Source organism: Schistocerca gregaria, chromosome 9, assembly GCF_023897955.1.
Source record: "Schistocerca gregaria isolate iqSchGreg1 chromosome 9, iqSchGreg1.2, whole genome shotgun sequence".
NCBI classification, from domain to species: domain Eukaryota; kingdom Metazoa; phylum Arthropoda; class Insecta; order Orthoptera; family Acrididae; genus Schistocerca; species Schistocerca gregaria.
Genome location: NC_064928.1, coordinates 50,053,801 through 50,191,530, shown reverse-complemented (window position 1 = coordinate 50,191,530; position 137,730 = coordinate 50,053,801). Strand labels below are relative to the sequence as shown.

The window sequence follows — 137,730 nt, the reverse complement described above, 5'->3', positions numbered from 1 at the left end:
CACAGACCGATATGATGTATACTGACGTAAGGAGAGCAAGATGTAAGTGTGGGGACCGGCTGTTATCGAGGTGTCATCGAGTGCAGATCTGTCTTAGGTATCGCGGCTTAACCTCATTGAAGTCTAGAGGGTGGACAACACGTTGGTCTTACTCAGAGCGGTGTCCGAATTCTATTTTCACGTTATACGTGCCACTTTCATTTTGGCAACTACGATTCGATACAGAATGCACGAAACCTGAAAGACACCCTAACGGATACATAGAGAGTAGTGTTTGTCTGCTGAATAATGGGAGTGCAAGGGTCTGTGTCGTCTATATGGCTGTATGTAGCACCATTAGTCTTCGGGGGGGGGGGGGGGGGGGGCGGGGCGTGGCGTGGCGGGCTCAGATGGTAGAGCGCTCGCTTAGTATGCGAGAGGTACTGGGATCAATACCCAGTGCCTGCAGGATTTTTAACACACCTACATGCGCACCTTGATATGCAAGTGGAATACTTCACAGCCAGCAGATGTGTCTAGGAAGATACAAGCTTGCGCCGAGTTCACGTAAATCCCACTGCACATTCCTATTCTTTGCGTGCAGTCAGCTGCTACTGGTGTTGTTAGTTGTGACTGCTGATAACAGATGCCGTAGCAATCAATTCATGGAGTGAGTTGTATGTTTTGCGATAGTCTGTCTCTGACAAGCAAGCACAGGTGACATAGGTGCGAACACAGGAAGCTTGCAGACCCTCGCTGCCTGCAGACACCGAGCAGCCACACTAGGAGGGCGGCCTAAGCCGTAGGCGAATTGTGCTCATTCGCTTTGGCGCGACGTCGAACTATAAATAATGCTGTCACTAGCGTGAGCTTTGCGTGAGCGTCGTGGAAAGTCGGAAAAGTCGGCTGCGAGGGTGAGTGCCTAGTTTGGGGAGCGTTTCGTAGTATGCGCAGTGCAATGGAGACGCGGAAACTTGTTCTGGCCCAGTGTTTTGCAGTTGGACGACAAGATTGGTACACAGTAGTAAAGAGCGAGGCACTGAGTTGGCATAAATAATGTAGTGCACAATGTGGCTCGAGATGTGTTTGTTACCTCAGGTGCTGTATAATTGTCTACAATGAGTGAAAACGGAGCAATTTGTGACGGCTCTTTCAATTTAAGACGTTAAAAACAGACAGAATTTGCATTTGTAATACCAGAGCATCGAAACTACTTGGAACTTTTGTGTATATGAACGGGTCCGCGCCTTTGTACTCTGCTCCCTTCACCGCTACAAACCAACCAACCAACGTGTCCGTGCGCATCTGAGTCGCAAAGAATGGGGAATAGCGCAGTTTGCTCGTGCATGGGGCGTAGCTAAGTTGGTAGAGCGTTCGCTTGGCATGTGAAAGGTCCAGTGTTCAAGCTGCGGCGCCTCCATTTTTTGTGGTCAGTGCATGGTAAGTGTTGGTCGCGGCGAACCTAAAGGCACGCAAGATGTTGCAAAGCCAGCGTCACAGACTGATATGATGTATACTGACGTAAGGAGAGCAAGATGTAAGTGTGGGGACCGGCTGTTATCGAGGTGTCATAGAGTGCAGATCTGTCTTAGGTATCGCGGCTTAACCTCATTGAAGTCTAGAGGGTGGACAACACGTTGGTCTTACTCAGAGCGGTGTCCGAATTCTATTTTCGACGTTATACGTGCCACTTTCATTTTGGCCAACTACGATTCGATACAGAATGCACGAAACCTGAAAGACACCCTAACGGATACATAGAGAGTAGTGTTTGTCTGCTGAATAATGGGAGTGCAAGGGTCTGTGTCGTCTATATGGCTGTATGTAGCACCATTAGTCTTCGGGGCGGCGGGCGTAGCTCAGATGGTAGAGCGCTCGCTTAGTATGCGAGAGGTGCTGGGATCAATACCCAGTGCCTCCAGAATTTTTAACACACCTACATGCGCACCTAGATATGCAAGTGGAATACTTCACAGCCAGCAGATGTGTCTAGGAAGATACAAGCTTGCGCCGAGTTCACGTAAATCCCACTGCACATTCCTATTCTTTGCGTGCAGTCAGCTGCTACTGGTGTTGTTAGTTGTGACTGCTGATAACAGATGCCGTAGTAATCAATTCATGGAGTGAGTTGTATGTTTTGCGATAGTCTGTCTCTGACAAGCAAGCACAGGTGACATAGGTGCGAACACAGGAAGCTTGCAGACCCTCGCTGCCTGCAGACACCGAGCAGCCACACTAGGAGGGCGGCCTAAGCCGTAGGCGAATTGTGCTCATTCGCTTTGGCGCGACGTCGAACTATAAATAATGCTGTCACTAGCGTGAGCGTCGTGGAAAGTCGGAAAAGTCGGCTGCGAGGGTGAGTGCCAAGTTTGGGGAGCGTTTCGTAGTATGCGCAGTGCAATGGAGACGCGGAAACTTGTTGTGGCCCAGTGTTTTGCAGTTGGACGACAAGATTGGTACACAGTAGTAAAGAGCGAGGCACTGAGTTGGCATAAATAATGTAGTGCACAATGTGGCTCGAGATGTGTTTGTTACCTCAGGTGCTGTATAATTGTCGACAAGGAGTGAAAACGGAGCAATTTGTGACGGCTCTTTCAATTTAAGACGTTAAAAACAGACGGAATTTGCATTTGTAATACCAGAGCATCGAAACTACTTGGAACTTTTGTGTATATGAACGGGTCCGCGCCTTTGTACTCTGCTCCCTTCACCGCTACAAACCAACCAACCAACGTGTCCGTGCGCATCTGAGTCGCAAAGAATGGGGAATAGCGCAGTTTGCTCGTGCATGGGGCGTAGCTAAGTTGGTAGAGCGTTCGCTTGGCATGTGAAAGGTCCAGGGTTCAAGCTGCGGCGCCTCCATTTTTTGTGGTCAGTGCATGGTAAGTGTTGGTCGCGGCGAACCTAAAGGCACGCAAGATGTTGCAAAGCCAGCGTCACAGACTGATATGATGTATACTGACGTAAGGAGAGCAAGATGTAAGTGTGGGGACCGGCTGTTATCGAGGTGTCATCGAGTGCAGATCTGTCTTAGGTATCGCGGCTTAACCTCATTGAAGTCTAGAGGGTGGACAACACGTTGGTCTTACTCAGAGCGGTGTCCGAATTCTATTTTCACGTTATACGTGCCACTTTCATTTTGGCAACTACGATTCGATACAGAATGCACGAAACCTGAAAGACACCCTAACAGATACATAGAGAGTAGTGTTTGTCTGCTCAATAATGGGAGTGCAAGGGTCTGTGTCGTCTATATGGCTGTATGTAGCACCATTAGTCTTCGGGAGGGCGGGCGTAGCTCAGATGGTAGAGCGCTCGCTTAGTATGCGAGAGGTACTGGGATCAATACTCAGTGCCTGCAGGATTTTTAACACACCTACATGCGCACCTTGATATGCAAGTGGAATACTTCACAGCCAGCAGATGTGTCTAGGAAGATACAAGCTTGCGCCGAGTTCACGTAAATCCCACTGCACATTCCTATTCTTTGCGTGCAGTCAGCTGCTACTGGTGTTGTTAGTTGTGACTGCTGATAACAGATGCCGTAGCAATCAATTCATGGAGTGAGTTGTATGTTTTGCGATAGTCTGTCTCTGACAAGCAAGCACAGGTGACATAGGTGCGAACACAGGAAGCTTGCAGACCCTCGCTGCCTGCAGACACCGAGCAGCCACACTAGGAGGGCGGCCTAAGCCGTAGGCGAATTGTGCTCATTCGCTTTGGCGCGACGTCGAACTATAAATAATGCTGTCACTAGCGTGAGCGTTGCGTGAGCGTCGTGGAAAGTCGGAAAAGTCGGCTGCGAGGGTGAGTGCCAAGTTTGGGGAGCGTTTCGTAGTATGCGCAGTGCAATGGAGACGCGGAAACTTGTTGTGGCCCAGTGTTTTGCAGTTGGACGACAAGATTGGTACACAGTAGTAAAGAGCGAGGCACTGAGTTGGCATAAATAATGTAGTGCACAATGTGGCTCGAGATGTGTTTGTTACCTCAGGTGCTGTATAATTGTCGACAAGGAGTGAAAACGGAGCAATTTGTGACGGCTCTTTCAATTTAAGACGTTAAAAACAGACGGAATTTGCATTTGTAATACCAGAGCATTGAAACTACTTGGAACTTTTGTGTATATGAACGGGTCCGCACCTTTGTACTCTGCTCCCTTCACCGCTACAAACCAACCAACCAACGTGTCCGTGCGCATCTGAGTCGCAAACAATGGGGAATAGCGCAGTTTGCTCGTGCATGGGGCGTAGCTAAGTTGGTAGAGCGTTCGCTTGGCATGTGAAAGGTTCTGGGTTCAAGCTGCGGCGCCTCCATTTTTTGTGGTCAGTGCATGGTAAGTGTTGGTCGCGGCGAACCTAAAGGCACGCAAGATGTTGCAAAGCCAGCGTCACAGACTGATATGATGTATACTGACGTAAGGAGAGCAAGATGTAAGTGTGGGGACCGGCTGTTATGGAGGTGTCATCGAGTGCAGATCTGTCTTAGGTATCGCGGCTTAACCTCATTGAAGTCTAGAGGGTGGACAACACGTTGGTCTTACTCAGAGCGGTGTCCGAATTCTATTTTCGACGTTATACGTGCCACTTTCATTTTGGCCAACTACGATTCGATACAGAATGCACGAAACCTGAAAGACACCCTAACGGATACATAGAGAGTAGTGTTTGTCTGCTGAATAATGGGAGTGCAAGGGTCTGTGTCGTCTATATGGCTGTATGTAGCACCATTAGTCTTCGGGGGGGCGGGCGTAGCTCAGATGGTAGAGCGCTCGCTTAGTATGCGAGTGGTGCTGGGATCAATACCCAGTGCCTCCAGAATTTTTAACACACCTACATGCGCACCTTGATATGCAAGTGGAATACTTCACAGCCAGCAGATGTGTCTAGGAAGATACAAGCTTGCGCCGAGTTCACGTAAATGCCACTGCACATTCCTATTCTTTGCGTGCTGTCAGCTGCTACTGGTGTTGTTAGTTGTGACTGCTGATAACAGATGCCGTAGCAATCAATTCATGGAGTGAGTTGTATGTTTTGCGATAGTCTGTCTCTGACAAGCAAGCACAGGTGACATAGGTGCGAACACAGGAAGCTTGCAGACCCTCGCTGCCTGCAGACACCGAGCCCACACTAGGAGGGCGGCCTAAGCCGTAGGCGAATTGTGCTCATTCGCTTTTGCGCGACGTCGAACTATAAATAATGCTGTCACTAGCGTGAGCGTTGCGTGAGCGTCGTGGAAAGTCGGAAAAGTCGGCTGCGAGGGTGAGTGCCAAGTTTGGGGAGCGTTTCGTAGTATGCGCAGTGCAATGGAGACGCGGAAACTTGTTGTGGCCCAGTGTTTTGCAGTTGGACGACAAGATTGGTACACAGTAGTAAAGAGCGAGGCACTGAGTTGGCATAAATAATGTAGTGCACAATGGTTCTCGAGATGTGTTTGTTACCTCAGGTGCTGTATAATTGTCTACAATGAGTGAAAACGGAGCAATTTGTGACGGCTCTTTCAATTTAAGACGTTAAAAACAGACGGAATTTGCATTTGTAATACCAGAGCATCGAAACTACTTGGAACTTTTGTGTATATGAACGGGTCCGCGCCTTTGTACTCTGCTCCCTTCACCGCTACAAACCAACCAACCATCGTGTCCGTGCGCATCTGAGTCGCAAACAATGGGGAATAGCGCAGTTTGCTCGTGCATGGGGCGTAGCTCAGTTGGTAGAGCGTTCGCTTGGCATGTGAAAGGTCCAGGGTTCAAGCCGCGGCGCCTCCATTTTTTGTGGTCAGTGCATGGTAAGTGTTGGTCGCGGCGAACCTAAAGGCACGCAAGATGTTGCAAAGCCAGCGTCACAGACTGATATGATGTATACTGACGTAAGGAGAGCAAGATGTAAGTGTGGGGACCGGCTGTTATCGAGGTGTCATAGAGTGCAGATCTGTCTTAGGTATCGCGGCTTAACCTCATTGAAGTCTAGAGGGTGGACAACACGTTGGTCTTACTCAGAGCGGTGTCCGAATTCTATTTTCGACGTTATACGTGCCACTTTCATTTTGGCCAACTACGATTCGATACAGAATGCACGAAACCTGAAAGACACCCTAACGGATACATAGAGAGTAGTGTTTGTCTGCTGAATAATGGGAGTGCAAGGGTCTGTGTCGTCTATATGGCTGTATGTAGCACCATTAGTCTTCGGGGCGGCGGGCGTAGCTCAGATGGTAGAGCGCTCGCTTAGTATGCGAGAGGTGCTGGGATCAATACCCAGTGCCTCCAGAATTTTTAACACACCTACATGCGCACCTAGATATGCAAGTGGAATACTTCACAGCCAGCAGATGTGTCTAGGAAGATACAAGCTTGCGCCGAGTTCACGTAAATCCCACTGCACATTCCTATTCTTTGCGTGCAGTCAGCTGCTACTGGTGTTGTTAGTTGTGACTGCTGATAACAGATGCCGTAGTAATCAATTCATGGAGTGAGTTGTATGTTTTGCGATAGTCTGTCTCTGACAAGCAAGCACAGGTGACATAGGTGCGAACACAGGAAGCTTGCAGACCCTCGCTGCCTGCAGACACCGAGCAGCCACACTAGGAGGGCGGCCTAAGCCGTAGGCGAATTGTGCTCATTCGCTTTGGCGCGACGTCGAACTATAAATAATGCTGTCACTAGCGTGAGCGTCGTGGAAAGTCGGAAAAGTCGGCTGCGAGGGTGAGTGCCAAGTTTGGGGAGCGTTTCGTAGTATGCGCAGTGCAATGGAGACGCGGAAACTTGTTGTGGCCCAGTGTTTTGCAGTTGGACGACAAGATTGGTACACAGTAGTAAAGAGCGAGGCACTGAGTTGGCATAAATAATGTAGTGCACAATGTGGCTCGAGATGTGTTTGTTACCTCAGGTGCTGTATAATTGTCGACAAGGAGTGAAAACGGAGCAATTTGTGACGGCTCTTTCAATTTAAGACGTTAAAAACAGACGGAATTTGCATTTGTAATACCAGAGCATCGAAACTACTTGGAACTTTTGTGTATATGAACGGGTCCGCGCCTTTGTACTCTGCTCCCTTCACCGCTACAAACCAACCAACCAACGTGTCCGTGCGCATCTGAGTCGCAAAGAATGGGGAATAGCGCAGTTTGCTCGTGCATGGGGCGTAGCTAAGTTGGTAGAGCGTTCGCTTGGCATGTGAAAGGTCCAGGGTTCAAGCTGCGGCGCCTCCATTTTTTGTGGTCAGTGCATGGTAAGTGTTGGTCGCGGCGAACCTAAAGGCACGCAAGATGTTGCAAAGCCAGCGTCACAGACTGATATGATGTATACTGACGTAAGGAGAGCAAGATGTAAGTGTGGGGACCGGCTGTTATCGAGGTGTCATCGAGTGCAGATCTGTCTTAGGTATCGCGGCTTAACCTCATTGAAGTCTAGAGGGTGGACAACACGTTGGTCTTACTCAGAGCGGTGTCCGAATTCTATTTTCACGTTATACGTGCCACTTTCATTTTGGCAACTACGATTCGATACAGAATGCACGAAACCTGAAAGACACCCTAACAGATACATAGAGAGTAGTGTTTGTCTGCTCAATAATGGGAGTGCAAGGGTCTGTGTCGTCTATATGGCTGTATGTAGCACCATTAGTCTTCGGGAGGGCGGGCGTAGCTCAGATGGTAGAGCGCTCGCTTAGTATGCGAGAGGTACTGGGATCAATACTCAGTGCCTGCAGGATTTTTAACACACCTACATGCGCACCTTGATATGCAAGTGGAATACTTCACAGCCAGCAGATGTGTCTAGGAAGATACAAGCTTGCGCCGAGTTCACGTAAATCCCACTGCACATTCCTATTCTTTGCGTGCAGTCAGCTGCTACTGGTGTTGTTAGTTGTGACTGCTGATAACAGATGCCGTAGCAATCAATTCATGGAGTGAGTTGTATGTTTTGCGATAGTCTGTCTCTGACAAGCAAGCACAGGTGACATAGGTGCGAACACAGGAAGCTTGCAGACCCTCGCTGCCTGCAGACACCGAGCAGCCACACTAGGAGGGCGGCCTAAGCCGTAGGCGAATTGTGCTCATTCGCTTTGGCGCGACGTCGAACTATAAATAATGCTGTCACTAGCGTGAGCGTTGCGTGAGCGTCGTGGAAAGTCGGAAAAGTCGGCTGCGAGGGTGAGTGCCAAGTTTGGGGAGCGTTTCGTAGTATGCGCAGTGCAATGGAGACGCGGAAACTTGTTGTGGCCCAGTGTTTTGCAGTTGGACGACAAGATTGGTACACAGTAGTAAAGAGCGAGGCACTGAGTTGGCATAAATAATGTAGTGCACAATGTGGCTCGAGATGTGTTTGTTACCTCAGGTGCTGTATAATTGTCGACAAGGAGTGAAAACGGAGCAATTTGTGACGGCTCTTTCAATTTAAGACGTTAAAAACAGACGGAATTTGCATTTGTAATACCAGAGCATTGAAACTACTTGGAACTTTTGTGTATATGAACGGGTCCGCACCTTTGTACTCTGCTCCCTTCACCGCTACAAACCAACCAACCAACGTGTCCGTGCGCATCTGAGTCGCAAACAATGGGGAATAGCGCAGTTTGCTCGTGCATGGGGCGTAGCTAAGTTGGTAGAGCGTTCGCTTGGCATGTGAAAGGTTCTGGGTTCAAGCTGCGGCGCCTCCATTTTTTGTGGTCAGTGCATGGTAAGTGTTGGTCGCGGCGAACCTAAAGGCACGCAAGATGTTGCAAAGCCAGCGTCACAGACTGATATGATGTATACTGACGTAAGGAGAGCAAGATGTAAGTGTGGGGACCGGCTGTTATGGAGGTGTCATCGAGTGCAGATCTGTCTTAGGTATCGCGGCTTAACCTCATTGAAGTCTAGAGGGTGGACAACACGTTGGTCTTACTCAGAGCGGTGTCCGAATTCTATTTTCGACGTTATACGTGCCACTTTCATTTTGGCCAACTACGATTCGATACAGAATGCACGAAACCTGAAAGACACCCTAACGGATACATAGAGAGTAGTGTTTGTCTGCTGAATAATGGGAGTGCAAGGGTCTGTGTCGTCTATATGGCTGTATGTAGCACCATTAGTCTTCGGGGGGGCGGGCGTAGCTCAGATGGTAGAGCGCTCGCTTAGTATGCGAGTGGTGCTGGGATCAATACCCAGTGCCTCCAGAATTTTTAACACACCTACATGCGCACCTTGATATGCAAGTGGAATACTTCACAGCCAGCAGATGTGTCTAGGAAGATACAAGCTTGCGCCGAGTTCACGTAAATGCCACTGCACATTCCTATTCTTTGCGTGCTGTCAGCTGCTACTGGTGTTGTTAGTTGTGACTGCTGATAACAGATGCCGTAGCAATCAATTCATGGAGTGAGTTGTATGTTTTGCGATAGTCTGTCTCTGACAAGCAAGCACAGGTGACATAGGTGCGAACACAGGAAGCTTGCAGACCCTCGCTGCCTGCAGACACCGAGCCCACACTAGGAGGGCGGCCTAAGCCGTAGGCGAATTGTGCTCATTCGCTTTTGCGCGACGTCGAACTATAAATAATGCTGTCACTAGCGTGAGCGTTGCGTGAGCGTCGTGGAAAGTCGGAAAAGTCGGCTGCGAGGGTGAGTGCCAAGTTTGGGGAGCGTTTCGTAGTATGCGCAGTGCAATGGAGACGCGGAAACTTGTTGTGGCCCAGTGTTTTGCAGTTGGACGACAAGATTGGTACACAGTAGTAAAGAGCGAGGCACTGAGTTGGCATAAATAATGTAGTGCCCAATGTGGCTCGAGATGTGTTTGTTACCTCAGGTGCTGTATAATTGTCTACAATGAGTGAAAACGGAGCAATTTGTGACGGCTCTTTCAATTTAAGACGTTAAAAACAGACGGAATTTGCATTTGTAATACCAGAGCATCGAAACTACTTGGAACTTTTGTGTATATGAACGGGTCCGCGCCTATGTACTCTGCTCCCTTCACCGCTACAAACCAACCAACCAACGTGTCCGTGCGCATCTGAGTCGCAAAGAATGGGGAATAGCGCAGTTTGCTCGTGCATGGGGCGTAGCTAAGTTGGTAGAGCGTTCGCTTGGCATGTGAAAGGTCCAGGATTCAAGCTGCGGCGCCTCCATTTTTTGTGGTCAGTGCATGGTAAGTGTTGGTCGCGGCGAACCTAAAGGCACGCAAGATGTTGCAAAGCCAGCGTCACAGACTGATATGATGTATACTGACGTAAGGAGAGCAAGATGTAAGTGTGGGGACCGGCTGTTATGGAGGTGTCATCGAGTGCAGATCTGTCTTAGGTATCGCGGCTTAACCTCATTGAAGTCTAGAGGGTGGACAACACGTTGGTCTTACTCAGAGCGGTGTCCGAATTCTATTTTCGACGTTATACGTGCCACTTTCATTTTGGCCAACTACGATTCGATACAGAATGCACGAAACCTGAAAGACACCCTAACGGATACATAGAGAGTAGTGTTTGTCTGCTGAATAATGGGAGTGCAAGGGTCTGTGTCGTCTATATGGCTGTATGTAGCACCATTAGTCTTCGGGGGGGCGGGCGTAGCTCAGATGGTAGAGCGCTCGCTTAGTATGCGAGAGGTGCTGGGATCAATACCCAGTGCCTCCAGAATTTTTAACACACCTACATGCGCACCTTGATATGCAAGTGGAATACTTCACAGCCAGCAGATGTGTCTAGGAAGATACAAGCTTGCGCCGAGTACACGTAAATCCCACTGCACATTCCTATTCTTTGCGTGCAGTCAGCTGCTACTGGTGTTGTTAGTTGTGACTGCTGTTAACAGATGCCGTAGCAATCAATTCATGGAGTGAGTTGTATGTTTTGCGATAGTCTGTCTCTGACAAGCAAGCACAGGTGACATAGGTGCGAACACAGGAAGCTTGCAGACCCTCGCTGCCTGCAGACACCGAGCCCACACTAGGAGGGCGGCCTAAGCCGTAGGCGAATTGTGCTCATTCGCTTTTGCGCGACGTCGACTATAGATAAAGCTGTCACTAGCGTGAGCGTTGCGTGAGCGTCGTGGAAAGTCGGAAAAGTCGGCTGCTAGGGTGAGTGCCAAGTTTGGGGAGCGTTTCGTAGTATGCGCAGTGCAATGGAGACGCGGAAACTTGTTGTGGCCCAGTGTTTTGCAGTTGGACGACAACATTGGTACACAGTAGTAAAGAGCGAGGCACTGAGTTGGCATAAATAATGTAGTGCACAATGTGGCTCGAGATGTGTTTGTTACCTCAGGTGCTGTATAATTGTCGACAAGGAGTGAAAACGGAGCAATTTGTGACGGCTCTTTCAATTTAAGACGTTAAAAACAGACGGAATTTGCATTTGTAATACCAGAGCATCGAAACTACTTGGAACTTTTGTGTATATGAACGGGTCCGCGCCTTTGTACTCTGCTCCCTTCACCGCTACAAACCAACCAACCAACGTGTCCGTGCGCATCTGAGTCGCAAAGAATGGGGAATAGCGCAGTTTGCTCGTGCATGGGGCGTAGCTAAGTTGGTAGAGCGTTCGCTTGGCATGTGAAAGGTCCAGGGTTCAAGCTGCGGCGCCTCCATTTTTTGTGGTCAGTGCATGGTAAGTGTTGGTCGCGGCGAACCTAAAGGCACGCAAGATGTTGCAAAGCCAGCGTCACAGACTGATATGATGTATACTGACGTAAGGAGAGCAAGATGTAAGTGTGAGGACCGGCTGTTATGGAGGTGTCATCGAGTGCAGATCTGTCTTACGTATCGCGGCTTAACCTCATTGAAGTCTAGAGGGTGGACAACACGTTGGTCTTACTCAGAGCGGTGTCCGAATTCTATTTTCACGTTATACGTGCCACTTTCATTTTGGCAACTACGATTCGATACAGAATGCACGAAACCTGAAAGACACCCTAACAGATACATAGAGAGTAGTGTTTGTCTGCTGAATAATGGGAGTGCAAGGGTCTGTGTCGTCTATATGGCTGTATGTAGCACCATTAGTCTTCGGGGGGGTGGGCGTAGCTCAGATGGTAGAGCGCTCGCTTAGTATGCGAGAGGTACTGGGATCAATACTCAGTGCCTGCATGGTTTTTTAACACACCTACATGCGCACCTTGATATGCAAGTGGAATACTTCACAGCCAGCAGATGTGTCTAGGAAGATACAAGCTTGCGCCGAGTTCACGTAAATCCCACTGCACATTCCTATTCTTTGCGTGCAGTCAGCTGCTACTGATGTTGTTAGTTGTGACTGCTGATAACAGATGCCGTAGCAATCAATTCATGGAGTGAGTTGTATGTTTTGCGATAGTCTGTCTCTGACAAACAAGCACAGGTGACATAGGTGCGAACACAGGAAGCTTGCAGACCCTCGCTGCCTGCAGACACCGAGCAGCCACACTAGGAGGGCGGCCTAAGCCGTAGGCGAATTGTGCTCATTCGCTTTGGCGCGACGTCGAACTATAAATAATGCTGTCACTAGCGTGAGCGTTGCGTGAGCGTCGTGGAAAGTCGGAAAAGTCGGCTGCGAGGGTGAGTGCCAAGTTTGGGAAGCGTTTCGTAGTATGCGCAGTGCAATGGAGACGCAGAAACTTATTGTGGCCCAGTGTTTTGCAGTTGGACGACAAGATTGGTACACAGTAGTAAAGAGCGAGGCACTGAGTTGGCATAAATAATGTAGTGCACAATGTGGCTCGAAATGTGTTTGTTACCTCAGGTGCTGTATAATTGTCTACAATGAGTGAAAACGGAGCAATTTGTGACGGCTCTTTCAATTTAAGACGTTAAAAACAGACGGAATTTGCATTTGTAATACCAGAGCATCGAAACTACTTGGAACTTTTGTGTATATGAACGGGTCCGCGTCTTTGTACTCTGCTCCCTTCACCGCTACAAACCAACCAACCAACGTGTCCGTGCGCATCTGAGTCGCAAAGAATGGGGAATAGCGCAGTTCGCTCGTGCATGGGGCGTAGCTAAGTTGGTAGAGCGTTCGCTTGGCATGTGAAAGGTCCAGGGTTCAAGCTGCGGCGCCTCCATTTTTTGTGGTCAGTGCATGGTAAGTGTTGGTCGCGGCGAACCTAAAGGCACGCAAGATGTTGCAAAGCCAGCGTCACAGACTGATATGATGTATACTGACGTAAGGAGAGCAAGATGTAAGTGTGGGGACCGGCTGTTATCGAGGTGTCATCGAGTGCAGATCTGTCTTAGGTATCGCGGCTTAACCTCATTGAAGTCTAGAGGGTGGACAACACGTTGGTCTTACTCAGAGCGGTGTCCGAATTCTATTTTCACGTTATACGTGCCACTTTCATTTTGGCAACTACGATTCGATACAGAATGCACGAAACCTGAAAGACACCCTAACAGATACATAGAGAGTAGTGTTTGTCTGCTGAATAATGGGAGTGCAAAGGTCTGTGTCGTCTATATGGCTGTATGTAGCACCATTAGTCTTCGGGGGGGCGGGCGTAGCTCAGATGGTAGAGCGCTCGCTTAGTATGCGAGAGGTGCTGGGATCAATACCCAGTGCCTCCAGAATTTTTAACACACCTACATGCGCACCTTGATATGCAAGTGGAATAATTCACAACCAGCAGATGTGTCTAGGAAGATAGAAGCGAATGATTAGCATCCACAATTGACAAGCGTGCTGTTATTAGTGCGCAGGAAGCACCCTCCTCCCACGCCTACACTTAATTTAGAAACAGTACAAGTGTTCCCGTAAGATTCTCAAGCCTATGTCGGAAAGATCTCAGCTCAGATGGTAGAGCGCTCGCTTAGTATGCGAGAGGTGCTGGGATCAATACCCAGTGCCTCCAGAATTTTTAACACACCTACATGCGCACCTTGATATGCAAGTGGAATAATTCACAACCAGCAGATGTGTCTAGGAAGATAGAAGCGAATGATTAGCATCCACAATTGACAAGCGTGCTGTTATTAGTGCGCAGGAAGCACCCTCCTCCCACGCCTACACTTAATTTAGAAACAGTACAAGTGTTCCCGTAAGATTCTCAAGCCTATGTCGGAAAGATCTGCCTTGCGCCGAGTTCACGTAAATCCCACTGCACATTCCTATTCTTTGCGTGCAGTCAGCTGCTACTGGTGTTGCTAGTTGTGACTGCTGATAACAGATGCCGTAGCAATCAATTCATGGAGTGAGTTGTATGTTTTGCGATAGTCTGTCTCTGACAAGCAAGCACAGGTGACATAGGTGCGAACACACAAAGCTTGCAGACCCTCGCTGCCTGCAGACACCGAGCAGCCACACTAGGAGTGCGGCCTAAGCCGTAGGCGAAATGTACTCATTCGCTTTGGCGCGACGTCGAACTATAAATAATGCTGTCACTAGCGTGAGCGTCGTGGAAAGTCGGAAAAGTCGGCTGCGAGGGTGAGTGCCAAGTTTGGGGAGCGTTTCGTAGTATGCGCAGTGCAATGGAGACGCGGAAACTTGTTGTGGCCCAGTGTTTTGCAGTTGGACGACAAGATTGGTACACAGTAGTAAAGAGCGAGGCACTGAGTTGGCATAAATAATGTAGTGCACAATGGTTCTCGAGATGTGTTTGTTACCTCAGGTGCTGTATAATTGTCTACAATGAGTGAAAACGGAGCAATTTGTGACGGCTCTTTCAATTTAAGACGTTAAAAACAGACGGAATTTGCATTTGTAATACCAGAGCATCGAAACTACTTGGAACTTTTGTGTATATGAACGGGTCCGCGCCTTTGTACTCTGCTCCCTTCACCGCTACAAACCAACCAACCATCGTGTCCGTGCGCATCTGAGTCGCAAACAATGGGGAATAGCGCAGTTTGCTCGTGCATGGGGCGTAGCTCAGTTGGTAGAGCGTTCGCTTGGCATGTGAAAGGTCCAGGGTTCAAGCCGCGGCGCCTCCATTTTTTGTGGTCAGTGCATGGTAAGTGTTGGTCGCGGCGAACCTAAAGGCACGCAAGATGTTGCAAAGCCAGCGTCACAGACTGATATGATGTATACTGACGTAAGGAGAGCAAGATGTAAGTGTGGGGACCGGCTGTTATGGAGGTGTCATCGAGTGCAGATCTGTCTTAGGTATCGCGGCTTAACCTCATTGAAGTCTAGAGGGTGGACAACACGTTGGTCTTACTCAGAGCGGTGTCCGAATTCTATTTTCGACGTTATACGTGCCACTTTCATTTTGGCCAACTACGATTCGATACAGAATGCACGAAACCTGAAAGACACCCTAACGGATACATAGAGAGTAGTGTTTGTCTGCTGAATAATGGGAGTGCAAGGGTCTGTGTCGTCTATATGGCTGTATGTAGCACCATTAGTCTTCGGGGGGGCGGGCGTAGCTCAGATGGTAGAGCGCTCGCTTAGTATGCGAGAGGTGCTGGGATCAATACCCAGTGCCTCCAGAATTTTTAACACACCTACATGCGCACCTTGATATGCAAGTGGAATAATTCACAACCAGCAGATGTGTCTAGGAAGATAGAAGCGAATGATTAGCATCCACAATTGACAAGCGTGCTGTTATTAGTGCGCAGGAAGCACCCTCCTCCCACGCCTACACTTAATTTAGAAACAGTACAAGTGTTCCCGTAAGATTCTCAAGCCTATGTCGGAAAGATCTCAGCTCAGATGGTAGAGCGCTCGCTTAGTATGCGAGAGGTGCTGGGATCAATACCCAGTGCCTCCAGAATTTTTAACACACCTACATGCGCACCTTGATATGCAAGTGGAATAATTCACAACCAGCAGATGTGTCTAGGAAGATAGAAGCGAATGATTAGCATCCACAATTGACAAGCGTGCTGTTATTAGTGCGCAGGAAGCACCCTCCTCCCACGCCTACACTTAATTTAGAAACAGTACAAGTGTTCCCGTAAGATTCTCAAGCCTATGTCGGAAAGATCTGCCTTGCGCCGAGTTCACGTAAATCCCACTGCACATTCCTATTGTTTGCGTGCAGTCAGCTGCTACTGGTGTTGCTAGTTGTGACTGCTGATAACAGATGCCGTAGCAATCAATTCATGGAGTGAGTTGTATGTTTTGCGATAGTCTGTCTCTGACAAGCAAGCACAGGTGACATAGGTGCGAACACACAAAGCTTGCAGACCCTCGCTGCCTGCAGACACCGAGCAGCCACACTAGGAGTGCGGCCTAAGCCGTAGGCGAAATGTACTCATTCGCTTTGGCGCTACGTCGAACTATAAATAATGCTGTCACTAGCGTGAGCGTCGTGGAAAGTCGGAAAAGTCGGCTGCGAGGGTGAGTGCCAAGTTTGGGGAGCGTTTCGTAGTATGCGCAGTGCAATGGAGACGCGGAAACTTGTTGTGGCCCAGTGTTTTGCAGTTGGACGACAAGATTGGTACACAGTAGTAAAGAGCGAGGCACTGAGTTGGCATAAATAATGTAGTGCACAATGGTTCTCGAGATGTGTTTGTTACCTCAGGTGCTGTATAATTGTCTACAATGAGTGAAAACGGAGCAATTTGTGACGGCTCTTTCAATTTAAGACGTTAAAAACAGACGGAATTTGCATTTGTAATACCAGAGCATCGAAACTACTTGGAACTTTTGTGTATATGAACGGGTCCGCGCCTTTGTACTCTGCTCCCTTCACCGCTACAAACCAACCAACCATCGTGTCCGTGCGCATCTGAGTCGCAAACAATGGGGAATAGCGCAGTTTGCTCGTGCATGGGGCGTAGCTCAGTTGGTAGAGCGTTCGCTTGGCATGTGAAAGGTCCAGGGTTCAAGCCGCGGCGCCTCCATTTTTTGTGGTCAGTGCATGGTAAGTGTTGGTCGCGGCGAACCTAAAGGCACGCAAGATGTTGCAAAGCCAGCGTCACAGACTGATATGATGTATACTGACGTAAGGAGAGCAAGATGTAAGTGTGGGGACCGGCTGTTATGGAGGTGTCATCGAGTGCAGATCTGTCTTACGTATCGCGGCTTAACCTCATTGAAGTCTAGAGGGTGGACAACACGTTGGTCTTACTCAGAGCGGTGTCCGAATTCTATTTTCACGTTATACGTGCCACTTTCATTTTGGCAACTACGATTCGATACAGAATGCACGAAACCTGAAAGACACCCTAACAGATACATAGAGAGTAGTGTTTGTCTGCTGAATAATGGGAGTGCAAGGGTCTGTGTCGTCTATATGGCTGTATGTAGCACCATTAGTCTTCGGGGGGGCGGGCGTAGCTCAGATGGTAGAGCGCTCGCTTAGTATGCGAGAGGTACTGGGATCAATACTCAGTGCCTGCATGGTTTTTTAACACACCTACATGCGCACCTTGATATGCAAGTGGAATACTTCACAGCCAGCAGATGTGTCTAGGAAGATACAAGCTTGCGCCGAGTTCACGTAAATCCCACTGCACATTCCTATTCTTTGCGTGCAGTCAGCTGCTACTGATGTTGTTAGTTGTGACTGCTGATAACAGATGCCGTAGCAATCAATTCATGGAGTGAGTTGTATGTTTTGCGATAGTCTGTCTCTGACAAGCAAGCACAGGTGACATAGGTGCGAACACAGGAAGCTTGCAGACCCTCGCTGCCTGCAGACACCGAGCAGCCACACTAGGAGGGCGGCCTAAGCCGTAGGCGAATTGTGCTCATTCGCTTTGGCGCGACGTCGAACTATAAATAATGCTGTCACTAGCGTGAGCGTTGCGTGAGCGTCGTGGAAAGTCGGAAAAGTCGGCTGCGAGGGTGAGTGCCAAGTTTGGGAAGCGTTTCGTAGTATGCGCAGTGCAATGGAGACGCGGAAACTTATTGTGGCCCAGTGTTTTGCAGTTGGACGACAAGATTGGTACACAGTAGTAAAGAGCGAGGCACTGAGTTGGCATAAATAATGTAGTGCACAATGTGGCTCGAAATGTGTTTGTTACCTCAGGTGCTGTATAATTGTCTACAATGAGTGAAAACGGAGCAATTTGTGACGGCTCTTTCAATTTAAGACGTTAAAAACAGACGGAATTTGCATTTGTAATACCAGAGCATCGAAACTACTTGGAACTTTTGTGTATATGAACGGGTCCGCGTCTTTGTACTCTGCTCCCTTCACCGCTACAAACCAACCAACCAACGTGTCCGTGCGCATCTGAGTCGCAAAGAATGGGGAATAGCGCAGTTCGCTCGTGCATGGGGCGTAGCTAAGTTGGTAGAGCGTTCGCTTGGCATGTGAAAGGTCCAGGGTTCAAGCTGCGGCGCCTCCATTTTTTGTGGTCAGTGCATGGTAAGTGTTGGTCGCGGCGAACCTAAAGGCACGCAAGATGTTGCAAAGCCAGCGTCACAGACTGATATGATGTATACTGACGTAAGGAGAGCAAGATGTAAGTGTGGGGACCGGCTGTTATCGAGGTGTCATCGAGTGCAGATCTGTCTTAGGTATCGCGGCTTAACCTCATTGAAGTCTAGAGGGTGGACAACACGTTGGTCTTACTCAGAGCGGTGTCCGAATTCTATTTTCACGTTATACGTGCCACTTTCATTTTGGCAACTACGATTCGATACAGAATGCACGAAACCTGAAAGACACCCTAACAGATACATAGAGAGTAGTGTTTGTCTGCTGAATAATGGGAGTGCAAAGGTCTGTGTCGTCTATATGGCTGTATGTAGCACCATTAGTCTTCGGGGGGGCGGGCGTAGCTCAGATGGTAGAGCGCTCGCTTAGTATGCGAGAGGTGCTGGGATCAATACCCAGTGCCTCCAGAATTTTTAACACACCTACATGCGCACCTTGATATGCAAGTGGAATAATTCACAACCAGCAGATGTGTCTAGGAAGATAGAAGCGAATGATTAGCATCCACAATTGACAAGCGTGCTGTTATTAGTGCGCAGGAAGCACCCTCCTCCCACGCCTAAACTTAATTTAGAAACAGTACAAGTGTTCCCGTAAGATTCTCAAGCCTATGTCGGAAAGATCTCAGCTCAGATGGTAGAGCGCTCGCTTAGTATGCGAGAGGTGCTGGGATCAATACCCAGTGCCTCCAGAATTTTTAACACACCTACATGCGCACCTTGATATGCAAGTGGAATAATTCACAACCAGCAGATGTGTCTAGGAAGATAGAAGCGAATGATTAGCATCCACAATTGACAAGCGTGCTGTTATTAGTGCGCAGGAAGCACCCTCCTCCCACGCCTACACTTAATTTAGAAACAGTACAAGTGTTCCCGTAAGATTCTCAAGCCTATGTCGGAAAGATCTGCCTTGCGCCGAGTTCACGTAAATCCCACTGCACATTCCTATTCTTTGCGTGCAGTCAGCTGCTACTGGTGTTGCTAGTTGTGACTGCTGATAACAGATGCCGTAGCAATCAATTCATGGAGTGAGTTGTATGTTTTGCGATAGTCTGTCTCTGACAAGCAAGCACAGGTGACATAGGTGCGAACACACAAAGCTTGCAGACCCTCGCTGCCTGCAGACACCGAGCAGCCACACTAGGAGTGCGGCCTAAGCCGTAGGCGAAATGTACTCATTCGCTTTGGCGCTACGTCGAACTATAAATAATGCTGTCACTAGCGTGAGCGTCGTGGAAAGTCGGAAAAGTCGGCTGCGAGGGTGAGTGCCAAGTTTGGGGAGCGTTTCGTAGTATGCGCAGTGCAATGGAGACGCGGAAACTTGTTGTGGCCCAGTGTTTTGCAGTTGGACGACAAGATTGGTACACAGTAGTAAAGAGCGAGGCACTGAGTTGGCATAAATAATGTAGTGCACAATGGTTCTCGAGATGTGTTTGTTACCTCAGGTGCTGTATAATTGTCTACAATGAGTGAAAACGGAGCAATTTGTGACGGCTCTTTCAATTTAAGACGTTAAAAACAGACGGAATTTGCATTTGTAATACCAGAGCATCGAAACTACTTGGAACTTTTGTGTATATGAACGGGTCCGCGCCTTTGTACTCTGCTCCCTTCACCGCTACAAACCAACCAACCATCGTGTCCGTGCGCATCTGAGTCGCAAACAATGGGGAATAGCGCAGTTTGCTCGTGCATGGGGCGTAGCTCAGTTGGTAGAGCGTTCGCTTGGCATGTGAAAGGTCCAGGGTTCAAGCCGCGGCGCCTCCATTTTTTGTGGTCAGTGCATGGTAAGTGTTGGTCGCGGCGAACCTAAAGGCACGCAAGATGTTGCAAAGCCAGCGTCACAGACTGATATGATGTATACTGACGTAAGGAGAGCAAGATGTAAGTGTGGGGACCGGCTGTTATGGAGGTGTCATCGAGTGCAGATCTGTCTTACGTATCGCGGCTTAACCTCATTGAAGTCTAGAGGGTGGACAACACGTTGGTCTTACTCAGAGCGGTGTCCGAATTCTATTTTCACGTTATACGTGCCACTTTCATTTTGGCAACTACGATTCGATACAGAATGCACGAAACCTGAAAGACACCCTAACAGATACATAGAGAGTAGTGTTTGTCTGCTGAATAATGGGAGTGCAAGGGTCTGTGTCGTCTATATGGCTGTATGTAGCACCATTAGTCTTCGGGGGGGCGGGCGTAGCTCAGATGGTAGAGCGCTCGCTTAGTATGCGAGAGGTACTGGGATCAATACTCAGTGCCTGCATGGTTTTTTAACACACCTACATGCGCACCTTGATATGCAAGTGGAATACTTCACAGCCAGCAGATGTGTCTAGGAAGATACAAGCTTGCGCCGAGTTCACGTAAATCCCACTGCACATTCCTATTCTTTGCGTGCAGTCAGCTGCTACTGATGTTGTTAGTTGTGACTGCTGATAACAGATGCCGTAGCAATCAATTCATGGAGTGAGTTGTATGTTTTGCGATAGTCTGTCTCTGACAAGCAAGCACAGGTGACATAGGTGCGAACACAGGAAGCTTGCAGACCCTCGCTGCCTGCAGACACCGAGCAGCCACACTAGGAGGGCGGCCTAAGCCGTAGGCGAATTGTGCTCATTCGCTTTGGCGCGACGTCGAACTATAAATAATGCTGTCACTAGCGTGAGCGTTGCGTGAGCGTCGTGGAAAGTCGGAAAAGTCGGCTGCGAGGGTGAGTGCCAAGTTTGGGAAGCGTTTCGTAGTATGCGCAGTGCAATGGAGACGCGGAAACTTATTGTGGCCCAGTGTTTTGCAGTTGGACGACAAGATTGGTACACAGTAGTAAAGAGCGAGGCACTGAGTTGGCATAAATAATGTAGTGCACAATGGTTCTCGAGATGTGTTTGTTACCTCAGGTGCTGTATAATTGTCTACAATGAGTGAAAACGGAGCAATTTGTGACGGCTCTTTCAATTTAAGACGTTAAAAACAGACGGAATTTGCATTTGTAATACCAGAGCATCGAAACTACTTGGAACTTTTGTGTATATGAACGGGTCCGCGTCTTTGTACTCTGCTCCCTTCACCGCTACAAACCAACCAACCAACGTGTCCGTGCGCATCTGAGTCGCAAAGAATGGGGAATAGCGCAGTTCGCTCGTGCATGGGGCGTAGCTAAGTTGGTAGAGCGTTCGCTTGGCATGTGAAAGGTCCAGGTTTCAAGCTGCGGCGCCTCCATTTTTTGTGGTCAGTGCATGGTAAGTGTTGGTCGCGGCGAACCTAAAGGCACGCAAGATGTTGCAAAGCCAGCGTCACAGACTGATATGATGTATACTGACGTAAGGAGAGCAAGATGTAAGTGTGGGGACCGGCTGTTATCGAGGTGTCATCGAGTGCAGATCTGTCTTAGGTATCGCGGCTTAACCTCATTGAAGTCTAGAGGGTGGACAACACGTTGGTCTTACTCAGAGCGGTGTCCGAATTCTATTTTCACGTTATACGTGCCACTTTCATTTTGGCAACTACGATTCGATACAGAATGCACGAAACCTGAAAGACACCCTAACAGATACATAGAGAGTAGTGTTTGTCTGCTGAATAATGGGAGTGCAAAGGTCTGTGTCGTCTATATGGCTGTATGTAGCACCATTAGTCTTCGGGGGGGCGGGCGTAGCTCAGATGGTAGAGCGCTCGTTTAGTATGCGAGAGGTGCTGGGATCAATACCCAGTGCCTCCAGAATTTTTAACACACCTACATGCGCACCTTGATATGCAAGTGGAATAATTCACAACCAGCAGATGTGTCTAGGAAGATAGAAGCGAATGATTAGCATCCACAATTGACAAGCGTGCTGTTATTAGTGCGCAGGAAGCACCCTCCTCCCACGCCTAAACTTAATTTAGAAACAGTACAAGTGTTCCCGTAAGATTCTCAAGCCTATGTCGGAAAGATCTCAGCTCAGATGGTAGAGCGCTCGCTTAGTATGCGAGAGGTGCTGGGATCAATACCCAGTGCCTCCAGAATTTTTAACACACCTACATGCGCACCTTGATATGCAAGTGGAATAATTCACAACCAGCAGATGTGTCTAGGAAGATAGAAGCGAATGATTAGCATCCACAATTGACAAGCGTGCTGTTATTAGTGCGCAGGAAGCACCCTCCTCCCACGCCTACACTTAATTTAGAAACAGTACAAGTGTTCCCGTAAGATTCTCAAGCCTATGTCGGAAAGATCTGCCTTGCGCCGAGTTCACGTAAATCCCACTGCACATTCCTATTCTCTGCGTGCAGTCAGCTGCTACTGGTGTTGCTAGTTGTGACTGCTGATAACAGATGCCGTAGCAATCAATTCATGGAGTGAGTTGTATGTTTTGCGATAGTCTGTCTCTGACAAGCAAGCACAGGTGACATAGGTGCGAACACACAAAGCTTGCAGACCCTCGCTGCCTGCAGACACCGAGCAGCCACACTAGGAGTGCGGCCTAAGCCGTAGGCGAAATGTACTCATTCGCTTTGGCGCGACGTCGAACTATAAATAATGCTGTCACTAGCGTGAGCGTCGTGGAAAGTCGGAAAAGTCGGCTGCGAGGGTGAGTGCCAAGTTTGGGGAGCGTTTCGTAGTATGCGCAGTGCAATGGAGACGCGGAAACTTGTTGTGGCCCAGTGTTTTGCAGTTGGACGACAAGATTGGTACACAGTAGTAAAGAGCGAGGCACTGAGTTGGCATAAATAATGTAGTGCACAATGGTTCTCGAGATGTGTTTGTTACCTCAGGTGCTGTATAATTGTCTACAATGAGTGAAAACGGAGCAATTTGTGACGGCTCTTTCAATTTAAGACGTTAAAAACAGACGGAATTTGCATTTGTAATACCAGAGCATCGAAACTACTTGGAACTTTTGTGTATATGAACGGGTCCGCGCCTTTGTACTCTGCTCCCTTCACCGCTACAAACCAACCAACCATCGTGTCCGTGCGCATCTGAGTCGCAAACAATGGGGAATAGCGCAGTTTGCTCGTGCATGGGGCGTAGCTCAGTTGGTAGAGCGTTCGCTTGGCATGTGAAAGGTCCAGGGTTCAAGCCGCGGCGCCTCCATTTTTTGTGGTCAGTGCATGGTAAGTGTTGGTCGCGGCGAACCTAAAGGCACGCAAGATGTTGCAAAGCCAGCGTCACAGACTGATATGATGTATACTGACGTAAGGAGAGCAAGATGTAAGTGTGGGGACCGGCTGTTATGGAGGTGTCATCGAGTGCAGATCTGTCTTAGGTATCGCGGCTTAACCTCATTGAAGTCCAGAGGGTGGACAACACGTTGGTCTTACTCAGAGCGGTGTCCGAATTCTATTTTCGACGTTATACGTGCCACTTTCATTTTGGCCAACTACGATTCGATACAGAATGCACGAAACCTGAAAGACACCCTAACGGATACATAGAGAGTAGTGTTTGTCTGCTGAATAATGGGAGTGCAAGGGTCTGTGTCGTCTATATGGCTGTATGTAGCACCATTAGTCTTCGGGGGGGCGGGCGTAGCTCAGATGGTAGAGCGCTCGCTTAGTATGCGAGAGGTGCTGGGATCAATACCCAGTGCCTCCAGAATTTTTAACACACCTACATGCGCACCTTGATATGCAAGTGGAATACTTCACAGCCAGCAGATGTGTCTAGGAAGATACAAGCTTGCGCCGAGTTCACGTAAATCCCACTGCACATTCCTATTCTTTGCGTGCAGTCAGCTGCTACTGGTGTTGTTAGTTGTGACTGCTGATAACAGATGCCGTAGCAATCAATTCATGGAGTGAGTTGTATGTTTTGCGATAGTCTGTCTCTGACAAGCAAGCACAGGTGACATAGGTGCGAACACAGGAAGCTTGCAGACCCTCGCTGCCTGCAGACACCGAGAAGCCACACTAGGAGGGCGGCCTAAGCCGTAGGCGAATTGTGCTCATTCGCTTTGGCGCGACGTCGAACTATAAATAATGCTGTCACTAGCGTGAGCGTTGCGTGAGCGTCGTGGAAAGTCGGAAAAGTCGGCTGCGAGGGTGAGTGCCAAGTTTGGGGAGCGTTTCGTAGTATGCGCAGTGCAATGGAGACGCGGAAACTTGTTGTGGCCCAGTGTTTTGCAGTTGGACGACAAGATTGGTACACAGTAGTAAAGAGCGAGGCACTGAGTTGGCATAAATAATGTAGTGCACAATGGTTCTCGAGATGTGTTTGTTACCTCAGGTGCTGTATAATTGTCTACAATGAGTGAAAACGGAGCAATTTGTGACGGCTCTTTCAATTTAAGACGTTAAAAACAGACGGAATTTGCATTTGTAATACCAGAGCATCGAAACTACTTGGAACTTTTGTGTATATGAACGGGTCCGCGCCTTTGTACTCTGCTCCCTTCACCGCTACAAACCAACCAACCAACGTGTCCGTGCGCATCTGAGTCGCAAAGAATGGGGAATAGCGCAGTTTGCTCGTGCATGGGGCGTAGCTAAGTTGGTAGAGCGTTCGCTTGGCATGTAAAAGGTTCTGGGTTCAAGCTGCGGCGCCTCCATTTTTTGTGGTCAGTGCATGGTAAGTGTTGGTCGCGGCGAACCTAAAGGCACGCAAGATGTTGCAAAGCCAGCGTCACAGACTGATATGATGTATACTGACGTAAGGAGAGCAAGATGTAAGTGTGGGGACCGGCTGTTATGGAGGTGTCATCGAGTGCAGATCTGTCTTAGGTATCGCGGCTTAACCTCATTGAAGTCTAGAGGGTGGACAACACGTTGGTCTTACTCAGAGCGGTGTCCGAATTCTATTTTCGACGTTATACGTGCCACTTTCATTTTGGCCAACTACGATTCGATACAGAATGCACGAAACCTGAAAGACACCCTAACGGATACATAGAGAGTAGTGTTTGTCTGCTGAATAATGGGAGTGCAAGGGTCTGTGTCGTCTATATGGCTGTATGTAGCACCATTAGTCTTCGGGGGGGCGGGTGTAGCTCAGATGGTAGAGCGCTCGCTTAGTATGCGAGGTGCTGGGATCAATACCCACTGCCTCCAGAATTTTTAACACACCTACATGCGCACCTTGATATGCAAGTGGAATACTTCACAGCCAGCAGATGTGTCTAGGAAGATACAAGCTTGCGCCGAGTTCACGTAAATGCCACTGCACATTCCTATTCTTTGCGTGCAGTCAGCTGCTACTGGTGTTGTTAGTTGTGACTGCTGTTAACAGATGCCGTAGCAATCAATTCATGGAGTGAGTTGTATGTTTTGCGATAGTCTGTCTCTGACAAGCAAGCACAGGTGACATAGGTGCGAACACAGGAAGCTTGCAGACCCTCGCTGCCTGCAGACACCGAGCAACCACACTAGGAGGGCGGCCTAAGCCGTAGGCGAATTGTGCTCATTCGCTTTGGCGCGACGTCGAACTATAAATAATGCTGTCACTAGCGTGAGCGTCGTGGAAAGTCGGAAAAGTCGGCTGCGAGGGTGAGTGCCAAGTTTGGGGAGCGTTTCGTAGTATGCGCAGTGCAATGGAGACGCGGAAACTTGTTGTGGCCCAGTGTTTTGCAGTTGGACGACAAGATTGGTACACAGTAGTAAAGAGCGAGGCACTGAGTTGGCATAAATAATGTAGTGCACAATGTGGCTCGAAATGTGTTTGTTACCTCAGGTGCTGTATAATTGTCTACAATGAGTGAAAACGGAGCAATTTGTGACGGCTCTTTCAATTTAAGACGTTAAAAACAGACGGAATTTGCATTTGTAATACCAGAGCATCGAAACTACTTGGAACTTTTGTGTATATGAACGGGTCCGCGCCTTTGTACTCTTCTCCCTTCACCGCTACAAACCAACCAACCAACGTGTCCGTGCGCATCTGAGTCGCAAAGAATGGGGAATAGCGCAGTTTGCTCGTGCATGGGGCGTAGCTAAGTTGGTAGAGCGTTCGCTTTGCACGTGAAAGGTCCAGGGTTCAAGCTGCGGCGCCTCCATTTTTTGTGGTCAGTGCATGGTAAGTGTTGGTCGCGGCGAACCTAAAGGCACGCAAGATGTTGCAAAGCCAGCGTCACAGACTGATATGATGTATACTGACGTAAGGAGAGCAAGATGTAAGTGTGGGGACCGGCTGTTATCGAGGTGTCATCGAGTGCAGATCTGTCTTAGGTATCGCGGCTTAACCTCATTGAAGTCTAGAGGGTGGACAACACGTTGGTCTTACTCAGAGCGGTGTCCGAATTCTATTTTCACGTTATACGTGCCACTTTCATTTTGGCAACTACGATTCGATACAGAATGCACGAAACCTGAAAGACACCCTAACAGATACATAGAGAGTAGTGTTTGTCTGCTGAATAATGGGAGTGCAAAGGTCTGTGTCGTCAATATGGCTGTATGTAGCACCATTAGTCTTCGGGGGGGCGGGCGTAGCTCAGATGGTAGAGCGCTCGCTTAGTATGCGAGAGGTGCTGGGATCAATACCCAGTGCCTGCATGATTTTTAACACACCTACATGCGCACCTTGATATGCAAGTGGAATAATTCACAACCAGCAGATGTGTCTAGGAAGATAGAAGCGAATGATTAGCATCCACAATTGACAAGCGTGCTGTTATTAGTGCGCAGGAAGCACCCTCCTCCCACGCCTACACTTAATTTAGAAACAGTACAAGTGTTCCCGTAAGATTCTCAAGCCTATGTCGGAAAGATCTGCCTTGCGCCGAGTTCACGTAAATCCCACTGCACATTCCTATTCTTTGCGTGCAGTCAGCTGCTACTGGTGTTGCTAGTTGTGACTGCTGATAACAGATGCCGTAGCAATCAATTCATGGAGTGAGTTGTATGTTTTGCGATAGTCTGTCTCTGACAAGCAAGCACAGGTGACATAGGTGCGAACACAGGAAGCTTGCAGACCCTCGCTGCCTGCAGACACCGAGCAGCCACACTAGGAGTGCGGCCTAAGCCGTAGGCGAAATGTACTCATTCGCTTTGGCGCGACGTCGAACTATAAATAATGCTGTCACTAGCGTGAGCGTCGTGGAAAGTCGGAAAAGTCGGCTGCGAGGGTGAGTGCCAAGTTTGGGGAGCGTTTCGTAGTATGCGCAGTGCAATGGAGACGCGGAAACTTGTTGTGGCCCAGTGTTTTGCAGTTGGACGACAAGATTGGTACACAGTAGTAAAGAGCGAGGCACTGAGTTGGCATAAATAATGTAGTGCACAATGGTTCTCGAGATGTGTTTGTTACCTCAGGTGCTGTATAATTGTCTACAATGAGTGAAAACGGAGCAATTTGTGACGGCTCTTTCAATTTAAGACGTTAAAAACAGACGGAATTTGCATTTGTAATACCAGAGCATCGAAACTACTTGGAACTTTTGTGTATATGAACGGGTCCGCGCCTTTGTACTCTGCTCCCTTCACCGCTACAAACCAACCAACCATCGTGTCCGTGCGCATCTGAGTCGCAAACAATGGGGAATAGCGCAGTTTGCTCGTGCATGGGGCGTAGCTCAGTTGGTAGAGCGTTCGCTTGGCATGTGAAAGGTCCAGGGTTCGAGCCGCGGCGCCTCCATTTTTTGTGGTCAGTGCATGGTAAGTGTTGGTCGCGGCGAACCTAAAGGCACGCAAGATGTTGCAAAGCCAGCGTCACAGACTGATATGATGTATACTGACGTAAGGAGAGCAAGATGTAAGTGTGGGGACCGGCTGTTATGGAGGTGTCATCGAGTGCAGATCTGTCTTAGGTATCGCGGCTTAACCTCATTGAAGTCTAGAGGGTGGACAACACGTTGGTCTTACTCAGAGCGGTGTCCGAATTCTATTTTCGACGTTATACGTGCCACTTTCATTTTGGCAACTACGATTCGATACAGAATGCACGAAACCTGAAAGACACCCTAACGGATACATAGAGAGTAGTGTTTGTCTGCTGAATAATGGGAGTGCAAGGGTCTGTGTCGTCTATATGGCTGTATGTAGCACCATTAGTCTTCGGGGGGGCGGGCGTAGCTCAGATGGTAGAGCGCTCGCTTAGTATGCGAGAGGTACTGGGATCAATTCCCAGTGCCTGCAGGATTTTTAACACACCTACATGCGCACCTTGATATGCAAGTGGAATACTTCACAGCCAGCAGATGTGTCTAGGAAGATACAAGCTTGCGCCGAGTTCACGTAAATCCCACTGCACATTCCTATTCTTTGCGTGCAGTCAGCTGCTCCTGGTGTTGTTAGTTGTGACTGCTGTTAACAGATGCCGTAGCAATCAATTCATGGAGTGAGTTGTATGTTTTGCGATAGTCTGTCTCTGACAAGCAAGCACAGGTGACATAGGTGCGAACACAGGAAGCTTGCAGACCCTCGCTGCCTGCAGACACCGAGCAGCCACACTAGGAGGGCGGCCTAAGCCGTAGGCGAATTGTGCTCATTCGCTTTGGCGCGACGTCGAACTATAAATAATGCTGTCACTAGCGTGAGCGTTGCGTGAGCGTCGTGGAAAGTCGGAAAAGTCGGCTGCGAGGGTGAGTGCCAAGTTTGGGGAGCGTTTCGTAGTATGCGCAGTGCAATGGAGACGCGGAAACTTGTTGTGGCCCAGTGTTTTGCAGTTGGACGACAAGATTGGTACACAGTAGTAAAGAGCGAGGCACTGAGTTGGCATAAATAATGTAGTGCACAATGGTTCTCGAGATGTGTTTGTCACCTCAGGTGCTGTATAATTGTCTACAATGAGTGAAAACGGAGCAATTTGTGACGGCTCTTTCAATTTAAGACGTTAAAAACAGACGGAATTTGCATTTGTAATACCAGAGCATCGAAACTACTTGGTACTTTTGTGTATATGAACGGGTCCGCGCCTTTGTACTCTGCTCCCTTCACCGCTACAAACCAACCAACCATCGTGTCCGTGCGCATCTGAGCCGCAAACAATGGGGAATAGCGCAGTTTGCTCGTGCATGGGGCGTAGCTCAGTTGGTAAGGCGTTCGCTTGGCATGTGAAAGGTCCAGGGTTCAAGCCGCGGCGCCTCCATTTTTTGTGGTCAGTGCATGGTAAGTGTTGGTCGCGGCGAACCTAAAGGCACGCAAGATGTTGCAAAGCCAGCGTCACAGACTGATATGATGTATACTGACGTAAGGAGAGCAAGATGTAAGTGTGGGGACCAGCTGTTATCGAGGTGTCATCGAGTGCAGATCTGTCTTAGGTATCGCGGCTTAACCTCATTGAAGTCTAGAGGGTGGACAACACGTTGGTCTTACTCAGAGCGGTGTCCGAATTCTATTTTCGACGTTATACGTGCCACTTTCATTTTGGCAACTACGATTCGATACAGAATGCACGAAACCTGAAAGACACCCTAACGGATACATAGAGAGTAGTGTTTGTCTGCTGAATAATGGGAGTGCAAGGGTCTGTGTCGTCTATATGGCTGTATGTAGCACCATTAGTCTTCGGGGGGGCGGGCGTAGCTCAGATGGTAGAGCGCTCGCTTAGTATGCGAGAAGTACTGGGATCAATACCCAGTGCCTGCATGATTTTTAACACACCTACATGCGCACCTTGATATGCAAGTGGAATACTTCACAGCCAGCAGATGTGTCTAGGAAGATACAAGCTTGCGCCGAGTTCACGTAAATCCCACTGCACATTCCTATTCTTTGCGTGCAGTCAGCTGCTCCTGGTGTTGTTAGTTGTGACTGCTGATAACAGATGCCGTAGCAATCAATTCATGGAGTGAGTTGTATGCTTTGCGATAGTCTGTCTCTGACAAGCAAGCACAGGTGACATAGGTGCGAACACAGGAAGCTTGCAGACCCTCGCTGCCTGCAGACACCGAGCAGCCACACTAGGAGGGCGGCCTAAGCCGTAGGCGAATTGTGCTCATTCGCTTTGGCGCGACGTCGAACTATAAATAATGCTGTCACTAGCGTGAGCGTCGTGGAAAGTCGGAAAAGTCGGCTGCGAGGGTGAGTGCCAAGTTTGGGGAGCGTTTCGTAGTATGCGCAGTGCAATGGAGACGCGGAAACTTGTTGTGGCCCAGTGTTTTGCAGTTGGACGACAAGATTGGTACACAGTAGTAAAGAGCGAGGCACTGAGTTGGCATAAATAATGTAGTGCACAATGGTTCTCGAGATGTGTTTGTTACCTCAGGTGCTGTATAATTTTCTCCAATGAGTGAAAACGGAGCAATTTGTGACGGCTCTTTCAATTTAAGACGTTAAAAACAGACGGAATTTGCATTTGTAATACCAGAGCATCGAAACTACTTGGAACTTTTGTGTATATGAACGGGTCCGCGCCTTTGTACTCTGCTCCCTTCACCGCTACAAACAAACCAACCATCGTGTCCGTGCGCATCTGAGTCGCAAACAATGGGGACTAGCGCAGTTTGCTCGTGCATGGGGCGTAGCTCAGTTGGTAGAGCGTTCGCTTGGCATGTGAAAGGTCCAGGGTTCAAGCCGCGGCGCCTCCACTTTTTGTGATCAGTGCATGGTAAGTGTTGGTCGCGGCGAACCTAAAGGCACGCAAGATGTTGCAAAGCCAGCGTCACAGACTGATATGATGTATACTGACGTAAGGAGAGCAAGATGTAAGTGTGGGGACCGGCTGTTATCGAGGTGTCATCGAGTGCAGATCTGTCTTAGGTATCGCGGCTTAACCTCATTGAAGTCTAGAGGGTGGACAACACGTTGGTCTTACTCAGAGCGGTGTCCGAATTCTATTTTCGACGTTATACGTGCCACTTTCATTTTGGCAACTACGATTCGATACAGAATGCACGAAACCTGAAAGACACCCTAACGGATACATAGAGAGTAGTGTTTGTCTGCTGAATAATGGGAGTGCAAGGGTCTGTGTCGTCTATATGGCTGTATGTAGCACCATTAGTCTACGGGGGGGCGGGCGTAGCTCAGATGGTAGAGCGCTCGCTTAGTATGCGAGAGGTACTGGGATCAATACCCAGTGCCTGCAGGATTTTTAACACACCTACATGCGCACCTTGATATGCAAGTGGAATACTTCACAGCCAGCAGATGTGTCTAGGAAGATACAAGCTTGCGCCGAGTTCACGTAAATCCCACTGCACATTCCTATTCTTTGCGTGCAGTCAGCTGCTACTGCTGTTGTTAGTTGTGACTGCTGATAACAGATGCCGTAGCAATCAATTCATGGAGTGAGTTGTATGTTTTGCGATAGTCTGTCTCTGACAAGCAAGCACAGGTGACATAGGTGCGAACACAGGAAGCTTGAAGACCCTCGCTGCCTGCAGACACCGAGCAGCCACACTAGGAGGGCGGCCTAAGCCGTAGGCGAATTGTGCTCATTCGCTTTGGCGCGACGTCGAACTATAAATAATGCTGTCACTAGCGTGAGCGTTGCGTGAGCGTCGTGGAAAGTCGGAAAAGTCGGCTGCGAGGGTGAGTGCCAAGTTTGGGGAGCGTTTCGTAGTATGCGCAGTGCAATGGAGACGCGGAAACTTGTTGTGGCCCAGTGTTTTGCAGTTGGACGACAAGATTGGTACACAGTAGTAAAGAGCGAGGCACTGAGTTGGCATAAATAATGTAGTGCACAATGGTTCTCGAGATGTGTTTGTTACCTCAGGTGCTGTATAATTGTCTACAATGAGTGAAAACGGAGCAATTTGTGACGGCTCTTTCAATTTAAGACGTTAAAAACAGACGGAATTTGCATTTGTAATACCAGAGCATCGAAACTACTTGGAACTTTTGTGTATATGAACGGGTCCGCGCCTTTGTACTCTGCTCCCTCCACCGCTACAAACAAACCAACCATCGTGTCCGTGCGCATCTGAGTCGCAAACAATGGGGACTAGCGCAGTTTGCTCGTGCATGGGGCGTAGCTCAGTTGGTAGAGCGTTCGCTTGGCATGTGAAAGGTCCAGGGTTCAAGCCGCGGCGCCTCCATTTTTTGTGGTCAGTGCATGGTAAGTGTTGGTCGCGGCGAACCTAAAGGCACGCAAGATGTTGCAAAGCCAGCGTCACAGACTGATATGATGTATACTGACGTAAGGAGAGCAAGATGTAAGTGTGGGGACCGGCTGTTATGGAGGTGTCATCGAGTGCAGATCTGTCTTAGGTATCGCGGCTTAACCTCATTGAAGTCTAGAGGGTGGACAACACGTTGGTCTTACTCAGAGCGGTGTCCGAATTCTATTTTCGACGTTATACGTGCCACTTTCATTTTGGCAACTACGATTCGATACAGAATGCACGAAACCTGAAAGACACCCTAACGGATACATAGAGAGTAGTGTTTGTCTGCTGAATAATGGGAGTGCAAGGGTCTGTGTCGTCTATATGGCTGTATGTAGCACCATTAGTCTACGGGGGGGCGGGCGTAGCTCAGATGGTAGAGCGCTCGCTTAGTATGCGAGAGGTACTGGGATCAATACCCAGTGCCTGCATGATTTTTAACACACCTACATGCGCACCTTGATATGCAAGTGGAATACTTCACAGCCAGCAGATGTGTCTAGGAAGATACAAGCTTGCGCAGAGTTCACGTAAATCCCACTGCACATTCCTATTCTTTGCATGCAGTCAGCTGCTCCTGGTGTTGTTAGTTGTGACTGCTGATAACAGATGCCGTAGCAATCAATTCATGGAGTGAGTTGTATGCTTTGCGATAGTCTGTCTCTGACAAGCAAGCACAGGTGACATAGGTGCGAACACAGGAAGCTTGCAGACCCTCGCTGCCTGCAGACACCGAGCAGCCACACTAGGAGGGCGGCCTAAGCCGTAGGCGAATTGTGCTCATTCGCTTTGGCGCGACGTCGAACTATAAATAATGCTGTCACTAGCGTGAGCGTCGTGGAAAGTCGGAAAAGTCGGCTGCGAGGGTGAGTGCCAAGTTTGGGGAGCGTTTCGTAGTATGCGCAGTGCAATGGAGACGCGGAAACTTGTTGTGGCCCAGTGTTTTGCAGTTGGACGACAAGATTGGTACACAGTAGTAAAGAGCGAGGCACTGAGTTGGCATAAATAATGTAGTGCACAATGGTTCTCGAGATGTGTTTGTTACCTCAGGTGCTGTATAATTTTCTCCAATGAGTGAAAACGGAGCAATTTGTGACGGCTCTTTCAATTTAAGACGTTAAAAACAGACGGAATTTGCATTTGTAATACCAGAGCATCGAAACTACTTGGAACTTTTGTGTATATGAACGGGTCCGCGCCTTTGTACTCTGCTCCCTTCACCGCTACAAACAAACCAACCATCGTGTCCGTGCGCATCTGAGTCGCAAACAATGGGGACTAGCGCAGTTTGCTCGTGCATGGGGCGTAGCTCAGTTGGTAGAGCGTTCGCTTGGCATGTGAAAGGTCCAGGGTTCAAGCCGCGGCGCCTCCACTTTTTGTGATCAGTGCATGGTAAGTGTTGGTCGCGGCGAACCTAAAGGCACGCAAGATGTTGCAAAGCCAGCGTCACAGACTGATATGATGTATACTGACGTAAGGAGAGCAAGATGTAAGTGTGGGGACCGGCTGTTATCGAGGTGTCATCGAGTGCAGATCTGTCTTAGGTATCGCGGCTTAACCTCATTGAAGTCTAGAGGGTGGACAACACGTTGGTCTTACTCAGAGCGGTGTCCGAATTCTATTTTCGACGTTATACGTGCCACTTTCATTTTGGCAACTACGATTCGATACAGAATGCACGAAACCTGAAAGACACCCTAACGGATACATAGAGAGTAGTGTTTGTCTGCTGAATAATGGGAGTGCAAGGGTCTGTGTCGTCTATATGGCTGTATGTAGCACCATTAGTCTACGGGGGGGCGGGCGTAGCTCAGATGGTAGAGCGCTCGCTTAGTATGCGAGAGGTACTGGGATCAATACCCAGTGCCTGCAGGATTTTTAACACACCTACATGCGCACCTTGATATGCAAGTGGAATACTTCACAGCCAGCAGATGTGTCTAGGAAGATACAAGCTTGCGCCGAGTTCACGTAAATCCCACTGCACATTCCTATTCTTTGCGTGCAGTCAGCTGCTCCTGGTGTTGTTAGTTGTGACTGCTGATAACAGATGCCGTAGCAATCAATTCATGGAGTGAGTTGTATGTTTTGCGATAGTCTGTCTCTGACAAGCAAGCACAGGTGACATAGGTGCGAACACAGGAAGCTTGCAGACCCTCGCTGCCTGCAGACACCGAGCAGCCACACTAGGAGGGCGGCCTAAGCCGTAGGCGAATTGTGCTCATTCGCTTTGGCGCGACGTCGAACTATAAATAATGCTGTCACTAGCGTGAGCGTCGTGGAAAGTCGGAAAAGTCGGCTGCGAGGGTGAGTGCCAAGTTTGGGGAGCGTTTCGTAGTATGCGCAGTGCAATGGAGACGCGGAAACTTGTTGTGGCCCAGTGTTTTGCAGTTGGACGACAAGATTGGTACACAGTAGTAAAGAGCGAGGCACTGAGTTGGCATAAATAATGTAGTGCACAATGGTTCTCGAGATGTGTTTGTTACCTCAGGTGCTGTATAATTGTCTACAATGAGTGAAAACGGAGCAATTTGTGACGGCTCTTTCAATTTAAGACGTTAAAAACAGACGGAATTTGCATTTGTAATACCAGAGCATCGAAACTACTTGGAACTTTTGTGTATATGAACGGGTCCGCGCCTTTGTACTCTGCTCCCTCCACCGCTACAAACAAACCAACCATCGTGTCCGTGCGCATCTGAGTCGCAAACAATGGGGAATAGCGCAGTTTGCTCGTGCATGGGGCGTAGCTCAGTTGGTAGAGCGTTCGCTTGGCATGTGAAAGGTCCAGGGTTCAAGCCGCGGCGCCTCCATTTTTTGTGGTCAGTGCATGGTAAGTGTTGGTCGCGGCGAACCTAAAGGCACGCAAGATGTTGCAAAGCCAGCGTCACAGACTGATATGATGTATACTGACGTAAGGAGAGCAAGATGTAAGTGTGGGGACCGGCTGTTATGGAGGTGTCATCGAGTGCAGATCTGTCTTAGGTATCGCGGCTTAACCTCATTGAAGTCTAGAGGGTGGACAACACGTTGGTCTTACTCAGAGCGGTGTCCGAATTCTATTTTCGACGTTATACGTGCCACTTTCATTTTGGCAACTACGATTCGATACAGAATGCACGAAACCTGAAAGACACCCTAACGGATACATAGAGAGTAGTGTTTGTCTGCTGAATAATGGGAGTGCAAGGGTCTGTGTCGTCTATATGGCTGTATGTAGCACCATTAGTCTACGGGGGGGCGGGCGTAGCTCAGATGGTAGAGCGCTCGCTTAGTATGCGAGAGGTACTGGGATCAATACCCAGTGCCTGCAGGATTTTTAACACACCTACATGCGCACCTTGATATGCAAGTGGAATACTTCACAGCCAGCAGATGTGTCTAGGAAGATACAAGCTTGCGCCGAGTTCACGTAAATCCCACTGCACATTCCTATTCTTTGCGTGCAGTCAGCTGCTACTGGTGTTGTTAGTTGTGACTGCTGATAACAGATGCCGTAGCAATCAATTCATGGAGTGAGTTGTATGTTTTGCGATAGTCTGTCTCTGACAAGCAAGCACAGGTGACATAGGTGCGAACACAGGAAGCTTGCAGACCCTCGCTGCCTGCAGACACCGAGCAGCCACACTAGGAGGGCGGCCTAAGCCGTAGGCGAATTGTGCTCATTCGCTTTGGCGCGACGTCGAACTATAAATAATGCTGTCACTAGCGTGAGCGTCGTGGAAAGTCGGAAAAGTCGGCTGCGAGGGTGAGTGCCAAGTTTGGGGAGCGTTTCGTAGTATGTGCAGTGCAATGGAGACGCGGAAACTTGTTGTGGGCCAGTGTTTTGCAGTTGGACGACAAGATTGGTACACAGTAGTAAAGAGCGAGGCACTGAGTTGGCATAAATAATGTAGTGCACAATGGTTCTCGAGATGTGTTTGTTACCTCAGGTGCTGTATAATTGTCTACAATGAGTGAAAACGGAGCAATTTGTGACGGCTCTTTCAATTTAAGACGTTAAAAACAGACGGAATTTGCATTTGTAATACCAGAGCATCGAAACTACTTAAAACTTTTGTGTATATGAACGGGTCCGCGCCTTTGTACTCTGCTCCCTTCACCGCTACAAACAAACCAACCATCGTGTCCGTGCGCATCTGAGTCGCAAACAATGGGGAATAGCGCAGTTTGCTCGTGCATGGGGCGTAGCACAGTTGGTAGAGCGTTCGCTTGGCATGTGAAAGGTCCAGGGTTCAAGCCGCGGCGCCTCCATTTTTTGTGGTCAGTGCATGGTAAGTGTTGGTCGCGGCGAACCTAAAGGCACGCAAGATGTTGCAAAGCCAGCGTCACAGACTGATATGATGTATACTGACGTAAGGAGAGCAAGATGTAAGTGTGGGGACCGGCTGTTATCGAGGTGTCATCGAGTGCAGATCTGTCTTAGGTATCGCGGCTTAACCTCATTGAAGTCTAGAGGGTGGACAACACGTTGGTCTTACTCAGAGCGGTGTCCGAATTCTATTTTCGACGTTATACGTGCCACTTTCATTTTGGCAACTACGATTCGATACAGAATGCACGAAACCTGAAAGACACCCTAACGGATACATAGAGAGTAGTGTTTGTCTGCTGAATAATGGGAGTGCAAGGGTCTGTGTCGTCTATATGGCTGTATGTAGCACCATTAGTCTACGGGGGGGCGGGCGTAGCTCAGATGGTAGAGCGCTCGCTTAGTATGCGAGAGGTACTGGGATCAATACCCAGTGCCTGCAGGATTTTTAACACACCTACATGCGCACCTTGATATGCAAGTGGAATACTTCACAGCCAGCAGATGTGTCTAGGAAGATACAAGCTTGCGCCGAGTTCACGTAAATCCCACTGCACATTCCTATTCTTTGCGTGCAGTCAGCTGCTCCTGGTGTTGTTAGTTGTGACTGCTGATAACAGATGCCGTAGCAATCAATTCTTGGAGTGAGTTGTATGTTTTGCGATAGTCTGTCTCTGACAAGCAAGCACAGGTGACATAGGTGCGAACACAGGAAGCTTGCAGACCATCGCTGCCTGCAGACACCGAGCAGCCACACTAGGAGGGCGGCCTAAGCCGTAGGCGAATTGTGCTCATTCGCTTTGGCGCGACGTCGAACTATAAATAATGCTGTCACTAGCGTGAGCGTCGTGGAAAGTCGGAAAAGTCGGCTGTGAGGGTGAGTGCCAAGTTTGGGGAGCGTTTCGTAGTATGCGCAGTGCAATGGAGACGCGGAAACTTGTTGTGGCCCAGTGTTTTGCAGTTGGACGACAAGATTGGTACACAGTAGTAAAGAGCGAGGCACTGAGTTGGCATAAATAATGTAGTGCACAATGGTTCTCGAGATGTGTTTGTTACCTCAGGTGCTGTATAATTGTCTACAATGAGTGAAAACGTAGCAATTTGTGACGGCTCTTTCAATTTAAGACGTTAAAAACAGACGGAATTTGCATTTGTAATACCAGAGCATCGAAACTACTTGGAACTTTTGTGTATATGAACGGGTCCGCGCCTTTGTACTCTGCTCCCTCCACCGCTACAAACAAACCAACCATCGTGTCCGTGCGCATCAGAGTCGCAAACAATGGGGAATAGCGCAGTTTGCTCGTGCATGGGGCGTAGCTCAGTTGGTAGAGCGTTCGCTTGGCATGTGAAAGGTCCAGGGTTCAAGCCGCGGCGCCTCCATTTTTTGTGGTCAGTGCATGGTAAGTGTTGGTCGCGGCGAACCTAAAGGCACGCAAGATGTTGCAAAGCCAGCGTCACAGACTGATATGATGTATACTGACGTAAGGAGAGCAAGATGTGAGTGTGGGGACCGGCTGTTATCGAGGTGTCATCGAGTGCAGATCTGTCTTAGGTATCGCGGCTTAACCTCATTGAAGTCTAGAGGGTGGACAACACGTTGGTCTTACTCAGAGCGGTGTCCGAATTCTATTTTCGACGTTGTACGTGCCACTTTCATTTTGGCAACTACGATTCGATACAGAATGCACGAAACCTGAAAGACACCCTAACGGATACATAGAGAGTAGTGTTTGTCTGCTGAATAATGGGAGTGCAAGGGTCTGTGTCCTCTATATGGCTGTATGTAGCACCATTAGTCTTCGGGGGGGCGGGCGTAGCTCAGATGGTAGAGCGCTCGCTTAGTATGCGAGAGGTACTGGGATCAATACCCAGTGCCTGCATGATTTTTAACACACCTACATGCGCACCTTGATATGCAAGTGGAATACTTCACAGCCAGCAGATGTGTCTAGGAAGATACAAGCTTGCGCAGAGTTCACGTAAATCCCACTGCACATTCCTATTCTTTGCATGCAGTCAGCTGCTCCTGGTGTTGTTAGTTGTGACTGCTGATAACAGATGCCGTAGCAATCAATTCATGGAGTGAGTTGTATGTTTTGCGATAGTCTGTCTCTGACAAGCAAGCACAGGTGACATAGGTGCGAACACAGGAAGCTTGCAGACCCTCGCTGCCTGCAGACACCGAGCAGCCACACTAGGAGGGCGGCCTAAGCCGTAGGCGAATTGTGCTCATTCGCTTTGGCGCGACGTCGAACTATAAATAATGCTGTCACTAGCGTGAGCGTCGTGGAAAGTCGGAAAAGTCGGCTGCGAGGGTGAGTGCCAAGTTTGGGGAGCGTTTCGTAGTATGTGCAGTGCAATGGAGACGCGGAAACTTGTTGTGGCCCAGTGTTTTGCAGTTGGACGACAAGATTGGTACACAGTAGTAAAGAGCGAGGCACTGAGTTGGCATAAATAATGTAGTGCACAATGGTTCTCGAGATGTGTTTGTTACCTCAGGTGCTGTATAATTGTCTACAATGAGTGAAAACGGAGCAATTTGTGACGGCTCTTTCAATTTAAGACGTTAAAAACAGACGGAATTTGCATTTGTAATACCAGAGCATCGAAACTACTTAAAACTTTTGTGTATATGAACGGGTCCGCGCCTTTGTACTCTGCTCCCTTCACCGCTACAAACAAACCAACCATCGTGTCCGTGCGCATCTGAGTCGCAAACAATGGGGAATAGCGCAGTTTGCTCGTGCATGGGGCGTAGCTCAGTTGGTAGAGCGTTCGCTTGGCATGTGAAAGGTCCAGGGTTCAAGCCGCGGCGCCTCCATTTTTTGTGGTCAGTGCATGGTAAGTGTTGGTCGCGGCGAACCTAAAGGCACGCAAGATGTTGCAAAGCCAGCGTCACAGACTGATATGATGTATACTGACGTAAGGAGAGCAAGATGTAAGTGTGGGGACCGGCTGTTATCGAGGTGTCATCGAGTGCAGATCTGTCTTAGGTATCGCGGCTTAACCTCATTGAAGTCTAGAGGGTGGACAACACGTTGGTCTTACTCAGAGCGGTGTCCGAATTCTATTTTCGACGTTATACGTGCCACTTTCATTTTGGCAACTACGATTCGATACAGAATGCACGAAACCTGAAAGACACCCTAACGGATACATAGAGAGTAGTGTTTGTCTGCTGAATAATGGGAGTGCAAGGGTCTGTGTCGTCTATATGGCTGTATGTAGCACCATTAGTCTATGGGGGGGCGGGCGTAGCTCAGATGGTAGAGCGCTCGCTTAGTATGCGAGAGGTACTGGGATCAATACCCAGTGCCTGCAGGATTTTTAACACACCTACATGCGCACCTTGATATGCAAGTGGAATACTTCACAGCCAGCAGATGTGTCTAGGAAGATACAAGCTTGCGCCGAGTTCACGTAAATCCCACTGCACATTCCTATTCTTTGCGTGCAGTCAGCTGCTACTGGTGTTGTTAGTTGTGACTGCTGATAACAGATGCCGTAGCAATCAATTCATGGAGTGAGTTGTATGTTTTGCGATAGTCTGTCTCTGACAAGCAAGCACAGGTGACATAGGTGCGAACACAGGAAGCTTGCAGACCCTCGCTGCCTGCAGACACCGAGCAGCCACACTAGGAGGGCGGCCTAAGCCGTAGGCGAATTGTGCTCATTCGCTTTGGCGCGACGTCGAACTATAAATAATGCTGTCACTAGCGTGAGCGTCGTGGAAAGTCGGAAAAGTCGGCTGCGAGGGTGAGTGCCAAGTTTGGGGAGCGTTTCGTAGTATGTGCAGTGCAATGGAGACGCGGAAACTTGTTGTGGGCCAGTGTTTTGCAGTTGGACGACAAGATTGGTACACAGTAGTAAAGAGCGAGGCACTGAGTTGGCATAAATAATGTAGTGCACAATGGTTCTCGAGATGTGTTTGTTACCTCAGGTGCTGTATAATTGTCTACAATGAGTGAAAACGGAGCAATTTGTGACGGCTCTTTCAATTTAAGACGTTAAAAACAGACGGAATTTGCATTTGTAATACCAGAGCATCGAAACTACTTGGAACTTTTGTTTATATGAACGGGTCCGCGCCTTTGTACTCTGCTCCCTCCACCGCTACAAACAAACCAACCATCGTGTCCGTGCGCATCTGAGTCGCAAACAATGGGGAATAGCGCAGTTTGCTCGTGCATGTGGCGTAGCTCAGTTGGTAGAGCGTTCGCTTGGCATGTGAAAGGTCCAGGGTTCAAGCCGCGGCGCCTCCATTTTTTGTGGTCAGTGCATGGTAAGTGTTGGTCGCGGCGAACCTAAAGGCACGCAAGATGTTGCAAAGCCAGCGTCACAGACTGATATGATGTATACTGACGTAAGGAGAGCAAGATGTGAGTGTGGGGACCGGCTGTTATCGAGGTGTCATCGAGTGCAGATCTGTCTTAGGTATCGCGGCTTAACCTCATTGAAGTCTAGAGGGTGGACAACACGTTGGTCTTACTCAGAGCGGTGTCCGAATTCTATTTTCGACGTTATACGTGCCACTTTCATTTTGGCAACTACGATTCGATACAGAATGCACGAAACCTGAAAGACACCCTAACGGATACATAGAGAGTAGTGTTTGTCTGCTGAATAATGGGAGTGCAAGGGTCTGTGTCGTCTATATGGCTGTATGTAGCACCATTAGTCTTCGGGGGGGGCGGGCGTAGCTCAGATGGTAGAGCGCTCGCTTAGTATGCGAGAGGTACTGGGATCAATACCCAGTGCCTGCATGATTTTTAACACACCTACATGCGCACCTTGATATGCAAGTGGAATACTTCACAGCCAGCAGATGTGTCTAGGAAGATACAAGCTTGCGCAGAGTTCACGTAAATCCCACTGCACATTCCTATTCTTTGCATGCAGTCAGCTGCTCCTGGTGTTGTTAGTTGTGACTGCTGATAACAGATGCCGTAGCAATCAATTCATGGAGTGAGTTGTATGCTTTGCGATAGTCTGTCTCTGACAAGCAAGCACAGGTGACATAGGTGCGAACACAGGAAGCTTGCAGACCCTCGCTGCCTGCAGACACCGAGCAGCCACACTAGGAGGGCGGCCTAAGCCGTAGGCGAATTGTGCTCATTCGCTTTGGCGCGACGTCGAACTATAAATAATGCTCTCACTAGCGTGAGCGTTGCGTGAGCGTCGTGGAAAGTCGGAAAAGTCGGCTGCGAGGGTGAGTGCCAAGTTTGGGGAGCGTTTCGTAGTATGTGCAGTGCAATGGAGACGCGGAAACTTGTTGTGGCCCAGTGTTTTGCAGTTGGACGACAAGATTGGTACACAGTAGTAAAGAGCGAGGCACTGAGTTGGCATAAATAATGTAGTGCACAATGGTTCTCGAGATGTGTTTGTTACCTCAGGTGCTGTATAATTGTCTACAATGAGTGAAAACGGAGCAATTTGTGACGGCTCTTTCAATTTAAGACGTTAAAAACAGACGGAATTTGCATTTGTAATACCAGAGCATCGAAACTACTTGGAACTTTTGTGTATATGAACGGGTCCGCGCCTTTGTACTCTGCTCCCTTCACCGCTACAAACAAACCAACCATCGTGTCCGTGCGCATCTGAGTCGCAAACAATGGGGAATAGCGCAGTTTGCTCGTGCATGGGGCGTAGCTCAGTTGGTAGAGCGTTCGCTTGGCATGTGAAAGGTCCAGGGTTCAAGCCGCGGCGCCTCCATTTTTTGTGGTCAGTGCATGGTAAGTGTTGGTCGCGGCGAACCTAAAGGCACGCAAGATGTTGCAAAGCCAGCGTCACAGACTGATATGATGTATACTGACGTAAGGAGAGCAAGATGTAAGTGTGGGGACCGGCTGGTATCGAGGTGTCATCGAGTGCAGATCTGTCTTAGGTATCGCGGCTTAACCTCATTGAAGTCTAGAGGGTGGACAACACGTTGGTCTTACTCAGAGCGGTGTCCGAATTCTATTTTCGACGTTATACGTGCCACTTTCATTTTGGCAACTACGATTCGATACAGAATGCACGAAACCTGAAAGACACCCTAACGGATACATAGAGAGTAGTGTTTGTCTGCTGAATAATGGGAGTGCAAGGGTCTGTGTCGTCTATATGGCTGTATGTAGCACCATTAGTCTACGGGGGGGCGGGCGTAGCTCAGATGGTAGAGCGCTCGCTTAGTATGCGAGAGGTACTGGGATCAATACCCAGTGCCTGCAGGATTTTTAACACACCTACATGCGCACCTTGATATGCAAGTGGAATACTTCACAGCCAGCAGATGTGTCTAGGAAGATACAAGCTTGCGCCGAGTTCACGTAAATCCCACTGCACATTCCTATTCTTTGCGTGCAGTCAGCTGCTCCTGGTGTTGTTAGTTGTGACTGCTGATAACAGATGCCGTAGCAATCAATTCTTGGAGTGAGTTGTATGTTTTGCGATAGTCTGTCTCTGACAAGCAAGCACAGGTGACATAGGTGCGAACACAGGAAGCTTGCAGACCCTCGCTGCCTGCAGACACCGAGCAGCCACACTAGGAGGGCGGCCTAAGCCGTAGGCGAATTGTGCTCATTCGCTTTGGCGCGACGTCGAACTATAAATAATGCTGTCACTAGCGTGAGCGTTGCGTGAGCGTCGTGGAAAGTCGGAAAAGTCGGCTGTGAGGGTGAGTGCCAAGTTTGGGGAGCGTTTCGTAGTATGCGCAGTGCAATGGAGACGCGGAAACTTGTTGTGGCCCAGTGTTTTGCAGTTGGACGACAAGATTGGTACACAGTAGTAAAGAGCGAGGCACTGAGTTGGCATAAATAATGTAGTGCACAATGGTTCTCGAGATGTGTTTGTTACCTCAGGTGCTGTATAATTGTCTACAATGAGTGAAAACGGAGCAATTTGTGACGGCTCTTTCAATTTAAGACGTTAAAAACAGACGGAATTTGCATTTGTAATACCAGAGCATCGAAACTACTTGGAACTTTTGTGTATATGAACGGGTCCGCGCCTTTGTACTCTGCTCCCTCCACCGCTACAAACAAACCAACCATCGTGTCCGTGCGCATCTGAGTCGCAAACAATGGGGAATAGCGCAGTTTGCTCGTGCATGGGGCGTAGCTCAGTTGGTAGAGCGTTCGCTTGGCATGTGAAAGGTCCAGGGTTCAAGCCGCGGCGCCTCCATTTTTTGTGGTCAGTGCATGGTAAGTGTTGGTCGCGGCGAACCTAAAGGCACGCAAGATGTTGCAAAGCCAGCGTCACAGACTGATATGATGTATACTGACGTAAGGAGAGCAAGATGTAAGTGTGGGGACCGGCTGTTATCGAGGTGTCATCGAGTGCAGATCTGTCTTAGGTATCGCGGCTTAACCTCATTGAAGTCTAGAGGGTGGACAACACGTTGGTCTTACTCAGAGCGGTGTCCGAATTCTATTTTCGACGTTATACGTGCCACTTTCATTTTGGCAACTACGATTCGATACAGAATGCACGAAACCTGAAAGACACCCTAACGGATACATAGAGAGTAGTGTTTGTCTGCTGAATAATGGGAGTGCAAGGGTCTGTGTCGTCTATATGGCTGTATGTAGCACCATTAGTCTTCGGGGGGGCGGGCGTAGCTCAGATGGTAGAGCGCTCGCTTAGTATGCGAGAGGTACTGGGATCAATACCCAGTGCCTGCATGATTTTTAACACACCTACATGCGCACCTTGATATGCAAGTGGAATACTTCACAGCCAGCAGATGTGTCTAGGAAGATACAAGCTTGCGCAGAGTTCACGTAAATCCCACTGCACATTCCTATTCTTTGCATGCAGTCAGCTGCTCCTGGTGTTGTTAGTTGTGACTGCTGATAACAGATGCCGTAGCAATCAATTCATGGAGTGAGTTGTATGTTTTGCGATAGTCTGTCTCTGACAAGCAAGCACAGGTGACATAGGTGCGAACACAGGAAGCTTGCAGACCCTCGCTGCCTGCAGACACCGAGCAGCCACACTAGGAGGGCGGCCTAAGCCGTAGGCGAATTGTGCTCATTCGCTTTGGCGCGACGTCGAACTATAAATAATGCTGTCACTAGCGTGAGCGTCGTGGAAAGTCGGAAAAGTCGGCTGCGAGGGTGAGTGCCAAGTTTGGGGAGCGTTTCGTAGTATGCGCAGTGCAATGGAGACGCGGAAACTTGTTGTGGCCCAGTGTTTTGCAGTTGGACGACAAGATTGGTACACAGTAGTAAAGAGCGAGGCACTGAGTTGGCATAAATAATGTAGTGCACAATGGTTCTCGAGATGTGTTTGTTACCTCAGGTGCTGTATAATTGTCTACAATGAGTGAAAACGGAGCAATTTGTGACGGCTCTTTCAATTTAAGACGTTAAAAACAGACGGAATTTGCATTTGTAATACCAGAGCATCGAAACTACTTAAAACTTTTGTGTATATGAACGGGTCCGCGCCTTTGTACTCTGCTCCCTCCACCGCTACAAACAAACCAACCATCGTGTCCGTGCGCATCTGAGTCGCAAACAATGGGGAATAGCGCAGTTTGCTCGTGCATGGGGCGTAGCTCAGTTGGTAGAGCGTTCGCTTGGCATGTGAAAGGTCCAGGGTTCAAGCCGCGGCGCCTCCATTTTTTGTGGTCAGTGCATGGTAAGTGTTGGTCGCGGCGAACCTAAAGGCACGCAAGATGTTGCAAAGCCAGCGTCACAGACTGATATGATGTATACTGACGTAAGGAGAGCAAGATGTAAGTGTGGGGACCGGCTGGTATCGAGGTGTCATCGAGTGCAGATCTGTCTTAGGTATCGCGGCTTAACCTCATTGAAGTCTAGAGGGTGGACAACACGTTGGTCTTACTCAGAGCGGTGTCCGAATTCTATTTTCGACGTTATACGTGCCACTTTCATTTTGGCAACTACGATTCGATACAGAATGCACGAAACCTGAAAGACACCCTAACGGATACATAGAGAGTAGTGTTTGTCTGCTGAATAATGGGAGTGCAAGGGTCTGTGTCGTCTATATGGCTGTATGTAGCACCAGTAGTCTACGGGGGGGCGGGCGTAGCTCAGATGGTAGAGCGCTCGCTTAGTATGCGAGAGGTACTGGGATCAATACCCAGTGCCTGCAGGATTTTTAACACACCTACATGCGCACCTTGATATGCAAGTGGAATACTTCACAGCCAGCAGATGTGTCTAGGAAGATACAAGCTTGCGCCGAGTTCACGTAAATCCCACTGCACATTCCTATTCTTTGCGTGCAGTCAGCTGCTCCTGGTGTTGTTAGTTGTGACTGCTGATAACAGATGCCGTAGCAATCAATTCTTGGAGTGAGTTGTATGTTTTGCGATAGTCTGTCTCTGACAAGCAAGCACAGGTGACATAGGTGCGAACACAGGAAGCTTGCAGACCCTCGCTGCCTGCAGACACCGAGCAGCCACACTAGGAGGGCGGCCTAAGCCGTAGGCGAATTGTGCTCATTCGCTTTGGCGCGACGTCGAACTATAAATAATGCTCTCACTAGCGTGAACGTTGCGTGAGCGTCGTGGAAAGTCGGAAAAGTCGGCTGCGAGGGTGAGTGCCAAGTTTGGGGAGCGTTTCGTAGTATGTGCAGTGCAATGGAGACGCGGAAACTTGTTGTGGCCCAGTGTTTTGCAGTTGGACGACAAGATTGGTACACAGTAGTAAAGAGCGAGGCACTGAGTTGGCATAAATAATGTAGTGCACAATGGTTCTCGAGATGTGTTTGTTACCTCAGGTGCTGTATAATTGTCTACAATGAGTGAAAACGGAGCAATTTGTGACGGCTCTTTCAATTTAAGACGTTAAAAACAGACGGAATTTGCATTTGTAATACCAGAGCATCGAAACTACTTGGAACTTTTGTGTATATGAACGGGTCCGCGCCTTTGTACTCTGCTCCCTTCACCGCTACAAACAAACCAACCATCGTGTCCGTGCGCATCTGAGTCGCAAACAATGGGGAATAGCGCAGTTTGCTCGTGCATGGGGCGTAGCTCAGTTGGTAGAGCGTTCGCTTGGCATGTGAAAGGTCCAGGGTTCAAGCCGCGGCGCCTCCATTTTTTGTGGTCAGTGCATGGTAAGTGTTGGTCGCGGCGAACCTAAAGGCACGCAAGATGTTGCAAAGCCAGCGTCACAGACTGATATGATGTATACTGACGTAAGGAGAGCAAGATGTAAGTGTGGGGACCGGCTGGTATCGAGGTGTCATCGAGTGCAGATCTGTCTTAGGTATCGCGGCTTAACCTCATTGAAGTCTAGAGGGTGGACAACACGTTGGTCTTACTCAGAGCGGTGTCCGAATTCTATTTTCGACGTTATACGTGCCACTTTCATTTTGGCAACTACGATTCGATACAGAATGCACGAAACCTGAAAGACACCCTAACGGATACATAGAGAGTAGTGTTTGTCTGCTGAATAATGGGAGTGCAAGGGTCTGTGTCGTCTATATGGCTGTATGTAGCACCAGTAGTCTACGGGGGGGCGGGCGTAGCTCAGATGGTAGAGCGCTCGCTTAGTATGCGAGAGGTACTGGGATCAATACCCAGTGCCTGCAGGATTTTTAACACACCTACATGCGCACCTTGATATGCAAGTGGAATACTTCACAGCCAGCAGATGTGTCTAGGAAGATACAAGCTTGCGCCGAGTTCACGTAAATCCCACTGCACATTCCTATTCTTTGCGTGCAGTCAGCTGCTCCTGGTGTTGTTAGTTGTGACTGCTGATAACAGATGCCGTAGCAATCAATTCTTGGAGTGAGTTGTATGTTTTGCGATAGTCTGTCTCTGACAAGCAAGCACAGGTGACATAGGTGCGAACACAGGAAGCTTGCAGACCCTCGCTGCCTGCAGACACCGAGCAGCCACACTAGGAGGGCGGCCTAAGCCGTAGGCGAATTGTGCTCATTCGCTTTGGCGCGACGTCGAACTATAAATAATGCTGTCACTAGCGTGAGCGTTGCGTGAGCGTCGTGGAAAGTCGGAAAAGTCGGCTGTGAGGGTGAGTGCCAAGTTTGGGGAGCGTTTCGTAGTATGCGCAGTGCAATGGAGACGCGGAAACTTGTTGTGGCCCAGTGTTTTGCAGTTGGACGACAAGATTGGTACACAGTAGTAAAGAGCGAGGCACTGAGTTGGCATAAATAATGTAGTGCACAATGGTTCTCGAGATGTGTTTGTTACCTCAGGTGCTGTATAATTGTCTACAATGAGTGAAAACGGAGCAATTTGTGACGGCTCTTTCAATTTAAGACGTTAAAAACAGACGGAATTTGCATTTGTAATACCAGAGCATCGAAACTACTTGGAACTTTTGTGTATATGAACGGGTCCGCGCCTTTGTACTCTGCTCCCTCCACCGCTACAAACAAACCAACCATCGTGTCCGTGCGCATCTGAGTCGCAAACAATGGGGAATAGCGCAGTTTGCTCGTGCATGGGGCGTAGCTCAGTTGGTAGAGCGTTCGCTTGGCATGTGAAAGGTCCAGGGTTCAAGCCGCGGCGCCTCCATTTTTTGTGGTCAGTGCATGGTAAGTGTTGGTCGCGGCGAACCTAAAGGCACGCAAGATGTTGCAAAGCCAGCGTCACAGACTGATATGATGTATACTGACGTAAGGAGAGCAAGATGTAAGTGTGGGGACCGGCTGTTATCGAGGTGTCATCGAGTGCAGATCTGTCTTAGGTATCGCGGCTTAACCTCATTGAAGTCTAGAGGGTGGACAACACGTTGGTCTTACTCAGAGCGGTGTCCGAATTCTATTTTCGACGTTATACGTGCCACTTTCATTTTGGCAACTACGATTCGATACAGAATGCACGAAACCTGAAAGACACCCTAACGGATACATAGAGAGTAGTGTTTGTCTGCTGAATAATGGGAGTGCAAGGGTCTGTGTCGTCTATATGGCTGTATGTAGCACCATTAGTCTTCGGGGGGGCGGGCGTAGCTCAGATGGTAGAGCGCTCGCTTAGTATGCGAGAGGTACTGGGATCAATACCCAGTGCCTGCATGATTTTTAACACACCTACATGCGCACCTTGATATGCAAGTGGAATACTTCACAGCCAGCAGATGTGTCTAGGAAGATACAAGCTTGCGCAGAGTTCACGTAAATCCCACTGCACATTCCTATTCTTTGCATGCAGTCAGCTGCTCCTGGTGTTGTTAGTTGTGACTGCTGATAACAGATGCCGTAGCAATCAATTCATGGAGTGAGTTGTATGTTTTGCGATAGTCTGTCTCTGACAAGCAAGCACAGGTGACATAGGTGCGAACACAGGAAGCTTGCAGACCCTCGCTGCCTGCAGACACCGAGCAGCCACACTAGGAGGGCGGCCTAAGCCGTAGGCGAATTGTGCTCATTCGCTTTGGCGCGACGTCGAACTATAAATAATGCTGTCACTAGCGTGAGCGTCGTGGAAAGTCGGAAAAGTCGGCTGCGAGGGTGAGTGCCAAGTTTGGGGAGCGTTTCGTAGTATGCGCAGTGCAATGGAGACGCGGAAACTTGTTGTGGCCCAGTGTTTTGCAGTTGGACGACAAGATTGGTACACAGTAGTAAAGAGCGAGGCACTGAGTTGGCATAAATAATGTAGTGCACAATGGTTCTCGAGATGTGTTTGTTACCTCAGGTGCTGTATAATTGTCTACAATGAGTGAAAACGGAGCAATTTGTGACGGCTCTTTCAATTTAAGACGTTAAAAACAGACGGAATTTGCATTTGTAATACCAGAGCATCGAAACTACTTAAAACTTTTGTGTATATGAACGGGTCCGCGCCTTTGTACTCTGCTCCCTCCACCGCTACAAACAAACCAACCATCGTGTCCGTGCGCATCTGAGTCGCAAACAATGGGGAATAGCGCAGTTTGCTCGTGCATGGGGCGTAGCTCAGTTGGTAGAGCGTTCGCTTGGCATGTGAAAGGTCCAGGGTTCAAGCCGCGGCGCCTCCATTTTTTGTGGTCAGTGCATGGTAAGTGTTGGTCGCGGCGAACCTAAAGGCACGCAAGATGTTGCAAAGCCAGCGTCACAGACTGATATGATGTATACTGACGTAAGGAGAGCAAGATGTGAGTGTGGGGACCGGCTGTTATCGAGGTGTCATCGAGTGCAGATCTGTCTTAGGTATCGCGGCTTAACCTCATTGAAGTCTAGAGGGTGGACAACACGTTGGTCTTACTCAGAGCGGTGTCCGAATTCTATTTTCGACGTTATACGTGCCACTTTCATTTTGGCAACTACGATTCGATACAGAATGCACGAAACCTGAAAGACACCCTAACGGATACATAGAGAGTAGTGTTTGTCTGCTGAATAATGGGAGTGCAAGGGTCTGTGTCGTCTATATGGCTGTATGTAGCACCATTAGTCTTCGGGGGGGCGGGCGTAGCTCAGATGGTAGAGCGCTCGCTTAGTATGCGAGAGGTACTGGGATCAATACCCAGTGCCTGCATGATTTTTAACACACCTACATGCGCACCTTGATATGCAAGTGGAATACTTCACAGCCAGCAGATGTGTCTAGGAAGATACAAGCTTGCGCAGAGTTCACGTAAATCCCACTGCACATTCCTATTCTTTGCATGCAGTCAGCTGCTCCTGGTGTTGTTAGTTGTGACTGCTGATAACAGATGCCGTAGCAATCAATTCATGGAGTGAGTTGTATGTTTTGCGATAGTCTGTCTCTGACAAGCAAGCACAGGTGACATAGGTGCGAACACAGGAAGCTTGCAGACCCTCGCTGCCTGCAGACACCGAGCAGCCACACTAGGAGGGCGGCCTAAGCCGTAGGCGAATTGTGCTCATTCGCTTTGGCGCGACGTCGAACTATAAATAATGCTGTCACTAGCGTGAGCGTCGTGGAAAGTCGGAAAAGTCGGCTGCGAGGGTGAGTGCCAAGTTTGGGGAGCGTTTCGTAGTATGCGCAGTGCAATGGAGACGCGGAAACTTGTTGTGGCCCAGTGTTTTGCAGTTGGACGACAAGATTGGTACACAGTAGTAAAGAGCGAGGCACTGAGTTGGCATAAATAATGTAGTGCACAATGGTTCTCGAGATGTGTTTGTTACCTCAGGTGCTGTATAATTGTCTACAATGAGTGAAAACGGAGCAATTTGTGACGGCTCTTTCAATTTAAGACGTTAAAAACAGACGGAATTTGCATTTGTAATACCAGAGCATCGAAACTACTTAAAACTTTTGTGTATATGAACGGGTCCCCGCCTTTGTACTCTGCTCCCTCCACCGCTACAAACAAACCAACCATCGTGTCCGTGCGCATCTGAGTCGCAAACAATGGGGAATAGCGCAGTTTGCTCGTGCATGGGGCGTAGCTCAGTTGGTAGAGCGTTCGCTTGGCATGTGAAAGATCCAGGGTTCAAGCCGCGGCGCCTCCATTTTTTGTGGTCAGTGCATGGTAAGTGTTGGTCGCGGCGAACCTAAAGGCACGCAAGATGTTGCAAAGCCAGCGTCACAGACTGATATGATGTATACTGACGTAAGGAGAGCCAGATGTAAGTGTGGGGACCGGCTGTTATCGAGGTGTCATCGAGTGCAGATCTGTCTTAGGTATCGCGGCTTAACCTCATTGAAGTCTAGAGGGTGGACAACACGTTGGTCTTACTCAGAGCGGTGTCCGAATTCTATTTTCGACGTTATACGTGCCACTTTCATTTTGGCAACTACGATTCGATACAGAATGCACGAAACCTGAAAGACACCCTAACGGATACATAGAGAGTAGTGTTTGTCTGCTGAATAATGGGAGTGCAAGGGTCTGTGTCGTCTATATGGCTGTATGTAGCACCATTAGTCTTCGGGGGGGCGGGCGTAGCTCAGATGGTAGAGCGCTCGCTTAGTATGCGAGAGGTACTGGGATCAATACCCAGTGCCTGCATGATTTTTAACACACCTACATGCGCACCTTGATATGCAAGTGGAATACTTCACAGCCAGCAGATTTGTCTAGGAAGATACAAGCTTGCGCAGAGTTCACGTAAATCCCACTGCACATTCCTATTCTTTGCATGCAGTCAGCTGCTCCTGGTGTTGTTAGTTGTGACTGCTGATAACAGATGCCGTAGCAATCAATTCATGGAGTGAGTTGTATGTTTTGCGATAGTCTGTCTCTGACAAGCAAGCACAGGTGACATAGGTGCGAACACAGGAAGCTTGCAGACCCTCGCTGCCTGCAGACACCGAGCAGCCACACTAGGAGGGCGGCCTAAGCCGTAGGCGAATTGTGCTCATTCGCTTTGGCGCGACGTCGAACTATAAATAATGCTGTCACTAGCGTGAGCGTCGTGGAAAGTCGGAAAAGTCGGCTGCGAGGGTGAGTGCCAAGTTTGGGGAGCGTTTCGTAGTATGCGCAGTGCAATGGAGACGCGGAAACTTGTTGTGGCCCAGTGTTTTGCAGTTGGACGACAAGATTGGTACACAGTAGTAAAGAGCGAGGCACTGAGTTGGCATAAATAATGTAGTGCACAATGGTTCTCGAGATGTGTTTGTTACCTCAGGTGCTGTATAATTGTCTACAATGAGTGAAAACGGAGCAATTTGTGACGGCTCTTTCAATTTAAGACGTTAAAAACAGACGGAATTTGCATTTGTAATACCAGAGCATCGAAACTACTTAAAACTTTTGTGTATATGAACGGGTCCCCGCCTTTGTACTCTGCTCCCTCCACCGCTACAAACAAACCAACCATCGTGTCCGTGCGCATCTGAGTCGCAAACAATGGGGAATAGCGCAGTTTGCTCGTGCATGGGGCGTAGCTCAGTTGGTAGAGCGTTCGCTTGGCATGTGAAAGGTCCAGGGTTCAAGCCGCGGCGCCTCCATTTTTTGTGGTCAGTGCATGGTAAGTGTTGGTCGCGGCGAACCTAAAGGCACGCAAGATGTTGCAAAGCCAGCGTCACAGACTGATATGATGTATACTGACGTAAGGAGAGCCAGATGTAAGTGTGGGGACCGGCTGTTATCGAGGTGTCATCGAGTGCAGATCTGTCTTAGGTATCGCGGCTTAACCTCATTGAAGTCTAGAGGGTGGACAACACGTTGGTCTTACTCAGAGCGGTGTCCGAATTCTATTTTCGACGTTATACGTGCCACTTTCATTTTGGCAACTACGATTCGATACAGAATGCACGAAACCTGAAAGACACCCTAACGGATACATAGAGAGTAGTGTTTGTCTGCTGAATAATGGGAGTGCAAGGGTCTGTGTCGTCTATATGGCTGTATGTAGCACCATTAGTCTTCGGGGGGGCGGGCGTAGCTCAGATGGTAGAGCGCTCGCTTAGTATGCGAGAGGTACTGGGATCAATACCCAGTGCCTGCATGATTTTTAACACACCTACATGCGCACCTTGATATGCAAGTGGAATACTTCACAGCCAGCAGATTTGTCTAGGAAGATACAAGCTTGCGCAGAGTTCACGTAAATCCCACTGCACATTCCTATTCTTTGCATGCAGTCAGCTGCTCCTGGTGTTGTTAGTTGTGACTGCTGATAACAGATGCCGTAGCAATCAATTCATGGAGTGAGTTGTATGTTTTGCGATAGTCTGTCTCTGACAAGCAAGCACAGGTGACATAGGTGCGAACACAGGAAGCTTGCAGACCCTCGCTGCCTGCAGACACCGAGCAGCCACACTAGGAGGGCGGCCTAAGCCGTAGGCGAATTGTGCTCATTCGCTTTGGCGCGACGTCGAACTATAAATAATGCTGTCACTAGCGTGAGCGTCGTGGAAAGTCGGAAAAGTCGGCTGCGAGGGTGAGTGCCAAGTTTGGGGAGCGTTTCGTAGTATGCGCAGTGCAATGGAGACGCGGAAACTTGTTGTGGCCCAGTGTTTTGCAGTTGGACGACAAGATTGGTACACAGTAGTAAAGAGCGAGGCACTGAGTTGGCATAAATAATGTAGTGCACAATGGTTCTCGAGATGTGTTTGTTACCTCAGGTGCTGTATAATTGTCTACAATGAGTGAAAACGGAGCAATTTGTGACGGCTCTTTCAATTTAAGACGTTAAAAACAGACGGAATTTGCATTTGTAATACCAGAGCATCGAAACTACTTAAAACTTTTGTGTATATGAACGGGTCCGCGCCTTTGTACTCTGCTCCCTCCACCGCTACAAACAAACCAACCATCGTGTCCGTGCGCATCTGAGTCGCAAACAATGGGGAATAGCGCAGTTTGCTCGTGCATGGGGCGTAGCTCAGTTGGTAGAGCGTTCGCTTGGCATGTGAAAGGTCCAGGGTTCAAGCCGCGGCGCCTCCATTTTTTGTGGTCAGTGCATGGTAAGTGTTGGTCGCGGCGAACCTAAAGGCACGCAAGATGTTGCAAAGCCAGCGTCACAGACTGATATGATGTATACTGACGTAAGGAGAGCAAGATGTAAGTGTGGGGACCGGCTGTTATCGAGGTGTCATCGAGTGCAGATGTGTCTTAGGTATCGCGGCTTAACCTCATTGAAGTCTAGAGGGTGGACAACACGTTGGTCTTACTCAGAGCGGTGTCCGAATTCTATTTTCGACGTTATACGTGCCACTTTCATTTTGGCAACTACGATTCGATACAGAATGCACGAAACCTGAAAGACACCCTAACGGATACATAGAGAGTAGTGTTTGTCTGCTGAATAATGGGAGTGCAAGGGTCTGTGTCGTCTATATGGCTGTATGTAGCACCATTAGTCTACGGGGGGGGCGGGCGTAGCTCAGATGGTAGAGCGCTCGCTTAGTATGCGAGAGGTACTGGGATCAATACCCAGTGCCTGCATGATTTTTAACACACCTACATGCGCACCTTGATATGCAAGTGGAATACTTCACAGCCAGCAGATGTGTCTAGGAAGATACAAGCTTGCGCAGAGTTCACGTAAATCCCACTGCACATTCCTATTCTTTGCATGCAGTCAGCTGCTCCTGGTGTTGTTAGTTGTGACTGCTGATAACAGATGCCGTAGCAATCAATTCATGGAGTGAGTTGTATGTTTTGCGATAGTCTGTCTCTGACAAGCAAGCACAGGTGACATAGGTGCGAACACAGGAAGCTTGCAGACCCTCGCTGCCTGCAGACACCGAGCAGCCACACTAGGAGGGCGGCCTAAGCCGTAGGCGAATTGTGCTCATTCGCTTTGGCGCGACGTCGAACTATAAATAATGCTGTCACTAGCGTGAGCGTCGTGGAAAGTCGGAAAAGTCGGCTGCGAGGGTGAGTGCCAAGTTTGGGGAGCGTTTCGTAGTATGCGCAGTGCAATGGAGACGCGGAAACTTGTTGTGGCCCAGTGTTTTGCAGTTGGACGACAAGATTGGTACACAGTAGTAAAGAGCGAGGCACTGAGTTGGCATAAATAATGTAGTGCACAATGGTTCTCGAGATGTGTTTGTTACCTCAGGTGCTGTATAATTGTCTACAATGAGTGAAAACGGAGCAATTTGTGACGGCTCTTTCAATTTAAGACGTTAAAAACAGACGGAATTTGCATTTGTAATACCAGAGCATCGAAACTACTTAAAACTTTTGTGTATATGAACGGGTCCGCGCCTTTGTACTCTGCTCCCTCCACCGCTACAAACAAACCAACCATCGTGTCCGTGCGCATCTGAGTCGCAAACAATGGGGAATAGCGCAGTTTGCTCGTGCATGGGGCGTAGCTCAGTTGGTAGAGCGTTCGCTTGGCATGTGAAAGGTCCAGGGTTCAAGCCGCGGCGCCTCCATTTCTTGTGGTCAGTGCATGGTAAGTGTTGGTCGCGGCGAACCTAAAGGCACGCAAGATGTTGCAAAGCCAGCGTCACAGACTGATATGATGTATACTGACGTAAGGAGAGCAAGATGTAAGTGTGGGGACCGGCTGTTATCGAGGTGTCATCGAGTGCAGATGTGTCTTAGGTATCGCGGCTTAACCTCATTGAAGTCTAGAGGGTGGACAACACGTTGGTCTTACTCAGAGCGGTGTCCGAATTCTATTTTCGAAGTTATACGTGCCACTTTCATTTTGGCAACTACGATTCGATACAGAATGCACGAAACCTGAAAGACACCCTAACGGATACATAGAGAGTAGTGTTTGTCTGCTGAATAATGGGAGTGCAAGGGTCTGTGTCGTCTATATGGCTGTATGTAGCACCATTAGTCTACGGGGGGGGCGGGCGTAGCTCAGATGGTAGAGCGCTCGCTTAGTATGCGAGAGGTACTGGGATCAATACCCAGTGCCTGCATGATTTTTAACACACCTACATGCGCACCTTGATATGCAAGTGGAATACTTCACAGCCAGCAGATGTGTCTAGGAAGATACAAGCTTGCGCCGAGTTCACGTAAATCCCACTGCACATTCCTATTCTTTGCGTGCAGTCAGCTGCTCCTGGTGTTGTTAGTTGTGACTGCTGATAACAGATGCCGTAGCAATCAATTCATGGAGTGAGTTGTATGTTTTGCGATAGTCTGTCTCTGACAAGCAAGCACAGGTGACATAGGTGCGAACACAGGAAGCTTGCAGACCCTCGCTGCCTGCAGACACCGAGCAGCCACACTAGGAGGGCGGCCTAAGCCGTAGGCGAATTGTGCTCATTCGCTTTGGCGCGACGTCGAACTATAAATAATGCTGTCACTAGCGTGAGCGTTGCGTGAGCGTCGTGGAAAGTCGGAAAAGTCGGCTGCGAGGGTGAGTGCCAAGTTTTGGGAGCGTTTCGTAGTATGTGCAGTGCAATGGAGACGCGGAAACTTGTTGTGGCCCAGTGTTTTGCAGTTGGACGACAAGATTGGTACACAGTAGTAAAGAGCGAGGCACTGAGTTGGCATAAATAATGTAGTGCACAATGGTTCTCGAGATGTGTTTGTTACCTCAGGTGCTGTATAATTGTCTACAATGAGTGAAAACGGAGCAATTTGTGACGGCTCTTTCAATTTAAGACGTTAAAAACAGACGGAATTTGCATTTGTAATACCAGAGCATCGAAACTACTTAAAACTTTTGTGTATATGAACGGGTCCGCGCCTTTGTACTCTGCTCCCTTCACCGCTACAAACAAACCAACCATCGTGTCCGTGCGCATCTGAGTCGCAAACAATGGGGAATAGCGCAGTTTGCTCGTGCATGGGGCGTAGCTCAGTTGGTAGAGCGTTCGCTTGGCATGTGAAAGGTCCAGGGTTCAAGCCGCGGCGCCTCCATTTCTTGTGGTCAGTGCATGGTAAGTGTTGGTCGCGGCGAACCTAAAGGCACGCAAGATGTTGCAAAGCCAGCGTCACAGACTGATATGATGTATACTGACGTAAGGAGAGCAAGATGTAAGTGTGGGGACCGGCTGTTATCGAGGTGTCATCGAGTGCAGATCTGTCTTAGGTATCGCGGCTTAACCTCATTGAAGTCTAGAGGGTGGACAACACGTTGGTCTTACTCAGAGCGGTGTCCGAATTCTATTTTCGACGTTATACGTGCCACTTTCATTTTGGCAACTACGATTCGATACAGAATGCACGAAACCTGAAAGACACCCTAACGGATACATAGAGAGTAGTGTTTGTCTGCTGAATAATGGGAGTGCAAGGGTCTGTGTCGTCTATATGGCTGTATGTAGCACCATTAGTCTACGGGGGGGCGGGCGTAGCTCAGATGGTAGAGCGCTCGCTTAGTATGCGAGAGGTACTGGGATCAATACCCAGTGCCTGCAGGATTTTTAACACACCTACATGCGCACCTTGATATGCAAGTGGAATACTTCACAGCCAGCAGATGTGTCTAGGAAGATACAAGCTTGCGCCGAGTTCACGTAAATCCCACTGCACATTCCGATTCTTTGCGTGCAGTCAGCTGCTCCTGGTGTTGTTAGTTGTGACTGCTGATAACAGATGCCGTAGCAATCAATTCATGGAGTGAGTTGTATGTTTTGCGATAGTCTGTCTCTGACAAGCAAGCACAGGTGACATAGGTGCGAACACAGGAAGCTTGCAGACCCTCGCTGCCTGCAGACACCGAGCAGCCACACTAGGAGGGCGGCCTAAGCCGTAGGCGAATTGTGCTCATTCGCTTTGGCGCGACGTCGAACTATAAATAATGCTGTCACTAGCGTGAGCGTTGCGTGAGCGTCGTGGAAAGTCGGAAAAGTCGGCTGCGAGGGTGAGTGCCAAGTTTGGGGGGCGTTTCGTAGTATGTGCAGTGCAATGGAGACGCGGAAACTTGTTGTGGCCCAGTGTTTTGCAGTTGGACGACAAGATTGGTACACAGTAGTAAAGAGCGAGGCACTGAGTTGGCATAAATAATGTAGTGCACAATGGTTCTCGAGATGTGTTTGTTACCTCAGGTGCTGTATAATTGTCTACAATGAGTGAAAACGGAGCAATTTGTGACGGCTCTTTCAATTTAAGACGTTAAAAACAGACGGAATTTGCATTTGTAATACCAGAGCATCGAAACTACTTAAAACTTTTGTGTATATGAACGGGTCCGCGCCTTTGTACTCTGCTCCCTTCACCGCTACAAACAAACCAACCATCGTGTCCGTGCGCATCTGAGTCGCAAACAATGGGGAATAGCGCAGTTTGCTCGTGCATGGGGCGTAGCTCAGTTGGTAGAGCGTTCGCTTGGCATGTGAAAGGTCCAGGGTTCAAGCCGCGGCGCCTCCATTTCTTGTGGTCAGTGCATGGTAAGTGTTGGTCGCGGCGAACCTAAAGGCACGCAAGATGTTGCAAAGCCAGCGTCACAGACTGATATGATGTATACTGACGTAAGGAGAGCAAGATGTAAGTGTGGGGACCGGCTGTTATCGAGGTGTCATCGAGTGCAGATCTGTCTTAGGTATCGCGGCTTAACCTCATTGAAGTCTAGAGGGTGGACAACACGTTGGTCTTACTCAGAGCGGTGTCCGAATTCTATTTTCGACGTTATACGTGCCACTTTCATTTTGGCAACTACGATTCGATACAGAATGCACGAAACCTGAAAGACACCCTAACGAATACATAGAGAGTAGTGTTTGTCTGCTGAATAATGGGAGTGCAAGGGTCTGTGTCGTCTATATGGCTGTATGTAGCACCATTAGTCTACGGGGGGGCGGGCGTAGCTCAGATGGTAGAGCGCTCGCTTAGTATGCGAGAGGTACTGGGATCAATACCCAGTGCCTGCAGGATTTTTAACACACCTACATGCGCACCTTGATATGCAAGTGGAATACTTCACAGCCAGCAGATGTGTCTAGGAAGATACAAGCTTGCGCCGAGTTCACGTAAATCCCACTGCACATTCCTATTCTTTGCGTGCAGTCAGCTGCTCCTGGTGTTGTTAGTTGTGACTGCTGATAACAGATGCCGTAGCAATCAATTCATGGAGTGAGTTGTATGTTTTGCGATAGTCTGTCTCTGACAAGCAAGCACAGGTGACATAGGTGCGAACACAGGAAGCTTGCAGACCCTCGCTGCCTGCAGACACCGAGCAGCCACACTAGGAGGGCGGCCTAAGCCGTAGGCGAATTGTGCTCATTCGCTTTGGCGCGACGTCGAACTATAAATAATGCTGTCACTAGCGTGAGCGTTGCGTGAGCGTCGTGGAAAGTCGGAAAAGTCGGCTGCGAGGGTGAGTGCCAAGTTTGGGGAGCGTTTCGTAGTATGCGCAGTGCAATGGAGACGCGGAAACTTGTTGTGGCCCAGTGTTTTGCAGTTGGACGACAAGATTGGTACACAGTAGTAAAGAGCGAGGCACTGAGTTGGCATAAATAATGTAGTGCACAATGGTTCTCGAGATGTGTTTGTTACCTCAGGTGCTGTATAATTGTCTACAATGAGTGAAAACGGAGCAATTTGTGACGGCTCTTTCAATTTAAGACGTTAAAAACAGACGGAATTTGCATTTGTAATACCAGAGCATCGAAACTACTTAAAACTTTTGTGTATATGAACGGGTCCGCGCCTTTGTACTCTGCTCCCTTCACCGCTAGAAACCAACCAACCATAGTGTCCGTGCGCATCTGAGTCGCAAACAATGGGGAATAGCGCAGTTTGCTCGTGCATGGGGCGTTCTGTTGGTAGAGCGTTCGCTTGGCATGTGAAAGGTCCAGGGTTCAAGCCGCGGCGCCTCCATTTTTTGTGGTCAGTGCATGGTAAGTGTTGGTCGCGGCGAACCTAAAGGCACGCAAGATGTTGCAAAGCCAGCGTCACAGACTGATATGATGTATACTGACGTAAGGAGAGCAAGATGTAAGTGTGGGGACCGGCTGTTATCGAGGTGTCATCGAGTGCAGATCTGTCTTAGGTATCGCGGCTTAACCTCATTGAAGTCTAGAGGGTGGACAACACGTTGGTCTTACTCAGAGCGGTGTCCGAATTCTATTTTCGACGTTATACGTGCCACTTTCATTTTGGCAACTACGATTCGATACAGAATGCACGAAACCTGAAAGACACCCTAACGGATACATAGAGAGTAGTGTTTGTCTGCTGAATAATGGGAGTGCAAGGGTCTGTGTCGTCTATATGGCTGTATGTAGCACCATTAGTCTACGGGGGGCCGGGCGTAGCTCAGATGGTAGAGCGCTCGCTTAGTATGCGAGAGGTACTGGGATCAATACCCAGTGCCTGCAGGATTTTTAACACACCTACATGCGCACCTTGATATGCAAGTGGAATACTTCACAGCCAGCAGATGTGTCTAGGAAGATACAAGCTTGCGCCGAGTTCACGTAAATCCCACTGCACATTCCTATTCTTTGCGTGCAGTCAGCTGCTCCTGGTGTTGTTAGTTGTGACTGCTGATAACAGATGCCGTAGCAATCAATTCTTGGAGTGAGTTGTATGTTTTGCGATAGTCTGTCTCTGACAAGCAAGCACAGGTGACATAGGTGCGAACACAGGAAGCTTGCAGACCCTCGCTGCCTGCAGACACCGAGCAGCCACACTAGGAGGGCGGCCTAAGCCGTAGGCGAATTGTGCTCATTCGCTTTGGCGCGACGTCGAACTATAAATAATGCTGTCACTAGCGTGAGCATCGTGGAAAGTCGGAAAAGTCGGCTGCGAGGGTGAGTGCCAAGTTTGGGGAGCGTTTCGTAGTATGTGCAGTGCAATGGAGACGCGGAAACTTGTTGTGGCCCAGTGTTTTGCAGTTGGACGACAAGATTGGTACACAGTAGTAAAGAGCGAGGCACTGAGTTGGCATAAATAATGTAGTGCACAATGGTTCTCGAGATGTGTTTGTTACCTCAGGTGCTGTATAATTGTCTACAATGAGTGAAAACGGAGCAATTTGTGACGGCTCTTTCAATTTAAGACGTTAAAAACAGACGGAATTTGCATTTGTAATACCAGAGCATCGAAACTACTTAAAACTTTTGTGTATATGAACGGGTCCGCGCCTTTGTACTCTGCTCCCTTCACCGCTAGAAACCAACCAACCATAGTGTCCGTGCGCATCTGAGTCGCAAACAATGGGGAATAGCGCAGTTTGCTCGTGCATGGGGCGTTCTGTTGGTAGAGCGTTCGCTTGGCATGTGAAAGGTCCAGGGTTCAAGCCGCGGCGCCTCCATTTTTTGTGGTCAGTGCATGGTAAGTGTTGGTCGCGGCGAACCTAAAGGCACGCAAGATGTTGCAAAGCCAGCGTCACAGACTGATATGATGTATACTGACGTAAGGAGAGCAAGATGTAAGTGTGGGGACCGGCTGTTATCGAGGTGTCATCGAGTGCAGATCTGTCTTAGGTATCGCGGCTTAACCTCATTGAAGTCTAGAGGGTGGACAACACGTTGGTCTTACTCAGAGCGGTGTCCGAATTCTATTTTCGACGTTATACGTGCCACTTTCATTTTGGCAACTACGATTCGATACAGAATGCACGAAACCTGAAAGACACCCTAACGGATACATAGAGAGTAGTGTTTGTCTGCTGAATAATGGGAGTGCAAGGGTCTGTGTCGTCTATATGGCTGTATGTAGCACCATTAGTCTACGGGGGGCCGGGCGTAGCTCAGATGGTAGAGCGCTCGCTTAGTATGCGAGAGGTACTGGGATCAATACCCAGTGCCTGCAGGATTTTTAACACACCTACATGCGCACCTTGATATGCAAGTGGAATACTTCACAGCCAGCAGATGTGTCTAGGAAGATACAAGCTTGCGCCGAGTTCACGTAAATCCCACTGCACATTCCTATTCTTTGCGTGCAGTCAGCTGCTCCTGGTGTTGTTAGTTGTGACTGCTGATAACAGATGCCGTAGCAATCAATTCTTGGAGTGAGTTGTATGTTTTGCGATAGTCTGTCTCTGACAAGCAAGCACAGGTGACATAGGTGCGAACACAGGAAGCTTGCAGACCCTCGCTGCCTGCAGACACCGAGCAGCCACACTAGGAGGGCGGCCTAAGCCGTAGGCGAATTGTGCTCATTCGCTTTGGCGCGACGTCGAACTATAAATAATGCTGTCACTAGCGTGAGCATCGTGGAAAGTCGGAAAAGTCGGCTGCGAGGGTGAGTGCCAAGTTTGGGGAGCGTTTCGTAGTATGTGCAGTGCAATGGAGACGCGGAAACTTGTTGTGGCCCAGTGTTTTGCAGTTGGACGACAAGATTGGTACACAGTAGTAAAGAGCGAGGCACTGAGTTGGCATAAATAATGTAGTGCACAATGGTTCTCGAGATGTGTTTGTTACCTCAGGTGCTGTATAATTGTCTACAATGAGTGAAAACGGAGCAATTTGTGACGGCTCTTTCAATTTAAGACGTTAAAAACAGACGGAATTTGCATTTGTAATACCAGAGCATCGAAACTACTTGGAACTTTTGTGTATATGAACGGGTCCGCGCCTTTGTACTCTGCTCCCTTCACCGCTACAAACCAACCAACCATAGTGTCCGTGCGCATCTGAGTCGCAAACAATGGGGAATAGCGCAGTTTGCTCGTGCATGGGGCGTTCTGTTGGTAGAGCGTTCGCTTGGCATGTGAAAGGTCCAGGGTTCAAGCCGCGGCGCCTCCATTTTTTGTGGTCAGTGCATGGTAAGTGTTGGTCGCGGCGAACCTAAAGGCACGCAAGATGTTGCAAAGCCAGCGTCACAGACTGATATGATGTATACTGACGTAAGGAGAGCAAGATGTAAGTGTGGGGACCGGCTGTTATCGAGGTGTCATCGAGTGCAGATCTGTCTTAGGTATCGCGGCTTAACCTCATTGAAGTCTAGAGGGTGGACAACACGTTGGTCTTACTCAGAGCGGTGTCCGAATTCTATTTTCGACGTTATACGTGCCACTTTCATTTTGGCAACTACGATTCGATACAGAATGCACGAAACCTGAAAGACACCCTAACGGATACATAGAGAGTAGTGTTTGTCTGCTGAATAATGGGAGTGCAAGGGTCTGTGTCGTCTATATGGCTGTATGTAGCACCATTAGTCTTCGGGGGGGCGGGCGTAGCTCAGATGGTAGAGCGCTCGCTTAGTATGCGAGTGGTGCTGGGATCAATACCCAGTGCCTCCAGAATTTTTAACACACCTACATGCGCACCTTGATATGCAAGTGGAATACTTCACAGCCAGCAGATGTGTCTAGGAAGATACAAGCTTGCGCCGAGTTCACGTAAATCCCACTGCATATTCCTATTCTTTGCGTGCAGTCAGCTGCTCCTGGTGTTGTTAGTTGTGGCTGCTGATAACAGATGCCGTAGCAATCAATTCTTGGAGTGAGTTGTATGTTTTGCGATAGTCTGTCTCTGACAAGCAAGCACAGGTGACATAGGTGCGAACACAGGAAGCTTGCAGACCCTCGCTGCCTGCAGACACCGAGCAGCCACACTAGGAGGGTGGCCTAAGCCGTAGGCGAATTGTGCTCATTCGCTTTGGCGCGACGTCGAACTATAAATAATGCTGTCACTAGCGTGAGCGTCGTGGAAAGTCGGAAAAGTCGGCTGCGAGGGTGAGTGCCAAGTTTGGGGAGCGTTTCGTAGTATGTGCAGTGCAATGGAGACGCGGAAACTTGTTGTGGCCCAGTGTTTTGCAGTTGGACGACAAGATTGGTACACAGTAGTAAAGAGCGAGGCACTGAGTTGGCATAAATAATGTAGTGCACAATGGTTCTCGAGATGTGTTTGTTACCTCAGGTGCTGTATAATTGTCTACAATGAGTGAAAACGGAGCAATTTGTGACGGCTCTTTCAATTTAAGACGTTAAAAACAGACGGAATTTGCATTTGTAATACCAGAGCATCGAAACTACTTAAAACTTTTGTGTATATGAACGGGTCCGCGCCTTTGTACTCTGCTCCCTTCACCGCTACAAACAAACCAACCATCGTGTCCGTGCGCATCTGAGTCGCAAACAATGGGGAATAGCGCAGTTTGCTCGTGCATGGGGCGTAGCTCAGTTGGTAGAGCGTTCGCTTGGCATGTGAAAGGTCCAGGGTTCAAGCCGCGGCGCCTCCATTTTTTGTGGTCAGTGCATGGTAAGTGTTGGTCGCGGCGAACCTAAAGGCACGCAAGATGTTGCAAAGCCAGCGTCACAGACTGATATGATGTATACTGACGTAAGGAGAGCAAGATGTAAGTGTGGGGACCGGCTGTTATCGAGGTGTCATCGAGTGCAGATCTGTCTTAGGTATCGCGGCTTAACCTCATTGAAGTCTAGAGGGTGGACAACACGTTGGTCTTACTCAGAGCGGTGTCCGAATTCTATTTTCGACGTTATACGTGCCACTTTCATTTTGGCAACTACGATTCGATACAGAATGCACGAAACCTGAAAGACACCCTAACGGATACATAGAGAGTAGTGTTTGTCTGCTGAATAATGGGAGTGCAAGGGTCTGTGTCGTCTATATGGCTGTATGTAGCACCATTAGTCTACGGGGGGGCGGGCGTAGCTCAGATGGTAGAGCGCTCGCTTAGTATGCGAGAGGTACTGGGATCAATACCCAGTGCCTGCAGGATTTTTAACACACCTACATGCGCACCTCGATATGAAAGTGGAATACTTCACAGCCAGCAGATGTGTCTAGGAAGATACAAGCTTGCGCCGAGTTCACGTAAATCCCACTGCACATTCCTATTCTTTGCGTGCAGTCAGCTGCTCCTGGTGTTGTTAGTTGTGACTGTTGATAACAGATGCCGTAGCAATCAATTCTTGGAGTGAGTTGTATGTTTTACGATAGTCTGTCTCTGACAAGCAAGCACAGGTGACATAGGTGCGAACACAGGAAGCTTGCAGACCCTCGCTGCCTGCAGACACCGAGCAGCCACACTAGGAGGGCGGCCTAAGCCGTAGGCGAATTGTGCTCATTCGCTTTGGCGCGACGTCGAACTATAAATAATGCTGTCACTAGCGTGAGCGTCGTGGAAAGTCGGAAAAGTCGGCTGTGAGGGTGAGTGCCAAGTTTGGGGAGCGTTTCGTAGTATGCGCAGTGCAATGGAGACGCGGAAACTTGTTGTGGCCCAGTGTTTTGCAGTTGGACGACAAGATTGGTACACAGTAGTAAAGAGCGAGGCACTGAGTTGGCATAAATAATGTAGTGCACAATGGTTCTCGAGATGTGTTTGTTACCTCAGGTGCTGTATAATTGTCTACAATGAGTGAAAACGGAGCAATTTGTGACGGCTCTTTCAATTTAAGACGTTAAAAACAGACGGAATTTGCATTTGTAATACCAGAGCATCGAAACTACTTGGAACTTTTGTGTATATGAACGGGTCCGCGCCTTTGTACTCTGCTCCCTCCACCGCTACAAACAAACCAACCATCGTGTCCGTGCGCATCTGAGTCGCAAACAATGGGGAATAGCGCAGTTTGCTCGTGCATGGGGCGTAGCTCAGTTGGTAGAGCGTTCGCTTGGCATGTGAAAGGTCCAGGGTTCAAGCCGCGGCGCCTCCATTTTTTGTGGTCAGTGCATGGTAAGTGTTGGTCGCGGCGAACCTAAAGGCACGCAAGATGTTGCAAAGCCAGCGTCACAGACTGATATGATGTATACTGACGTAAGGAGAGCAAGATGTAAGTGTGGGGACCGGCTGTTATCGAGGTGTCATCGAGTGCAGATCTGTCTTAGGTATCGCGGCTTAACCTCATTGAAGTCTAGAGGGTGGACAACACGTTGGTCTTACTCACAGCGGTGTCCGAATTCTATTTTCGACGTTATACGTGCCACTTTCATTTTGGCAACTACGATTCGATACAGAATGCACGAAACCTGAAAGACACCCTAACGGATACATAGAGAGTAGTGTTTGTCTGCTGAATAATGGGAGTGCAAGGGTCTGTGTCGTCTATATGGCTGTATGTAGCACCATTAGTCTACGGGGGGGCGGGCGTAGCTCAGATGGTAGAGCGCTCGCTTAGTATGCGAGAGGTACTGGGATCAATGCCCAGTGCCTGCAGGATTTTTAACACACCTACATGCGCACCTTGATATGCAAGTGGAATACTTCACAGCCAGCAGATGTGTCTAGGAAGATACAAGCTTGCGCCGAGTTCACGTAAATCCCACTGCACATTCCTATTCTTTGCGTGCAGTCAGCTGCTCCTGGTGTTGTTAGTTGTGACTGCTGATAACAGATGCCGTAGCAATCAATTCATGGAGTGAGTTGTATGTTTTGCGATAGTCTGTCTCTGACAAGCAAGCACAGGTGACATAGGTGCGAACACAGGAAGCTTGCAGACCCTCGCTGCCTGCAGACACCGAGCAGCCACACTAGGAGGGCGGCCTAAGCCGTAGGCGAATTGTGCTCATTCGCTTTGGCGCGACGTCGAACTATAAATAATGCTGTCACTAGCGTGAGCGTCGTGGAAAGTCGGAAAAGTCGGCTGCGAGGGTGAGTGCCAAGTTTGGGGAGCGTTTCGTAGTATGTGCAGTGCAATGGAGACGCGGAAACTTGTTGTGGCCCAGTGTTTTGCAGTTGGACGACAAGATTGGTACACAGTAGTAAAGAGCGAGGCACTGAGTTGGCATAAATAATGTAGTGCACAATGGTTCTCGAGATGTGTTTGTTACCTCAGGTGCTGTATAATTGTCTACAATGAGTGAAAACGGAGCAATTTGTGACGGCTCTTTCAATTTAAGACGTTAAAAACAGACGGAATTTGCATTTGTAATACCAGAGCATCGAAACTACTTAAAACTTTTGTGTATATGAACGGGTCCGCGCCTTTGTACTCTGCTCCCTTCACCGCTACAAACAAACCAACCATCGTGTCCGTGCGCATCTGAGTCGCAAACAATGGGGAATAGCGCAGTTTGCTCGTGCATGGGGCGTAGCTCAGTTGGTAGAGCGTTCGCTTGGCATGTGAAAGGTCCAGGGTTCAAGCCGCGGCGCCTCCATTTTTTGTGGTCAGTGCATGGTAAGTGTTGGTCGCGGCGAACCTAAAGGCACGCAAGATGTTGCAAAGCCAGCGTCACAGACTGATATGATGTATACTGACGTAAGGAGAGCAAGATGTAAGTGTGGGGACCGGCTGTTATCGAGAGTCATCGAGTGCAGATCTGTCTTAGGTATCGCGGCTTAACCTCATTGAAGTCTAGAGGGTGGACAACACGTTGGTCTTACTCAGAGCGGTGTCCGAATTCTATTTTCGACGTTATACGTGCCACTTTCATTTTGGCAACTACGATTCGATACAAAATGCACGAAACCTGAAAGACACCCTAACGGATACATAGAGAGTAGTGTTTGTCTGCTGAATAATGGGAGTGCAAGGGTCTGTGTCGTCTATATGGCTGTATGTAGCACCATTAGTCTTCGGGGGGGCGGGCGTAGCTCAGATGGTAGAGCGCTCGCTTAGTGTGCGAGAGGTACTGGGATCAATACTCAGTGCCTGCAGGATTTTTAACACACCTACATGCGCACCTTGATATGCAAGTGGAATACTTCACAGCCAGCAGATGTGTCTAGGAAGATACAAGCTTGCGCAGAGTTCACGTAAATCCCACTGCACATTCCTATTCTTTGCGTGCAGTCAGCTGCTACTGGTGTTGTTAGTTGTGACTGCTGATAACAGATGCCGTAGCAATCAATTCATGGAGTGAGTTGTATGTTTTGCGATAGTCTGTCTCTGACAAGCAAGCACAGGTGACATAGGTGCGAACACAGGAAGCTTGCAGACCCTCGCTGCCTGCAGACACCGAGCAGCCACACTAGGAGGGCGGCCTAAGCCGTAGGCGAATTGTGCTCATTCGCTTTGGCGCGACGTCGAACTATAAATAATGCTGTCACTAGCGTGAGCGTTGCGTGAGCGTCGTGGAATGTCGGAAAAGTCGGCTGCGAGGGTGAGTGCCAAGTTTGGGGAGCGTTTCGTAGTATGCGCAGTGCAATGGAGACGCGGAAACTTGTTGTGGCCCAGTGTTTTGCAGTTGGACGACAAGATTGGTACACAGTAGTAAAGAGCGAGGCACTGAGTTGGCATAAATAATGTAGTGCACAATGGTTCTCGAGATGTGTTTGTTACCTCAGGTGCTGTATAATTGTCTACAATGAGTGAAAACGGAGCAATTTGTGACGGCTCTTTCAATTTAAGACGTTAAAAACAGACGGAATTTGCATTTGTAATACCAGAGCATCGAAACTACTTGGAACTTTTGTGTATATGAACGGGTCCGCGCCTTTGTACTCTGCTCCCTTCACCGCTAGAAACCAACAAACCATCGTGTCCGTGCGCATCTGAGTCGCAAACAATGGGGAATAGCGCAGTTTGCTCGTGCATGGGGCGTTCTGTTGGTAGAGCGTTCGCTTGGCATGTGAAAGGTCCAGGGTTCAAGCCGCGGCGCCTCCACTTTTTGTGGTCAGTGCATGGTAAGTGTTGGTCGCGGCGAACCTAAAGGCACGCAAGATGTTGCAAAGCCAGCGTCACAGACTGATATGATGTATACTGACGTAAGGAGAGCAAGATGTAAGTGTGGGGACCGGCTGTTATCGAGGTGTCATCGAGTGCAGATCTGTCTTAGGTATCGCGGCTTAACCTCATTGAAGTCTAGAGGGTGGACAACACGTTGGTCTTACTCAGAGCGGTGTCCGAATTCTATTTTCGACGTTATACGTGCCACTTTCATTTTGGCAACTACGATTCGATACAGAATGCACGAAACCTGAAAGACACCCTAACGGATACATAGAGAGTAGTGTTTGTCTGCTGAATAATGGGAGTGCAAGGGTCTGTGTCGTCTATATGGCTGTATGTAGCACCATTAGTCTACGGGGGGGCGGGCGTAGCTCAGATGGTAGAGCGCTCGCTTAGTATGCGAGAGGTACTGGGATCAATACCCAGTGCCTGCAGGAATTTTAACACACCTACATGCGCACCTTGATATGCAAGTGGAATACTTCACAGCCAGCAGATGTGTCTAGGAAGATACAAGCTTGCGCCGAGTTCACGTAAATCCCACTGCACATTCCTATTCTTTGCGTGCAGTCAGCTGCTCCTGGTGTTGTTAGTTGTGACTGCTGATAACAGATGCCGTAGCAATCAATTCTTGGAGTGAGTTGTATGTTTTGCGATAGTCTGTCTCTGACAAGCAAGCACAGGTGACATAGGTGCGAACACAGGAAGCTTGCAGACCGTCGCTGCCTGCAGACACCGAGCAGCCACACTAGGAGGGCGGCCTAAGCCGTAGGCGAATTGTGCTCATTCGCTTTGGCGCGACGTCGAACTATAAATAATGCTGTCACTAGCGTGAGCGTCGTGGAAAGTCGGAAAAGTCGGCTGCGAGGGTGAGTGCCAAGTTTGGGGAGCGTTTCGTAGTATGTGCAGTGCAATGGAGACGCGGAAACTTGTTGTGGCCCAGTGTTTTGCAGTTGGACGACAAGATTGGTACACAGTAGTAAAGAGCGAGGCACTGAGTTGGCATAAATAATGTAGTGCACAATGGTTCTCGAGATGTGTTTGTTACCTCAGGTGCTGTATAATTGTCTACAATGAGTGAAAACGGAGCAATTTGTGACGGCTCTTTCAATTTAAGACGTTAAAAACAGACAGAATTTGCATTTGTAATACCAGAGCATCGAAACTACTTGGAACTTTTGTGTATATGAACGGGTCCGCGCCTTTGTACTCTGCTCCCTTCACCGCTACAAACCAACCAACCATAGTGTCCGTGCGCATCTGAGTCGCAAACAATGGGGAATAGCGCAGTTTGCTCGTGCATGGGGCGTTCTGTTGGTAGAGCGTTCGCTTGGAATGTGAAAGGTCCAGGGTTCAAGCCGCGGCGCCTCCATTTTTTGTGGTCAGTGCATGGTAAGTGTTGGTCGCGGCGAACCTAAAGGCACGCAAGATGTTGCAAAGCCAGCGTCACAGACTGATATGATGTATACTGACGTAAGGAGAGCAAGATGTAAGTGTGGGGACCGGCTGTTATCGAGGTGTCATCGAGTGCAGATCTGTCTTAGGTATCGCGGCTTAACCTCATTGAAGTCTAGAGGGTGGACAACACGTTGGTCTTACTCAGAGCGGTGTCCGAATTCTATTTTCGACGTTATACGTGCCACTTTCATTTTGGCAACTACGATTCGATACAGAATGCACGAAACCTGAAAGACACCCTAACGGATACATAGAGAGTAGTGTTTGTCTGCTGAATAATGGGAGTGCAAGGGTCTGTGTCGTCTATATGGCTGTATGTAGCACCATTAGTCTTCGGGGGGGCGGGCGTAGCTCAGATGGTAGAGCGCTCGCTTAGTATGCGAGAGGTACTGGGATCAATACCCAGTGCCTGCAGGATTTTTAACACACCTACATGCGCACCTTGATATGCAAGTGGAATACTTCACAGCCAGCAGATGTGTCTAGGAAGATACAAGCTTGCGCCGAGTTCACGTAAATCCCACTGCACATTCCTATTCTTTGCGTGCAGTCAGCTGCTCCTGGTGTTGTTAGTTGTGGCTGCTGATAACAGATGCCGTAGCAATCAATTCTTGGAGTGAGTTGTATGTTTTGCGATAGTCTGTCTCTGACAAGCAAGCACAGGTGACATAGGTGCGAACACAGGAAGCTTGCAGACCCTCGCTGCCTGCAGACACCGAGCAGCCACACTAGGAGGGTGGCCTAAGCCGTAGGCGAATTGTGCTCATTCGCTTTGGCGCGACGTCGAACTATAAATAATGCTGTCACTAGCGTGAGCGTCGTGGAAAGTCGGAAAAGTCGGCTGCGAGGGTGAGTGCCAAGTCTGGGGAGCGTTTCGTAGTATACGCAGTGCAATGGAGACGCGGAAACTTGTTGTGGCCCAGTGTTTTGCAGTTGGACGACAAGATTGGCACAATGGTTCTCGAGATGTGTTTGTTACCTCAGGTGCTGTATAATTGTCTACAATGAGTGAAAACGGAGCAATTTGTGACGGCTCTTTCAATTTAAGACGTTAAAAACAGACGGAATTTGCATTTGTAATACCAGAGCATCGAAACTACTTGGAACTTTTGTGTATATGAACGGGTCCGCGCCTTTGTACTCTGCTCCCTCCACCGCTACAAACAAACCAACCATCGTGTCCGTGCGCATCTGAGTCGCAAACAATGGGGAATAGCGCAGTTTGCTCGTGCATGGGGCGTAGCTCAGTTGGTAGAGCGTTCGCTTGGCATGTGAAAGGTCCAGGGTTCAAGCCGCGGCGCCTCCATTTTTTGTGGTCAGTGCATGGTAAGTGTTGGTCGCGGCGAACCTAAAGGCACGCAAGATGTTGCAAAGCCAGCGTCACAGACTGATATGATGTTTACTGACGTAAGGAGAGCAAGATGTAAGTGTGGGGACCGGCTGTTATCGAGGTGTCATCGAGTGCAGATCTGTCTTAGGTATCGCGGCTTAACCTCATTGAAGTCTAGAGGGTGGACAACACGTTGGTCTTACTCACAGCGGTGTCCGAATTCTATTTTCGACGTTATACGTGCCACTTTCATTTTGGCAACTACGATTCGATACAGAATGCACGAAACCTGAAAGACACCCTAACGGATACATAGAGAGTAGTGTTTGTCTGCTGAATAATGGGAGTGCAAGGGTCTGTGTCGTCTATATGGCTGTATGTAGCACCATTAGTCTACGGGGGGGCGGGCGTAGCTCAGATGGTAGAGCGCTCGCTTAGTATGCGAGAGGTACTGGGATCAATGCCCAGTGCCTGCAGGATTTTTAACACACCTACATGCGCACCTTGATATGCAAGTGGAATACTTCACAGCCAGCAGATGTGTCTAGGAAGATACAAGCTTGCGCCGAGTTCACGTAAATCCCACTGCACATTCCTATTCTTTGCGTGCAGTCAGCTGCTCCTGGTGTTGTTAGTTGTGACTGCTGATAACAGATGCCGTAGCAATCAATTCATGGAGTGAGTTGTATGTTTTGCGATAGTCTGTCTCTGACAAGCAAGCACAGGTGACATAGGTGCGAACACAGGAAGCTTGCAGACCCTCGCTGCCTGCAGACACCGAGCAGCCACACTAGGAGGGCGGCCTAAGCCGTAGGCGAATTGTGCTCATTCGCTTTGGCGCGACGTCGAACTATAAATAATGCTGTCACTAGCGTGAGCGTCGTGGAAAGTCGGAAAAGTCGGCTGCGAGGGTGAGTGCCAAGTTTGGGGAGCGTTTCGTAGTATGTGCAGTGCAATGGAGACGCGGAAACTTGTTGTGGCCCAGTGTTTTTCAGTTGGACGACAAGATTGGTACACAGTAGTAAAGAGCGAGGCACTGAGTTGGCATAAATAATGTAGTGCACAATGGTTCTCGAGATGTGTTTGTTACCTCAGGTGCTGTATAATTGTCTACAATGAGTGAAAACGGAGCAATTTGTGACGGCTCTTTCAATTTAAGACGTTAAAAACAGACGGAATTTGCATTTGTAATACCAGAGCATCGAAACTACTTAAAACTTTTGTGTATATGAACGGGTCCGCGCCTTTGTACTCTGCTCCCTTCACCGCTACAAACAAACCAACCATCGTGTCCGTGCGCATCTGAGTCGCAAACAATGGGGAATAGCGCAGTTTGCTCGTGCATGGGGCGTAGCTCAGTTGGTAGAGCGTTCGCTTGGCATGTGAAAGGTCCAGGGTTCAAGCCGCGGCGCCTCCATTTTTTGTGGTCAGTGCATGGTAAGTGTTGGTCGCGGCGAACCTAAAGGCACGCAAGATGTTGCAAAGCCAGCGTCACAGACTGATATGATGTATACTGACGTAAGGAGAGCAAGATGTAAGTGTGGGGACCGGCTGTTATCGAGAGTCATCGAGTGCAGATCTGTCTTAGGTATCGCGGCTTAACCTCATTGAAGTCTAGAGGGTGGACAACACGTTGGTCTTACTCAGAGCGGTGTCCGAATTCTATTTTCGACGTTATACGTGCCACTTTCATTTTGGCAACTACGATTCGATACAAAATGCACGAAACCTGAAAGACACCCTAACGGATACATAGAGAGTAGTGTTTGTCTGCTGAATAATGGGAGTGCAAGGGTCTGTGTCGTCTATATGGCTGTATGTAGCACCATTAGTCTTCGGGGGGGCGGGCGTAGCTCAGATGGTAGAGCGCTCGTTTAGTGTGCGAGAGGTACTGGGATCAATACTCAGTGCCTGCAGGATTTTTAACACACCTACATGCGCACCTTGATATGCAAGTGGAATACTTCACAGCCAGCAGATGTGTCTAGGAAGATACAAGCTTGCGCAGAGTTCACGTAAATCCCACTGCACATTCCTATTCTTTGCGTGCAGTCAGCTGCTACTGGTGTTGTTAGTTGTGACTGCTGATAACAGATGCCGTAGCAATCAATTCATGGAGTGAGTTGTATGTTTTGCGATAGTCTGTCTCTGACAAGCAAGCACAGGTGACATAGGTGCGAACACAGGAAGCTTGCAGACCCTCGCTGCCTGCAGACACCGAGCAGCCACACTAGGAGGGCGGCCTAAGCCGTAGGCGAATTGTGCTCATTCGCTTTGGCGCGACGTCGAACTATAAATAATGCTGTCACTAGCGTGAGCGTTGCGTGAGCGTCGTGGAATGTCGGAAAAGTCGGCTGCGAGGGTGAGTGCCAAGTTTGGGGAGCGTTTCGTAGTATGCGCAGTGCAATGGAGACGCGGAAACTTGTTGTGGCCCAGTGTTTTGCAGTTGGACGACAAGATTGGTACACAGTAGTAAAGAGCGAGGCACTGAGTTGGCATAAATAATGTAGTGCACAATGGTTCTCGAGATGTGTTTGTTACCTCAGGTGCTGTATAATTGTCTACAATGAGTGAAAACGGAGCAATTTGTGACGGCTCTTTCAATTTAAGACGTTAAAAACAGACGGAATTTGCATTTGTAATACCAGAGCATCGAAACTACTTGGAACTTTTGTGTATATGAACGGGTCCGCGCCTTTGTACTCTGCTCCCTCCACCGCTACAAACAAACCAACCATCGTGTCCGTGCGCATCTGAGTCGCAAACAATGGGGAATAGCGCAGTTTGCTCGTGCATGGGGCGTAGCTCAGTTGGTAGAGCGTTCGCTTGGCATGTGAAAGGTCCAGGGTTCAAGCCGCGGCGCCTCCATTTTTTGTGGTCAGTGCATGGTAAGTGTTGGTCGCGGCGAACCTAAAGGCACGCAAGATGTTGCAAAGCCAGCGTCACAGACTGATATGATGTATACTGACGTAAGGAGAGCAAGATGTAAGTGTGGGGACCGGCTGTTATCGAGGTGTCATCGAGTGCAGATCTGTCTTAGGTATCGCGGCTTAACCTCATTGAAGTCTAGAGGGTGGACAACACGTTGGTCTTACTCACAGCGGTGTCCGAATTCTATTTTCGACGTTATACGTGCCACTTTCATTTTGGCAACTACGATTCGATACAGAATGCACGAAACCTGAAAGACACCCTAACGGATACATAGAGAGTAGTGTTTGTCTGCTGAATAATGGGAGTGCAAGGGTCTGTGTCGTCTATATGGCTGTATGTAGCACCATTAGTCTACGGGGGGGCGGGCGTAGCTCAGATGGTAGAGCGCTCGCTTAGTATGCGAGAGGTACTGGGATCAATGCCCAGTGCCTGCAGGATTTTTAACACACCTACATGCGCACCTTGATATGCAAGTGGAATACTTCACAGCCAGCAGATGTGTCTAGGAAGATACAAGCTTGCGCCGAGTTCACGTAAATCCCACTGCACATTCCTATTCTTTGCGTGCAGTCAGCTGCTCCTGGTGTTGTTAGTTGTGACTGCTGATAACAGATGCCGTAGCAATCAATTCATGGAGTGAGTTGTATGTTTTGCGATAGTCTGTCTCTGACAAGCAAGCACAGGTGACATAGGTGCGAACACAGGAAGCTTGCAGACCCTCGCTGCCTGCAGACACCGAGCAGCCACACTAGGAGGGCGGCCTAAGCCGTAGGCGAATTGTGCTCATTCGCTTTGGCGCGACGTCGAACTATAAATAATGCTGTCACTAGCGTGAGCGTCGTGGAAAGTCGGAAAAGTCGGCTGCGAGGGTGAGTGCCAAGTTTGGGGAGCGTTTCGTAGTATGTGCAGTGCAATGGAGACGCGGAAACTTGTTGTGGCCCAGTGTTTTGCAGTTGGACGACAAGATTGGTACACAGTAGTAAAGAGCGAGGCACTGAGTTGGCATAAATAATGTAGTGCACAATGGTTCTCGAGATGTGTTTGTTACCTCAGGTGCTGTATAATTGTCTACAATGAGTGAAAACGGAGCAATTTGTGACGGCTCTTTCAATTTAAGACGTTAAAAACAGACGGAATTTGCATTTGTAATACCAGAGCATCGAAACTACTTAAAACTTTTGTGTATATGAACGGGTCCGCGCCTTTGTACTCTGCTCCCTTCACCGCTACAAACAAACCAACCATCGTGTCCGTGCGCATCTGAGTCGCAAACAATGGGGAATAGCGCAGTTTGCTCGTGCATGGGGCGTAGCTCAGTTGGTAGAGCGTTCGCTTGGCATGTGAAAGGTCCAGGGTTCAAGCCGCGGCGCCTCCATTTTTTGTGGTCAGTGCATGGTAAGTGTTGGTCGCGGCGAACCTAAAGGCACGCAAGATGTTGCAAAGCCAGCGTCACAGACTGATATGATGTATACTGACGTAAGGAGAGCAAGATGTAAGTGTGGGGACCGGCTGTTATCGAGAGTCATCGAGTGCAGATCTGTCTTAGGTATCGCGGCTTAACCTCATTGAAGTCTAGAGGGTGGACAACACGTTGGTCTTACTCAGAGCGGTGTCCGAATTCTATTTTCGACGTTATACGTGCCACTTTCATTTTGGCAACTACGATTCGATACAAAATGCACGAAACCTGAAAGACACCCTAACGGATACATAGAGAGTAGTGTTTGTCTGCTGAATAATGGGAGTGCAAGGGTCTGTGTCGTCTATATGGCTGTATGTAGCACCATTAGTCTTCGGGGGGGCGGGCGTAGCTCAGATGGTAGAGCGCTCGCTTAGTGTGCGAGAGGTACTGGGATCAATACTCAGTGCCTGCAGGATTTTTAACACACCTACATGCGCACCTTGATATGCAAGTGGAATACTTCACAGCCAGCAGATGTGTCTAGGAAGATACAAGCTTGCGCAGAGTTCACGTAAATCCCACTGCACATTCCTATTCTTTGCGTGCAGTCAGCTGCTACTGGTGTTGTTAGTTGTGACTGCTGATAACAGATGCCGTAGCAATCAATTCATGGAGTGAGTTGTATGTTTTGCGATAGTCTGTCTCTGACAAGCAAGCACAGGTGACATAGGTGCGAACACAGGAAGCTTGCAGACCCTCGCTGCCTGCAGACACCGAGCAGCCACACTAGGAGGGCGGCCTAAGCCGTAGGCGAATTGTGCTCATTCGCTTTGGCGCGACGTCGAACTATAAATAATGCTGTCACTAGCGTGAGCGTTGCGTGAGCGTCGTGGAATGTCGGAAAAGTCGGCTGCGAGGGTGAGTGCCAAGTTTGGGGAGCGTTTCGTAGTATGCGCAGTGCAATGGAGACGCGGAAACTTGTTGTGGCCCAGTGTTTTTCAGTTGGACGACAAGATTGGTACACAGTAGTAAAGAGCGAGGCACTGAGTTGGCATAAATAATGTAGTGCACAATGGTTCTCGAGATGTGTTTGTTACCTCAGGTGCTGTATAATTGTCTACAATGAGTGAAAACGGAGCAATTTGTGACGGCTCTTTCAATTTAAGACGTTAAAAACAGACGGAATTTGCATTTGTAATACCAGAGCATCGAAACTACTTGGAACTTTTGTGTATATGAACGGGTCCGCGCCTTTGTACTCTGCTCCCTTCACCGCTAGAAACCAACAAACCATCGTGTCCGTGCGCATCTGAGTCGCAAACAATGGGGAATAGCGCAGTTTGCTCGTGCATGGGGCGTTCTGTTGGTAGAGCGTTCGCTTGGCATGTGAAAGGTCCAGGGTTCAAGCCGCGGCGCCTCCACTTTTTGTGGTCAGTGCATGGTAAGTGTTGGTCGCGGCGAACCTAAAGGCACGCAAGATGTTGCAAAGCCAGCGTCACAGACTGATATGATGTATACTGACGTAAGGAGAGCAAGATGTAAGTGTGGGGACCGGCTGTTATCGAGGTGTCATCGAGTGCAGATCTGTCTTAGGTATCGCGGCTTAACCTCATTGAAGTCTAGAGGGTGGACAACACGTTGGTCTTACTCAGAGCGGTGTCCGAATTCTATTTTCGACGTTATACGTGCCACTTTCATTTTGGCAACTACGATTCGATACAGAATGCACGAAACCTGAAAGACACCCTAACGGATACATAGAGAGTAGTGTTTGTCTGCTGAATAATGGGAGTGCAAGGGTCTGTGTCGTCTATATGGCTGTATGTAGCACCATTAGTCTACGGGGGGGCGGGCGTAGCTCAGATGGTAGAGCGCTCGCTTAGTATGCGAGAGGTACTGGGATCAATACCCAGTGCCTGCAGGAATTTTAACACACCTACATGCGCACCTTGATATGCAAGTGGAATACTTCACAGCCAGCAGATGTGTCTAGGAAGATACAAGCTTGCGCCGAGTTCACGTAAATCCCACTGCACATTATTATTCTTTGCGTGCAGTCAGCTGCTCCTGGTGTTGTTAGTTGTGACTGCTGATAACAGATGCCGTAGCAATCAATTCTTGGAGTGAGTTGTATGTTTTGCGATAGTCTGTCTCTGACAAGCAAGCACAGGTGACATAGGTGCGAACACAGGAAGCTTGCAGACCGTCGCTGCCTGCAGACACCGAGCAGCCACACTAGGAGGGCGGCCTAAGCCGTAGGCGAATTGTGCTCATTCGCTTTGGCGCGACGTCGAACTATAAATAATGCTGTCACTAGCGTGAGCGTCGTGGAAAGTCGGAAAAGTCGGCTGCGAGGGTGAGTGCCAAGTTTGGGGAGCGTTTCGTAGTATGTGCAGTGCAATGGAGACGCGGAAACTTGTTGTGGCCCAGTGTTTTGCAGTTGGACGACAAGATTGGTACACAGTAGTAAAGAGCGAGGCACTGAGTTGGCATAAATAATGTAGTGCACAATGGTTCTCGAGATGTGTTTGTTACCTCAGGTGCTGTATAATTGTCTACAATGAGTGAAAACGGAGCAATTTGTGACGGCTCTTTCAATTTAAGACGTTAAAAACAGACAGAATTTGCATTTGTAATACCAGAGCATCGAAACTACTTGGAACTTTTGTGTATATGAACGGGTCCGCGCCTTTGTACTCTGCTCCCTTCACCGCTACAAACCAACCAACCATAGTGTCCGTGCGCATCTGAGTCGCAAACAATGGGGAATAGCGCAGTTTGCTCGTGCATGGGGCGTTCTGTTGGTAGAGCGTTCGCTTGGAATGTGAAAGGTCCAGGGTTCAAGCCGCGGCGCCTCCATTTTTTGTGGTCAGTGCATGGTAAGTGTTGGTCGCGGCGAACCTAAAGGCACGCAAGATGTTGCAAAGCCAGCGTCACAGACTGATATGATGTATACTGACGTAAGGAGAGCAAGATGTAAGTGTGGGGACCGGCTGTTATCGAGGTGTCATCGAGTGCAGATCTGTCTTAGGTATCGCGGCTTAACCTCATTGAAGTCTAGAGGGTGGACAACACGTTGGTCTTACTCAGAGCGGTGTCCGAATTCTATTTTCGACGTTATACGTGCCACTTTCATTTTGGCAACTACGATTCGATACAGAATGCACGAAACCTGAAAGACACCCTAACGGATACATAGAGAGTAGTGTTTGTCTGCTGAATAATGGGAGTGCAAGGGTCTGTGTCGTCTATATGGCTGTATGTAGCACCATTAGTCTTCGGGGTGGCGGGCGTAGCTCAGATGGTAGAGCGCTCGCTTAGTATGCGAGAGGTACTGGGATCAATACCCAGTGCCTGCAGGATTTTTAACACACCTACATGCGCACCTTGATATGCAAGTGGAATACTTCACAGCCAGCAGATGTGTCTAGGAAGATACAAGCTTGCGCCGAGTTCACGTAAATCCCACTGCACATTCCTATTCTTTGCGTGCAGTCAGCTGCTCCTGGTGTTGTTAGTTGTGGCTGCTGATAACAGATGCCGTAGCAATCAATTCTTGGAGTGAGTTGTATGTTTTGCGATAGTCTGTCTCTGACAAGCAAGCACAGGTGACATAGGTGCGAACACAGGAAGCTTGCAGACCCTCGCTGCCTGCAGACACCGAGCAGCCACACTAGGAGGGTGGCCTAAGCCGTAGGCGAATTGTGCTCATTCGCTTTGGCGCGACGTCGAACTATAAATAATGCTGTCACTAGCGTGAGCGTCGTGGAAAGTCGGAAAAGTCGGCTGCGAGGGTGAGTGCCAAGTTTGGGGAGCGTTTCGTAGTATGTGCAGTGCAATGGAGACGCGGAAACTTGTTGTGGCCCAGTGTTTTGCAGTTGGACGACAAGATTGGTACACAGTAGTAAAGAGCGAGGCACTGAGTTGGCATAAATAATGTAGTGCACAATGGTTCTCGAGATGTTTTTGTTACCTCAGGTGCTGTATAATTGTCTACAATGAGTGAAAACGGAGCAATTTGTGACGGCTCTTTCAATTTAAGACGTTAAAAACAGACGGAATTTGCATTTGTAATACCAGAGCATCGAAACTACTTAAAACTTTTGTGTATATGAACGGGTCCGCGCCTTTGTACTCTGCTCCCTTCACCGCTACAAACAAACCAACCATCGTGTCCGTGCGCATCTGAGTCGCAAACAATGGGGAATAGCGCAGTTTGCTCGTGCATGGGGCGTAGCTCAGTTGGTAGAGCGTTCGCTTGGCATGTGAAAGGTCCAGGGTTCAAGCCGCGGCGCCTCCATTTTTTGTGGTCAGTGCATGGTAAGTGTTGGTCGCGGCGAACCTAAAGGCACGCAAGATGTTGCAAAGCCAGCGTCACAGACTGATATGATGTATACTGACGTAAGGAGAGCAAGATGTAAGTGTGGGGACCGGCTGTTATGGAGGTGTCATCGAGTGCAGATCTGTCTTAGGTATCGAGGCTTAACCTCATTGAAGTCTAGAGGGTGGACAACACGTTGGTCTTACTCAGAGCGGTGTCCGAATTCTATTTTCGACGTTATACGTGCCACTTTCATTTTGGCAACTACGATTCGATACAGAATGCACGAAACCTGAAAGACACCCTAACGGATACATAGAGAGTAGTGTTTGTCTGCTGAATAATGGGAGTGCAAGGGTCTGTGTCGTCTATATGGCTGTATGTAGCACCATTAGTCTACGGGGGGGCGGGCGTAGCTCAGATGGTAGAGCGCTCGCTTAGTATGCGAGAGGTACTGGGATCAATACCCAGTGCCTGCAGGATTTTTAACACACCTACATGCGCACCTTGATATGCAAGTGGAATACTTCACAGCCAGCAGATGTGTCTAGGAAGATACAAGCTTGCGCCGAGTTCACGTAAATCCCACTGCACATTCCTATTCTTTGCGTGCAGTCAGCTGCTCCTGGTGTTGTTAGTTGTGGCTGCTGATAACAGATGCCGTAGCAATCAATTCTTGGAGTGAGTTGTATGTTTTGCGATAGTCTGTCTCTGACAAGCAAGCACAGGTGACATAGGTGCGAACACAGGAAGCTTGCAGACCCTCGCTGCCTGCAGACACCGAGCAGCCACACTAGGAGGGTGGCCTAAGCCGTAGGCGAATTGTGCTCATTCGCTTTGGCGCGACGTCGAACTATAAATAATGCTGTCACTAGCGTGAGCGTCGTGGAAAGTCGGAAAAGTCGGCTGCGAGGGTGAGTGCCAAGTTTGGGGAGCGTTTCGTAGTATGTGCAGTGCAATGGAGACGCGGAAACTTGTTGTGGCCCAGTGTTTTGCAGTTGGACGACAAGATTGGTACACAGTAGTAAAGAGCGAGGCACTGAGTTGGCATAAATAATGTAGTGCACAATGGTTCTCGAGATGTTTTTGTTACCTCAGGTGCTGTATAATTGTCTACAATGAGTGAAAACGGAGCAATTTGTGACGGCTCTTTCAATTTAAGACGTTAAAAACAGACGGAATTTGCATTTGTAATACCAGAGCATCGAAACTACTTAAAACTTTTGTGTATATGAACGGGTCCGCGCCTTTGTACTCTGCTCCCTTCACCGCTACAAACAAACCAACCATCGTGTCCGTGCGCATCTGAGTCGCAAACAATGGGGAATAGCGCAGTTTGCTCGTGCATGGGGCGTAGCTCAGTTGGTAGAGCGTTCGCTTGGCATGTGAAAGGTCCAGGGTTCAAGCCGCGGCGCCTCCATTTTTTGTGGTCAGTGCATGGTAAGTGTTGGTCGCGGCGAACCTAAAGGCACGCAAGATGTTGCAAAGCCAGCGTCACAGACTGATATGATGTATACTGACGTAAGGAGAGCAAGATGTAAGTGTGGGGACCGGCTGTTATCGAGGTGTCATCGAGTGCAGATCTGTCTTAGGTATCGCGGCTTAACCTCATTGAAGTCTAGAGGGTGGACAACACGTTGGTCTTACTCAGAGCGGTGTCCGAATTCTATTTTCGACGTTATACGTGCCACTTTCATTTTGGCAACTACGATTCGATACAGAATGCACGAAACCTGAAAGACACCCTAACGGATACATAGAGAGTAGTGTTTGTCTGCTGAATAATGGGAGTGCAAGGGTCTGTGTCGTCTATATGGCTGTATGTAGCACCATTAGTCTACGGGGGGGCGGGCGTAGCTCAGATGGTAGAGCGCTCGCTTAGTATGCGAGAGGTACTGGGATCAATACCCAGTGCCTGCAGGATTTTTAACACACCTACATGCGCACCTCGATATGAAAGTGGAATACTTCACAGCCAGCAGATGTGTCTAGGAAGATACAAGCTTGCGCCGAGTTCACGTAAATCCCACTGCACATTCCTATTCTTTGCGTGCAGTCAGCTGCTCCTGGTGTTGTTAGTTGTGACTGCTGATAACAGATGCCGTAGCAATCAATTCTTGGAGTGAGTTGTATGTTTTGCGATAGTCTGTCTCTGACAAGCAAGCACAGGTGACATAGGTGCGAACACAGGAAGCTTGCAGACCCTCGCTGCCTGCAGACACCGAGCAGCCACACTAGGAGGGCGGCCTAAGCCGTAGGCGAATTGTGCTCATTCGCTTTGGCGCGACGTCGAACTATAAATAATGCTGTCACTAGCGTGAGCGTTGCGTGAGCGTCGTGGAAAGTCGGAAAAGTCGGCTGTGAGGGTGAGTGCCAAGTTTGGGGAGCGTTTCGTAGTATGCGCAGTGCAATGGAGACGCGGAAACTTGTTGTGGCCCAGTGTTTTGCAGTTGGACGACAAGATTGGTACACAGTAGTAAAGAGCGAGGCACTGAGTTGGCATAAATAATGTAGTGCACAATGGTTCTCGAGATGTGTTTGTTACCTCAGGTGCTGTATAATTGTCTACAATGAGTGAAAACGGAGCAATTTGTGACGGCTCTTTCAATTTAAGACGTTAAAAACAGACGGAATTTGCATTTGTAATACCAGAGCATCGAAACTACTTGGAACTTTTGTGTATATGAACGGGTCCGCGCCTTTGTACTCTGCTCCCTCCACCGCTACAAACAAACCAACCATCGTGTCCGTGCGCATCTGAGTCGCAAACAATGGGGAATAGCGCAGTTTGCTCGTGCATGGGGCGTAGCTCAGTTGGTAGAGCGTTCGCTTGGCATGTGAAAGGTCCAGGGTTCAAGCCGCGGCGCCTCCATTTTTTGTGGTCAGTGCATGGTAAGTGTTGGTCGCGGCGAACCTAAAGGCACGCAAGATGTTGCAAAGCCAGCGTCACAGACTGATATGATGTATACTGACGTAAGGAGAGCAAGATGTAAGTGTGGGGACCGGCTGTTATCGAGGTGTCATCGAGTGCAGATCTGTCTTAGGTATCGCGGCTTAACCTCATTGAAGTCTAGAGGGTGGACAACACGTTGGTCTTACTCAGAGCGGTGTCCGAATTCTATTTTCGACGTTATACGTGCCACTTTCATTTTGGCAACTACGATTCGATACAGAATGCACGAAACCTGAAAGACACCCTAACGGATACATAGAGAGTAGTGTTTGTCTGCTGAATAATGGGAGTGCAAGGGTCTGTGTCGTCTATATGGCTGTATGTAGCACCATTAGTCTACGGGGGGGGCGGGCGTAGCTCAGATGGTAGAGCGCTCGCTTAGTATGCGAGAGGTACTGGGATCAATACCCAGTGCCTGCAGGATTTTTAACACACCTACATGCGCACCTTGATATGCAAGTGGAATACTTCACAGCCAGCAGATGTGTCTAGGAAGATACAAGCTTGCGCCGAGTTCACGTAAATCCCACTGCACATTCCTATTCTTTGCGTGCAGTCAGCTGCTCCTGGTGTTGTTAGTTGTGACTGCTGATAACAGATGCCGTAGCAATCAATTCATGGAGTGAGTTGTATGTTTTGCGATAGTCTGTCTCTGACAAGCAAGCACAGGTGACATAGGTGCGAACACAGGAAGCTTGCAGACCCTCGCTGCCTGCAGACACCGAGCAGCCACACTAGGAGGGCGGCCTAAGCCGTAGGCGAATTGTGCTCATTCGCTTTGGCGCGACGTCGAACTATAAATAATGCTGTCACTAGCGTGAGCGTCGTGGAAAGTCGGAAAAGTCGGCTGCGAGGGTGAGTGCCAAGTTTGGGGAGCGTTTCGTAGTATGTGCAGTGCAATGGAGACGCGGAAACTTGTTGTGGCCCAGTGTTTTGCAGTTGGACGACAAGATTGGTACACAGTAGTAAAGAGCGAGGCACTGAGTTGGCATAAATAATGTAGTGCACAATGGTTCTCGAGATGTGTTTGTTACCTCAGGTGCTGTATAATTGTCTACAATGAGTGAAAACGGAGCAATTTGTGACGGCTCTTTCAATTTAAGACGTTAAAAACAGACGGAATTTGCATTTGTAATACCAGAGCATCGAAACTACTTAAAACTTTTATGTATATGAACGGGTCCGCGCCTTTGTACTCTGCTCCCTTCACCGCTACAAACAAACCAACCATCGTGTCCGTGCGCATCTGAGTCGCAAACAATGGGGAATTTCGCAGTTTGCTCGTGCATGGGGCGTAGCTCAGTTGGTAGAGCGTTCGCTTGGCATGTGAAAGGTCCAGGGTTCAAGCCGCGGCGCCTCCATTTTTTGTGGTCAGTGCATGGTAAGTGTTGGTCGCGGCGAACCTAAAGGCACGCAAGATGTTGCAAAGCCAGCGTCACAGACTGATATGATGTATACTGCCGTAAGGAGAGCAAGATGTAAGTGTGGGGACCGGCTGTTATCGAGGTATCATCGAGTGCAGATCTGTCTTAGGTATCGCGGCTTAACCTCATTGAAGTCTAGAGGGTGGACAACACGTTGGTCTTACTCAGAGCGGTGTCCGAATTCTATTTTCGACGTTATACGTGCCACTTTCATTTTGGCAACTACGATTCGATACAGAATGCACGAAACCTGAAAGACACCCTAACGGATACATAGAGAGTAGTGTTTGTCTGCTGAATAATGGGAGTGCAAGGGTCTGTGTCGTCTATATGGCTGTATGTAGCACCATTAGTCTTCGGGGGGGCGGGCGTAGCTCAGATGGTAGAGCGCTCGCTTAGTATGCGAGAGGTACTGGGATCAATACCCAGTGCCTGCAGGATTTTTAACACACCTACATGCGCACCTTGATATGCAAGTGGAATACTTCACAGCCAGCAGATGTGTCTAGGAAGATACAAGCTTGCGCCGAGTTCACGTAAATCCCACTGCACATTCCTATTCTTTGCGTGCAGTCAGCTGCTCCTGGTGTTGTTAGTTGTGACTGCTGATAACAGATGCCGTAGCAATCAATTCATGGAGTGAGTTGTATGTTTTGCGATAGTCTGTCTCTGACAAGCAAGCACAGGTGACATAGGTGCGAACACAGGAAGCTTGCAGACCCTCGCTGCCTGCAGACACCGAGCAGCCACACTAGGAGGGCGGCCTAAGCCGTAGGCGAATTGTGCTCATTCGCTTTGGCGCGACGTCGAACTATAAATAATGCTGTCACTAGCGTGAGCGTTGCGTGAGCGTCGTGGAAAGTCGGAAAAGTCGGCTGCGAGGGTGAGTGCCAAGTTTGGGGAGCGTTTCGTAGTATGTGCAGTGCAATGGAGACGCGGAAACTTGTTGTGGCCCAGTGTTTTGCAGTTGGACGACAAGATTGGTACACAGTAGTAAAGAGCGAGGCACTGAGTTGGCATAAATAATGTAGTGCACAATGGTTCTCGAGATGTGTTTGTTACCTCAGGTGCTGTATAATTGTCTACAATGAGTGAAAACGGAGCAATTTGTGACGGCTCTTTCAATTTAAGACGTTAAAAACAGACGGAATTTGCATTTGTAATACCAGAGCATCGAAACTACTTAAAACTTTTGTGTATATGAACGGGTCCGCGCCTTTGTACTCTGCTCCCTTCACCGCTACAAACAAACCAACCATCGTGTCCGTGCGCATCTGAGTCGCAAACAATGGGGAATATCGCAGTTTGCTCGTGCATGGGGCGTAGCTCAGTTGGTAGAGCGTTCGCTTGGCATGTGAAAGGTCCAGGGTTCAAGCCGCGGCGCCTCCATTTTTTGTGGTCAGTGCATGGTAAGTGTTGGTCGCGGCGAACCTAAAGGCACGCAAGATGTTGCAAAGCCAGCGTCACAGACTGATATGATGTATACTGACGTAAGGAGAGCAAGATGTAAGTGTGGGGACCGGCTGTTATCGAGGTGTCATCGAGTGCAGATCTGTCTTAGGTATCGCGGCTTAACCTCATTGAAGTCTAGAGGGTGGACAACACGTTGGTCTTACTCAGAGCGGTGTCCGAATTCTATTTTCGACGTTATACGTGCCACTTTCATTTTGGCAACTACGATTCGATACAGAATGCACGAAACCTGAAAGACACCCTAACGGATACATAGAGAGTAGTGTTTGTCTGCTGAATAATGGGAGTGCAAGGGTCTGTGTCGTCTATATGGCTGTATGTAGCACCATTAGTCTACGGGGGGGGCGGGCGTAGCTCAGATGGTAGAGCGCTCGCTTAGTATGCGAGAGGTACTGGGATCAATACCCAGTGCCTGCAGGATTTTTAACACACCTACATGCGCACCTTGATATGCAAGTGGAATACTTCACAGCCAGCAGATGTGTCTAGGAAGATACAAGCTTGCGCCGAGTTCACGTAAATCCCACTGCACATTCCTATTCTTTGCGTGCAGTCAGCTGCTCCTGGTGTTGTTAGTTGTGACTGCTGATAACAGATGCCGTAGCAATCAATTCATGGAGTGAGTTGTATGTTTTGCGATAGTCTGTCTCTGACAAGCAAGCACAGGTGACATAGGTGCGAACACAGGAAGCTTGCAGACCCTCGCTGCCTGCAGACACCGAGCAGCCACACTAGGAGGGCGGCCTAAGCCGTAGGCGAATTGTGCTCATTCGCTTTGGCGCGACGTCGAACTATAAATAATGCTGTCACTAGCGTGAGCGTCGTGGAAAGTCGGAAAAGTCGGCTGCGAGGGTGAGTGCCAAGTTTGGGGAGCGTTTCGTAGTATGTGCAGTGCAATGGAGACGCGGAAACTTGTTGTGGCCCAGTGTTTTGCAGTTGGACGACAAGATTGGTACACAGTAGTAAAGAGCGAGGCACTGAGTTGGCATAAATAATGTAGTGCACAATGGTTCTCGAGATGTGTTTGTTACCTCAGGTGCTGTATAATTGTCTACAATGAGTGAAAACGGAGCAATTTGTGACGGCTCTTTCAATTTAAGACGTTAAAAACAGACGGAATTTGCATTTGTAATACCAGAGCATCGAAACTACTTAAAACTTTTATGTATATGAACGGGTCCGCGCCTTTGTACTCTGCTCCCTTCACCGCTACAAACAAACCAACCATCGTGTCCGTGCGCATCTGAGTCGCAAACAATGGGGAATAGCGCAGTTTGCTCGTGCATGGGGCGTAGCTCAGTTGGTAGAGCGTTCGCTTGGCATGTGAAAGGTCCAGGGTTCAAGCCGCGGCGCCTCCATTTTTTGTGGTCAGTGCATGGTAAGTGTTGGTCGCGGCGAACCTAAAGGCACGCAAGATGTTGCAAAGCCAGCGTCACAGACTGATATGATGTATACTGCCGTAAGGAGAGCAAGATGTAAGTGTGGGGACCGGCTGTTATCGAGGTATCATCGAGTGCAGATCTGTCTTAGGTATCGCGGCTTAACCTCATTGAAGTCTAGAGGGTGGACAACACGTTGGTCTTACTCAGAGCGGTGTCCGAATTCTATTTTCGACGTTATACGTGCCACTTTCATTTTGGCAACTACGATTCGATACAGAATGCACGAAACCTGAAAGACACCCTAACGGATACATAGAGAGTAGTGTTTGTCTGCTGAATAATGGGAGTGCAAGGGTCTGTGTCGTCTATATGGCTGTATGTAGCACCATTAGTCTTCGGGGGGGCGGGCGTAGCTCAGATGGTAGAGCGCTCGCTTAGTATGCGAGAGGTACTGGGATCAATACCCAGTGCCTGCAGGATTTTTAACACACCTACATGCGCACCTTGATATGCAAGTGGAATACTTCACAGCCAGCAGATGTGTCTAGGAAGATACAAGCTTGCGCCGAGTTCACGTAAATCCCACTGCACATTCCTATTCTTTGCGTGCAGTCAGCTGCTCCTGGTGTTGTTAGTTGTGACTGCTGATAACAGATGCCGTAGCAATCAATTCATGGAGTGAGTTGTATGTTTTGCGATAGTCTGTCTCTGACAAGCAAGCACAGGTGACATAGGTGCGAACACAGGAAGCTTGCAGACCCTCGCTGCCTGCAGACACCGAGCAGCCACACTAGGAGGGCGGCCTAAGCCGTAGGCGAATTGTGCTCATTCGCTTTGGCGCGACGTCGAACTATAAATAATGCTGTCACTAGCGTGAGCGTTGCGTGAGCGTCGTGGAAAGTCGGAAAAGTCGGCTGCGAGGGTGAGTGCCAAGTTTGGGGAGCGTTTCGTAGTATGTGCAGTGCAATGGAGACGCGGAAACTTGTTGTGGCCCAGTGTTTTGCAGTTGGACGACAAGATTGGTACACAGTAGTAAAGAGCGAGGCACTGAGTTGGCATAAATAATGTAGTGCACAATGGTTCTCGAGATGTGTTTGTTACCTCAGGTGCTGTATAATTGTCTACAATGAGTGAAAACGGAGCAATTTGTGACGGCTCTTTCAATTTAAGACGTTAAAAACAGACGGAATTTGCATTTGTAATACCAGAGCATCGAAACTACTTAAAACTTTTGTGTATATGAACGGGTCCGCGCCTTTGTACTCTGCTCCCTTCACCGCTACAAACAAACCAACCATCGTGTCCGTGCGCATCTGAGTCGCAAACAATGGGGAATATCGCAGTTTGCTCGTGCATGGGGCGTAGCTCAGTTGGTAGAGCGTTCGCTTGGCATGTGAAAGGTCCAGGGTTCAAGCCGCGGCGCCTCCATTTTTTGTGGTCAGTGCATGGTAAGTGTTGGTCGCGGCGAACCTAAAGGCACGCAAGATGTTGCAAAGCCAGCGTCACAGACTGATATGATGTATACTGACGTAAGGAGAGCAAGATGTAAGTGTGGGGACCGGCTGTTATCGAGGTGTCATCGAGTGCAGATCTGTCTTAGGTATCGCTGCTTAACCTCATTGAAGTCTAGAGGGTGGACAACACGTTGGTCTTACTCAGAGCGGTGTCCGAATTCTATTTTCGACGTTATACGTGCCACTTTCATTTTGGCAACTACGATTCGATACAGAATGCACGAAACCTGAAAGACACCCTAACGGATACATAGAGAGTAGTGTTTGTCTGCTGAATAATGGGAGTGCAAGGGTCTGTGTCGTCTATATGGCTGCATGTAGCACCATTAGTCTACGGGGGGGGCGGGCGTAGCTCAGATGGTAGAGCGCTCGCTTAGTATGCGAGAGGTACTGGGATCAATACCCAGTGCCTGCAGGATTTTTAACACACCTACATGCGCACCTTGATATGCAAGTGGAATACTTCACAGCCAGCAGATGTGTCTAGGAAGATACAAGCTTGCGCCGAGTTCACGTAAATCCCACTGCACATTCCTATTCTTTGTGTGCAGTCAGCTGCTCCTGGTGTTGTTAGTTGTGACTGCTGATAACAGATGCCGTAGCAATCAATTCATGGAGTGAGTTGTATGTTTTGCGATAGTCTGTCTCTGACAAGCAAGCACAGGTGACATAGGTGCGAACACAGGAAGCTTGCAGACCCTCGCTGCCTGCAGACACCGAGCAGCCACACTAGGAGGGCGGCCTAAGCCGTAGGCGAATTGTGCTCATTCGCTTTGGCGCGACGTCGAACTATAAATAATGCTGTCACTAGCGTGAGCGTTGCGTGAGCGTCGTGGAAAGTCGGAAAAGTCGGCTGTGAGGGTGAGTGCCAAGTTTGAGGAGCGTTTCGTAGTATGCGCAGTGCAATGGAGACGCGGAAACTTGTTGTGGCCCAGTGTTTTGCAGTTGGACAACAAGATTGGTACACAGTAGTAAAGAGCGAGGCACTGAGTTGGCATAAATAATGTAGTGCACAATGGTTCTCGAGATGTGTTTGTTACCTCAGGTGCTGTATAATTGTCTACAATGAGTGAAAACGGAGCAATTTGTGACGGCTCTTTCAATTTAAGACGTTAAAAACAGACGGAATTTGCATTTGTAATACCAGAGCATCGAAACTACTTAAAACTTTTGTGTATATGAACGGGTCCGCGCCTTTGTACTCTGCTCCCTTCACCGCTACAAACCAACCAACCATCGTGTCCGTGCGCATCTGAGTCGCAAACAATGGGGAATAGCGCAGTTTGCTCGTGCATGGGGCGTAGCTCAGTTGGTAGAGCGTTCGCTTAGCATGTGAAAGGTCCAGGGTTCAAGCCGCGGCGCCTCCATTTTTTGTGGTCAGTGCATGGTAAGTGTTGGTCGCGGCGAACCTAAAGGCACGCAAGATGTTGCAAAGCCAGCGTCACAGACTGATATGATGTATACTGACGTAAGGAGAGCAAGATGTAAGTGTGGGGACCGGCTGTTATCGAGGTGTCATCGAGTGCAGATCTGTCTTAGGTATCGCGGCTTAACCTCATTGAAGTCTAGAGGGTGGACAACACGTTGGTCTTACTCAGAGCGGTGTCCGAATTCTATTTTCGACGTTATACGTGCCACTTTCATTTTGGCAACTACGATTCGATACAAAATGCACGAAACCTGAAAGACACCCTAACGGATACATAGAGAGTAGTGTTTGTCTGCTGAATAATGGGAGTGCAAGGGTCTGTGTCGTCTATATGGCTGTATGTAGCACCATTAGTCTACGGGGGGGCGGGCGTAGCTCAGATGGTAGACCGCTCGCTTAGTATGCGAGGGGTACTGGGATCAATACCCAGTGCCTGCAGGATTTTTAACACACCTACATGCGCACCTTGATATGCAAGTGGAATACTTCACAGCCAGCAGATGTGTCTAGGAAGATACAAGCTTGCGCCGAGTTCACGTAAATCCCACTGCACATTCCTATTCTTTGCGTGCAGTCAGCTGCTCCTGGTGTTGTTAGTTGTGACTGCTGATAACAGATGCCGTAGCAATCAATTCATGGAGTGAGTTGTATGTTTTGCGATAGTCTGTCTCTGACAAGCAAGCACAGGTGACATAGGTGCGAACACAGGAAGCTTGCAGACCCTCGCTGCCTGCAGACACCGAGCAGCCACACTAGGAGGGCGGCCTAAGCCGTAGGCGAATTGTGCTCATTCGCTTTGGCGCGACGTCGAACTATAAATAATGCTGTCACTAGCGTGAGCGTTGCGTGAGCGTCGTGGAAAGTCGGAAAAGTCGGCTGTGAGGGTGAGTGCCAAGTTTGAGGAGCGTTTCGTAGTATGCGCAGTGCAATGGAGACGCGGAAACTTGTTGTGGCCCAGTGTTTTGCAGTTGGACAACAAGATTGGTACACAGTAGTAAAGAGCGAGGCACTGAGTTGGCATAAATAATGTAGTGCACAATGGTTCTCGAGATGTGTTTGTTACCTCAGGTGCTGTATAATTGTCTACAATGAGTGAAAACGGAGCAATTTGTGACGGCTCTTTCAATTTAAGACGTTAAAAACAGACGGAATTTGCATTTGTAATACCAGAGCATCGAAACTACTTAAAACTTTTGTGTATATGAACGGGTCCGCGCCTTTGTACTCTGCTCCCTTCACCGCTACAAACCAACCAACCATCGTGTCCGTGCGCATCTGAGTCGCAAACAATGGGGAATAGCGCAGTTTGCTCGTGCATGGGGCGTAGCTCAGTTGGTAGAGCGTTCGCTTAGCATGTGAAAGGTCCAGGGTTCAAGCCGCGGCGCCTCCATTTTTTGTGGTCAGTGCATGGTAAGTGTTGGTCGCGGCGAACCTAAAGGCACGCAAGATGTTGCAAAGCCAGCGTCACAGACTGATATGATGTATACTGACGTAAGGAGAGCAAGATGTAAGTGTGGGGACCGGCTGTTATCGAGGTGTCATCGAGTGCAGATCTGTCTTAGGTATCGCGGCTTAACCTCATTGAAGTCTAGAGGGTGGACAACACGTTGGTCTTACTCAGAGCGGTGTCCGAATTCTATTTTCGACGTTATACGTGCCACTTTCATTTTGGCAACTACGATTCGATACAAAATGCACGAAACCTGAAAGACACCCTAACGGATACATAGAGAGTAGTGTTTGTCTGCTGAATAATGGGAGTGCAAGGGTCTGTGTCGTCTATATGGCTGTATGTAGCACCATTAGTCTACGGGGGGGCGGGCGTAGCTCAGATGGTAGACCGCTCGCTTAGTATGCGAGGGGTACTGGGATCAATACCCAGTGCCTGCAGGATTTTTAACACACCTACATGCGCACCTTGATATGCAAGTGGAATACTTCACAGCCAGCAGATGTGTCTAGGAAGATACAAGCTTGCGCCGAGTTCACGTAAATCCCACTGCACATTCCTATTCTTTGCGTGCAGTCAGCTGCTCCTGGTGTTGTTAGTTGTGACTGCTGATAACAGATGCCGTAGCAATCAATTCATGGAGTGAGTTGTATGTTTTGCGATAGTCTGTCTCTGACAAGCAAGCACAGGTGACATAGGTGCGAACACAGGAAGCTTGCAGACCCTCGCTGCCTGCAGACACCGAGCAGCCACACTAGGAGGGCGGCCTAAGCCGTAGGCGAATTGTGCTCATTCGCTTTGGCGCGACGTCGAACTATAAATAATGCTGTCACTAGCGTGAGCGTTGCGTGAGCGTCGTGGAAAGTCGGAAAAGTCGGCTGCGAGGGTGAGTGCCAAGTTTGGGGAGCGTTTCGTAGTATGCGCAGTGCAATGGAGACGCGGAAACTTGTTGTGGCCCAGTGTTTTGCAGTTGGACGACAAGATTGGTACACAGTAGTAAAGAGCGAGGCACTGAGTTGGCATAAATAATGTAGTGCACAATGGTTCTCGAGATGTGTTTGTTACCTCAGGTGCTGTATAATTGTCTACAATGAGTGAAAACGGAGCAATTTGTGACGGCTCTTTCAATTTAAGACGTTAAAAACAGACGGAATTTGCATTTGTAATACCAGAGCATCGAAACTACTTAAAACTTTTGTGTATATGAACGGGTCCGCGCCTTTGTACTCTGCTCCCTTCACCGCTACAAACAAACCAACCATCGTGTCCGTGCGCATCTGAGTCGCAAACAATGGGGAATAGCGCAGTTTGCTCGTGCATGGGGCGTAGCTCAGTTGGTAGAGCGTTCGCTTGGCATGTGAAAGGTCCAGGGTTCAAGCCGCGGCGCCTCCATTTTTTGTGGTCAGTGCATGGTAAGTGTTGGTCGCGGCGAACCTAAAGGCACGCAAGATGTTGCAAAGCCAGCGTCACAGACTGATATGATGTATACTGACGTAAGGAGAGCAAGATGTAAGTGTGGGGACCGGCTGTTATCGAGGTGTCATCGAGTGCAGATCTGTCTTAGGTATCGCGGCTTAACCTCATTGAAGTCTAGAGGGTGGACAACACGTTGGTCTTACTCAGAGCGGTGTCCGAATTCTATTTTCGACGTTATACGTGCCACTTTCATTTTGGCAACTACGATTCGATAAAAAATGCACGAAACCTGAAAGACACCCTAACGGATACATAGAGAGTAGTGTTTGTCTGCTGAATAATGGGAGTGCAAGGGTCTGTGTCGTCTATATGGCTGTATGTAGCACCATTAGTCTTCGGGGGGGCGGGCGTAGCTCAGATGGTAGAGCGCTCGCTTAGTGTGCGAGATGTACTGGGATCAATACCCAGTGCCTGCAGGATTTTTAACACACCTACATGCGCACCTTGATATGCAAGTGGAATACTTCACAGCCAGCAGATGTGTCTAGGAAGATACAAGCTTGCGCAGAGTTCACGTAAATCCCACTGCACATTCCTATTCTTTGCGTGCAGTCAGCTGCTACTGGTGTTGTTAGTTGTGACTGCTGATAACAGATGCCGTAGCAATCAATTCATGGAGTGAGTTGTATGTTTTGCGATAGTCTGTCTCTGACAAGCAAGCACAGGTGACATAGGTGCGAACACAGGAAGCTTGCTGACCCTCGCTGCCTGCAGACAACGAGCAGCCACACTAGGAGGGCGGCCTAAGCCGTAGGCGAATTGTGCTCATTCGCTTTGGCGCGACGTCGAACTATAAATAATGCTGTCACTAGCGTGAGCGTTGCGTGAGCGTCGTGGAAAGTCGGAAAAGTCGGCTGCGAGGGTGAGTGCCAAGTTTGGGGAGCGTTTCGTAGTATGCGCAGTGCAATGGAGACGCGGAAACTTGTTGTGGCCCAGTGTTTTGCAGTTGGACGACTAGATTGGTACACAGTAGTAAAGAGCGAGGCACTGAGTTGGCATAAATAATGTAGTGCACAATGGTTCTCGAGATGTGTTTGTTACCTCAGGTGCTGTATAATTGTCTACAATGAGTGAAAACGGAGCAATTTGTGACGGCTCTTTCAATTTAAGACGTTAAAAACAGACGGAATTTGCATTTGTAATACCAGAGCATCGAAACTACTTGGAACTTTTGTGTATATGAACGGGTCCGCGCCTTTGTACTCTGCTCCCTCCACCGCTACAAACAAACCAACCATCGTGTCCGTGCGCATCTGAGTCGCAAACAATGGGGAATAGCGCAGTTTGCTCGTGCATGGGGCGTAGCTCAGGTGGTAGAGCGTTCGCTTGGCATGTGAAAGGTCCAGGGTTCAAGCCGCGGCGCCTCCATTTTTTGTGGTCAGTGCATGGTAAGTGTTGGTCGCGGCGAACCTAAAGGCACGCAAGATGTTGCAAAGCCAGCGTCACAGACTGATATGATGTATACTGACGTAAGGAGAGCAAGATGTAAGTGTGGGGACCGGCTGTTATCGAGGTGTCATCGAGTGCAGATCTGTCTTAGGTATCGCGGCTTAACCTCATTGAAGTCTAGAGGGTGGACAACACGTTGGTCTTACTCAGAGCGGTGTCCGAATTCTATTTTCGACGTTATACGTGCCACTTTCATTTTGGCAACTACGATTCGATACAGAATGCACGAAACCTGAAAGACACCCTAACGGATACATAGAGAGTAGTGTTTGTCTGCTGAATAATGGGAGTGCAAGTGTCTGTGTCGTCTATATGGCTGTATGTAGCACCATTAGTCTACGGGGGGGCGGGCGTAGCTCAGATGGTAGAGCGCTCGCTTAGTATGTGAGAGGTACTGGGATCAATACCCAGTGCCTGCAGAATTTTTAACACACCTACATGCGCACCTTGATATGCAAGTGGAATACTTCACAGCCAGCAGATGTGTCTAGGAAGATACAAGCTTGCGCCGAGTTCACGTAAATCCCACTGCACATTCCTATTCTTTGCGTGCAGTCAGCTGCTCCTGGTGTTGTTAGTTGTGACTGCTGATAACAGATGCCGTAGCAATCAATTCATGGAGTGAGTTGTATGTTTTGCGATAGTCTGTCTCTGACAAGCAAGCACAGGTGACATAGGTGCGAACACAGGAAGCTTGCAGACCCTCGCTGCCTGCAGACACCGAGCAGCCACACTAGGAGGGCGGCCTAAGCCGTAGGCGAATTGTGCTCATTCGCTTTGGCGCGACGTCGAACTATAAATAATGCTGTCACTAGCGTGAGCGTCGTGGAAAGTCGGAAAAGTCGGCTGCGAGGGTGAGTGCCAAGTTTGGGGAGCGTTTCGTAGTATGCGCAGTGCAATGGAGACGCGGAAACTTGTTGTGGCCCAGTGTTTTGCAGTTGGACGACAAGATTGGTACACAGTAGTAAAGAGCGAGGCACTGAGTTGGCATAAATAATGTAGTGCACAATGGTTCTCGAGATGTGTTTGTTACCTCAGGTGCTGTATAATTGTCTACAATGAGTGAAAACGGAGCAATTTGTGACGGCTCTTTCAATTTAAGACGTTAAAAACAGACGGAATTTGCATTTGTAATACCAGAGCATCGAAACTACTTGGAACTTTTGTGTATATGAACGGGTCCGCGCCTTTGTACTCTGCTCCCTTCACCGCTAGAAACAAACCAACCATCGTGTCCGTGCGCATCTGAGTCGCAAAGAATGGGGAATAGCGCAGTTTGCTCGTGCATGGGGCGTAGCTCAGTTGGTAGAGCGTTCGCTTGGCATGTGTAAGGTCCAGGGTTCAAGCCGCGGCGCCTCCATTTTTTGTGGTCAGTGCATGGTAAGTGTTGGTCGCGGCGAACCTAAAGGCACGCAAGATGTTGCAAAGCCAGCGTCACAGACTGATATGATGTATACTGACGTAAGGAGACCAAGATGTAAGTGTGGGGACCGGCTGTTATCGAGGTGTCATCGAGTGCAGATCTGTCTTAGGTATCGCGGCTTAACCTCATTGAAGTCTAGAGGGTGGACAACACGTTGGTCTTACTCAGAGCGGTGTCCGAATTCTATTTTCGACGTTATACGTGCCACTTTCATTTTGGCAACTACGATTCGATACAGAATGCACGAAACCTGAAAGACACCCTAACGGATACATAGAGAGTAGTGTTTGTCTGCTGAATAATGGGAGTGCACGGGTCTGTGTCGTCTATATGGCTGTATGTAGCACCATTAGTCTTTGGGGGTGCGGGCGTAGCTCAGATGGTAGAGCGCTCGCTTAGTATGCGAGAGGTACTGGGATCAATACCCAGTGCCTGCAGGATTTTTAACACACCTACATGCGCACCTTGATATGCAAGTGGAATACTTCACAGCCAGCAGATGTGTCTAGGAAGATACAAGCTTGCGCCGAGTTCACGTAAATCCCACTGCACATTCCTATTCTTTGCGTGCAGTCAGCTGCTCCTGGTGTTGTTAGTTGTGACTGCTGATAACAGATGCCGTAGCAATCAATTCATGGAGTGAGTTGTATGTTTTGCGATAGTCTGTCTCTGACAAGCAAGCACAGGTGACATAGGTGCGAACACAGGAAGCTTGCAGACCCTCGCTGCCTGCAGACACCGAGCAGCCACACTAGGAGGGCGGCCTAAGCCGTAGGCGAATTGTGCTCATTCGCTTTGGCGCGACGTCGAACTATAAATAATGCTGTCACTAGCGTGAGCGTTGCGTGAGCGTCGTGGAAAGTCGGAAAAGTCGGCTGCGAGGGTGAGTGCCAAGTTTGGGGAGCGTTTCGTAGTATGCGCAGTGCAATGGAGACGCGGAAACTTGTTGTGGCCCAGTGTTTTGCAGTTGGACGACAAGATTGGTACACAGTAGTAAAGAGCGAGGCACTGAGTTGGCATAAATAATGTAGTGCACAATGGTTCTCGAGATGTGTTTGTTACCTCAGGTGCTGTATAATTGTCTACAATGAGTGAAAACGGAGCAATTTGTGACGGCTCTTTCAATTTAAGACGTTAAAAACAGACGGAATTTGCATTTGTAATACCAGAGCATCGAAACTACTTGGAACTTTTGTGTATATGAACGGGTCCGCGCCTTTGTACTCTGCTCCCTTCACCGCTAGAAACAAACCAACCATCGTGTCCGTGCGCATCTGAGTCGCAAAGAATGGGGAATAGCGCATTTTGCTCGTGCATGGGGCGTAGCTCAGTTGGTAGAGCGTTCGCTTGGCATGTGTAAGGTCCAGGGTTCAAGCCGCGGCGCCTCCATTTTTTGTGGTCAGTGCATGGTAAGTGTTGGTCGCGGCGAACCTAAAGGCACGCAAGATGTTGCAAAGCCAGCGTCACAGACTGATATGATGTATACTGACGTAAGGAGAGCAAGATGTAAGTGTGGGGACCGGCTGTTATCGAGGTGTCATCGAGTGCAGATCTGTCTTAGGTATCGCGGCTTAACCTCATTGAAGTCTAGAGGGTGGACAACACGTTGGTCTTACTCAGAGCGGTGTCCGAATTCTATTTTCGACGTTATACGTGCCACTTTCATTTTGGCAACTACGATTCGATACAGAATGCACGAAACCTGAAAGACACCCTAACGGATACATAGAGAGTAGTGTTTGTCTGCTGAATAATGGGAGTGCACGGGTCTGTGTCGTCTATATGGCTGTATGTAGCACCATTAGTCTTCGGGGGGGGGGCGGGCGTAGCTCAGATGGTAGAGCGCTCTCTTAGTATGCGAGAGGTACTGGGATCAATACCCAGTGCCTGCAGGATTTTTAACACACCTACATGCGCACCTTGATATGCAAGTGGAATACTTCACAGCCAGCAGATGTGTCTAGGAAGATAAAAGCTTGCGCCGAGTTCATGTAAATCCCACTGCACATTCCTATTCTTTGCGTGCAGTCAGCTGCTCCTGGTGTTGTTAGTTGTGACTGCTGATAACAGATGCCGTAGCAATCAATTCATGGAGTGAGTTGTATGTTTTGCGATAGTCTGTCTCTGACAAGCAAGCACAGGTGACATAGGTGCGAACACAGGAAGCTTGCAGACCCTCGCTGCCTGCAGACACCGAGCAGCCACACTAGGAGGGCGGCCTAAGCCGTAGGCGAATTGTGCTCATTCGCTTTGGCGCGACGTCGAACTATAAATAATGCTGTCACTAGCGTGAGCGTTGCGTGAGCGTCGTGGAAAGTCGGAAAAGTCGGCTGCGAGGGTGAGTGCCAAGTTTGGGGAGCGTTTCGTAGTATGCGCAGTGCAATGGAGACGCGGAAACTTGTTGTGGCCCAGTGTTTTGCAGTTGGACGACAAGATTGGTACACAGTAGTAAAGAGCGAGGCACTGAGTTGGCATAAATAATGTAGTGCACAATGGTTCTCGAGATGTGTTTGTTACCTCAGGTGCTGTATAATTGTCTACAATGAGTGAAAACGGAGCAATTTGTGACGGCTCTTTCAATTTAAGACGTTAAAAACAGACGGAATTTGCATTTGTAATACCAGAGCATCGAAACTACTTGGAACTTTTGTGTATATGAACGGGTCCGCGCCTTTGTACTCTGCTCCCTTCACCGCTACAAACCAACCAACCATCGTGTCCGTGCGCATCTGAGTCGCAAACAATGGGGAATAGCGCAGTTTGCTCGTGCATGGGGCGTAGCTCAGTTGGTAGAGCGTTCGCTTGGCATGTGAAAGGTCCAGGGTTCAAGCCGCGGCGCCTCCATTTTTTGTGGTCAGTCCATAGTAAGTGTTGGTCGCGGCGAACCTAAAGGCACGCAAGATGTTGCAAAGCCAGCGTCACAGACTGATATGATGTATACTGACGTAAGGAGAGCAAGATGTAAGTGCGGGGACCGGCTGTTATCGAGGTGTCATCGAGTGCAGATCTGTCTTAGGTATCGCGGCTTAACCTCATTGAAGTCTAGAGGGTGGACAACACGTTGGTCTTACTCAGAGCGGTGTCCGAATTCTATTTTCGACGTTATACGTGCCACTTTCATTTTGGCAACTACGATTCGATACAGAATGCACGAAACCTGAAAGACACCCTAACGGATACATAGAGAGTAGTGTTTGTCTGCTGAATAATGGGAGTGCAAGGGTCTGTGTCGTCTATATGGCTGTATGTAGCACCACTAGCCTTCGGGGGGGCGGGCGTAGCTCAGATGGTAGAGCGCTCGCTTAGTATGCGAGAGGTACTGGGATCAATACCCAGTGCCTGCAGGATTTTTAACACACCTACATGCGCACCTTGATATGCAAGTGGAATACTTCACAGCCAGCAGATGTGTCTAGGAAGATACAAGCTTGCGCCGAGTTCACGTAAATCCCACTGCACATTCCTATTCTTTGCGTGCAGTCAGCTGCTCCTGGTGTTGTTAGTTGTGACTGCTGATAACAGATGCCGTAGCAATCAATTCATGGAGTGAGTTGTATGTTTTGCGATAGTCTGTCTCTGACAAGCAAGCACAGGTGACATAGGTGCGAACACAGGAAGCTTGCAGACCCTCGCTGCCTGCAGACACCGAGCAGCCACACTAGGAGGGCGGCCTAAGCCGTAGGCGAATTGTGCTCATTCGCTTTGGCGCGACGTCGAACTATAAATAATGCTGTCACTAGCGTGAGCGTTGCGTGAGCGTCGTGGAAAGTCGGAAAAGTCGGCTGCGAGGGTGAGTGCCAAGTTTGGGGAGCGTTTCGTAGTATGCGCAGTGCAATGGAGACGCGGAAACTTGTTGTGGCCCAGTGTTTTGCAGTTGGACGACAAGATTGGTACACAGTAGTAAAGAGCGAGGCACTGAGTTGGCATAAATAATGTAGTGCACAATGGTTCTCGAGATGTGTTTGTTACCTCAGGTGCTGTATAATTGTCTACAATGAGTGAAAACGGAGCAATTTGTGACGGCTCTTTCAATTTAAGACGTTAAAAACAGACGGAATTTGCATTTGTAATACCAGAGCATCGAAACTACTTGGAACTTTTGTGTATATGAACGGGTCCGCGCCTTTGTACTCTGCTCCCTTCACCGCTAGAAACAAACCAACCATCGTGTCCGTGCGCATCTGAGTCGCAAAGAATGGGGAATAGCGCAGTTTGCTCGTGCATGGGGCGTAGCTCAGTTGGTAGAGCGTTCGCTTGGCATGTGTAAGGTCCAGGGTTCAAGCCGCGGGGCCTCCATTTTTTGTGGTCAGTGCATGGTAAGTGTTGGTCGCGGCGAACCTAAAGGCACGCAAGATGTTGCAAAGCCAGCGTCACAGACTGATATGATGTATACTGACGTAAGGAGAGCAAGATGTAAGTGTGGGGACCGGCTGTTATCGAGGTGTCATCGAGTGCAGATCTGTCTTAGGTATCGCGGCTTAACCTCATTGAAGTCTAGAGGGTGGACAACACGTTGGTCTTACTCAGAGCGGTGTCCGAATTCTATTTTCGACGTTATACGTGCCACTTTCATTTTGGCAACTACGATTCGATACAGAATGCACGAAACCTGAAAGACACCCTAACGGATACATAGAGAGTAGTGTTTGTCTGCTGAATAATGGGAGTGCACGGGTCTGTGTCGTCTATATGGCTGTATGTAGCACCATTAGTCTTGGGGGGGGGGGGGGGGGGCGGGCGGGCGTAGCTCAGATGGTAGAGCGCTCTCTTAGTATGCGAGAGGTACTGGGATCAATACCCAGTGCCTGCAGGATTTTTAACACACCTACATGCGCACCTTGAATTGCAAGTGGAATACTTCACAGCCAGCAGATGTGTCTAGGAAGATACAAGCTTGCGCCGAGTTCATGTAAATCCCACTGCACATTCCTATTCTTTGCGTGCAGTCAGCTGCTCCTGGTGTTGTTAGTTGTGACTGCTGATAACAGATGCCGTAGCAATCAATTCATGGAGTGAGTTGTATGTTTTGCGATAGTCTGTCTCTGACAAGCAAGCACAGGTGACATAGGTGCGAACACAGGAAGCTTGCAGACCCTCGCTGCCTGCAGACACCGAGCAGCCACACTAGGAGGGCGGCCTAAGCCGTAGGCGAATTGTGCTCATTCGCTTTGGCGCGACGTCGAACTATAAATAATGCTGTCACTAGCGTGAGCGTTGCGTGAGCGTCGTGGAAAGTCGGAAAAGTCGGCTGCGAGGGTGAGTGCCAAGTTTGGGGAGCGTTTCGTAGTATGCGCAGTGCAATGGAGACGCGGAAACTTGTTGTGGCCCAGTGTTTTGCAGTTGGACGACAAGATTGGTACACAGTAGTAAAGAGCGAGGCACTGAGTTGGCATAAATAATGTAGTGCACAATGGTTCTCGAGATGTGTTTGTTACCTCAGGTGCTGTATAATTGTCTACAATGAGTGAAAACGGAGCAATTTGTGACGGCTCTTTCAATTTAAGACGTTAAAAACAGACGGAATTTGCATTTGTAATACCAGAGCATCGAAACTACTTGGAACTTTTGTGTATATGAACGGGTCCGCGCCTTTGTACTCTGCTCCCTTCACCGCTACAAACCAACCAACCATCGTGTCCGTGCGCATCTGAGTCGCAAACAATGGGGAATAGCGCAGTTTGCTCGTGCTGGGGCGTAGCTCAGTTGGTAGAGCGTTCGCTTGGCATGTGAAAGGTCCAGGGTTCAAGCCGCGGCGCCTCCATTTTTTGTGGTCAGTGCATGGTAAGTGTTGGTCGCGGCGAACCTAAAGGCACGCAAGATGTTGCAAAGCCAGCGTCACAGACTGATATGATGTATACTGACGTAAGGAGAGCAAGATGTAAGTGTGGGGACCGGCTGTTATCGAGGTGTCATCGAGTGCAGATCTGTCTTAGGTATCGCGGCTTAACCTCATTGAAGTCTAGAGGGTGGACAACACGTTGGTCTTACTCAGAGCGGTGTCCGAATTCTATTTTCGACGTTATACGTGCCACTTTCATTTTGGCAACTACGATTCGATACAGAATGCACGAAACCTGAAAGACACCCTAACGGATACATAGAGAGTAGTGTTTGTCTGCTGAATAATGGGAGTGCAAGGGTCTGTGTCGTCTATATGGCTGTATGTAGCACCACTAGTCTTCGGGGGGGCGGGCGTAGCTCAGATGGTAGAGCGCTCGCTTAGTATGCGAGAGGTACTGGGATCAATACCCAGTGCCTGCAGGATTTTTAACACACCTACATGCGCACCTTGATATGCAAGTGGAATACTTCACAGCCAGCAGATGTGTCTAGGAAGATACAAGCTTGCGCCGAGTTCACGTAAATCCCACTGCACATTCCTATTCTTTGCGTGCAGTCAGCTGCTCCTGGTGTTGTTAGTTGTGACTGCTGATAACAGATGCCGTAGCAATCAATTCATGGAGTGAGTTGTATGTTTTGCGATAGTCTGTCTCTGACAAGCAAGCACAGGTGACATAGGTGCGAACACAGGAAGCTTGCAGACCCTCGCTGCCTGCAGACACCGAGCAGCCACACTAGGAGGGCGGCCTAAGCCGTAGGCGAATTGTGCTCATTCGCTTTGGCGCGACGTCGAACTATAAATAATGCTGTCACTAGCGTGAGCGTTGCGTGAGCGTCGTGGAAAGTCGGAAAAGTCGGCTGCGAGGGTGAGTGCCAAGTTTGGGGAGCGTTTCGTAGTATGTGCAGTGCAATGGAGACGCGGAAACTTGTTGTGGCCCAGTGTTTTGCAGTTGGACGACAAGATTGGTACACAGTAGTAAAGAGCGAGGCACTGAGTTGGCATAAATAATGTAGTGCACAATGGTTCTCGAGATGTGTTTGTTACCTCAGGTGCTGTATAATTGTCTACAATGAGTGAAAACGGAGCAATTTGTGACGGCTCTTTCAATTTAAGACGTTAAAAACAGACGGAATTTGCATTTGTAATACCAGAGCATCGAAACTACTTGGAACTTTTGTGTATATGAACGGGTCCGCGCCTTTGTACTCTGCTCCCTTCACCGCTACAAACCAACCAACCATCGTGTCCGTGCGCATCTGAGTCGCAAACAATGGGGAATAGCGCAGCTTGCTCGTGCATGGGGCGTAGCTCAGTTGGTAGAGCGTTCGCTTGGCATGTGAAAGGCCCAGGGTTCAAGCCGCGGCGCCTACATTTTTTGTGGTCAGTGCATGGTAAGTGTTGGTCGCGGCGAACCTAAAGGCACGCAAGATGTTGCAAAGCCAGCGTCACAGACTGATATGATGTATACTGACGTAAGGAGAGCAAGATGTAAGTGTGGGGACCGGCTGTTATCGAGGTGTCATCGAGTGCAGATCTGTCTTAGGTATCGCGGCTTAACCTCATTGAAGTCTAGAGGGTGGACAACACGTTGGTCTTACTCAGAGCGGTGTCCGAATTCTATTTTCGACGTTATACGTGCCACTTTCATTTTGGCAACTACGATTCGATACAGAATGCACGAAACCTGAAAGACACCCTAACGGATACATAGAGAGTAGTGTTTGTCTGCTGAATAATGGGAGTGCAAGGGTCTGTGTCGTCTATATGGCTGTATGTAGCACCACTAGTCTTCGGGGGGGCGGGCGTAGCTCAGATGGTAGAGCGCTCGCTTAGTATGCGAGAGGTACTGGGATCAATACCCAGTGCCTGCAGGATTTTTAACACACCTACATGCGCACCTTGATATGCAAGTGGAATACTTCACAGCCAGCAGATGTGTCTAGGAAGATACAAGCTTGCGCCGAGTTCACGTAAATCCCACTGCACATTCCTATTCTTTGCGTGCAGTCAGCTGCTCCTGGTGTTGTTAGTTGTGACTGCTGATAACAGATGCCGTAGCAATCAATTCATGGAGTGAGTTGTATGTTTTGCGATAGTCTGTCTCTGACAAGCAAGCACAGGTGACATAGGTGCGAACACAGGAAGCTTGCAGACCCTCGCTGCCTGCAGACACCGAGCAGCCACACTAGGAGGGCGGCCTAAGCCGTAGGCGAATTGTGCTCATTCGCTTTGGCGCGACGTCGAACTATAAATAATGCTGTCACTAGCGTGAGCGTTGCGTGAGCGTCGTGGAAAGTCGGAAAAGTCGGCTGCGAGGGTGAGTGCCAAGTTTGGGGAGCGTTTCGTAGTATGCGCAGTGCAATGGAGACGCGGAAACTTGTTGTGGCCCAGTGTTTTGCAGTTGGACGACAAGATTGGTACACAGTAGTAAAGAGCGAGGCACTGAGTTGGCATAAATAATGTAGTGCACAATGGTTCTCGAGATGTGTTTGTTACCTCAGGTGCTGTATAATTGTCTACAATGAGTGAAAACGGAGCAATTTGTGACGGCTCTTTCAATTTAAGACGTTAAAAACAGACGGAATTTGCATTTGTAATACCAGAGCATCGAAACTACTTGGAACTTTTGTGTATATGAACGGGTCCGCGCCTTTGTACTCTGCTCCCTTCACCGCTACAAACCAACCAACCATCGTGTCCGTGCGCATCTGAGTCGCAAACAATGGGGAATAGCGCAGTTTGCTCGTGCATGGGGCGTAGCTCAGTTGGTAGAGCGTTCGCTTGGCATGTGAAAGGCCCAGGGTTCAAGCCGCGGCGCCTCCAGTTTTTGTGGTCAGTGCATGGTCAGTGTTGGTCGCGGCGAACCTAAAGGCACGCAAGATGTTGCAAAGCCAGCGTCACAGACTGATATGATGTATACTGACGTAAGGAGAGCAAGATGTAAGTGTGGGTACCGGCTGTTATCGAGGTGTCATCGAGTGCAGATCTGTCTTAGGTATCGCGGCTTAACCTCATTGAAGTCTAGAGGGTGGACAACACGTTGGTCTTACTCAGAGCGGTGTCCGAATTCTATTTTCGACGTTATACGTGCCACTTTCATTTTGGCAACTACGATTCGATACAGAATGCACGAAACCTGAAAGACACCCTAACGGATACATAGAGAGTAGTGTTTGTCTGCTGAATAATGGGAGTGCAAGGGTCTGTGTCGTCTATATGGCTGTATGTAGCACCACTAGTCTTCGGGGGGGCGGGCGTAGCTCAGATGGTAGAGCGCTCGCTTAGTATGCGAGAGGTACTGGGATCAATACCCAGTGCCTGCAGGATTTTTAACACACCTACATGCGCACCTTGATATGCAAGTGGAATACTTCACAGCCAGCAGATGTGTCTAGGAAGATACAAGCTTGCGCCGAGTTCACGTAAATCCCACTGCACATTCCTATTCTTTGCGTGCAGTCAGCTGCTCCTGGTGTTGTTAGTTGTGACTGCTGATAACAGATGCCGTAGCAATCAATTCATGGAGTGAGTTGTATGTTTTGCGATAGTCTGTCTCTGACAAGCAAGCACAGGTGACATAGGTGCGAACACAGGAAGCTTGCAGACCCTCGCTGCCTGCAGACACCGAGCAGCCACACTAGGAGGGCGGCCTAAGCCGTAGGCGAATTGTGCTCATTCGCTTTGGCGCGACGTCGAACTATAAATAATGCTGTCACTAGCGTGAGCGTTGCGTGAGCGTCGTGGAAAGTCGGAAAAGTCGGCTGCGAGGGTGAGTGCCAAGTTTGGGGAGCGTTTCGTAGTATGCGCAGTGCAATGGAGACGCGGAAACTTGTTGTGGCCCAGTGTTTTGCAGTTGGACGACAAGATTGGTACACAGTAGTAAAGAGCGAGGCACTGAGTTGGCATAAATAATGTAGTGCACAATGGTTCTCGAGATGTGTTTGTTACCTCAGGTGCTGTATAATTGTCTACAATGAGTGAAAACGGAGCAATTTGTGACGGCTCTTTCAATTTAAGACGTTAAAAACAGACGGAATTTGCATTTGTAATACCAGAGCATCGAAACTACTTGGAACTTTTGTGTATATGAACGGGTCCGCGCCTTTGTACTCTGCTCCCTTCACCGCTACAAACCAACCAACCATCGTGTCCGTGCGCATCTGAGTCGCAAAGAATGGGGAATAGCGCAGTTTGCTCGTGCATGGGGCGTAGCTCAGTTGGTAGAGCGTTCGCTTGGCATGTGAAAGGCTCAGGGTTCAAGCCGCGGCGCCTCCAGTTTTTGTGGTCAGTGCATGGTAAGTGTTGGTCGCGGCGAACCTAAAGGCACGCAAGATGTTGCAAAGCCAGCGTCACAGACTGATATGATGTATACTGACGTAAGGAGAGCAAGTTGTAAGTGTGGGGACCGGCTGTTATCGAGGTGTCATCGAGTGCAGATCTGTCTTAGGTATCGCGGCTTAACCTCATTGAAGTCTAGAGGGTGGACAACACGTTGGTCTTACTCAGAGCGGTGTCCGAATTCTATTTTCGACGTTATACGTGCCACTTTCATTTTGGCAACTACGATTCGATACAGAATGCACGAAACCTGAAAGACACCCTAACGGATACATAGAGAGTAGTGTTTGTCTGCTGAATAATGGGAGTGCAAGGGTCTGTGTCGTCTATATGGCTGTATGTAGCACCATTAGTCTTCGGGGGGGCGGGCGTAGCTCAGATGGTAGAGCGCTCGCTTAGTATGCGAGAGGTACTGGGATCAATACCCAGTGCCTGCAGGATCTTTAACACACCTACATGCGCACCTTGATATGCAAGTGGAATACTTCACAGCCAGCAGATGTGTCTAGGAAGATACAAGCTTGCGCCGAGTTCACGTAAATCCCACTGCACATTCCTATTCTTTGCGTGCAGTCAGCTGCTCCTGGTGTTGTTAGTTGTGACTGCTGATAACAGATGCCGTAGCAATCAATTCATGGAGTGAGTTGTATGTTTTGCGATAGTCTGTCTCTGACAAGCAAGCACAGGTGACATAGGTGCGAACACAGGAAGCTTGCAGACCCTCGCTGCCTGCAGACACCGAGCAGCCACACTAGGAGGGCGGCCTGAGCCGTAGGCGAATTGTGCTCATTCGCTTTGGCGCGACGTCGAACTATAAATAATGCTGTCACTAGCGTGAGCGTTGCGTGAGCGTCGTGGAAAGTCGGAAAAGTCGGCTGCGAGGGTGAGTGCCAAGTTTGGGGAGCGTTTCGTAGTATGTGCAGTGCAATGGAGACGCGGAAACTTGTTGTGGCCCAGTGTTTTGCAGTTGGACGACAAGATTGGTACACAGTAGTAAAGAGCGAGGCACTGAGTTGGCATAAATAATGTAGTGCACAATGGTTCTCGAGATGTGTTTGTTACCTCAGGTGCTGTATAATTGTCTACAATGAGTGAAAACGGAGCAATTTGTGACGGCTCTTTCAATTTAAGACGTTAAAAACAGACGGAATTTGCATTTGTAATACCAGAGCATCGAAACTACTTGGAACTTTTGTGTATATGAACGGGTCCGCGCCTTTGTACTCTGCTCCCTTCACCGCTACAAACCAACCAACCATCGTGTCCGTGCGCATCTGAGTCGCAAACAATGGGGAATAGCGCAGCTTGCTCGTGCATGGGGCGTAGCTCAGTTGGTAGAGCGTTCGCTTGGCATGTGAAAGGCCCAGGGTTCAAGCCGCGGCGCCTACATTTTTTGTGGTCAGTGCATGGTAAGTGTTGGTCGCGGCGAACCTAAAGGCACGCAAGATGTTGCAAAGCCAGCGTCACAGACTGATATGATGTATACTGACGTAAGGAGAGCAAGATGTAAGTGTGGGGACCGGCTGTTATCGAGGTGTCATCGAGTGCAGATCTGTCTTAGGTATCGCGGCTTAACCTCATTGAAGTCTAGAGGGTGGACAACACGTTGGTCTTACTCAGAGCGGTGTCCGAATTCTATTTTCGACGTTATACGTGCCACTTTCATTTTGGCAACTACGATTCGATACAGAATGCACGAAACCTGAAAGACACCCTAACGGATACATAGAGAGTAGTGTTTGTCTGCTGAATAATGGGAGTGCAAGGGTCTGTGTCGTCTATATGGCTGTATGTAGCACCACTAGTCTTCGGGGGGGCGGGCGTAGCTCAGATGGTAGAGCGCTCGCTTAGTATGCGAGAGGTACTGGGATCAATACCCAGTGCCTGCAGGATTTTTAACACACCTACATGCGCACCTTGATATGCAAGTGGAATACTTCACAGCCAGCAGATGTGTCTAGGAAGATACAAGCTTGCGCCGAGTTCACGTAAATCCCACTGCACATTCCTATTCTTTGCGTGCAGTCAGCTGCTCCTGGTGTTGTTAGTTGTGACTGCTGATAACAGATGCCGTAGCAATCAATTCATGGAGTGAGTTGTATGTTTTGCGATAGTCTGTCTCTGACAAGCAAGCACAGGTGACATAGGTGCGAACACAGGAAGCTTGCAGACCCTCGCTGCCTGCAGACACCGAGCAGCCACACTAGGAGGGCGGCCTAAGCCGTAGGCGAATTGTGCTCATTCGCTTTGGCGCGACGTCGAACTATAAATAATGCTGTCACTAGCGTGAGCGTTGCGTGAGCGTCGTGGAAAGTCGGAAAAGTCGGCTGCGAGGGTGAGTGCCAAGTTTGGGGAGCGTTTCGTAGTATGCGCAGTGCAATGGAGACGCGGAAACTTGTTGTGGCCCAGTGTTTTGCAGTTGGACGACAAGATTGGTACACAGTAGTAAAGAGCGAGGCACTGAGTTGGCATAAATAATGTAGTGCACAATGGTTCTCGAGATGTGTTTGTTACCTCAGGTGCTGTATAATTGTCTACAATGAGTGAAAACGGAGCAATTTGTGACGGCTCTTTCAATTTAAGACGTTAAAAACAGACGGAATTTGCATTTGTAATACCAGAGCATCGAAACTACTTGGAACTTTTGTGTATATGAACGGGTCCGCGCCTTTGTACTCTGCTCCCTTCACCGCTACAAACCAACCAACCATCGTGTCCGTGCGCATCTGAGTCGCAAACAATGGGGAATAGCGCAGTTTGCTCGTGCATGGGGCGTAGCTCAGTTGGTAGAGCGTTCGCTTGGCATGTGAAAGGCCCAGGGTTCAAGCCGCGGCGCCTCCAGTTTTTGTGGTCAGTGCATGGTAAGTGTTGGTCGCGGCGAACCTAAAGGCACGCAAGATGTTGCAAAGCCAGCGTCACAGACTGATATGATGTATACTGACGTAAGGAGAGCAAGATGTAAGTGTGGGTACCGGCTGTTATCGAGGTGTCATCGAGTGCAGATCTGTCTTAGGTATCGCGGCTTAACCTCATTGAAGTCTAGAGGGTGGACAACACGTTGGTCTTACTCAGAGCGGTGTCCGAATTCTATTTTCGACGTTATACGTGCCACTTTCATTTTGGCAACTACGATTCGATACAGAATGCACGAAACCTGAAAGACACCCTAACGGATACATAGAGAGTAGTGTTTGTCTGCTGAATAATGGGAGTGCAAGGGTCTGTGTCGTCTATATGGCTGTATGTAGCACCACTAGTCTTCGGGGGGGCGGGCGTAGCTCAGATGGTAGAGCGCTCGCTTAGTATGCGAGAGGTACTGGGATCAATACCCAGTGCCTGCAGGATTTTTAACACACCTACATGCGCACCTTGATATGCAAGTGGAATACTTCACAGCCAGCAGATGTGTCTAGGAAGATACAAGCTTGCGCCGAGTTCACGTAAATCCCACTGCACATTCCTATTCTTTGCGTGCAGTCAGCTGCTCCTGGTGTTGTTAGTTGTGACTGCTGATAACAGATGCCGTAGCAATCAATTCATGGAGTGAGTTGTATGTTTTGCGATAGTCTGTCTCTGACAAGCAAGCACAGGTGACATAGGTGCGAACACAGGAAGCTTGCAGACCCTCGCTGCCTGCAGACACCGAGCAGCCACACTAGGAGGGCGGCCTAAGCCGTAGGCGAATTGTGCTCATTCGCTTTGGCGCGACGTCGAACTATAAATAATGCTGTCACTAGCGTGAGCGTTGCGTGAGCGTCGTGGAAAGTCGGAAAAGTCGGCTGCGAGGGTGAGTGCCAAGTTTGGGGAGCGTTTCGTAGTATGCGCAGTGCAATGGAGACGCGGAAACTTGTTGTGGCCCAGTGTTTTGCAGTTGGACGACAAGATTGGTACACAGTAGTAAAGAGCGAGGCACTGAGTTGGCATAAATAATGTAGTGCACAATGGTTCTCGAGATGTGTTTGTTACCTCAGGTGCTGTATAATTGTCTACAATGAGTGAAAACGGAGCAATTTGTGACGGCTCTTTCAATTTAAGACGTTAAAAACAGACGGAATTTGCATTTGTAATACCAGAGCATCGAAACTACTTGGAACTTTTGTGTATATGAACGGGTCCGCGCCTTTGTACTCTGCTCCCTTCACCGCTACAAACCAACCAACCATCGTGTCCGTGCGCATCTGAGTCGCAAACAATGGGGAATAGCGCAGTTTGCTCGTGCATGGGGCGTAGCTCAGTTGGTAGAGCGTTCGCTTGGCATGTGAAAGGCCCAGGGTTCAAGCCGCGGCGCCTCCAGTTTTTGTGGTCAGTGCATGGTCAGTGTTGGTCGCGGCGAACCTAAAGGCACGCAAGATGTTGCAAAGCCAGCGTCACAGACTGATATGATGTATACTGAGGTAAGGAGAGCAAGATGTAAGTGTGGGTACCGGCTGTTATCGAGGTGTCATCGAGTGCAGATCTGTCTTAGGTATCGCGGCTTAACCTCATTGAAGTCTAGAGGGTGGACAACACGTTGGTCTTACTCAGAGCGGTGTCCGAATTCTATTTTCGACGTTATACGTGCCACTTTCATTTTGGCAACTACGATTCGATACAGAATGCACGAAACCTGAAAGACACCCTAACGGATACATAGAGAGTAGTGTTTGTCTGCTGAATAATGGGAGTGCAAGGGTCTGTGTCGTCTATATGGCTGTATGTAGCACCACTAGTCTTCGGGGGGGCGGGCGTAGCTCAGATGGTAGAGCGCTCGCTTAGTATGCGAGAGGTACTGGGATCAATACCCAGTGCCTGCAGGATTTTTAACACACCTACATGCGCACCTTGATATGCAAGTGGAATACTTCACAGCCAGCAGATGTGTCTAGGAAGATACAAGCTTGCGCCGAGTTCACGTAAATCCCACTGCACATTCCTATTCTTTGCGTGCAGTCAGCTGCTCCTGGTGTTGTTAGTTGTGACTGCTGATAACAGATGCCGTAGCAATCAATTCATGGAGTGAGTTGTATGTTTTGCGATAGTCTGTCTCTGACAAGCAAGCACAGGTGACATAGGTGCGAACACAGGAAGCTTGCAGACCCTCGCTGCCTGCAGACACCGAGCAGCCACACTAGGAGGGCGGCCTAAGCCGTAGGCGAATTGTGCTCATTCGCTTTGGCGCGACGTCGAACTATAAATAATGCTGTCACTAGCGTGAGCGTTGCGTGAGCGTCGTGGAAAGTCGGAAAAGTCGGCTGCGAGGGTGAGTGCCAAGTTTGGGGAGCGTTTCGTAGTATGCGCAGTGCAATGGAGACGCGGAAACTTGTTGTGGCCCAGTGTTTTGCAGTTGGACGACAAGATTGGTACACAGTAGTAAAGAGCGAGGCACTGAGTTGGCATAAATAATGTAGTGCACAATGGTTCTCGAGATGTGTTTGTTACCTCAGGTGCTGTATAATTGTCTACAATGAGTGAAAACGGAGCAATTTGTGACGGCTCTTTCAATTTAAGACGTTAAAAACAGACGGAATTTGCATTTGTAATACCAGAGCATCGAAACTACTTGGAACTTTTGTGTATATGAACGGGTCCGCGCCTTTGTACTCTGCTCCCTTCACCGCTACAAACCAACCAACCATCGTGTCCGTGCGCATCTGAGTCGCAAAGAATGGGGAATAGCGCAGTTTGCTCGTGCATGGGGCGTAGCTCAGTTGGTAGAGCGTTCGCTTGGCATGTGAAAGGCCCAGGGTTCAAGCCGCGGCGCCTCCAGTTTTTGTGGTCAGTGCATGGTAAGTGTTGGTCGCGGCGAACCTAAAGGCACGCAAGATGTTGCAAAGCCAGCGTCACAGACTGATATGATGTATACTGACGTAAGGAGAGCAAGTTGTAAGTGTGGGGACCGGCTGTTATCGAGGTGTCATCGAGTGCAGATCTGTCTTAGGTATCGCGGCTTAACCTCATTGAAGTCTAGAGGGTGGACAACACGTTGGTCTTACTCAGAGCGGTGTCCGAATTCTATTTTCGACGTTATACGTGCCACTTTCATTTTGGCAACTACGATTCGATACAGAATGCACGAAACCTGAAAGACACCCTAACGGATACATAGAGAGTAGTGTTTGTCTGCTGAATAATGGGAGTGCAAGGGTCTGTGTCGTCTATATGGCTGTATGTAGCACCATTAGTCTTCGGGGGGGCGGGCGTAGCTCAGATGGTAGAGCGCTCGCTTAGTATGCGAGAGGTACTGGGATCAATACCCAGTGCCTGCAGGATCTTTAACACACCTACATGCGCACCTTGATATGCAAGTGGAATACTTCACAGCCAGCAGATGTGTCTAGGAAGATACAAGCTTGCGCCGAGTTCACGTAAATCCCACTGCACATTCCTATTCTTTGCGTGCAGTCAGCTGCTCCTGGTGTTGTTAGTTGTGACTGCTGATAACAGATGCCGTAGCAATCAATTCATGGAGTGAGTTGTATGTTTTGCGATAGTCTGTCTCTGACAAGCAAGCACAGGTGACATAGGTGCGAACACAGGAAGCTTGCAGACCCTCGCTGCCTGCAGACACCGAGCAGCCACACTAGGAGGGCGGCCTGAGCCGTAGGCGAATTGTGCTCATTCGCTTTGGCGCGACGTCGAACTATAAATAATGCTGTCACTAGCGTGAGCGTTGCGTGAGCGTCGTGGAAAGTCGGAAAAGTCGGCTGCGAGGGTGAGTGCCAAGTTTGGGGAGCGTTTCGTAGTATGCGCAGTGCAATGGAGACGCGGAAACTTGTTGTGGCCCAGTGTTTTGCAGTTGGACGACAAGATTGGTACACAGTAGTAAAGAGCGAGGCACTGAGTTGGCATAAATAATGTAGTGCACAATGGTTCTCGAGATGTGTTTGTTACCTCAGGTGCTGTATAATTGTCTACAATGAGTGGAAACGGAGCAATTTGTGACGGCTCTTTCAATTTAAGACGTTAAAAACAGACGGAATTTGCATTTGTAATACCAGAGCATCGAACTACTTGGAACTTTTGTGTATATGAACGGGTCCGCGCCTTTGTACTCTGCTCCCTTCACCGCTACAAACCAACCAACCATCGTGTCCGTGCGCATCTGAGTCGCAAACAATGGGGAATAGCGCAGTTTGCTCGTGCATGGGGCGTAGCTCAGTTGGTAGAGCGTTCGCTTGGCATGTGAAAGGTCCAGGGTTCAAGCCGCGGCGCCTCCATTTTTTGTGGTCAGTGCATGGTAAGTGTTGGTCGCGGCGAACCTAAAGGCACGCAAGATGTTGCAAAGCCAGCGTCACAGACTGATATGATGTATACTGACGTGAGGATAGCAAGATGTAAGTGTGGGGACCGGCTGTTATCGAGGTGTCATCGAGTGCAGATCTGTCTTAGGTATCGCGGCTTAACCTCATTGAAGTCTAGAGGGTGGACAACACGTTGGTCTTACTCAGAGCGGTGTCCGAATTCTATTTTCGACGTTATACGTGCCACTTTCATTTTGGCAACTACGATTCGATACAGAATGCACGAAACCTGAAAGACACCCTAACGGATACATAGAGAGTAGTGTTTGTCTGCTGAATAATGGGAGTGCAAGGGTCTGTGTCGTCTATATGGCTGTATGTAGCACCATTAGTCTTCGGGGGGCGGGCGTAGCTCAGATGGTAGAGCGCTCGCTTAGTATGCGAGAGGTACTGGGATCAATACCCAGTGCCTGCAGGATTTTTAACACACCTACATGCGCACCTTGATATGCAAGTGGAATACTTCACAGCCAGCAGATGTGTCTAGCAAGATACAAGCTTGCGCCGAGTTCACGTAAATCCCACTGCACATTCCTATTCTTTGCGTGCTGTCAGCTGCTCCTGGTGTTGTTAGTTGTGACTGCTGATAATAGATGCCGTAGCAATCAAATCATGGAGTGAGTTGTATGTTTTGCGATAGTCTGTCTCTGACAAGCAAGCACAGGTGACATAGGTGCGAACACAGGAAGCTTGCAGACCCTCGCTGCCTGCAGACACCGAGCAGCCACACTAGGAGGGCGGCCTAAGCCGTAGGCGAATTGTGCTCATTCGCTTTTGCGCGACGTCGAACTATAAATAATGCTGTCACTAGCGTGAGCGTCGTGGAAAGTCGGAAAAGTCGGCTGCGAGGGTGAGTGCCAAGTTTGGGGAGCGTTTCGTAGTATGCGCAGTGCAATGGAGACGCGGAAACTTGTTGTGGCCCAGTGTTTTGCAGTTGGACGACAAGATTGGTACACAGTAGTAAAGAGCGAGGCACTGAGTCGGCATAAATAATGTAGTGCACAATGGTTCTCGAGATGTGTTTGTTACCTCAGGTGCTGTATAATTGTCTACAATGAGTGAAAACGGAGCAATTTGTGACGGCTCTTTCAATTTAAGACGTTAAAAACAGACGGAATTTGCATTTGTAATACCAGAGCATCGAAACTACTTGGAACTTTTGTGTATATGAACGGGTCCGCGCCTTTGTACTCTGCTCCCTTCACCGCTACAAACAAACCAACCATCGTGTCCGTGCGCATCTGAGTCGCAAACAATGGGGAATAGCGCAGTTTGCTCGTGCATGGGGCGTAGCTCAGTTGGTAGAGCGTTCGCTTGGCATGTGAAAGGTCCAGGGTTCAAGCCGCGGCGCCTCCATTTTTTGTGGTCAGTGCATGGTAAGTGGTGGTCGCGGCGAACCTAAAGGCACGCAAGATGTTGCAAAGCCAGCGTCACAGACTGATATGATGTATACTGACGTAAGGAGAGCAAGATGTAAGTGTGGGTACCGGCTGTTATCGTGGTGTCATCGAGTGCAGATCTGTCTTAGGTATCGCGGCTTAACCTCATTGAAGTCTAGAGGGTGGACAACACGTTGGTCTTACTCAGAGCGGTGTCCGAATTCTATTTTCGACGTTATACGTGCCACTTTCATTTTGGCAACTACGATTCGATACAGAATGCACGAAACCTGAAAGACACCCTAACGGATACATAGAGAGTAGTGTTTGTCTGCTGAATAATGGGAGTGCAAGGGTCTGTGTCGTCTATATGGCTGTATGTAGCACCATTAGTCTTCGGGGGGGCGGGCGTAGCTCAGATGGTAGAGCGCTCGCTTAGTATGCGAGAGGTACTGGGATCAATACCCAGTGCCTGCAGGATTTTTAACACACCTACATGCGCACCTTGATATGCAAGTGGAATACTTCACAGCCAGCAGATGTGTCTAGCAAGATACAAGCTTGCGCCGAGTTCACGTAAATCCCACTGCACATTCCTATTCTTTGCGTGCAGTCAGCTGCTCCTGGTGTTGTTAGTTGTGACTGCTGATAACAGATGCCGTAGCAATCAATTCATGGAGTGAGTTGTATGTTTTGCGATAGTCTGTCTCTGACAAGCAAGCACAGGTGACATAGGTGCGAACACAGGAAGCTTGCAGACCCTCGCTGCCTGCAGACACCGAGCAGCCACACTAGGAGGGCGGCCTAAGCCGTAGGCGAATTGTGCTCATTCGCTTTTGCGCGACGTCGAACTATAAATAATGCTGTCACTAGCGTGAGCGTCGTGGAAAGTCGGAAAAGTCGGCTGCGAGGGTGAGTGCCAAGTTTGGGGAGCGTTTCGTAGTATGCGCAGTGCAATGGAGACGCGGAAACTTGTTGTGGCCCAGTGTTTTGCAGTTGGACGACAAGATTGGTACACAGTAGTAAAGAGCGAGGCACTGAGTTGGCATAAATAATGTAGTGCACAATGGTTCTCGAGATGTGTTTGTTACCTCAGGTGCTGTATAATTGTCTACAATGAGTGAAAACGGAGCAATTTGTGACGGCTCTTTCAATTTAAGACGTTAAAAACAGACGGAATTTGCATTTGTAATACCAGAGCATCGAAACTACTTGGAACTTTTGTGTATATGAACGGGTCCGCGCCTTTGTACTCTGCTCCCTTCACCGCTACAAACCAACCAACCATCGTGTCCGTGCGCATCTGAGTCGCAAACAATGGGGAATAGCGCAGTTTGCTAGTGCATGGGGCGTAGCTCAGTTGGTAGAGCGTTCGCTTGGCATGTGAAAGGTCCAGGGTTCAAGCCGCGGCGCCTCCAATTTTTGTGGTCAGTGCATGGTAAGTGTTGGTCGCGGCGAACCTAAAGGCACGCAAGATGTTGCAAAGCCAGCGTCACAGACTGATATGATGTATACTGACGTAAGGAGAGCAAGATGTAAGTGTGGGTACCGGCTGTTATCGAGGTGTCATCGAGTGCAGATCTGTCTTAGGTATCGCGGCTTAACCTCATTGAAGTCTAGAGGGTGGACAACACGTTGGTCTTACTCAGAGCGGTGTCCGAATTCTATTTTCGACGTTATACGTGCCACTTTCATTTTGGCAACTACGATTCGATACAGAATGCACGAAACCTGAAAGACACCCTAACGGATACATAGAGAGTAGTGTTTGTCTGCTGAATAATGGGAGTGCAAGGGTCTGTGTCGTCTATATGGCTGTATGTAGCACCACTAGTCTTCGGGGGGGCGGGCGTAGCTCAGATGGTATCTCGTTTAGTATGCGAGAGGTACTGGGATCAATACCCAGTGCCTGCAGGATTTTTAACACACCTACATGCGCACCTTGATATGCAAGTGGAATACTTCACAGCCAGCAGATGTGTCTAGGAAGATACAAGCTTGCGCCGAGTTCACGTAAATCCCACTGCACATTCCTATTCTTTGCGTGCAGTCAGCTGCTCCTGGTGTTGTTAGTTGTGACTGCTGATAACAGATGCCGTAGCAATCAATTCATGGAGTGAGTTGTATGTTTTGCGATAGTCTGTCTCTGACAAGCAAGCACAGGTGACATAGGTGCGAACACAGGAAGCTTGCAGACCCTCGCTGCCTGCAGACACCGAGCAGCCACACTAGGAGGGCGGCCTAAGCCGTAGGCGAATTGTGCTCATTCGCTTTGGCGCGACGTCGAACTATAAATAATGCTGTCACTAGCGTGAGCGTTGCGTGAGCGTCGTGGAATGTCGGAAAAGTCGGCTGCGAGGGTGAGTGCCAAGTTTGGGGAGCGTTTCGTAGTATTCGCAGTGCAATGGAGACGCGGAAACTTGTTGTGGCCCAGTGTTTTGCAGTTGGACGACAAGATTGGTACACAGTAGTAAAGAGCGAGGCACTGAGTTGGCATAAATAATGTAGTGCACAATGGTTCTCGAGATGTGTTTGTTACCTCAGGTGCTGTATAATTGTCTACAATGAGTGAAAACGGAGCAATTTGTGACGGCTCTTTCAATTTAAGACGTTAAAAACAGACGGAATTTGCATTTGTAATACCAGAGCATCGAAACTACTTGGAACTTTTGTGTATATGAACGGGTCCGCGCCTTTGTACTCTGCTCCCTTCACCGCTACAAACCAACCAACCATCGTGTCCGTGCGCATCTGAGTCGCAAACAATGGGGAATAGCGCAGTTTGCTCGTGCTGGGGCGTAGCTCAGTTGGTAGAGCGTTCGCTTGGCATGTGAAAGGTCCAGGGTTCAAGCCGCGGCGCCTCCATTTTTTGTGGTCAGTGCATGGTAAGTGTTGGTCGCGGCGAACCTAAAGGCACGCAAGATGTTGCAAAGCCAGCGTCACAGACTGATATGATGTATACTGACGTAAGGAGAGCAAGATGTAAGTGTGGGGACCGGCTGTTATCGAGGTGTCATCGAGTGCAGATCTGTCTTAGGTATCGCGGCTTAACCTCATTGAAGTCTAGAGGGTGGACAACACGTTGGTCTTACTCAGAGCGGTGTCCGAATTCTATTTTCGACGTTATATGTGCCACTTTCATTTTGGCAACTACGATTCGATACAGAATGCACGAAACCTGAAAGACACCCTAACGGATACATAGAGAGTAGTGTTTGTCTGCTGAATAATGGGAGTGCAAGGGTCTGTGTCGTCTATATGGCTGTATGTAGCACCATTAGTCTTCGGGGGGGCGGGCGTAGCTCAGATGGTATCTTGTTTAGTATGCGAGAGGTACTGGGATCAATACCCAGTGCCTGCAGGATTTTTAACACACCTACATGCGCACCTTGATATGCAAGTGGAATACTTCACAGCCAGCAGATGTGTCTAGGAAGATACAAGCTTGCGCCGAGTTCACGTAAATCCCACTGCACATTCCTATTCTTTGCGTGCAGTCAGCTGCTCCTGGTGTTGTTAGTTGTGGCTGCTGATAACAGATGCCGTAGCAATCAATTCTTCGAGTGAGTTGTATGTTTTGCGATAGTCTGTCTCTGACAAGCAAGCACAGGTGACATAGGTGCGAACACAGGAAGCTTGCAGACCCTCGCTGCCTGCAGACACCGAGCAGCCACACTAGGAGGGCGGCCTAAGCCGTAGGCGAATTGTGCTCATTCGCTTTTGCGCGACGTCGAACTATAAATAATGCTGTCACTAGCGTGAGCGTCGTGGAAAGTCGGAAAAGTCGGCTGCGAGGGTGAGTGCCAAGTTTGGGGAGCGTTTCGTAGTATGCGCAGTGCAATGGAGACGCGGAAACTTGTTGTGGCCCAGTGTTTTGCAGTTGGACGACAAGATTGGTACACAGTAGTAAAGAGCGAGGCACTGAGTTGGCATAAATAATGTAGTGCACAATGGTTCTCGAGATGTGTTTGTTACCTCAGGTGCTGTATAATTGTCTACAATGAGTGAAAACGGAGCAATTTGTGACGGCTCTTTCAATTTAAGACGTTAAAAACAGACGGAATTTGCATTTGTAATACCAGAGCATCGAAACTACTTGGAACTTTAGTGTATATGAACGGGTCCGCGCCTTTGTACTCTGCTCCCTTCACCGCTACAAACCAACCAACCATCGTGTCCGTGCGCATCTGAGTCGCAAACAATGGGGAATAGCGCAGTTTGCTCGTGCATGGGGCGTAGCTCAGTTGGTAGAGCGTTCGCTTGGCATGTGAAAGGTCCAGGGTTCAAGCCGCGGCGCCTCCAATTTTTGTGGTCAGTGCATGGTAAGTGTTGGTCGCGGCGAACCTAAAGGCACGCAAGATGTTGCAAAGCCAGCGTCACAGACTGATATGATGTATACTGACGTAAGGAGAGCAAGATGTAAGTGTGGGTACCGGCTGTTATCGAGGTGTCATCGAGTGCAGATCTGTCTTAGGTATCGCGGCTTAACCTCATTGAAGTCTAGAGGGTGGACAACACGTTGGTCTTACTCAGAGCGGTGTCCGAATTCTATTTTCGACGTTATACGTGCCACTTTCATTTTGGCAACTACAATTCGATACAGAATGCACGAAACCTGAAAGACACCCTAACGGATACATAGAGAGTAGTGTTTGTCTGCTGAATAATGGGAGTGCAAGGGTCTGTGTCGTCTATATGGCTGTATGTAGCACCACTAGTCTTCGGGGGGGCGGGCGTAGCTCAGATGGTATCTCGTTTAGTATGCGAGAGGTACTGGGATCAATACCCAGTGCCTGCAGGATTTTTAACACACCTACATGCGCACCTTGATATGCAAGTGGAATACTTCACAGCCAGCAGATGTGTCTAGGAAGATACAAGCTTGCGCCGAGTTCACGTAAATCCCACTGCACATTCCTATTCTTTGCGTGCAGTCAGCTGCTCCTGGTGTTGTTAGTTGTGACTGCTGATAACAGATGCCGTAGCAATCAATTCATGGAGTGAGTTGTATGTTTTGCGATAGTCTGTCTCTGACAAGCAAGCACAGGTGACATAGGTGCGAACACAGGAAGCTTGCAGACCCTCGCTGCCTGCAGACACCGAGCAGCCACACTAGGAGGGCGGCCTAAGCCGTAGGCGAATTGTGCTCATTCGCTTTGGCGCGACGTCGAACTATAAATAATGCTGTCACTAGCGTGAGCGTTGCGTGAAGTCGGAAAAGTCGGCTGCGAGGGTGAGTGCCAAGTTTGGGGAGCGTTTCGTAGTATTCGCAGTGCTATGGAGACGCGGAAACTTGTTGTGGCCCAGTGTTTTGCAGTTGGACGACAAGATTGGTACACAGTAGTAAAGAGCGAGGCACTGAGTTGGCATAAATAATGTAGTGCACAATGGTTCTCGAGATGTGTTTGTTACCTCAGGTGCTGTATAATTGTCTACAATGAGTGAAAACGGAGCAATTTGTGACGGCTCTTTCAATTTAAGACGTTAAAAACAGACGGAATTTGCATTTGTAATACCAGAGCATCGAAACTACTTGGAACTTTTGTGTATATGAACGGGTCCGCGCCTTTGTACTCTGCTCCCTTCACCGCTACAAACCAACCAACCATCGTGTCCGTGCGCATCTGAGTCGCAAACAATGGGGAATAGCGCAGTTTGCTCGTGCTGGGGCGTAGCTCAGTTGGTAGAGCGTTCGCTTGGCATGTGAAAGGTCCAGGGTTCAAGCCGCGGCGCCTCCATTTTTTGTGGTCAGTGCATGGTAAGTGTTGGTCGCGGCGAACCTAAAGGCACGCAAGATGTTGCAAAGCCAGCGTCACAGACTGATATGATGTATACTGACGTAAGGAGAGCAAGATGTAAGTGTGGGGACCGGCTGTTATCGAGGTGTCATCGAGTGCAGATCTGTCTTAGGTATCGCGGCTTAACCTCATTGAAGTCTAGAGGGTGGACAACACGTTGGTCTTACTCAGAGCGGTGTCCGAATTCTATTTTCGACGTTATATGTGCCACTTTCATTTAGGCAACTACGATTCGATACAGAATGCACGAAACCTGAAAGACACCCTAACGGATACATAGAGAGTAGTGTTTGTCTGCTGAATAATGGGAGTGCAAGGGTCTGTGTCGTCTATATGGCTGTATGTAGCACCATTAGTCTTCGGGGGGGCGGGCGTAGCTCAGATGGTATCTTGTTTAGTATGCGAGAGGTACTGGGATCAATACCCAGTGCCTGCAGGATTTTTAACACACCTACATGCGCACCTTGATATGCAAGTGGAATACTTCACAGCCAGCAGATGTGTCTAGGAAGATACAAGCTTGCGCCGAGTTCACGTAAATCCCACTGCACATTCCTATTCTTTGCGTGCAGTCAGCTGCTCCTGGTGTTGTTAGTTGTGGCTGCTGATAACAGATGCCGTAGCAATCAATTCTTGGAGTGAGTTGTATGTTTTGCGATAGTCTGTCTCTGACAAGCAAGCACAGGTGACATAGGTGCGAACACAGGAAGCTTGCAGACCCTCGCTGCCTGCAGACACCGAGCAGCCACACTAGGAGGGCGGCCTAAGCCGTAGGCGAATTGTGCTCATTCGCTTTGGCGCGACGTCGAACTATAAATAATGCTGTCACTAGCGTGAGCGTTGCGTGAGCGTCGTGGAAAGTCGGAAAAGTCGGCTGCGAGGGTGAGTGCCAAGTTTGGGGAGCGTTTCGTAGTATGCGCAGTGCAATGGAGACGCGGAAACTTGTTGTGGCCCAGTGTTTTGCAGTTGGACGACAAGATTGGTACACAGTAGTAAAGAGCGAGGCACTGAGTTGGCATAAATAATGTAGTGCACAATGGTTCCCGAGATGTGTTTGTTACCTCAGGTGCTGTATAATTGTCTACAATGAGTGAAAACGGAGCAATTTGTGACGGCTCTTTCAATTTAAGACGTTAAAAACAGACGGAATTTGCATTTGTAATACCAGAGCATCGAAACTACTTGGAACTTTTGTGTATATGAACGGGTCCGCGCCTTTGTACTCTGCTCCCTTCACCGCTACAAACCAACCAACCATCGTGTCCGTGCGCATCTGAGTCGCAAAGAATGGGGAATAGCGCAGTTTGCTCGTGCATGGGGCGTAGCTCAGTTGGTAGAGCGTTCGCTTGGCATGTGAAAGGTCCAGGGTTCAAGCCGCGGCGCCTCCATTTTTTGTGGTCAGTGCATGGTAAGTGTTGGTCGCGGCGAACCTAAAGGCACGCAAGATGTTGCAAAGCCAGCGTCACAGACTGATATGATGTATACTGAGGTAAGGAGAGCAAGATGTAAGTGTGGGGACCGGCTGTTATCGAGGTGTCATCGAGTGCAGATCTGTCTTAGGTATCGCGGCTTAACCTCATTGAAGTCTAGAGGGTGGACAACACGTTGGTCTTACTCAGAGCGGTGTCCGAATTCTATTTTCGACGTTATACGTGCCACTTTCATTTTGGCAACTACGATTCGATACAGAATGCACGAAACCTGAAAGACACCCTAACGGATACATAGAGAGTAGTGTTTGTCTGCTGAATAATGGGAGTGCAAGGGTCTGTGTCGTCTATATGGCTGTATGTAGCACCATTAGTCTTCGGGGGGGCGGGCGTAGCTCAGATGGTATCTTGTTTAGTATGCGAGAGGTACTGGGATCAATACCCAGTGCCTGCAGGATTTTTAACACACCTACATGCGCACCTTGATATGCAAGTGGAATACTTCACAGCCAGCAGATGTGTCTAGGAAGATACAAGCTTGCGCCGAGTTCACGTAAATCCCACTGCACATTCCTATTCTTTGCGTGCAGTCAGCTGCTCCTGGTGTTGTTAGTTGTGACTGCTGATAACAGATGCCGTAGCAATCAATTCATGGAGTGAGTTGTATGTTTTGCGATAGTCTGTCTCTGACAAGCAAGCACAGGTGACATAGGTGCGAACACAGGAAGCTTGCAGACCCTCGCTGCCTGCAGACACCGAGCAGCCACACTAGGAGGGCGGCCTAAGCCGTAGGCGAATTGTGCTCATTCGCTTTGGCGCGACGTCGAACTATAAATAATGCTGTCACTAGCGTGAGCGTCGTGGAAAGTCGGAAAAGTCGGCTGCGAGGGTGAGTGCCAAGTTTGGGGAGCGTTTCGTAGTATGCGCAGTGCAATGGAGACGCGGAAACTTGTTGTGGCCCAGTGTTTTGCAGTTGGACGACAAGATTGGTACACAGTAGTAAAGAGCGAGGCACTGAGTTGGCATAAATAATGTAGTGCACAATGGTTCTCGAGATGTGTTTGTTACCTCAGGTGCTGTATAATTGTCTACAATGAGTGAAAACGGAGCAATTTGTGACGGCTCTTTCAATTTAAGACGTTAAAAACAGACGGAATTTGCATTTGTAATACCAGAGCATCGAAACTACTTGGAACTTTAGTGTATATGAACGGGTCCGCGCCTTTGTACTCTGCTCCCTTCACCGCTACAAACCAACCAACCATCGTGTCCGTGCGCATCTGAGTCGCAAAGAATGGGGAATTGCGCAGTTTGCTCGTGCATGGGGCGTAGCTCAGTTGGTAGAGCGTTCGCTTGGCATGTGAAAGGTCCAGGGTTCAAGCCGCGGGGCCTCCATTTTTTGTGGTCAGTGCATGGTAAGTGTTGGTCGCGGCGAACCTAAAGGCCCGCAAGATGTTGCAAAGCCAGCGTCACAGACTGATATGATGTATACTGAGGTAAGGAGAGCAAGATGTAAGTGTGGGGACCGGCTGTTATCGAGGTGTCATCGAGTGCAGATCTGTCTTAGGTATCGCGGCTTAACCTCATTGAAGTCTAGAGGGTGGACAACACGTTGGTCTTACTCAGAGCGGTGTCCGAATTCTATTTTCGACGTTATACGTGCCACTTTCATTTTGGCAACTACGATTCGATACAGAATGCACGAAACCTGAAAGACACCCTAACGGATACATAGAGAGTAGTGTTTGTCTGCTGAATAATGGGAGTGCAAGGGTCTGTGTCGTCTATATGGCTGTATGTAGCACCATTAGTCTTCGGGTGGGCGGGCGTAGCTCAGATGGTATCTTGTTTAGTATGCGAGAGGTACTGGGATCAATACCCAGTGCCTGCAGGATTTTTAACACACCTACATGCGCACCTTGATATGCAAGTGGAATACTTCACAGCCAGCAGATGTGTCTAGGAAGATACAAGCTTGCGCCGAGTTCACGTAAATCCCACTGCACATTCCTATTCTTTGCGTGCAGTCAGCTGCTCCTGGTGTTGTTAGTTGTGACTGCTGATAACAGATGCCGTAGCAATCAATTCATGGAGTGAGTTGTATGTTTTGCGATAGTCTGTCTCTGACAAGCAAGCACAGGTGACATAGGTGCGAACACAGGAAGCTTGCAGACCCTCGCTGCCTGCAGACACCGAGCAGCCACACTAGGAGGGCGGCCTAAGCCGTAGGCGAATTGTGCTCATTCGCTTTGGCGCGACGTCGAACTATAAATAATGCTGTCACTAGCGTGAGCGTCGTGGAAAGTCGGAAAAGTCGGCTGCGAGGGTGAGTGCCAAGTTTGGGGAGCGTTTCGTAGTATGCGCAGTGCAATGGAGACGCGGAAACTTGTTGTGGCCCAGTGTTTTGCAGTTGGACGACAAGATTGGTACACAGTAGTAAAGAGCGAGGCACTGAGTTGGCATAAATAATGTAGTGCACAATGGTTCTCGAGATGTGTTTGTTACCTCAGGTGCTGTATAATTGTCTACAATGAGTGAAAACGGAGCAATTTGTGACGGCTCTTTCAATTTAAGACGTTAAAAACAGACGGAATTTGCATTTGTAATACCAGAGCATCGAAACTACTTGGAACTTTAGTGTATATGAACGGGTCCGCGCCTTTGTACTCTGCTCCCTTCACCGCTACAAACCAACCAACCATCGTGTCCGTGCGCATCTGAGTCGCAAAGAATGGGGAATAGCGCAGTTTGCTCGTGCATGGGGCGTAGCTCAGTTGGTAGAGCGTTCGCTTGGCATGTGAAAGGTCCAGCGTTCAAGCCGCGGCGCCTCCATTTTTTGTGGTCAGTGCATGGTAAGTGTTGGTCGCGGCGAACCTAAAGGCACGCAAGATGTTGCAAAGCCAGCGTCACAGACTGATATGATGTATACTGAGGTAAGGAGAGCAAGATGTAAGTGTGGGGACCGGCTGTTATCGAGGTGTCATCGAGTGCAGATCTGTCTTAGGTATCGCGGCTTAACCTCATTGAAGTCTAGAGGGTGGACAACACGTTGGTCTTACTCAGAGCGGTGTCCGAATTCTATTTTCGACGTTATACGTGCCACTTTCATTTTGGCAACTACGATTCGATACAGAATGCACGAAACCTGAAAGACACCCTAACGGATACATAGAGAGTAGTGTTTGTCTGCTGAATAATGGGAGTGCAAGGGTCTGTGTCGTCTATATGGCTGTATGTAGCACCATTAGTCTTCGGGGGGGCGGGCGTAGCTCAGATGGTAGAGCGCTCGCTTAGTATGCGAGAGGTACTGGGATCAATACCCAGTGCTTCCAGAATTTTAAACACACCTACATGCGCACCTTGATATGCAAGTGGAATAATTCACAGCCAGCAGATGTGTCTAGGAAGATACAAGCTTGCGCCGAGTTCACGTAAATCCCACTGCACATTCCTATTCTTTGCGTGCAGTCAGCTGCTCCTGGTGTTGTTAGTTGTGAATGCTGATAACAGATGCCGTAGCAATCAATTCATGGAGTGAGTTGTATGTTTTGCGATAGTCTGTCTCTGACAAGCAAGCACAGGTGACATAGGTGCGAACACAGGAAGCTTGCAGACCCTCGCTGCCTGCAGACACCGAGCAGCCACACTAGGAGGGCGGCCTAAGCCGTATTCGAATTGTGCTCATTCGCTTTGGCGCGACGTCGAACTATAAATAATGCTGTCACTAGCGTGAGCGTCGTGGAAAGTCGGAAAAGTCGGCTGCGAGGGTGAGTGCCAAGTTTGGGGAGCGTTTCGTAGTATGCGCAGTGCAATGGAGACGCGGAAACTTGTTGTGGCCCAGTGTTTTGCAGTTGGACGACAAGATTGGTACACAGTAGTAAAGAGCGAGGCACTGAGTTGGCATAAATAATGTAGTGCACAATGGTTCTCGAGATGTGTTTGTTACCTCAGGTGCTGTATAATTGTCTACAATGAGTGAAAACGGAGCAATTTGTGACGGCTCTTTCAATTTAAGACGTTAAAAACGGACGGAATTTGCATTTGTAATACCAGAGCATCGAAACTACTTGGAACTTTTGTGTATATGAACGGGTCCGCGCCTTTGTACTCTGCTCCCTTCACCGCTACAAACCAACCAACCATCGTGTCCGTGCGCATCTGAGTCGCAAACAATGGGGAATAGCGCAGTTTGCTCGTGCATGGGGCGTAGCTCAGTTGGTAGAGCGTTCGCTTGGCATGTGAAATGTCCAGGGTTCAAGCCGCGGCGCCTCCATTTTTTGTGGTCAGTGCATGGTAAGTGTTGGTCGCGGCGAACCTAAAGGCACGCAAGATGTTGCAAAGCCAGCATCACAGACTGATATGATGTATACTGACGTAAGGAGAGCAAGATGTAAGTGTGGGGACCGGCTGTTATCGAGGTGTCATCGAGTGCAGATCTGTCTTAGGTATTGCGGCTTAACCTCATTGAAGTCTAGAGGGTGGACAACACGTTGGTCTTACTCAGAGCGGTGTCCGAATTCTATTTTCGACGTTATACGTGCCACTTTCATTTTGGCAACTACGATTCGATACAGAATGCACGAAACCTGAAAGACACCCTAACGGATACATAGAGAGTAGTGTTTGTCTGCTGAATAATGGGAGTGCAAGGGTCTGTGTCGTCTATATGGCTGTATGTAGCACCATTAGTCTTCTGGGGGGCGGGCGTAGCTTAGATGGTAGAGCGCTCGCTTAGTATGCGAGAGGTACTGGGATCAATACCCAGTGCTTCCAGAATTTTTAACACACCTACATGCGCACCTTGATATGCAAGTGGAATACTTCACAGCCAGCAGATGTGTCTAGGAAGATACAAGCTTGCGCCGAGTTCACGTAAATCCCACTGCACATTCCTATTCTTTGCGTGCAGTCAGCTGCTCCTGGTGTTGTTAGTTGTGACTGCTGATAACAGATGCCGTAGCAATCAATTCATGGAGTGAGTTGTATGTTTTGCGATAGTCTGTCTCTGACAAGCAAGCACAGGTGACATAGGTGCGAACACAGGAAGCTTGCAGACCCTCGCTGCCTGCAGACACCGAGCAGCCACACTAGGAGGGCGGCCTAAGCCGTAGGCGAATTGTGCTCATTCGCTTTGGCGCGACGTCGAACTATAAATAATGCTGTCACTAGCGTGAGCGTCGTGGAAAGTCGGAAAAGTCGGCTGCGAGGGTGAGTGCCAAGTCTGGGGAGCGTTTCGTAGTATACGCAGTGCAATGGAGACGCGGAAACTTGTTGTGGCCCAGTGTTTTGCAGTTGGACGACAAGATTGGTACACAGTAGTAAAGAGCGAGGCACTGAGTTGGCATAAATAATGTAGTGCACAATGGTTCTCGAGATGTGTTTGTTACCTCAGGTGCTGTATAATTGTCTACAATGAGTGAAAACGGAGCAATTTGTGACGGCTCTTTCAATTTAAGACGTTAAAAACGGACGGAATTTGCATTTGTAATACCAGAGCATCGAAACTACTTGGAACTTTTGTGTATATGAACGGGTCCGCGCCTTTGTACTCTGCTCCCTTCACCGCTACAAACCAACCAACCATCGTGTCCGTGCGCATCTGAGTCGCAAACAATGGGGAATAGCGCAGTTTGCTCGTGCATGGGGCGTAGCTCAGTTGGTAGAGCGTTCGCTTGGCATGTGAAATGTCCAGGGTTCAAGCCGCGGCGCCTCCATTTTTTGTGGTCAGTGCATGGTAAGTGTTGGTCGCGGCGAACCTAAAGGCACGCAAGATGTTGCAAAGCCAGCATCACAGACTGATATGATGTATACTGACGTAAGGAGAGCAAGATGTAAGTGTGGGGACCGGCTGTTATCGAGGTGTCATCGAGTGCAGATCTGTCTTAGGTATTGCGGCTTAACCTCATTGAAGTCTAGAGGGTGGACAACACGTTGGTCTTACTCAGAGCGGTGTCCGAATTCTATTTTCGACGTTATACGTGCCACTTTCATTTTGGCAACTACGATTCGATACAGAATGCACGAAACCTGAAAGACACCCTAACGGATACATAGAGAGTAGTGTTTGTCTGCTGAATAATGGGAGTGCAAGGGTCTGTGTCGTCTATATGGCTGTATGTAGCACCATTAGTCTTCTGGGGGGCGGGCGTAGCTCAGATGGTAGAGCGCTCGCTTAGTATGCGAGAGGTACTGGGATCAATACCCAGTGCTTCCAGAATTTTTAACACACCTACATGCGCACCTTGATATGCAAGTGGAATACTTCACAGCCAGCAGATGTGTCTAGGAAGATACAAGCTTGCGCCGAGTTCACGTAAATCCCACTGCACATTCCTATTCTTTGCGTGCAGTCAGCTGCTCCTGGTGTTGTTAGTTGTGACTGCTGATAACAGATGCCGTAGCAATCAATTCATGGAGTGAGTTGTATGTTTTGCGATAGTCTGTCTCTGACAAGCAAGCACAGGTGACATAGGTGCGAACACAGGAAGCTTGCAGACCCTCGCTGCCTGCAGACACCGAGCAGCCACACTAGGAGGGCGGCCTAAGCCGTAGGCGAATTGTGCTCATTCGCTTTGGCGCGACGTCGAACTATAAATAATGCTGTCACTAGCGTGAGCGTCGTGGAAAGTCGGAAAAGTCGGCTGCGAGGGTGAGTGCCAAGTCTGGGGAGCGTTTCGTAGTATACGCAGTGCAATGGAGACGCGGAAACTTGTTGTGGCCCAGTGTTTTGCAGTTGGACGACAAGATTGGTACACAGTAGTAAAGAGCGAGGCACTGAGTTGGCATAAATAATGTAGTGCACAATGGTTCTCGAGATGTGTTTGTTACCTCAGGTGCTGTATAATTGTCTACAATGAGTGAAAACGGAGCAATTTGTGACGGCTCTTTCAATTTAAGACGTTAAAAACAGACGGAATTTGCATTTGTAATACCAGAGCATCGAAACTACTTGGAACTTTTGTGTATATGAATGGGTCCGCGCCTTTGTACTCTGCTCCCTTCACCGCTACAAACCAACCAACCATCGTGTCCGTGCGCATCTGAGTCGCAAAGAATGGGGAATAGCGCAGTTTGCTCGGGCATGGGGCGTAGCTCAGTTGGTAGAGCGTTCGCTTGGTATGTGAAATGTCCAGGGTTCAAGCCGCGGCGCCTCCATTTTTTGTGGTCAGTGCATGGTAAGTGTTGGTCGCGGCGAACCTAAAGGCACGCAAGATGTTGCAAAGCCAGCGTCACAGACTGATATGATGTATACTGACGTAAGGAGACCAAGATGTAAGTGTGGGGACCGGCTGTTATCGAGGTGTCATCGAGTGCAGATCTGTCTTAGGTATCGCGGCTTAACCTCATTGAAGTCTAGAGGGTGGACAACACGTTGGTCTTACTCAGAGCGGTGTCCGAATTCTATTTTCGACGTTATACGTGCCACTTTCATTTTGGCAACTACGATTCGATACAGAATGCACGAAACCTGAAAGACACCCTAACGGATACATAGAGAGTTGTGTTTGTCTGCTGAATAATGGGAGTGCAAGGGTCTGTGTCGTCTATATGGCTGTATGTAGCACCATTAGTCTTCGGGGGGGCGGGCGTAGCTCAGATGGTAGAGCGCTCGCTTAGTATGCGAGAGGTACTGGGATCAATACCCAGTGCTTCCAGAATTTTTAACACACCTACATGCGCACCTTGATATGCAAGTGGAATACTTCACAGCCAGCAGATGTGTCTAGGAAGATACAAGCTTGCGCCGAGTTCACGTAAATCCCTCTGCACATTCCTATTCTTTGCGTGCAGTCAGCTGCTCCTGGTGTTGTTAGTTGTGACTGCTGATAACAGATGCCGTAGCAATCAATTCATGGAGTGAGTTGTATGTTTTGCGATAGTCTGTCTCTGACAAGCAAGCACAGGTGACATAGGTGCGAACACAGGAAGCTTGCAGACCCTCGCTGCCTGCAGACACCGAGCAGCCACACTAGGAGGGCGGCCTAAGCCGTAGGCGAATTGTGCTCATTCGCTTTGGCGCGACGTCGAACTATAAATAATGCTGTCACTAGCGTGAGCGTCGTGGAAAGTCGGAAAAGTCGGCTGCGAGGGTGAGTGCCAAGTTTGGGGAGCGTTTCGTAGTATGCGCAGTGCAATGGAGACGCGGAAACTTGTTGTGGCCCAGTGTTTTGCAGTTGGACGACAAGATTGGTACACAGTAGTAAAGAGCGAGGCACTGAGTTGGCATAAATAATGTAGTGCACAATGGTTCTCGAGATGTGTTTGTTACCTCAGGAGCTGTATAATTGTCTACAATGAGTGAAAACGGAGCAATTTGTGACGGCTCTTTCAATTTAAGACGTTAAAAACAGACGGAATTTGCATTTGTAATACCAGAGCATCGAAACTACTTGGAACTTTTGTGTATATGAACGGGTCCGCGCCTTTGTACTCTGCTCCCTTCACCGCTACAAACCAACCAACCATCGTGTCCGTGCGCATCTGAGTCGCAAACAATGGGGAATAGCGCAGTTTGCTCGTGCATGGGGCGTAGCTCAGTTGGTAGAGCGTTCGCTTGGCATGTGTAACGTCCAGGGTTCAAGCCGCGGCGCCTCCATTTTTTGTGGTCAGTGCATGGTAAGTGTTGGTCATGGCGAACCTAAAGGCACGCAAGATGTTGCAAAGCCAGCGTCACAGACTGATATGATGTATACTGACGTAAGGAGACCAAGATGTAAGTGTGGGGACCGGCTGTTATCGAGGTGTCATCGAGTGCAGATCTGTCTTAGGTATCGCGGCTTAACCTCATTGAAGTCTAGAGGGTGGACAACACGTTGGTCTTACTCAGAGCGGTGTCCGAATTCTATTTTCGACGTTATACGTGCCACTTTCATTTTGGCAACTACGATTCGATACAGAATGCACGAAACCTGAAAGACACCCTAACGGATACATAGAGAGTAGTGTTTGTCTGCTGAATAATGGGAGTGCAAGGGTCTGTGTCGTCTATATGGCTGTATGTAGCACCATTAGTCTTTGGGGGGGCGGGCGTAGCTCAGATGGTAGAGCGCTCGCTTAGTATGCGAGAGGTACTGGGATCAATACCCAGTGCTTCCAGAATTTTTAACACACCTACATGCGCACCTTGATATGCAAGTGGAATACTTCACAGCCAGCAGATGTGTCTAGGAAGATACAAGCTTGCGCCGAGTTCACGTAAATCCCACTGCACATTCCTATTCTTTGCGTGCAGTCAGCTGCTCCTGGTGTTGTTAGTTGTGACTGCTGATAACAGATGCCGTAGCAATCAATTCATGGAGTGAGTTGTATGTTTTGCGATAGTCTGTCTCTGACAAGCAAGCACAGGTGACATAGGTGCGAACACAGGAAGCTTGCAGACCCTCGCTGCCTGCAGACACCGAGCAGCCACACTAGGAGGGCGGCCTAAGCCGTAGGCGAATTGTGCTCATTCGCTTTGGCGCGACGTCGAACTATAAATAATGCTGTCACTAGCGTGAGCGTCGTGGAAAGTCGGAAAAGTCGGCTGCGAGGGTGAGTGCCAAGTCTGGGGAGCGTTTCGTAGTATACGCAGTGCAATGGAGACGCGGAAACTTGTTGTGGCCCAGTGTTTTGCAGTTGGACGACAAGATTGGTACACAGTAGTAAAGAGCGAGGCACTGAGTTGGCATAAATAATGTAGTGCACAATGGTTCTCGAGATGTGTTTGTTACCTCAGGTGCTGTATAATTGTCTACAATGAGTGAAAACGGAGCAATTTGTGACGGCTCTTTCAATTTAAGACGTTAAAAACAGACGGAATTTGCATTTGTAATACCAGAGCATCGAAACTACTTGGAACTTTTGTGTATATGAATGGGTCCGCGCCTTTGTACTCTGCTCCCTTCACCGCTACAAACCAACCAACCATCGTGTCCGTGCGCATCTGAGTCGCAAAGAATGGGGAATAGCGCAGTTTGCTCGTGCATGGGGCGTAGCTCAGATGGTAGAGCGTTCGCTTGGCATGTGAAATGTCCAGGGTTCAAGCCGCGGCGCCTCCATTCCAGCGTTCAAGCCGCGGCGCCTCCATTTTTTGTGGTCAGTGCATGGTAAGTGTTGGTCGCGGCGAACCTAAAGGCACGCAAGATGTTGCAAAGCCAGCGTCACAGACTGATATGATGTATACTGACGTAAGGAGACCAAGATGTAAGTGTGGGGACCGGCTGTTATCGAGGTGTCATCGAGTGCAGATCTGTCTTAGGTATCGCGGCTTAACCTCATTGAAGTCTAGAGGGTGGACAACACGTTGGTCTTACTCAGAGCGGTGTCCGAATTCTATTTTCGACGTTATACGTGCCACTTTCATTTTGGCAACTACGATTCGATACAGAATGCACGAAACCTGAAAGACACCCTAACGGATACATAGAGAGTTGTGTTTGTCTGCTGAATAATGGGAGTGCAAGGGTCTGTGTCGTCTATATGGCTGTATGTAGCACCATTAGTCTTTGGGGGGGCGGGCGTAGCTCAGATGGTAGAGCGCTCGCTTAGTATGCGAGAGGTACTGGGATCAATACCCAGTGCTTCCAGAATTTTTAACACACCTACATGCGCACCTTGATATGCAAGTGGAATACTTCACAGCCAGCAGATGTGTCTAGGAAGATACAAGCTTGCGCCGAGTTCACGTAAATCCCACTGCACATTCCTATTCTTTGCGTGCAGTCAGCTGCTCCTGGTGTTGTTAGTTGTGACTGCTGATAACAGATGCCGTAGCAATCAATTCATGGAGTGAGTTGTATGTTTTGCGATAGTCTGTCTCTGACAAGCAAGCACAGGTGACATAGGTGCGAACACAGGAAGCTTGCAGACCCTCGCTGCCTGCAGACACCGAGCAGCCACACTAGGAGGGCGGCCTAAGCCGTAGGCGAATTGTGCTCATTCGCTTTGGCGCGACGTCGAACTATAAATAATGCTGTCACTAGCGTGAGCGTCGTGGAAAGTCGGAAAAGTCGGCTGCGAGGGTGAGTGCCAAGTCTGGGGAGCGTTTCGTAGTATGCGCAGTGCAATGGAGACGCGGAAACTTGTTGTGGCCCAGTGTTTTGCAGTTGGACGACAAGATTGGTACACAGTAGTAAAGAGCGAGGCACTGAGTTGGCATAAATAATGTAGTGCACAATGGTTCTCGAGATGTGTTTGTTACCTCAGGTGCTGTATAATTGTCTACAATGAGTGAAAACGGAGCAATTTGTGACGGCTCTTTCAATTTAAGACGTTAAAAACAGACGGAATTTGCATTTGTAATACCAGAGCATCGAAACTACTTGGAACTTTTGTGTATATGAACGGGTCCGCGCCTTTGTACTCTGCTCCCTTCACCGCTACAAACCAACCAACCATCGTGTCCGTGCGCATCTGAGTTGCAAACAATGGGGAATAGCGCAGTTTGCTCGTGCATGGGGCGTAGCTCAGTTGGTAGAGCGTTCGCTTGGCATGTGAAACGTCCAGGGTTCAAGCCGCGGCGCCTCCATTTTTTGTGGTCAGTGCATGGTAAGTGTTGGTCGCGGCGAACCTAAAGGCACGCAAGATGTTGCAAAGCCAGCGTCACAGACTGATATGATGTATACTGACGTAAGGAGAGCAAGATGTAAGTGTGGGGACCGGCTGTTATCGAGGTGTCATCGAGTGCAGATCTGTCTTAGGTATCGCGGCTTAACCTCATTGAAGTCTAGAGGGTGGACAACACGTTGGTCTTACTCAGAGCGGTGTCCGAATTCTATTTTCGACGTTATACGTGCCACTTTCATTTTGGCAACTACGATTCGATACAGAATGCACGAAACCTGAAAGACACCCTAACGGATACATAGAGAGTAGTGTTTGTCTGCTGAATAATGGGAGTGCAAGGGTCTGTGTCGTCTATATGGATGTATGTAGCACCATTAGTCTTTGGGGGTGCGGGCGTAGCTCAGATGGTAGAGCGCTCGCTTAGTATGCGAGAGGTACTGGGATCAATACCCAGTGCCTGCAGGATTTTTAACACATATACATGCGCACCTTGATATGCAAGTGGAATACTTCACAACCAGCAGATGTGTCTAGGAAGATACAAGCTTGCGCCGAGTTCACGTAAATCCCACTGCACATTCCTATTCTTTGCGTGCAGTCAGCTGCTCCTGGTGTTGTTAGTTGTGACTGCTGATAACAGATGCCGTAGCAATCAATCCATGGAGTGAGTTGTATGTTTTGCGATAGTCTGTCTCTGACAAGCAAGCACAGGTGACATAGGTGCGAACACAGGAAGCTTGCAGACCCTCGCTGCCTGCAGACACCGAGCAGCCACACTAGGAGGGCGGCCTAAGCCGTAGGCGAATTGTGCTCATTCGCTTTGGCGCGACGTCGAACTATAAATAATGCTGTCACTAGCGTGAGCGTCGTGGAAAGTCGGAAAAGTCGGCTGCGAGGGTGAGTGACAAGTTTGGGGAGCGTTTCGTAGTATGCGCAGTGCAATGGAGACGCGGAAACTTGTTGTGGCCCAGTGTTTTGCAGTTGGACGACAAGATTGGTACACAGTAGTAAAGAGCGAGGCACTGAGTTGGCATAAATAATGTAGTGCACAATGGTTCTCGAGATGTGTTTGTTACCTCAGGTGCTGTATAATTGTCTACAATGAGTGAAAACGGAGCAATTTGTGACGGCTCTTTCAATTTAAGACGTTAAAAACAGACGGAATTTGCATTTGTAATACCAGAGCATCGAAACTACTTGGAACTTTTGTGTATATGAACGGGTCCGCGCCTTTGTACTCTGCTCCCTTCACCGCTACAAACCAACCAACCATCGTGTCCGTGCGCATCTGAGTCGCAAACAATGGGGAATAGCGCAGTTTGCTCGTGCATGGGGCGTAGCTCAGTTGGTAGAGCGTTCGCTTGGCATGTGAAATGTCCGGGGTTCAAGCCGCGGCGCCTCCATTTTTTGTGGTCAGTGCATGGTAAGTGTTGGTCGCGGCGAACCTAAAGGCACGCAAGATGTTGCAAAGCCAGCGTCACAGACTGATATGATGTATACTGACGTAAGGAGAGCAAGATGTAAGTGTGGGGACCGGCTGTTATCGAGGTGTCATCGAGTGCAGATCTGTCTTAGGTATCGCGGCTTAACCTCATTGAAGTCTGGAGGGTGGACAACACGTTGGTCTTACTCAGAGCGGTGTCCGAATTCTATTTTCGACGTTATACGTGCCACTTTCATTTTGGCAACTACGATTCGATACAGAATGCACGAAACCTGAAAGACACCCTAACGGATACATAGAGAGTAGTGTTTGTCTGCTGAATAATGGGAGTGCAAGGGTCTGTGTCGTCTATATGGCTGTATGTAGCACCGTTAGTCTTCGGGGGGGCGGGCGTAGCTCAGATGGTAGAGCGCTCGCTTAGTATGCGAGAGGTACTGGGATCAATACCCAGTGCTTCCAGAATTTTTAACACACCTACATGCGCACCTTGATATGCAAGTGGAATACTTCACAGCCAGCAGATGTGTCTAGGAAGATACAAGCTTGCGCCGAGTTCACGTAAATCCCTCTGCACATTCCTATTCTTTGCGTGCAGTCAGCTGCTCCTGGTGTTGTTAGTTGTGACTGCTGATAACAGATGCCGTAGCAATCAATTCATAGAGTGAGTTGTATGTTTTGCGATAGTCTGTCTCTGACAAGCAAGCACAGGTGACATAGGTGCGAACACAGGAAGCTTGCAGACCCTTGCTGCCTGCAGACACCGAGCAGCCACACTAGGAGGGCGGCCTAAGCCGTAGGCGAATTGTGCTCATTCGCTTTGGCGCGACGTCGAACTATAAATAATGCTGTCACTAGCGTGAGCGTCGTGGAAAGTCGGAAAAGTCGGCTGCGAGGGTGAGTGCCAAGTTTGGGGAGCGTTTCGTAGTATGCGCAGTGCAATGGAGACGCGGAAACTTGCTGTGGCCCAGTGTTTTGCAGTTGGACGACAAGATTGGTACACAGTAGTAAAGAGCGAGGCACTGAGTTGGCATAAATAATGTAGTGCACAATGGTTCTCGAGATGTGTTTGTTACCTCAGGTGCTGTATAATTGTCTACAATGAGTGAAAACGGAGCAATTTGTGACGGCTCTTTCAATTTAAGACGTTAAAAACAGACGGAATTTGCATTTGTAATACCAGAGCATCGAAACTACTTGGAACTTTTGTGTATATGAACGGGTCCGCGCCTTTGTACTCTGCTCCCTTCACCGCTACAAACCAACCAACCATCGTGTCCGTGCGCATCTGAGTCGCAAACAATGGGGAATAGCGCAGTTTGCTCGTGCATGGGGCGTAGCTCAGTTGGTAGAGCGTTCGCTTGGCATGTGAAATGTCCAGGGTTCAAGCCGCGGCGCCTCCATTTTTTGTGGTCAGTGCATGGTAAGTGTTGGTCGCGGCGAACCTAAAGGCACGCAAGATGTTGCAAAGCCAGCGTCACAGACTGATATGATGTATACTGACGTAAGGAGAGCAAGATGTAAGTGTGGGGACCGGCTGTTATCGAGGTGTCATCGAGTGCAGATCTGTCTTAGGTATCGCGGCTTAACCTCATTGAAGTCTGGAGGGTGGACAACACGTTGGTCTTACTCAGAGCGGTGTCCGAATTCTATTTTCGACGTTATACGTGCCACTTTCATTTTGGCAACTACGATTCGATACAGAATGCACGAAACCTGAAAGACACCCTAACGGATACATAGAGAGTAGTGTTTGTCTGCTGAATAATGGGAGTGCAAGGGTCTGTGTCGTCTATATGGCTGTATGTAGCACCATTAGTCTTCGGGGGGGCGGGCGTAGCTCAGATGGTAGAGCGCTCGCTTAGTATGCGAGAGGTACTGGGATCAATACCCAGTGCTTCCAGAATTTTTAACACACCTACATGCGCACCTTGATATGCAAGTGGAATACTTCACAGCCAGCAGATGTGTCTAGGAAGATACAAGCTTGCGCCGAGTTCACGTAAATCCCTCTGCACATTCCTATTCTTTGCGTGCAGTCAGCTGCTCCTGGTGTTGTTAGTTGTGACTGCTGATAACAGATGCCGTAGCAATCAATTCATGGAGTGAGTTGTATGTTTTGCGATAGTCTGTCTCTGACAAGCAAGCACAGGTGACATAGGTGCGAACACAGGAAGCTTGCAGACCCTCGCTGCCTGCAGACACCGAGCAGCCACACTAGGAGGGCGGCCTAAGCCGTAGGCGAATTGTGCTCATACGCTTTGGCGCGACGTCGAACTATAAATAATGCTGTCACTAGCGTGAGCGTCGTGGAAAGTCGGAAAAGTCGGCTGCGAGGGTGAGTGCCAAGTTTGGGGAGCGTTTCGTAGTATGCGCAGTGCAATGGAGACGCGGAAACTTGCTGTAGCCCAGTGTTTTGCAGTTGGACGACAAGATTGGTACACAGTAGTAAAGAGCGAGGCACTGAGTTGGCATAAATAATGTAGTGCACAATGGTTCTCGAGATGTGTTTGTTACCTCAGGTGCTGTATAATTGTCTACAATGAGTGAAAACGGAGCAATTTGTGACGGCTCTTTCAATTTAAGACGTTAAAAACAGACGGAATTTGCATTTGTAATACCAGAGCATCGAAACTACTTGGAACTTTTGTGTATATGAACGGGTCCGCGCCTTTGTACTCTGCTCCCTTCACCGCTACAAACCAACCAACCATCGTGTCCGTGCGCATCTGAGTCGCAAACAATGGGGAATAGCGCAGTTTGCTCGTGCATGGGGCGTAGCTCAGTTGGTAGAGCGTTCGCTTGGCATGTGAAACGTCCAGGGTTCAAGCCGCGGCGCCTCCATTTTTTGTGGTCAGTGCATGGTAAGTGTTGGTCGCGGCGAACCTAAAGGCACGCAAGATGTTGCAAAGCCAGCGTCACAGACTGATATGATGT

General features: G+C 49.0%; 54 non-coding genes across 54 annotated transcripts; all 54 read left to right on the top strand.

Annotated features, from left to right (window-relative positions):
- The first annotated feature begins 26,658 nt into the window (after nt 1-26,658).
- Nucleotides 26,659-26,731, top strand: Trnat-agu (transfer RNA threonine (anticodon AGU)). The gene has a single exon. It is a non-coding gene; the product is annotated as a tRNA-Thr (tRNA).
- A 1,505-nt stretch (nt 26,732-28,236) lies between these two features.
- On the top strand, nt 28,237-28,309 carry Trnat-agu (transfer RNA threonine (anticodon AGU)). The gene has a single exon. It is a non-coding gene; the product is annotated as a tRNA-Thr (tRNA).
- A 2,820-nt stretch (nt 28,310-31,129) lies between these two features.
- Trnat-agu (transfer RNA threonine (anticodon AGU)) lies at nt 31,130-31,202 on the top strand. Its single transcript has one exon. It is a non-coding gene; the product is annotated as a tRNA-Thr (tRNA).
- A 1,379-nt stretch (nt 31,203-32,581) lies between these two features.
- On the top strand, nt 32,582-32,654 carry Trnat-agu (transfer RNA threonine (anticodon AGU)). The gene has a single exon. It is a non-coding gene; the product is annotated as a tRNA-Thr (tRNA).
- A 1,368-nt stretch (nt 32,655-34,022) lies between these two features.
- Nucleotides 34,023-34,095, top strand: Trnat-agu (transfer RNA threonine (anticodon AGU)). The gene has a single exon. It is a non-coding gene; the product is annotated as a tRNA-Thr (tRNA).
- Nucleotides 34,096-35,463: 1,368 nt separating this feature from the next.
- Nucleotides 35,464-35,536, top strand: Trnat-agu (transfer RNA threonine (anticodon AGU)). The gene has a single exon. It is a non-coding gene; the product is annotated as a tRNA-Thr (tRNA).
- Nucleotides 35,537-36,904: 1,368 nt separating this feature from the next.
- Nucleotides 36,905-36,977, top strand: Trnat-agu (transfer RNA threonine (anticodon AGU)). Its single transcript has one exon. It is a non-coding gene; the product is annotated as a tRNA-Thr (tRNA).
- Nucleotides 36,978-38,345: 1,368 nt separating this feature from the next.
- Nucleotides 38,346-38,418, top strand: Trnat-agu (transfer RNA threonine (anticodon AGU)). Its single transcript has one exon. It is a non-coding gene; the product is annotated as a tRNA-Thr (tRNA).
- Nucleotides 38,419-39,786: 1,368 nt separating this feature from the next.
- Nucleotides 39,787-39,859, top strand: Trnat-agu (transfer RNA threonine (anticodon AGU)). The gene has a single exon. It is a non-coding gene; the product is annotated as a tRNA-Thr (tRNA).
- A 1,369-nt stretch (nt 39,860-41,228) lies between these two features.
- On the top strand, nt 41,229-41,301 carry Trnat-agu (transfer RNA threonine (anticodon AGU)). Its single transcript has one exon. It is a non-coding gene; the product is annotated as a tRNA-Thr (tRNA).
- Nucleotides 41,302-42,680: 1,379 nt separating this feature from the next.
- On the top strand, nt 42,681-42,753 carry Trnat-agu (transfer RNA threonine (anticodon AGU)). The gene has a single exon. It is a non-coding gene; the product is annotated as a tRNA-Thr (tRNA).
- Nucleotides 42,754-44,132: 1,379 nt separating this feature from the next.
- Trnat-agu (transfer RNA threonine (anticodon AGU)) lies at nt 44,133-44,205 on the top strand. The gene has a single exon. It is a non-coding gene; the product is annotated as a tRNA-Thr (tRNA).
- Nucleotides 44,206-45,573: 1,368 nt separating this feature from the next.
- Trnat-agu (transfer RNA threonine (anticodon AGU)) lies at nt 45,574-45,646 on the top strand. The gene has a single exon. It is a non-coding gene; the product is annotated as a tRNA-Thr (tRNA).
- Nucleotides 45,647-47,025: 1,379 nt separating this feature from the next.
- Nucleotides 47,026-47,098, top strand: Trnat-agu (transfer RNA threonine (anticodon AGU)). The gene has a single exon. It is a non-coding gene; the product is annotated as a tRNA-Thr (tRNA).
- A 1,379-nt stretch (nt 47,099-48,477) lies between these two features.
- Nucleotides 48,478-48,550, top strand: Trnat-agu (transfer RNA threonine (anticodon AGU)). The gene has a single exon. It is a non-coding gene; the product is annotated as a tRNA-Thr (tRNA).
- Nucleotides 48,551-49,918: 1,368 nt separating this feature from the next.
- On the top strand, nt 49,919-49,991 carry Trnat-agu (transfer RNA threonine (anticodon AGU)). Its single transcript has one exon. It is a non-coding gene; the product is annotated as a tRNA-Thr (tRNA).
- Nucleotides 49,992-51,359: 1,368 nt separating this feature from the next.
- Trnat-agu (transfer RNA threonine (anticodon AGU)) lies at nt 51,360-51,432 on the top strand. Its single transcript has one exon. It is a non-coding gene; the product is annotated as a tRNA-Thr (tRNA).
- Nucleotides 51,433-52,800: 1,368 nt separating this feature from the next.
- Nucleotides 52,801-52,873, top strand: Trnat-agu (transfer RNA threonine (anticodon AGU)). The gene has a single exon. It is a non-coding gene; the product is annotated as a tRNA-Thr (tRNA).
- A 1,369-nt stretch (nt 52,874-54,242) lies between these two features.
- Trnat-agu (transfer RNA threonine (anticodon AGU)) lies at nt 54,243-54,315 on the top strand. The gene has a single exon. It is a non-coding gene; the product is annotated as a tRNA-Thr (tRNA).
- A 1,369-nt stretch (nt 54,316-55,684) lies between these two features.
- Trnat-agu (transfer RNA threonine (anticodon AGU)) lies at nt 55,685-55,757 on the top strand. The gene has a single exon. It is a non-coding gene; the product is annotated as a tRNA-Thr (tRNA).
- A 1,379-nt stretch (nt 55,758-57,136) lies between these two features.
- On the top strand, nt 57,137-57,209 carry Trnat-agu (transfer RNA threonine (anticodon AGU)). Its single transcript has one exon. It is a non-coding gene; the product is annotated as a tRNA-Thr (tRNA).
- A 1,379-nt stretch (nt 57,210-58,588) lies between these two features.
- On the top strand, nt 58,589-58,661 carry Trnat-agu (transfer RNA threonine (anticodon AGU)). The gene has a single exon. It is a non-coding gene; the product is annotated as a tRNA-Thr (tRNA).
- Nucleotides 58,662-64,354: 5,693 nt separating this feature from the next.
- On the top strand, nt 64,355-64,427 carry Trnat-agu (transfer RNA threonine (anticodon AGU)). The gene has a single exon. It is a non-coding gene; the product is annotated as a tRNA-Thr (tRNA).
- A 1,368-nt stretch (nt 64,428-65,795) lies between these two features.
- On the top strand, nt 65,796-65,868 carry Trnat-agu (transfer RNA threonine (anticodon AGU)). Its single transcript has one exon. It is a non-coding gene; the product is annotated as a tRNA-Thr (tRNA).
- Nucleotides 65,869-68,684: 2,816 nt separating this feature from the next.
- Nucleotides 68,685-68,757, top strand: Trnat-agu (transfer RNA threonine (anticodon AGU)). The gene has a single exon. It is a non-coding gene; the product is annotated as a tRNA-Thr (tRNA).
- Nucleotides 68,758-70,122: 1,365 nt separating this feature from the next.
- Nucleotides 70,123-70,195, top strand: Trnat-agu (transfer RNA threonine (anticodon AGU)). Its single transcript has one exon. It is a non-coding gene; the product is annotated as a tRNA-Thr (tRNA).
- Nucleotides 70,196-71,514: 1,319 nt separating this feature from the next.
- Nucleotides 71,515-71,587, top strand: Trnat-agu (transfer RNA threonine (anticodon AGU)). Its single transcript has one exon. It is a non-coding gene; the product is annotated as a tRNA-Thr (tRNA).
- A 2,819-nt stretch (nt 71,588-74,406) lies between these two features.
- Nucleotides 74,407-74,479, top strand: Trnat-agu (transfer RNA threonine (anticodon AGU)). Its single transcript has one exon. It is a non-coding gene; the product is annotated as a tRNA-Thr (tRNA).
- Nucleotides 74,480-77,295: 2,816 nt separating this feature from the next.
- Trnat-agu (transfer RNA threonine (anticodon AGU)) lies at nt 77,296-77,368 on the top strand. Its single transcript has one exon. It is a non-coding gene; the product is annotated as a tRNA-Thr (tRNA).
- A 1,365-nt stretch (nt 77,369-78,733) lies between these two features.
- Trnat-agu (transfer RNA threonine (anticodon AGU)) lies at nt 78,734-78,806 on the top strand. The gene has a single exon. It is a non-coding gene; the product is annotated as a tRNA-Thr (tRNA).
- Nucleotides 78,807-80,174: 1,368 nt separating this feature from the next.
- Nucleotides 80,175-80,247, top strand: Trnat-agu (transfer RNA threonine (anticodon AGU)). Its single transcript has one exon. It is a non-coding gene; the product is annotated as a tRNA-Thr (tRNA).
- A 1,368-nt stretch (nt 80,248-81,615) lies between these two features.
- Nucleotides 81,616-81,688, top strand: Trnat-agu (transfer RNA threonine (anticodon AGU)). The gene has a single exon. It is a non-coding gene; the product is annotated as a tRNA-Thr (tRNA).
- A 1,380-nt stretch (nt 81,689-83,068) lies between these two features.
- Trnat-agu (transfer RNA threonine (anticodon AGU)) lies at nt 83,069-83,141 on the top strand. Its single transcript has one exon. It is a non-coding gene; the product is annotated as a tRNA-Thr (tRNA).
- A 1,368-nt stretch (nt 83,142-84,509) lies between these two features.
- Trnat-agu (transfer RNA threonine (anticodon AGU)) lies at nt 84,510-84,582 on the top strand. The gene has a single exon. It is a non-coding gene; the product is annotated as a tRNA-Thr (tRNA).
- A 1,380-nt stretch (nt 84,583-85,962) lies between these two features.
- On the top strand, nt 85,963-86,035 carry Trnat-agu (transfer RNA threonine (anticodon AGU)). The gene has a single exon. It is a non-coding gene; the product is annotated as a tRNA-Thr (tRNA).
- Nucleotides 86,036-87,403: 1,368 nt separating this feature from the next.
- On the top strand, nt 87,404-87,476 carry Trnat-agu (transfer RNA threonine (anticodon AGU)). Its single transcript has one exon. It is a non-coding gene; the product is annotated as a tRNA-Thr (tRNA).
- A 1,380-nt stretch (nt 87,477-88,856) lies between these two features.
- Nucleotides 88,857-88,929, top strand: Trnat-agu (transfer RNA threonine (anticodon AGU)). The gene has a single exon. It is a non-coding gene; the product is annotated as a tRNA-Thr (tRNA).
- Nucleotides 88,930-93,212: 4,283 nt separating this feature from the next.
- On the top strand, nt 93,213-93,285 carry Trnat-agu (transfer RNA threonine (anticodon AGU)). Its single transcript has one exon. It is a non-coding gene; the product is annotated as a tRNA-Thr (tRNA).
- A 1,379-nt stretch (nt 93,286-94,664) lies between these two features.
- Nucleotides 94,665-94,737, top strand: Trnat-agu (transfer RNA threonine (anticodon AGU)). The gene has a single exon. It is a non-coding gene; the product is annotated as a tRNA-Thr (tRNA).
- A 1,368-nt stretch (nt 94,738-96,105) lies between these two features.
- On the top strand, nt 96,106-96,178 carry Trnat-agu (transfer RNA threonine (anticodon AGU)). The gene has a single exon. It is a non-coding gene; the product is annotated as a tRNA-Thr (tRNA).
- Nucleotides 96,179-99,012: 2,834 nt separating this feature from the next.
- On the top strand, nt 99,013-99,085 carry Trnat-agu (transfer RNA threonine (anticodon AGU)). The gene has a single exon. It is a non-coding gene; the product is annotated as a tRNA-Thr (tRNA).
- Nucleotides 99,086-101,929: 2,844 nt separating this feature from the next.
- On the top strand, nt 101,930-102,002 carry Trnat-agu (transfer RNA threonine (anticodon AGU)). The gene has a single exon. It is a non-coding gene; the product is annotated as a tRNA-Thr (tRNA).
- An 880-nt stretch (nt 102,003-102,882) lies between these two features.
- Nucleotides 102,883-102,954, top strand: Trnaa-ggc (transfer RNA alanine (anticodon GGC)). The gene has a single exon. It is a non-coding gene; the product is annotated as a tRNA-Ala (tRNA).
- Nucleotides 102,955-103,381: 427 nt separating this feature from the next.
- Nucleotides 103,382-103,454, top strand: Trnat-agu (transfer RNA threonine (anticodon AGU)). Its single transcript has one exon. It is a non-coding gene; the product is annotated as a tRNA-Thr (tRNA).
- Nucleotides 103,455-104,833: 1,379 nt separating this feature from the next.
- On the top strand, nt 104,834-104,906 carry Trnat-agu (transfer RNA threonine (anticodon AGU)). The gene has a single exon. It is a non-coding gene; the product is annotated as a tRNA-Thr (tRNA).
- A 1,379-nt stretch (nt 104,907-106,285) lies between these two features.
- On the top strand, nt 106,286-106,358 carry Trnat-agu (transfer RNA threonine (anticodon AGU)). The gene has a single exon. It is a non-coding gene; the product is annotated as a tRNA-Thr (tRNA).
- An 880-nt stretch (nt 106,359-107,238) lies between these two features.
- Nucleotides 107,239-107,310, top strand: Trnaa-ggc (transfer RNA alanine (anticodon GGC)). The gene has a single exon. It is a non-coding gene; the product is annotated as a tRNA-Ala (tRNA).
- A 427-nt stretch (nt 107,311-107,737) lies between these two features.
- On the top strand, nt 107,738-107,810 carry Trnat-agu (transfer RNA threonine (anticodon AGU)). The gene has a single exon. It is a non-coding gene; the product is annotated as a tRNA-Thr (tRNA).
- Nucleotides 107,811-109,189: 1,379 nt separating this feature from the next.
- Nucleotides 109,190-109,262, top strand: Trnat-agu (transfer RNA threonine (anticodon AGU)). Its single transcript has one exon. It is a non-coding gene; the product is annotated as a tRNA-Thr (tRNA).
- Nucleotides 109,263-110,641: 1,379 nt separating this feature from the next.
- Nucleotides 110,642-110,714, top strand: Trnat-agu (transfer RNA threonine (anticodon AGU)). The gene has a single exon. It is a non-coding gene; the product is annotated as a tRNA-Thr (tRNA).
- A 1,379-nt stretch (nt 110,715-112,093) lies between these two features.
- Nucleotides 112,094-112,166, top strand: Trnat-agu (transfer RNA threonine (anticodon AGU)). The gene has a single exon. It is a non-coding gene; the product is annotated as a tRNA-Thr (tRNA).
- Nucleotides 112,167-113,543: 1,377 nt separating this feature from the next.
- Trnat-agu (transfer RNA threonine (anticodon AGU)) lies at nt 113,544-113,616 on the top strand. Its single transcript has one exon. It is a non-coding gene; the product is annotated as a tRNA-Thr (tRNA).
- Nucleotides 113,617-114,984: 1,368 nt separating this feature from the next.
- On the top strand, nt 114,985-115,057 carry Trnat-agu (transfer RNA threonine (anticodon AGU)). Its single transcript has one exon. It is a non-coding gene; the product is annotated as a tRNA-Thr (tRNA).
- Nucleotides 115,058-133,741: 18,684 nt separating this feature from the next.
- Trnat-agu (transfer RNA threonine (anticodon AGU)) lies at nt 133,742-133,814 on the top strand. Its single transcript has one exon. It is a non-coding gene; the product is annotated as a tRNA-Thr (tRNA).
- Nucleotides 133,815-137,730: the final 3,916 nt, after the last annotated feature.